This window comes from Tasmannia lanceolata, unplaced genomic scaffold, assembly GCF_043159265.1.
Source record: "Tasmannia lanceolata isolate RefF3 unplaced genomic scaffold, GAP_Taslan_0.1 ptg000016l, whole genome shotgun sequence".
NCBI classification, from domain to species: Eukaryota; Viridiplantae; Streptophyta; class Magnoliopsida; order Canellales; family Winteraceae; genus Tasmannia; species Tasmannia lanceolata.
Window position 1 is genome coordinate 3937593 of NW_027518693.1, and position 143865 is coordinate 4081457.

Here is a 143865-nt window from a genome sequence, read left to right on the forward strand (position 1 = left end):
CTAGCTTATTGGCTACTCCATTAGCAGATCTTTTAACATGATACGCCATGGTAAGAGGGCCACCAAAAATATCTTGGATTTCATCTAACCACGGTGCAAATCTCCATGGGACAGAGTGTGATCCACTAATCCAACTTATCACATTCTTTGAATCTCCTTCAATTTCAACCTTCCCCAATTCATCACCGGATAACAACTTAAGCCATAGTGAGTTGCTCTCACCTCAGCCTCATTAGAATCCGATGCCCCAATGAGGCCCGAGTAAGCCCATATAACAATACCTTGATCATCTCTTAATACTCCCCCAATTCCGGAAGGACCTGGGTTACCCATGCTAGATTTGTCAAAATTTTGTTTCAAGGCTCCTTGCAAGGAGGTTCCCAAATCTGATCCACTTTAGGTGCTTCCCTATCTCCATTACATATAACCTTCCACGCATACCAAAGGTCGAAAGCCGATACAAATGCAAAGCTAGGAGTTGTTCTCACCTAGGAAATAATGAGCGCAATAACCTTATTGAAAAGAAAGAGAGGTCTTTGAATGAAACCTTTGAAGACTAGCGTTTCTTTCTTTCCACAGAACCCAAATGACTGTAAGGAAAGACACCTTCCAAAGGCATTTCCCTTTCCCTTTCCCTTTCCAAGGAGTGAACTCCCAACTCTCAAACAAATCTTCTAGTTTGGCTTGGAGGACCCATGCTACGCCAAACCTGTACAACAACCTCTTCCATACCTCTCTGGTTACCCTACATTGCAATAGCAAGTGGTCTACCGATTCACCCTCCTCTATGCATAAGGGACAATGATCGATAATCAAAATGTTGCTCCTCCTCAAGAAATACACCATTTGAATCCTTCGTAAAATAACCGCCCATGCAAAAACTTGCACCCTAGGAGGAACATGGATGCTCCATACCTTGGCTACTTTGGAGAGTGCAGAACTTGGCACCAAAAGATGACAGAAAGATTTGACTGAGAAATTCCCTCCCGAGTTCCAGATCCATATTCATTTGTCCCCACCAGAGCATTTGATGTAGATCTTCTCAGCAAACAGCTGGCCCACTGAATCAAGTTCTCTGTCAAAAAGTCTCTTCTGAACAAAGGTGACCAAATCACTCCACTATCCCCCCGAGCAAAGCACTCTGTTCAAATGAATGCTGATTATCTAGTTCTGTGATAGAGCCAGCCAAATTAAATTAGCCTAAATCATACAGGAAACCCTAGGTCATAGATCTCTCATCAGTCATCCCCACTCCATGGCCGGCCGGCCCACACACACGATAACAGCACAATTTGGATTTCTGCATTGGTGGGGCCCAGCACAATTTGGATTTAGTCCACTTTAATGGCCCCTGCCATTGCAAACTGGACAAGTAGATGGCTTTGTATCAAACTCTTCACTCTTCACTACATTCTTGGCAGCGGCCGACCCCACTATTTTGATACGCCCACCCCCTCCTCCAGTTTCCGACCATGTCCATGTTCCTTCTCTTTACCCTCTCTCTTCTTTTCTTCTTCTTCTCCACCTCATCACAACAACAACAAAACCCTAACAAATCAGACCCAATCTCACTTTTCCAACAATACCTCCAAATCAAAACCGCTCACCCCAACCCAGATTACACCTCAGCCATCTCCTTCCTTACTTCCCAAGCCCTCTCCATTGGCCTCAAAACCCTAACCCTAGAATTCACCCCAAAAAAACCAGTCCTCCTCCTCACTTGGCCAGGCCAGAACCCTTCCTTCCCTTCAATCCTTCTCAATTCCCACATCGACAGTGTCCCCGCCGAGCCGGCCAAATGGGCCCACCCCCCTTTCTCCGCCTTCAAAGATTCCGACGGTCGGATCTTCGCCCGCGGATCCCAAGACGATAAATGCATCGGAATTCAATACCTTGAAGCAATTCGTACCCTCAAATCCTCCAATTTCAGCCCCCTCCGTACAATTCATGTCTCTTTCGTCCCTGATGAAGAGATTGGGGGTGCAGATGGGGCTGCTAAGTTTGCTTCTTCGAAGGAATTTGACAATCTCAATGTGGGGTTTGTGTTAGATGAAGGGCAGGCGTCACCCAGTGATGAATTTAGGGTTTTTTATGCGGATAGGACGCCATGGCACCTGATTGTTAGGGCTTTGGGCGCACCTGGGCATGGGTCGAGGATGTATGATAATGGGGCAATGGAGAATTTGATGGAGAGTATGGAGGTTTTGGCGAGGTTTAGGGAGAGTGAGTTTGATAAGGTGAAGGCGGGAATGGCGGCTGCTTCGGAGGTCATATCGGTGAATCCTGTCTTTTTGAAAGCTGGAACGCCTTCGCCCACGGTGATATGCTCTCTTTTTCCTATGGAATTTTTTTTTTTCTTTTTCTGATTCCATTTGGTTTTTTCTTCTGTTTTTTGTTTCCTATGATGAACCGTGAAACTTGGAAATTGTGGGTTGGAGATTAATTTAGTCTAAAAGAAAGACAACAATATTTGTTTAGTTACTAAGAGATTTGGTTTGTACTTTGAATTCTTATCACAATTACCATTCTGGGTTTCACTCATTTAATTGTGGGAAATTAAGATTGAAGACCAACAAAGCAATGGGATGTTGATATGTAAACTCATGAAGCTTTGGGATTGATTAATTACTAGAAAATTGGGTTTTAGAATGTTGGAGAATAAGAAAACGACAGTAATTATCAGCTTTTCATATAAATAAGAACCCTGGAGTTTATTTTTGCAAATCAAATAATCAAATGTTTGTGTCTTGAAAGTTGTATGCTGGTTAAAGGTGTTTACATACACTGTCTGTTCACACACCTTGGTATAGTGCAGATATGTAAATCATGCGTGCGCTTCCTCATCTATATCTCTAACCTATCTAAACATGCACCTGATACTTTCCTCAAACTGGCCAGTCATGGTTTATGATAGATCTTCCATGTTTGAATTTGAGCATGTTAGAAGTTGGAGGTCGATGATAATAACATATTGTATGATAGATCATGACAAGAAAGGTTACGGCATGAACCAACTAGTTAGCATAGGGACATGACATCTTGAAGGGGTGTGCAATTATCACTGGGGTCCATAAACAAGCCTGTAAAAATATCAGCAAAGACATGAAGGATCTGGAGTTGTCAGCCAAACTATGTGCACATGAAAATTGATTCTATCTTAGAAGCTAAACGACTATGACTAGAAGAAACTGTTCAGCTTGGACTTTTCACCTGCTCTTCTTGGATGCACTCTCCTTGTTATTCAGTCTTTGATCAATGAAATATAAACAAAGGTCACGGCCAATAATATTGAAACGTGAATCACAGTTGTTGTGCAACTCATCAAGGCTTAGCCACTCCCTTTCTTGGATGTGCTCTTTCTCAAAATTGATTGAATATATACCCGTGCCATTAAAGTATCATCTATTGGAAACAACCAAACAGGTATCCTTATCCTCCAATTGGAACTTCCTACTTGCCCCACTGGTATGCTACAACATTCTCAAATTTTGGTTGAGCATAGAACCACTTGTCCTAATTCAAAAGTTTCCCATTGTTTAGTGGGAGAAATGGTGGACCCTCGGTAGCATCGGTAATCAAGGTGTTTTCACTTGGCTACCACGAGAGTATTTTCGAAGTTAAAAGATGAAATTTTGTAGAAAGAATCCAAAATTAGTAATTATACAATGCCATCCAAAGAAATGAGATTTTGACAATTACTAGAATCTTCATTAAACATAGAACTAGGGTAATCTATAATAACAAAACATCCAACACTGGGTTCTGAACCCAATCCAAAAAATTAGAATATTGAATTTGAAAGAATTTTCGAAGATCTTCAAATTGAAGGCCTTCGAGTTGGTAATCCAGGAATGGAGATCACACACCTTCAGTACACTGATGACACCCTATTGGTAAGGTTGAGGAGGATAGGGTCTTGAAGCTAAAAGCAATTATTCTCTGTTATCAGGGTGTAACTGAGCAGAGTATCAATTTTGGCAAAACTAAGTTGATGTGTATTCACCTGAATAATGAAGAAAGTTAAAGGTTAGTAGTTTTGCTTGGATGGTTGGTGGATGAGTCCCCCTATCAACTATTTTGGCCTTCCTTTGTGCGACGGTAAACTAAAGGATTGGGTTTGGCATCCAATCATTGAAAAAGTAGAGAAACACATGTCAATATGGAAAAGAAAGCTTATATCTCTCGAGGGCAAGATAACTCTCATAAATGCAGTTTTTGCTAATCTTCCCATTTACTACATGTTCGTACTAGGATCTTTGGTCACTGTAATCAAAAGAATTGAGCAGTTGCAGAGAAACTTCCTTTGGGGGGAGCGATCGAATAAGAAAAGGAGGATACACTTGGTTAAATGGGAGGACGATTGCAAACCTAAATCATCCGGAGGACTTGGCATCCGTTATCTCAGAACAATGAAAGATGCACTTCTTGGGAAGTGGCTGTGGAGGTTCGGAGAAAAGAGGAATCACCTTTGGGTTTAGGTTATTGAACATAAATATGAGATTAGTCATGTTGGATTGTCATTAGATGATAGATACAAAAACCGTGCAACCATGGTCTTGAGAGATATTTTGAAAATGAAGCCTAGATTCTTGAAATGTATTAGATATAGAGTGCTTAAAGGAGACCAAGTGAAGTTTTGGAAAGGTTGGTGGTGCTTGGGGGCGCCTCTTATGTATTTGTTCCCATATCTATTTGAGGTGGTGAGCGACTCAGATGCCTCGGTTTAGTATTCTTTTCAGCAGTTCGATGGTGGGGTTTATTGGAATGTAAGGTTTCATCGTAACTTTTTTGACTTAGAGATGGACTCGATGGCAAGGTTTATCAATGCTCTGGATTCCATATTCTTGAAGGGAAATGGAAGCGGCAAAAGCATTTAGATCTGGAATTCTGTCGGGGCTTTCAACGTCAAATCATTGTGCCTTCATCTAGATCCAACTTTGCCTACCTTGCCATCAATTAGAATCTCGAGGGTCCCAGCAACCCCTAGGGTGTGCGCCTTCAGGTGGTCCGTAACCCATAAGATTTTGACAATCGATCATCAATGGAGAACCTAAGATTTCTTATTGTTGATCATTGTGTGTTGTGCTTAGAGGATAGTGAGATGGTAGACCACCTTTTCATTCATTGTAGGATCACGAGGGTGGTTTAGAACCATGCATTATATCATTTCGGTGTTTATTGGGTTTTTCCTGTCCAGATTGAAGAGCTTGTGGATAACCGGGCACTAGCTCCCTGGCCATGTAGAGGGAAAATTATGTGGAGCGTAGTGCTCTTACCTACCAGAAAGGTTTGTACCATGTATTGGACTGTTTTGGTGTTTACTGGGGTTTTCCACTTTGGATTGAAGAGCTTGTGGATAACTGAGCACTAGCTCCTTGACCAAGTAGAGGGAAAATTCTGTGGAGCTTAGTGCTTCTAGCTACCAAGGAGGTTTGGAACAACATGTGTTTACTGGGTTTTTCCTGTCCAGATTGGGCACTAGCTCCCTGACCAAGTAGAGGGGAAATTCTGTGGAGCTTAGGGCTCCTGGCTACCAGGGAGGTTTGGAACTCTGTATAAGATTGTTTTGGTGTTTACTGGGTTTTCCTCATCAGATTGAAGAGCTTGTGGATAACTGGGTACAAGCTCCCTAGCCAAGTGGAGGGAAAATTCTGCGGAGCTTAGTGCTCTTAGCTACCCTCTGGATGGTGTGGAAAGAAGAAATAACCGTGTGATGGTAAAGTAAAAGGTAATTATCTCATTTACTTGAAGGTGATTGTGACTACCATCAACTGGGCGAGAGTGTTGCCTTGCTTCAGATTCGTCTCCAGCCAATCTCTTAGGTGGTTCTTGAAGGTGTACTCTAGTGAGAAGAAGACCGATCCTCCATCGCCTCAGTGGGACCCCCGGCCCCATTATGGTTGAAATTGAACCTTGATGGTTCAAGTATTGGTAAACCGGGGCCGGCGTGAGTCCGGGGATCTTAAGAGACGAGACCTGTCAAATTAAATAGGCATTTTCTGGTCTGTTTGGGGTGAAGGATTCCAATGAAGCTGAAGTTATGGTGGTGTGGCAGGGTACTCGGTTCTCCGACAACTGAATTGTTGACCATTTCATTGTGGAAGGAAACTCTCTTAACATGATTAGATGGTTGCATTGCAAAAACCCCTACTCTTTGGAGATTTGCAGACTTGATTGAAGAAAGCCATGAGCGGTTGGAGGGTTATTTGGTTATATCATAGTTTTAAAACTCCCCCGTGTCTGCGCTGACTCCCCCGAGTCGACTCCCTTTTACGTTGGCCGCGTTCTGCGTTGCGCCGCATCCACGTTCCGTGTTTTGCCCTACAGAGTCAATAAAAACTCCTTCGACTCTCCCGAATTATGACCGTGTCAACCAAGTACTCGACCGCATCGTGCCGAACCAACTAGGATTTTCTTCGGCCACGTTCCGTGCCGCATCCACGTTTTTGAACACTGGGTTGTATTCCAGCACGTTAGGAGATTGCCAATGCTGAAATAGATAGAGGTGGAGTGATTAGGGCCAGAGTGGAGCTTTTTTATCATCTTCCACCTTGAGTTTTCTGGTTTTTGTAGGGTGTTTTTTTTTGTAGTTTGTCTTGGTTGTTTACCTTTTCTTGTATACACCCACCTCAGGCGGGGTGTTTCTTATCTTTTTCTTTATTAATAAATTTCTTTGCCAGTAAAAAATAAGTTATATGTGTTTACCTTTTCTTGTATCCACCCACTTCGGGCAAGGTTTTTCTTATCTTTTTCTTCATTAATAAATTTCTTTGCCTGTCAAAAAAAGTTATCTATGATTACGAGAGAACTGGAAATGAGTTTGTATCCACATCCCACTTGTTAGAATATTGAAATTGTATTGGAAGATATGCATTTTATTTAATTATTTTGTCAAATCCTTGTGTCCTTAGTTATTCATCCTTTCTTACAACTCAACTCAACTCAACTAAGCCTTTGTCCCAAACTAGTTGGGGTCGGCCCTTGTGTCCCAACACAACTAAGCCCTTGTGCCCTTACTTATTCATCCTTTCTTAACACTAGAATATAGAAATTGGGTTTTCTGTCTGCTGATGTTTCTTTAGTGATTCAGTAAGGCTTTTTAAATATTGTTCAAATTTCAGAAGAATTACTTAAAGGCATTTTAAAGACAGTGATGCATCATCTTGTTTGAAGCTTTATTTGTTAGTGACATGAAAGTTTTCCATCCCTTCTGATTTTTTCTTCACAGAATTTATGTTTCTGGGTGCTATTTTATCAGTTTTAACAATTTTTTGAAGAGAAAAGACAGTAATCTATGCAGGGTTTTGTAATGAACATGCAACCTTCGGAAGCAGAGGCGGGGTTTGATGTTCGGCTTCCTCCCACTGCAGATCCAGATCGCTTAAAGAAAAGAATTTCTAATGAATGGGCGCCAACTACAAGAAACATGACGTACCAGGTTAGAGACAAATTTCCATCATGTTAGCTCCATTTATAGTCTATTGCTGATTGAAAACCAAAAAAGAAACAAGAAAACACTGAAAAACAAAAATGAATAGGCTATATTGTACAAATGCTATCCGGAAGATATGGTCCTATATGCTAATTTAAATAATAGAATGGGTTGAATAAACAAATTATCAAAATAATTTTTGTTTTGGCATGAGCATGAAAGGAATTTATATGGTTGGAAAGTTGTTTGAATTGTTTAAATAACCGAATATCCTTTCAGTCTTGCCATTAGATATGTTCTTATACATAAATCCGAGTGTCTCCAAACCCATTTATATTCCTAAACAATGAATGGATTTTTAAATTAGTTCTAGCATGATCGGCAAGTATGTGCTAAGTGAATGTTAGTTGCTTTCCGGAGTCAATGATGAATATTACCAAACCTGAATTCTTGAAGGGATGCATTCATGAAGTAAAAGGCCAATTTGTATTCATTAGTAAATTATAATTATGCATAGAATATTATAATATAGTATTCCTTTTCAAGATGAGAGATGAGTCATATGACTAAGAACAAGAACATGCTAATGAGAAGCTTATGAAATATAAAGCAAGGTCGTGGTATTAGAATCCAATTTTAGGAAACCAAAGGATGGGATGTTTCTTTGTTGAGGAGGTCTGCAAACCTAATATTCTTAGGCTTCAAAGAAGTTAGATTGTGAAGCTTCAAAGAAGCTGAGTAGTCTTCGGCATGGAAAAATGCCGGTTGGAAACACGGATTTAAATTTTCACTGAAACAGACACGAAACCGAAATGTTTTGTTTCCGTCCCCATCGAAACATATAGTGAAACTAAAATTCCAAATGTATTAGTAGTACACTGGTACAATATATGTTACATAAATTTTGTTTTGGCACGAGCATGAAAGGAATTAGATGGTTGGAAAGTTGTCTGAATTGTTTAAATAACCTAATATCCTTTCAGTCTTGCCATTAGATATGTTCTTATACATAAATCCGAGTATCTCCAAACCACCCATTTATCTTCCTAAACAATGAATGGATTTTTAAATTAGTTCTAGCATGATTGGCAAGTATGTGCCACGTGAATGTTAGTTGCTTTCCGGAGTCAATGATGAGTATTACCAAACCTGAATTCTTGAAGGGATGCATTCATGAAGTAAAAGGCCAATTTGTATTCATTAGTAAATTATAATTATGCATAGAATATTATAATACAGTATTCCCTCTCAATATGAGAGATGAGTCATATGACTAAGAACAAGAACATGCTAATGAGAAGCTTATGAAATATAAAGCAAGGTCGTGGTCTTAGAATCCAATTTTAGGAAACCAAAGGATGGGATGCTCCTTTGTTGGGGAGGTATGCAAACCTAATATTCTTAGGCTTCAAAGAAGTTCTTCGGCATGGAAAAATGCTGTTTGGAAACATGGATTTAAATTTCCACTGAAACCGACACGAGACAACCGAAATGTTTCGTTTCCATCCTCATCGAAACATATAGTGAAACTAAAATTCCAAATGTATTAGTACACTGGTACAATATATGTTACATAATTATATTTATATGATTTGGATGTAAAATATGGTGTATGTATTATGTATAAATATTTATATGAATTACATGTGAAATGCTATATGTATTAAATTATCTGGAATGCCTGACAATGCATGTGACTAGGTGTTCGATATTGTTAAACCATTTTGGGTATGATTTTTACTTATGTGATGATTTTTGAGCGTGTATTTGTGCTTATTCTAGCACTTGCTGAAGTTACATGTAAATGTCCATCGTTAGCATATGTTTCTATACATTTCCGTGATTTTATAAGATTTCCCGAAATTTCTATCTGAAATCGATATGTTTTTATTTCGTCCTGATCGGAACGCATGTTGAAACCAAAACATGAAACCTTGGTTGGACACACTACCTCATCCACAGTTTGCTGCAAGCTTCTGAAGCTCGAGCATTTTTGTTTTTCACAGTGTTATGCTGCTGCATTCGTTCAAGTGTAGGTCAAAGTGTATTCTTATATGAAACTTCTTTTTTACTGTTTCAGTAACTATAAGCAGCAGGAATTGGAAGTTTCCAGTGGGCAAATATGATATTCTTGGTGATGTTTAGTTTTCTAAATATGTGTGGGATGTTAAATTCCTTGATTTGGATTTTCCTTTCTCTTACATTCGCTCACATGAAATGCTAAATATTCTAGGTTCTTGTTCATTCCACAGCTACATGAGGGTGGACCCATGAGAGATAATAAAGGACGCCCTCTAATGACTCCAACCAACAGTTCCAACCCATGGTGGTCAGTTTTCGAGCAATCTATAATTGCGGGTGGAGGAAAACTTGCTAAACCCGAAATTCTACCTTCCACCACAGACGCTAGATTCATGAGACAGAGGGGCATTCCTACGCTTGGGTTCTCTCCAATGGCAAATACGCCCATCTTACTTCATGAGCATAATGAGGTTTGGTGATTTCATATATCTATTCTTCAAGATTTTAGTATTACATATGTTTTGTGATTCATCCTTTGCTGACCGTTACAAACTCTTTCATGCAGTTTCTGAAGGACTCTGTATTTTTTAGGGGCATCAAGGTGTATGAATCCGTGATCCGCGCCTTGAGTTCCTTTGCTGGAACTTCAGTCTAACAACTTCCACAAGTTGAAAGGTATCTTGTGATTGGTATTTGTCTTTTGATAGCAATGGTCATATACTTAATTTCAGCACAACTTCCATGTGTTTAGGGAGGTTTTACTTGAAATGATTTTGGTTTGAAAGCAATATTTGTAGCAGTTCTATGTTCCTAGCAGCTTTATTACAAAAGGTTTTCCAATCAACATTCCGAAGGTTGGCAATGCATATGGGTGCAACTTGGGTCGGGCTCAACCCGAACCTGGCGGGTTCTACCGATCTCAGCTCGGGTTGGGTTGGGATTCCCAACCTAATTTAATTTTGGGTTGGGTTAGGGTTGGGCAGCCCAACCCGACTCAACCTGGCCCGATCTGGGAAAAAACATGTTAGACGGGTTGGGTGAGGATTTAGAGGCAGGCTGTGTTAGGGTTGACGCTCATGACCCGATGCTCGGGTTGGGTCGGGTTAGGGTTTAGGGAACACTCTAGGGTCGGCTCCAACCCGACCCAACCTGGCCCGAGTTGCGTTATTTGTTAACAATCTCAGTCTGTTATCCTTGCCATTAAAAATAAATAAATCTTAGCTATTTTATAAGATATAAGGACATGGATATCTTTTCTCCCTTCATTGGGTTATTTACTGTTACAGGACATTTGAAAAAATGACGAGAAAATGTTGACTTTTGAAAAAACTCTAAGAAATGTTGTTTATTAAAAAAATGACTTTTTAGGACGAAAATACCCCTAACCTTACTTTATCTTTCTCTTCTTTGTTTTTACACTTTTTTACTTTTACTTTCAAGTTTTACAGTTTCATTTCTAGGTTTTACTCCGACCCTTTTTGTGTGAAACGGCCCATTTTCCGGCGAGAGAGGCCTTCTTCTTCGGCGAAACATCTTCATTTCTCCGGCATATGCTCATTTGTCTTGAGAGGTTAGAAGGAGTTCTCTAGAGACGCCCCTTTCTCATTTTCTTTTTCCTCCTCCAAATATTCAAAATCTCATTATCTTTGTAAGTATTTCCCCTTTTCTAGTGGCTGTAGCCAAAATCAGTTGCCCAAAGAGCTTTCACTAGGCAAAAGGGTAGTGGAAGCCAAAATGGTACTCACACGGGTTATTCATAGCCAAAAAATAGGTTACTTGAAGCTAAAAAAATGTAACTCGAATCCAAAATCGATAGCTCAAACCCACAAAGTGATAGTCGAAGTCAAAATAAGAAGCAAGGCACTCGAAGCAAAATGTAAGTTATTTGAAGGCAAAAATGATAGTCGAAGCCCAAAAAAAGTTACTCGAAGCCAAAAAAAAAGTTACTCGAAGCCAAAAAAGATAGTCGAATCCAAAAATGATAGTCGAATCCAAAAAATGATAGTCGAAGCCAAAAAAAAATTTACTTAAGTCAAAAAACTAGTCGATGCCAAAAAACAAATTACTCGAAGCCAGAAAAAGTTACTTGAAGCAAAAAAAAAGGTAGTTGAAGCCAAAAAAAAGAAGTCGAAGATAAAAAAAATTTAGTCGAAGCCAAAACGTGTTAGTCAAAGCGAAAAAAGAAGTTTGTCGAAGCCCAAAACGTGATAGTCGAAGCCAACAAATATTTCTCGAAGCTAAAATATATTAGTTAAAGACGAAAAAAGTGCCAAATGTTACTGGAATTCAAAAGTTTTAGTCGCAGCCAAAAACATGTTAGTCAAAGCAAAAAAACCAGTTATTCGAAGCCTAAAAAAATTTAGTCGAAGCGAAAAACACAACGGCGAATGTGACAGGAAACACATTTTTCACTTCGACCAAGTAATTTTTGGCTTCGAATATCCTGTTTTGGCTTCGAGTACCTGTTTTGCGTTGAGAAGAAGAGGGGGAGATCTCGAAACCCTTCGGAGAAAGATTTGACGAGGCAGAAGGCTGATGGGTCCAATTTTGTGTATTTCAAGCAAAAAAAACCTTTGAATACCTTAAAAAATGAGAGAGAGAGAGAGAGAGAGAGAGAGAGAGAGAGAGAGAGAGAGAGAAAAGGAGATGATGGGGAGAATGAGATTTTAGGCTTACATTCTTACGTATTGCCGGAGAAAAGAGTAGGTTTCGCCGGAGAAGAAGCACTTCAACTAGGTTCAAAACAGGGTAAAAGTAAAACTGTAAAAAGAATAAGGGAAGCAGAATAAATGTACCGAGGGGCATTTTGGTCCTAAAATTTTGATTTTTTATAAATTAGCATTTATTCGTTTTTTCTCATCAAGTGACATTTTTATGTCAATAATGCAACTCTCTGACACGTAACAGTAAATAACACCTGTCACAATACAACCAGGTGAGTGTTTCTTAAAGTGAGTGCCATTGTCAAAACAAGTACGGATATTATTTTCCTCTGTATAGAAAATCATGTGATTAGCTCAACATGTATTTTAAGGGGAATGATACAGTGACAAGCTCTTATGATGAGAATCCCATGTGAAGCATGATCAGGGTCTCCGAAAATAATGTTATCATTATCCTAAACCTTCATCCCAGGGCCACCGATTGCCAACCCTGCTCTATGTTAGCCTTTAACGATTCCATTGTGGAACTTTGAATTTGGATCATTGCTTAAATTTTCTTTTACCATCCCTTCGCTCAAGCCATTGATTGGGTGGGTGAAATCATCCAATGGGTGCATTTGTTTGGCCATGTGATCCTTATTATAAAGCTTACCAAGGCTGGATTTGGTTTGGATTTTGAGAACCGATTTGAGTCCAAAACAGATTATTGGAATTTAATTTTGAGTCCAATAATCAGTTTTGGACAATATCGATTCTCAAAATCCAAAGCGAACCGGGCCAAAACAAACATAGCCTATGTGGAGCAGCTGAATCATGCCCTGGTGAATTGGATCAACCTTTTTACTTTATGGCTTCTTCTCATACTTTAAATCCGTAAATATCATAGTGAATTAAGAAATACATGTTTTTTTACCCTCTCAAATGAGTTTTAAGCTTTCAAATTATAAGATTCACAGATGCTATTGATGAGATTCTTGGGGTTGACAAAGTTGTTGTTGAGGTGTTTGTTAATTAACCTCATTTCTTCCTCCTCTTTTTTTTTTATTATAGCCTTCTACCATCTTGGTGGTAGATTATTTTTTCCTTTTTTTAATAAATATAGCTTGTCCATTGAAAGAAAATTTGGGTGTCAAAGATGCAGCGGAGAAATAAACAAGGGAAGAATTCCAAAAAAAAAGAAAGTTCATTTGTAGTGCTGTTTTTGGAATTCACTGTGTTCATGGGCTGTTTGGTATTTCTATTTGTGACCTTTAAATTACCTTTTGATTCTTAGGTTAGGGTAACAAAGAGGGGCCTAACTTGAGTTCTTGAAATGCTCCTCCGCCCTTTATTGTTGGAACAAGATGAAATAATTGGGAAGTAGATGTTAGAAATGAGGACAACTTTTTACAACATAAAAGACTTCAAGTTAGTATTGAGTGAAAATACCATATGACGAAGCTATATCTATGAACCGATTGATAAAAATTATTCTAAGGTGATGTTTGTAAACCATGATTTTTTTTTTTTTCATTAGTTAGTTTCACCAGTAGCCAGAGAGAGTAGGGAGGGTGGGAGAAGGAGAGACTTGAAAGGACAGGAATGAGCAGAGGGTGGCTAAAAAACAAGGAAAAATTAATCATATTTTGGATAGAGTTTTTTTGTTTCCTTGTATTTTCTCAGGTATTTCTTATCCACTCCTCACAAAATCGCACTCGTGTCTATCTCTCTCACTGCTGGCCAGCTGAGCCAAAGCAGTGGGTTGGGATTCATTTAGGCCTAGTTTCGATTGCAAGAAAAATATTTCTTGCGGAAAAATTTTCCACATTTTAGAGGAAAATAATATGGTTATGGCTTATTTAGAGGGGTATCATTAAAAAGAGATTTTATATGGTGAGTGGGTGTGCAGGGGCAGCCACCCTTGATATTTGATCCAACGACAGCCCACTTTTTCCACTTTTGAAGAGGCTGCTATTGGATCAAATATCAAGGGCTGCTGCCCCTTACACCTGCGTGTCCGCCCACTCATCATATCATTTCTGTCATTGTAAGTTGTCCCTGTAAATAAAACTTCAACTGTTGGTTCAAGTTAGTTTTTTCATGTGTAATCAAATGATGGAAAAGGAAAAAAAATTGTAGAAAAACTCTTCCTTTCTAACAGAAAATTCCTGCTATCCAAACAAGGCCTCAGTTCCAGAACTTCGATGTGGTGGACAAGAACCATCTATGAACCAAGAGAGATTTTTGCTTGTGCATGGCCAAGAGGATTTGGGATTTCTGCAAGTAATTGTTTCTGTTTAAGAGGATGGAGACCTGATTCACAAAGGATGATGCTGTACTGCAATATGATCGACAAACTAGGGATAAACATAGTAATAGGTGAAGGTGGTAGAGAAGACTACTTGATTAAATTTGGGATTTCACTAAATCATAGATTCTATTACAACCAGTCCTAATATGTGATAGACGTGGAAAACGATAATAATAGAATATCCTAATTAATCTAACATGATCGTTAATCTAATCTGGTTGCCTAATATATCTTGGCCACATTTAACCAACTTGATTAATCTTCCACAAAATGATCCAACGATGAGATCTACACGCAATCCACATATTCTAACACTACTAGTAGAGAGAGAGAGAGAGAGAGAGAGAGAGAGAGAGAGAGAGAGGACAAATCAGGGACAAAGTAAAGCTTGGATACCATGAAAGAGTTTGGTAACAGTTGGGTTCCTATTACGGTTCCACAGTGTTGCTTAAATACAGCCCCTTTATTTTCCATGATGTTAACTGCTGTTTCCTGAAACCCTAGTAAAACTTTATCCCATTTAATGAGGGGAAATGATATTCAACACACACACACCCCCGCCGGTTTCTGCCTTTAACGTTTTTCTTTGCCTTCAAAATCAAAGGACTTCATGGATATATTTAAAACACTTTTCTTTTTTATTCCGACACAAGAAAGAACATGAATAACATGGTTGTACCGTTTATCTTATTCAAATTCCTTGTAAAAATACATATATCTATATATGTAAATATAGAAACTCCAGGAACAGCCTAAAAACATTTGGCTCCATGGGAATTCCTCTTTATCTAAATACAAATCAATGGAGTCACCTCTTCAATATTCTTTCCAAAAATTTAACTAATTAAGATACAAAACAATGAATAAAATCCATGGAAAAAAGGAGTTGATCAATTAGCAGAAGCTCCATAAACTAATGTCCCCTTCTTGATCATCACATTCTTCCATCAAAGGAGGAGCAAAGGGAGCACAAGCATTGAACATTTGATCTACTGCATACTTAGGCGATAACCAATCGCCAAAGTCCAACCACGGATCCATCAGACGGTTCGATTCTTCGGCTCTGCACTCAATGTAATTCTCCGAACAAGAAGGAAAGAGCTCGTCGTAACTATCTGATGAAGACGACATTGACAGCGAAGGAGAAGGGGACGATGATGGAGGGGGTGGAGGGGGAGAAAATGGGGGTGTAGAATTAGCAGCTGCAGCTGCTACTCTTTGAATGGATTTGGGGGACATAAGCGTGGTGTCTGGAAGGTGGATTGATGGGGTGATTGGAAAATTGAGATTGGCTGTAGAGCCCTTGAGACATAAAAGTGCAGCATCATAGGCCCTAGCAGCAGCCTCTGGTGTGGCATAAGAGCCCAACCAAATTCTTGTCTTTTGGTTTGGTGCTCTTATCTCAGAGACCCATGAGCCCCAACTTCTCATTCTCACCCCTTTGTATTGCTTTTTCCTTATAGCTGTGGATTTGGGTACTTCTGATTGGATCTTGTTTGCAGCTCCCAAGTGTCCATTTTGATCTGCAACACCCTTGTTGTTCTTCACCATGAGGATAGATGGATGAATAGATAATAAATGGTATTGCTTTCTCTATCTTCTTCTTTGAATGTGAGAAAGGAAAGGGGATACAAGGGTTATTTATAGACCAGGTTTTGACTTTTGAGTAAAAATAATCCTCTGTAGTCCAATGTAAAAATCAGCTCTCAAATGGTAGAATTCAAGGCTTTTCATGAACTGGGGGTCAATTATTTTACATGCTCTCTACCTTTGTGAAAATGGGAATATGAGCAATTTTACTAACTTTCCCCTCAAGAAATTGCAAGGAACGTGTGTCCCCATGTCCTAAAGATATTTTAAATTTATATAACATGTTTCTTTCAGAAAAGAAAACGACCCTATATGCCATGGCAGAGGCTGTAGTTTCTTGCACCCTAATCTTCATCTCTGCATCCCATAAAGACAAGACACTCATAATCTCTTCATACAGAATATAAAAAATAAAAAATAAAAAAGCAATTCATTCTCCCTCATCTTTTAAGGTGTCCACATGCCTACTTAATTCTATGTTTACCCACTTTTTGATAACCTTAGGACAATATTGGCATCAGGAATGATAATGTGCTCATTTTACATGTTTTTTTTTTTTCTATATATTATAGGGAAAAATACACTTAGACCCCCTGTGGTTTCAATTTGTATAAGGTAGGTCCCCTCAGTTGACGGTTCGTCCACAGATTGAAGGGTTAGGATGATCCGATGGAGCTGATTTTTTGAGTTCACCCTATCTATGTCAGGGCCAGTCAAATGAACGCTTTGGATCATCCAAACAATGTGGGCCCATACCCGAATCTAAACACTACCAAAAACACAGTGGCCCCACAATATTGGCAATGAATATGTGTACACAAAACTAATAATTTGGCACTAAGAGTGATAAATTGGTCATTTCACAAAATGAGTTTTGTTTAAATAATGTTACGTAGGTAATAAATATGTAGATACGAGAAGGAAACATGGGATTCTCTGACGCAGTGAGGAAGCTTCCCGGATTTGAAGAAGGGGTCAGATTTGATATTGAGACACCCAAGTCAGAGCCAAACCTTGCTGTTGCACCACTGGCTCGCAAAGCTCTAAACGCGTCATGACTCGAACCTCAAGGATCTAGAATTAAATTAAAAGCCAGACTCACAACCGTTTCTCTTTCAGACTTCATCATGGTTGGCTTGACTTTGAGTCCATTCTCTTGTGAGCTCTGTATATCCAACTCACTTCTGAAAAACCCTTTTTTCTCTATTCCAAAATTGCAGATGGAGTGCTCTTTTTTATTGACTTTTGAGACTCTCAATGGGTTGTTATAGGTTTTATTCTTCTTTACTATTTGGATGTCTTATTACTATATGATGGGTGGCCGTGAAAACACGTGAAGTCTAAAAAAAAGTAGGTACGGCCTACTTTTTTGATGATCCAAACCGTTCATCTGTTTGGGCACAACGTAAATAGGTTGTGCCCCAAAAATCATTTCCATAGGATGATCCTAGCCCTCCGATCTGTAGAAGATTTCATAAATTGTTTTTGGAAATCACCATTTTCAGATCAGTTACGATCGGAGGGTTAGTATCATCCTATGGAAATGATTTTTGAGGCGCAACCTATTTACGTTGTGCCCAAACAGATGAACGGTTTAGATCATCAAAAAGAGTGGGCCGTACCTACTTTTATAGACTTCACATGTTTTCACGGCCACGCATCGTATAAATTCTCGTCTTATTGCTATCTGAATACTCACATTTTCTTTCCATTTTCCAGCTGTTTCTCTTGCTTTTCTGTATTGTAGTGTGTGCAATGAGAATGAGAATAGTGTCGTCAAGTAGTACTTCTCTTTCAAACGAGTAACTCGGTACTAGGAATCTATTTCTCTGGTTGAAAAACTGATAAAATAGTATTTTTTTGTACCAACGGAATCAAATAAAATAGTATTTAGGCCAATGCATAACTAGGTATGTGATTATCTGGGACCTTCATGTATGTTTCCTTTGGAATGATTTTAGGGAAATGATATATTCTCCCCCCTTTCTTCCCCGAGCCACCCCCCTAGTGTAAAAACCAATTGACTTAAATATGCTAGAGGGAGGTGGCCGGGTAAGAAAAAGGGGGCAAAACAATTTACGATTCACACGTGTAATCTTTGCATGAGTGAGGCTAAATGCGCGCTTATTTGTGTGAACCATAGAGAATGTGTGATTTGTGAAATGTTGATCTATGGTTCGATGGAAATGTAAAGTAAAAATAAAAATAAAAATGAAAGGATGAGGAAGGAGAGGAGATTGGGAGACTGGAAGTGCTGAAAGTGTACGTGCTTGTTAGCCTAGATGGCAACCCAAAGCTCCATCCGGAGGTTGAATCCATGCCTCGTACACTCATCCGAGCTTTATCCCCGAGCTCACTTCAAAGAGCTGACAAGGTGCCCTACACCGTAATACAAAAATGAAAAACAAAAGCCTTCTCAAAGGCAAATGCAACAATTGAGCTCACTTAAGAACAACAAAATGATTTACAAGAGTAATCCTATCTATAATCCTTCAAATATAATCCAAATATAGGCACGAGGGTGTAAAACACTCAAATATGAGTTCAAGCGAGGCTTAAGAGTGTATCTTAATGGTTTAAGGCTCTTTTATAGTGTCTGGAGCCCAAAACTAGCCTTTTCTAAGCTCTAACGGCTAGTTCGGTGGACCTTTGGTCGACCAGAGAACTAGCCATTATAGCTACTTAAAAAACCCAAAAATTGGGGTTCGGTCGATCGAAGTCAACCTACTGGGGTTTTTCAATTTTCCGTAGTTATCTTGGAAAATTCATATTTCCATTGTTTCTTATCAGATTTCGATGATCTTAGGCTCTCTAGAAAGCTAAGGGAGTTTACTTTCTGTTAAAAATAATTTCAAAATTATTTGAAAATCTCCTAGAGCCATTATCCATAAGATAATGGCCTTTGGTCAACCAAGCAAGTGCCAATTTGGACTTTTTCCATTTTATTTTTTCTTTGGCTCATGGGCTATTGGTCCACTTAATTTCTTTGATGTATTTAACTTATGTTGGTCACTCTGAGGTGTCCTTGAATGCCTCTAGTGAAATCAGATTGGGAATTAGGGTTCGTGAATGGAGAAGGAAAGGGATTTGGAGTATGTTGATGGAGATTGGGATTAGGGATTGGGGATCAAGGGTTGTGAATAGATGTGAATGGAGATGTTGAAGGGATGGGAGGGGATGTGAATGGAGATTTGAGGCATGCGGGTGCGAGGGGGGACACAATTGGGAGAGAGGGAGTGAGAGACATGTGGGTGGGATGTGGGGTTACGCGCGCGGGTGGAGAGAGAGAGAGAGAGAGAGAGAGAGAGAGAGAGAGAGTTTGCTTCCATTAATTGTGGTCCTTAGGCATCAACCCTAGGGCTCTGATACCATGTTAAGAGAGGAAAGATGGGAGAAGAATGTCTGAGCTGATGATTAGCTCCCCTCACTTATGTATTTATATAAAAGGAGAAAAGAAGTACAGAGACCATAGTGCCCTTAGGCACACCTCACTTCCAACGCTGATCATTTCCATCGGAGGGTGCTCCTTGGGTTTCATTTTTTAGTAATATATTTCTTTGCCGTTCAAAAATAAAAAGAAAACAAGTGTTGATTTTCTTGATCATCCATACTATTTGGCATATTCTAGAAAAAGACAAAAAAGAAAGATACTATTAAGTAGCAAGAGCCGGGGTGCGGATATCAAAAAGAGAGGAGAGGGGGATGAATGTTTGAGAATTGTTAATGAATTGGTAATATTAAAAGATAAAGAAATAGTTTTGAGGATATGGGCGAAAGATCATGGGAGGGTTTTGTTCTTTGGATGATGTTGGGAGATGAAGAGGCAAACTCCATGTGAGCAGACTCTCGTGGAAGCATCGGAGCCCCTCTTTTTTTAACTTTCTTCTACTCCTTCATCCTATATTTGTTTGATTTGGTGTATGTATTTGGAGTGATGGAGTTTCGTGGAAATTGCAATATCACATGGAGTAATATGGTTTTCAATGGCCCACGCCAGAAGCTCAGTAAGGCTCCAAGGACTTTCTTTGAATACCGCGTATCAACAACTGTACTCAGTAAATGCTTAAACGTAATGCTTATATCACCCTCTTGTTGGATAGTCATACTCACTCACGTGGTTAAACACTTTCTAATTTGCTGTTGACAGCTTTTTCTAAAAAAATTTCAACAGTCTTTCAACAACTAAACGAGCGTACAAACTTTAAACAAAGGGGAAGACTCAATTTCATTAATAAAATAAGAGTGTGGACGTCATGGCAAGCGCTCGTGAAGTCCAGTATAATTAAGAAAGTACAGCGGGGCCCACTTCACAGGGTGATCCACACCATTCATTTGTTGGGCCGCAACGTAAATAACTTGTACCTCATAGATTATCTTCATAGGATGATCGACTGTGGAGGGACTCCACATTATAAAAACCTCTATAGATAGGAGGGTTAGGACCATCCTATGGAGATCGATGTTCTTAGAGGCACAACCTATTTACGTTGTAGCCCAACAAATAAATGGTTTAGATCATCCTGTGAATTGGGCGCACTTTAGATCATCATGGGAAGTGGGCCCACTGTACTTTCTGAAAAATATTGCACTTCACGCGCACTCACCATATACAATCTCCATATATACATACGTACAAGAAAATATACATACGTACAAGAAAATGGCATCCATTGTGCTCAAATTTTATTCATGCAAAGAATATGTTCTTTTATCATGCACTTATATAAAATAGAGCCAAATCTTAAAATATAAAGTACTTAATAGATATAAAGAAATTTATGAAGCGTAAAATACTTCAAGAAAAATTTAAATTTATAAGGTTTTAGATGATTTAGGTTATCCTAGATTTTCCGTTAAAGGAAACTTTATGGTCATAAGGTTTTACAAAATCTTGGGAGCTAGATTGAACCGTTATAGAGCTCCACAAGTAGATTCTAATGGTATATAATAATTACTGATCCATTAATGGGATTAAAAGTTATGCTCGTTTGAAGTTTTGATTATTCAAATTAAACTTTTCAAAACACTATTCTATGCAGTCTCTCTCCTAATTTTTATTTATTTTTTTAAAAAAGAAACTCAAGCTCAAGTCTAGGTCCGGATAAACTGGCTGTTCTGCTCGATAGTAGTCTAACGGATCAGAAACATTGGATGTGTTGAAGAAATGGATGTCATCAATGTTAAGATATGTTGGATCAGATATGGCAAAATCTGACCGTCGGATCATCTAGGATTAGATGAGAGGTAGTTTGGTTAGATTAGGCTACCTGCAGCTAGATTTGGCAAGTAGTTTGGATTAGGCTGCTGGAGGTAGTTTGGCAAAATCTGAGCAACATACCTCAACAATCAAGAACCTCAACGACATATGCATTATCATTAATTTTCTTGATTATGTAATGAGCTAATCCTTCCTAATTCTTTGGTTTATTATACGCGCCAATGCATCTCAACATACCTTTTTGTAGGTGAACCATCACCAAGTTGCTTTATGGAACACTTCGAGTCTCCGATGTTTCTTTACATCTTCTTAAAATTCGTTGTTGTTCGACTCTTCAACATGTTTCTTGAAATCAGCATATACAAATTAGATTCTATTAATCATGTTTTCTATTACAATGCTCATACTCAGAAGTTTTGGCAAATCTAACCAGTCTAGTGTGTAACTCGGCATGCAACTATATAATTAAAATCTCAAAAGGAGACTTTACTAGAGACTATTCGCCAATTGTTAAAAGGAATTTATTTTTTCTCGATCAAGCAAAGAATCTCACTACTTAAGAATTAAAAACCTACAATGCATCTCATCAGACTCCTAACTCCTAAGTATCGTGTTGATGACTTTGGCTTAGCCATCTGTCTATGGATGGTATGCACTATTGTACTACAAGGATGTATCAAATCTCCTCTAGAAGTGGCCTTGAAACATTGCCACGCTACACAAGTTTACAACGTTTTTTCAACTGGGGCCAGGAATATCTCTCCTCCAGAAGAGCAATTCTCTTATCATGTCCAAAATACCTGTTTAACTCGTGGATGATCTGCTCACCTTGGAATGTACATTTGAGTAGTCCTTTTGAAGAAAAGCTGTCTTTAACATTCAAATTTACAGGTTGTTCCATCTGACACTTATCCTAACTATTTGATCTCTTCATCATCAACATATAATTCTCTTAAGCATTCAAAGCCCACGATTTCATTAGCCATGAGGCCCATGACAAATAAAGTCATACGTATATAGCATTTTGTATTCATTATCATGACTTAAAGTTCAAAGATTTCTTGGGTTAAAGTTGATTATCATGATATTTGCACCCCTCTCTTTGTTTGGTACCTGTTAGCCTCTCTTTGTTTTGTGTGCATTGGATAGATCTTGTTGACCGGTGGAGGAATAAGGGTTTGCACATGTTACCACTTCAGTCTGTTGCAGGGCATGTGAACATTGATATGGACTGTCTAAGTACTAGAAATAATACAACAAGTAGACTTTTGACCTTTGAATGTAGACCATTTTTCATATTTTTTTAATGACAAAGACCTATCATAAGAGAATGGAAGAATGATCACATATGCCAAGGGATACTCCTGTCCAATGTAGGGGATACTCTTGTCCAAATGCTATTAATTCCCTTCAAATTATTAGGAAAATGCTGTAAAGACCATGGTTCGATTTATTTTCAATGTCTGCCCTCTGGACATGATTGGGCCGTTGATCGAGACTGAAAACATATACTAGGCTATTGATTGCCATTAGATCTGTCTTAATCGGATGATCCTGAAAATCTAGAGAAGCTAAATTTGATTTGTAGTCCTTAATTGACGGATAGGATAGCAAAGATCTTGTGGGTTGCCTCGCTGTAGCCCCTGAGATCAATTGTCCGATCTCATACAAATGTTCCATATGGGATCCAATTTTGATCATTAGGAAGGATATATTCGTCGTAACAATGATCATCTGCATAGTTGGAGACTTGGAGTCAAATTATTATATATGGGGTCGGTTACCCTTCTAGTGTTTTTATGCCCATAGTGAGTAAAACGTGATTCAGCCTAAAAATAAATAAAACAAAACATACGGAACAAGAAAAATTCGAGTTTAACATGGTATTGGCTAAGAAAACGTAGTAGAAAAGACAAAAAACACAAAAAATGCGTTTAATGAGTGGGGAAGAGTGAAAAGTTGGCCAAAATATGATATGTGCATGTTATTGGGGTTAGTTAGATTGTGGTTATTAATTATGCGGTTATGGGTGTTAAAGTATAAAAGATAAAATAACGCCTTTTTTCGCTTTTGGAGAAGTTGGTAAGTTAACAATGGGTTTAAGGTTGTGGATGTTAGTTATTTCCTATGTGTTATGTAAGTGGGTTAGTAGTGATGTAAAATTAGCCACCTTTATGCTTGTATTTAAGTTTGTATTTTAATGGAATGACGAAGAAAAAGAATTCTACAGCAAATGAAACTTTGTAGGAGAGTCATGGTTCCTCTCGATTTGAACCATTAGGAGGTCCGGTTGCCTCGAATCAACCTCTCTTCCCTTCTCTTTCTATTTTCTCTTTGTTTATTTCCGTTACGGCAAATTAGGCACGTAACAAAATACGTGTTTAATATGTTTAAAATATTTTCCTTAAAAAAATGGATTTTTTTACTATGAAAGTTTTAAACGGAGTATTAAACGGCAAACCATTAAAACAAGTATTTTTTTTTCAAAAATATGCCATTTAAAACAGTGTTTTGCTAACAATGTTTATGGCTACTCTTCTTAGGCTACAATGGGGAGGCATGGGGAAGAAAAGGGGCAAATATATCATTTCTGTTATCATGGTATTAGGTGCTGATGGGGTCCAAAATCTGCAACCAATCGGCTGTTGACACGTGGCCCTCACAGGGACCACTGTAAAGCCAACACCTGTCCCTGCTAGGTGTGACACCTGGACCAATCAGGGACTTCCATCTGCCCCTCCTAGGTATGAGACCTGGTCCATACAGGGGCTACCACCTGTCCTGGACAGGTGGCTCAGAACCACTATAAATAGCCTTCACTTGTGCTAAGGTGAGGGATCTGAGATCAAAACCCTAAGTTTTTTGCTCTGACATTGCTCTGCACTCCTGCTCATACTGACTTGAGTGTCGAAGCGCCCGTCCGGAGCACCACTCCGGGTTGGTCTTCTGACCCTTTGTATCCTTGTCTGTGCCCTTGTGCAGCGCAGGACTCCATTAGCTCTTCAGCTGTGGCTTGCCAGATCAGCCCTTCCGGCCCTACCATAACCTGTTACCAATTTTAGACCTAACAGGTGCTAAATTTAAATTATTTTTTATCTGATTGGCCAGATTTGACCAAGAAAGATAAAAAATTAGTGGGCTTCTAAAGCTTTAACTAAAGGGTAAAAAGAAAAAAGAGAAATGATAGATGAGCTTCTTAAGCTTAGCCAAAAGATTACTCCTAAACATAAGCAAGGAAGATAGATGAAAAAGAAGAACGATGCGTGTGGATAGGCCTTCAAGAGACTTTAAAGATCAGAACATAAATTATCACGTGCATGCATGGTGTTAGCGGGCCCACTTCGGAGACTTTCCTTGAAAGCATTGCACCTGGTCTTTTGTGAGTTCTTCACGTAATTAGTAGCATGTGGGAGGTATAACTTTTCAAGATATGGTAATTTACACGTGTAAGTGATCAGGACCATTGATTTAGCCTCATTGGTCCTACAATGAATCAACGACAGATATCTGTTGATAGTGGCAAACCCATCGTGGGTTAATTGCAACAACACGATATACAGATAGTTGTATGGTCTGATGATCTAGACCGTTCATTTAGTGGGCCCTGAAATATATGGATGATACAAAAACCCTATAGATCGATTGGACAATCCTAGTCATTTGTTCTAATAGACTTTTGTCTATTGAATAGGATCATCGATCAACGGCTGCCAGTTTAATGGTTAGGATCCTCCGATTAGTTCAATTTTTGTATATATTAAGTCTAATTTACTATCAGATTTACCATACAAATACGTAGATCATTGCATTGTATGTTTGTATGACCAAGTGTGTGCTATTTTATTATGTACAATAAATGTACAATGATTCATACAGTAAGTATTCGTAATAAAAAACTAAGTATAAATTTCATATGTTAAAAGATGGACTGATTAGCTAGAGATTTAGGGAGATGTTTGAAGAGATTCCATATGGAAGGTCAACTGGTGGTGAATGTTCACTTGCGTTCTCGAGAAAGCGGAAAACAGTCTCTCTTTTCCTTGACAAGACCTTGATAAGACAGAATTCTGGCGGTCACTTGCTTTCCTGATAAAGTAACAAGCCTAGGTGGAAAATGTCAATTAATGACATGAAAATTGCCAAAAATATGTGGAAATGTCTCTTTTCTCACAAGTGTGGGAAACCAAATCCCACTATTTTGGTTGGATTTGCTTTCCCGGGAAAACTAGTGAAAAAAAGGTGGGCAAGCAATTTCTCGGGAAACCTTTTCCTGCGCACGTGAACAGGCGCGGGAAACCTTTTCCTACACAGTTTCCCTTGATTTCTTTTCCTAATGCCACATCAGATTCCCGGAAAACCTTTTCTTTTCCTTTCTTGGGAAAACAAGTGAACAGAGCCTAATAGTGAGATGGACTGATTAGCTAGAGATGGAGTGAATTGGGCGTCGCTAGTCCCCCCACAACCCCCCCCCCCCCCCCCCCCCCCCCCCCAAACCGCCCCAGTGCGTTTGATTTGTATTTTCTTTTCAATTGTTATTTTCTCTTGTACTATTGATCTCCTTGATTATGGGGCTTTTCCCCTCTATCTTAATATACATCTCACCTTTTAAAAAAATTATCTTTAACTTGTTTAGTTTGCAAAGAAATAAAGACTCCCAGAAATCCATCTTTGACATAAAGTTAAATAGCTTAAGTTCAGGCAATAATATATTGAAATGTCATGATTGGCAAAATAAATTAGAATTTATGAAAAGAATACACAAGTAACTTTTTATATGAAAATTAGAGGCCATGGAGCTATTCCATTTACTCGACCGATGGGAATTTCACTCTGAGAAATTGATAAAAAAACTGCTGAATCAGAACATTTCTTATGCGTGCCAATTGAAGTATTTTGAAATGAACTGTAATGAAGAATGAATGCTCTGCAAATCGTCATTAATTAAAGTGATCTAATTAAATTCCACATAAGAACCATTTGATTCAAGGCTGCATTATGATGTATTGACACTCCAAACCATACAATATGTGAAAACTTGTAAATATCACGATCTAGATTAACTCTCATACCCAAGAGGAGACATAAATCCCATTTTTTTAAAGGAGTGGTTTACTTGTAATCTAGACTACAAATTATAACAAAGAAGGACATCCAAGCCAACATCCACTCACTCATCAATGCAAAAAACAACATTAAGAACCTATCACAGAGAGATGATGATCCTATGCAAAAGATAGATAAAATATAGTAAGGTCGTGAGAAGTATGGTGGTGAGGGAGAACTCTATGCTTTACAAAAAGATCATAAAAATCAATCAAAATAATTAACTTACATTGAAAACCTTCAACTAAAAGGGAAAATAAAAATGTGCATGGAGTAATATAAACAAAACATCAAATTGCATTCAATGCCTTGAAAACCTAATATCTTGTGCAGAGCATATGCTTATGAGAATATGAGAGTACTAAAAAATGAGTGCAAGTGCTTTGTGTATGATTCTAATTTTTCGACTAGAAATATTTGGAGCAAGACTACCCCTTTATAGGTGAAAGTGGGATCTTCTTTAGGCAATTTTGGCGACGGTTAGGTGACCACCTCTCTACCAAGTAATCAAGGGGATTTTTATCTTTCGATTCGGGTGTCTCCTAGCTTGAGATCAAGAGACATGTGCGGATTAGAATAGATTGGACTCTATTATTGCCTAGGAGGTAGCTTCTTCGACCCCAAGGCAATTATGTCCCAAATCTAGGCTGCTTCCTAGCTCACTTGATGTATCTTTGGAGGTTTGCTTGCTTCATTGGTGCACCTTGCATGCTTGGAAGCATCAAATTCTAAAATTACGAACTCTTGTCGCAAAATGGGATAGGTGGATGGCTTGCAATGGAAGATACGACACTTGCATATGCCCAACTCAAATCTATCTATCCATCTATCTATCTATCTATAATCTATCTATAATATATACTGAGCATTTTTCTTTCCATTGTCATTTGTCTTTATTCCTGGAATTGTTTTTACTGGAAATAATTTTGTCGTGAAAAATGGCTTTGCTAACATTCAGTTCCGGTAAAAATTTGGTTTTTCTTCACACATCTCTCTCCTCCCTACCTCTCTCAATCCTCCTTATTAATTAGGTTTTTCATAACCACAAAATCTCTTATCCCTATTAATTAGGTTTTGCAATAATCCCAATCCTCTCTCTCCTCCCAATTAATTTGGTTTTGCTATACAAACCCCAAGATATACTGTTTCATGTTTTTTTGCAAAACTCCTTTTTGGCTTTTACACCTCATGTTTTATGGATGAGGCCACCATCTTCACCCAAATCGTGCACAGGGCAGGGCCCACCATTTGAACCTCCTTGGCCCACCATTATACTCCTCATATTCTGATGGGTGGTCCCATCATCTCCACCCAAACCCACTACCCACGCATTAGGTTTTGCACCAATGTTGTGATGAGGTGGAGCCTACCAACTCCACCCAAATCATTCATAGGGTAGGGCCCACCATCTCATAGCTTATTCTTTTTTGGGGTGGGGCCCACCATTTCAAACTTCATGTTTTGATGGGCGGGTGGGTCCCACCATCTTCAACTAAACCCATGCATAGGGTGGGCCCCTCTATTTTGAACCTCATCTTTTGATGGGCGGGCCCCATCATTTTATGCTCATGCATAGCTTGGGCCAAGAATACTAGTAATGATATAAACAATATGGAGAGAGTGATAGAGGCTAGTCGGAGGCCAAGAGGTGGGTTAGTGTTCAAATATAAATGATTAAATAACACCAATTCTCACAGGTGAAGCTTGTGAAGTAATTGGTTGTTTCACATGAAAATGCTTGAACCAAGGCACCCAAATCACTAAGCCTCCCTGACTTTTGTGCAACCATACACACTATGATGATTCTATGGCCGGTTTGAGTTATGGGCCATAGGTGATCTAAAGCGAGGCCTCTGAGATGAACGGTCCATATTAATCAAAGGTAGGCCCCACTGGGCTCTGACCCACCCAATACAATGTGGTCACGATTTTAATTGAATAAGAACCCTAGTAACCTAAGTCCCGATTGAGTTACCTCGCTTCGTCTTTCCCTTTCTTCGAATTTATCCAAAATCAGAAAGCGGGGAGAATAAGAAGAAGAGGAGAAGATGGGTTTTTCTAAGGACCAATTGCTTGCTCGTTTGCAGGTTCTATCAATCCCTTAGCTCTTTCTTCCTATTTCTATTAATTTTTTTAACTTTATACGTTGCAATATTTTATTTACTTTGCCTCTTTTTTTTTTTATCTTCTTGAATCTTTATTTACTTTGCCGGGTTCTTGATCTTATTCACTGATTGGATATTTCACCCAAAAAATCGACACCCCCGTGAATCGGATTTCCCTATATGTTTGTTTCAATGCTATGTATATGTTTATTCTGTTTTTTTTTTCCTTCTTGTGTTGAATCATCCACCGTGTTTGATTTAGCAAGGCAGTGAGAAATGGTATTTATGTGTTTATGATCATTCAAGTTAGACATAGATTTCCCAGTGTTGGATGTGGACTCAAGGTAATAAAAGTATTTTTGGATGGAATACAGGGATGATGTGATATATAAGTTTACTTTTGTTTTTAAGATTATTGATCTATGTAAATCAGAATACGAGGGAGGGAGGGAGCAGATGCACTTATCAGTTGGTTTTTTCGAAGAAAAACCCTTTAATTGAAAAACCCTTAATTGAAAAGGCCTCTCTCTCTCTCTCTCTCTCTCTCTCTCTCAGTTAAAGAACGAAATGTTGGGATAGACTCCTTTGCTAATTTTGGTGTTGCTTATACCGAAATTAGAACATGGCACTTATACCGAAATTAGAACATGGCATGAAATGCCCAAGTTATAGGGTGGTCTTCGTTTCATCTTCCTTTGATGGCTGGTCCATCTTTCTGGTTTTATTAGTAAAATCGTGTGTGTTTGATGATATATCTCATGAATGAGGCCCACTGAAGCACTTATTACAATCGTTTTCCTTTATTTCATTCTTTAACTGGTACATGTTTGGTGAGCCTGTCTTCCTAGTTCATTTGAATATCTTAATGTTTGGAATGAATGTTTTGGTGGAAGTTGCACAAATTCTAATCGATTTATATTAAGTCTTCTTGCATATACGCTAACTTCTTCTAGTTACTAATATTCTAATGCACATTTAGGAGCTTCAAATTGATTTTGTTAGCTACAACCATCCTGCTGTATTGACAGTTGAGGCTCAAGTAAGTAAAATAGAAAATATTTTGATTTTTTCTTCTTGACCTTATTTCATTTATGGAAGGTTATTTTATGGGACAACCTCGATTGTTCTTCTCAGGCAAAGTATGTCGGGCATTTGGGAGGTGCACTAAGTAAAAATTTACTGTTGAAGGTATGATAATTTAATTTTTCTGAATGTAAATTCTTTCTTGTTTTCTTCTAGTAAATTTGGTATAGTTATATCTTCGGAGGACAATTATTTAATCCTCAGCTTGCTTGCATATTGCAGGATAAGAAACATAGGTACTATGTTGTTTCTGCTCTGGCAGGTACCAATGTGGACTTGAAAGGTACGCTGTTTGTTTTTCATTGGATTGCAATAGCTACACTATTGAGTTTATTGTCAGGATTATGCTGTTTTGGATGAGGGCCTGTTTGTTTTAGATTATGGCAACCAATTGTGGAGTCCCCAGCCGATTATTTGACTCAAATTTAGTGCAATTTTCAGTCCCGTAATCAGTTGGGGACTCCACAGTCGACTGTCATAATTAAAACAAACAGGGCCTAAAAGTCAACTGCTTCATTGATTCTGGCCATATGTTTCTTTGATCTTTTTGGATGTTCATTTGAGTGCTGTGTGTCTTTAAAGTTGAGCAGTTTTGTCTCAGCGGCTTGGTTTGGGAAAAGGAGGTTTGCGCATGGCTCCTGAAGAGGCTCTGCAAGAATTACTTCAGGTGGGTATGGCCTCATAAAAGAGTATTGGATTTTGTTATAAAAAGTTTCCCTTCATTATGACCTCAATTATCAAACCACCCGAAGAAGCTCTGCAAGAATTACGTCAGGTGGGTATGGCCTCATAAAAGAATATTGGCTTTTGTTATAAAAAGTTTCCCTTCATAATGACTTCAATTATCAAACCATATTCTATGGCTAAGCCACACTAAGCATACAGCGTTGTTTTCTTATATGAGAAGCACAATTTTATCTTGTGCTCTGAGACTACAATTTCAGTTGCAGGGATGTGAATGGAGAAGATGAAGGAATCCTCAAATATTTATGATTTGATGAAGGAGACAATGAAGGAATCTATTAATACAAACTCTTCTGTAGTTTTTTATTTTCTTTCTTAGGTTACTAAATGAAATAACTTGTACGGTTAATATTTTGAGTTTTCTACTTGATTATCTAGTTTAAGTTCACATATAGAAAAATTTCATTATCTCCTCCAAACCTTTGAGTATAGGATGTTATGTCTCCTCATGATTTAAAATTTCCTTTGTAATTTATGCTCAAGTGGCATGTAAATATTGACCTTAATATTAATGTACACTATTTGATTTTAAATGGCTCGGAGATCATACAAATAGGGCATGTCTTGCGCTTGGATATTAGTAAGTTTACTTGCCGAATCAGAGTGGGCAGCCACACCATGTTACCATATTCAAGCATGGGTGAAGCCAGCATTAATTCATGAACCTTGAATGATATGATTAATAAAAGCTGGGACATATAGAGGAGAGATATCTAATCTGTCCGACTGTAGACTGTAAGAAGAAATAGTAAGCCACCTCAAGAATTCAGTAGACTGTAAGAAGAAATATCAAGCCACCTCAAGAATTCAGTAGGTACACTGTACATTGGAGTGGTAGTCTGGTTGAAATCTCTTATAGATTGGTTCATGAATATTCTTAAACTCGCAAACTCATTGCAATAACTAGAGTACCATTTACATTGCTCATAACTCTGAAGCAAATCAATTTGACGTTGTTATCTTTCTCACAACGGAAAAAAGGAGAAGATCGACCATCCATTTAGTCGTGGTTTTTTAAGCAGAGATAATCTTTAGTCCATATGTTCCTTTGGAATTCATGCTTTTTGCCTTTTTGCCAAATCTCCTAGCGATGAAAGACGAGTTTCTTTTAGTGAATATGGGTATGGATTACTTGGTTTAAGTGGCGATTGAGTCACATCTTTCGTGTTTCTTTGTGATACTTTTGTATCACTTTGCCATCTCTCTCTCTCTCTCTCTATATATATATATATATATATGCAAGGATCTCTTTATGTTACCATGCCTATAGATTATTTTACTCATTAGATCATGATATACTTGCATTTATACTTCTTTACTGGGTGATCTACTTGTTCTCACTTGATTCCATTGGATCATTATTATTATTCCAGGTTCCATTGGGATGCGTTACTCCATTTTCCCTAGTGAATGATTCTGCACGGTATGCCTTAAATTTCAATTTTGGTCTTATCTTCTGTATATAATAAATAGAAAGGCATGAATTCTTTTTTTGTGTGTATGCTACTTCTTAAACTTCCGGATGAGAGTTTAACATGTCAGATAGCAAAGGAATTACTTGGGCTGCAAAAAACAAAAAAACAAAAAAAACATTGACCTTGTTCATACTTCAAACATTTTAGCAAATCAGTTAATTTGATCAATGAATTGGTAATGAATGAATATAATGAGGAATTTCTTGGGGTGACAAATAAGAAGAAAAAGGGCATTGAATTCCCTGATTCAAACACTTCACAAATCCGATGATCTGTTAAATGAATCATTGACTTTTTTTTATTTGAGTGTAAATTTTATTCAGGAACATTGGACCAATTTTGTGGGAATTGCACATTAGACGTATAATCCCACTTCATAGTACAATTATTGTTGAGACCTGCTAACTTGTTTACTGGCAACTTTGATTCTCGTCAAATGTGAGGTCTAAGCTATTGAGAAAATAGATAAATTCTGCATCATTTCCTAGTATGTAGAGAAACACCACCAAGGAGTGTTGTGGGAGGAGATAACCTGAGCTGTCTAATTGATCATTAATTCATCAACCATGTTGAGAACCTTGTCTACCAGATTAACTGCATTTTACAAAGCTAAGACAGCCTCATTGTCATCAGTGTGCGTAACCTACCGTAGACTAGAGATGCCAAGTTAATATTTTTTGTCGGAACATGCTATTCAAACTGGCCTGTGAGGATTCTGCTCTATGGTACCCAGATACGAATACGTATATGGAGTTATGGACAGGGACGAATATGTTTATTTTTCAAGTGATTCATAACGGAGATACAACACGACATTTTCCAAATGTAGGACATGGATACTTGTACATGTATCACATGCCATGAGATAAGGAACACGACATCTATCATCTATGCACAAAATATCTTAAGATAAGTAGATTTAAATTAGATGGTGAAATTAATAATAAATTTAAAATTGTATTTATAGACTCGTATACTCAAAGTTATAATTGCAAATGTAAGACACTGACAAGCAAAAAAAAAAACTATTAATTCCAATAGAGAGGCATATGTTTGAAACAAGATAGTTATTTGACCAACAGAATTATCCTTGAAGTGTCTGAGCATGTGTTGTGTCAGACTGTACTTGGGCATCTAGAACTATCAGATTATCATAGGCTCTACTTATTGCTAACATCAAAATTAAGCTTTAAAAAACTGCAAGGCAGTCCCTCCCAAGTGTCGTTCTATTTCAACCTAGGAATATGGCTATTGCAGAAACCCATCCAATCTATGTAACATATCTTTCTCAAAGGAGGGTTGAATAGATCCCCTCTTTGATGCCTCCAATTTGTACAATTTAGTTTTCAACTTTTCTAAATGATATATAATTTTGTTTGGATCCCTTAACCGTTAGCTTCATTTTTTGAGTTCTCAAGTTTCTTGTTCATTTTTCTCCCTGGTGTGCGGCTTTACCTTGTACACTTGCGGTCTTTTCCCCTTACATTGTGACTGTTCTTCATTGATTGCTTGTATTATTTGTTTCTCCACTGATATCTAATTACTTTCTTTACCATTTTCTATACTTAAGCATGATTTCTTTGTGCTTTCCGTTTTCTTTTTGAATGATCTGTCCGGGAAGATGCCAGCCGTCTATCCTTTCAACAGACACTTTTCCGTTTTAGTCATTGCTTTGAACAGTCACTTTTTTCTGCAGTGACCAGGGATTCGAGGCTGCTTATTTTCATGGAAATATTTTACAGTCCCTATTGAAACACTTCGTTACTATAGAATAAGTGTTTACTACAATTATCAATTGTACTAAAGAGACTATGATATTTGTTAATAACTCGTTTAGTTTCATCTCACTTTAATCTTATTTATTCTGTTGTACGTGAGATCATTTTTCTTTATCTTGGAACTTACTTGAAATAACAGCCCCAGTATGGTAGAAATCTGTCATATTCTTAGTTCAATATCTTTTTGTTAATATGCTGATTTGTCGTGCAATTATCTTTGTGTTATGAAGGAATGTTTCACTATTGTTGGATCAAGGATTCAAAGCTCAGCAGTGCTGCTTTTTCCACCCACTCTCTAATGACACAACCGTTTGTAAGTGAGAAAATTTTACATTTGTTCTGTTTTAAGCTGATGACTCTAGTCTTTATCCTGGCTTTGTAAAACTACTTAATTTTTGGGAGATAACAGTTGGGAGAATCTCCCATGTTCTTTATAATGTGGAATTGCATGCTTTAGGAACTTATTGTAATTTGTAGGTGGAATTGCATGCTTTAGGAACTTATTGTAATTTGTAGATACACTTGAGGTATGTTTATGTTCCAAGATAGAATTGTATGACTTGTGGAACTGATAAAGTTAATACCAAATTGCTTTTAGTAAAGGACAAGGTGGCTTCTCGATTGGGTGTGCTACGGAACTTATTTGAATTTCTTCTCTGACACTCTTTCCTACCAAGAAGTCCTAGTTGGGCATCTGTATGCCAAGAAATTTCATGTAACTTGAGTATCAAATGTTCTGTAGTAGAATTATAGTTATTACAAAAGAAATTTCAGTGGAACTTTTGGTTAATTATCATATTTCCTTTTGCTCTCTTTTAATTTAGTTTTTTGAATTGTAAGGAAATATTATTGAAATGAAACAAAATTGCTTGAAAGTGAAATTCATTGAAAGGAAACAAAATCGCTTGAAAGTGCCATCCCCTTCCTTACCCCATGCTTCCCCAGCATTTGGAAGTCTGTAGCCTCGTTTAGGGCAGTAGTCTTCTTATGCTGCATAATGCTTGGAAAGATTCTTATCGGGGACCAACTTGCTTGGAGATACATCTGCCAAGATAGGGTGTGCTCGCTTAGGGCGGTAGTCTTCTTATGGTGCATAATGCTTGGAAAGATTCTTATCGGGGGCCAACTGCCAAGATACATCGTGCTTGGAGAAGAAGGATCCTAATGATTGAGGTGAGCATTTTTTTTGGTCTTTTCATTTTCTTTAAGGAGCTCACACGTAAGTCAGGGTTGAGCGAGACTACTTCAGTACTTCCAATGCAACTGAGTGGTTCCCTTGCTGTAATCTACAAACTATTCGCATAATGTTTGAGATCTTAGATTCATATATGTAATTGAAATTTCTTTTAGTGGAGAGATGCTAATGAGGTGGTTGATTCTTAGCCTTTCTGTGTGTGGTCGTGGTGTTGTGGGGGGGGGTTGGAAGAGGGTTGATTCGTATATGTAATTGACATATTCTTTGAGCTTAACGAGCAACTGTTGTATCTTGAGTCCACAAATGGTCTCTCAGTAAGGAGTGTAAAGACCATCTGGTGATATCTCTAGCTAGTATTGACTTAAGATTTTAAAACTTAAGCCATGACTCTTACCCACTTACAAGGATGCCCCTGACAAAAGTGTTGAGCAGGGTCTTAGTGATTTGTTTGTTTTCCTTGTTTTATTGGAAACCAATCATGTTGATGACGTAACAGAATCAAACTGGTACAATAAATATAAGTAGTTTTTAAGTAATTGCTGAAATATTATAGTTTTTTTTTTAAAGTATCCCACCTTGCTATTCGAATAATTGCTCAAATATGCAGTTTGTTAGAAAGGTTTCGTGCTTATGGCATGTTGATAAAAATTCATCTGAATTCTCTCAAGATGCACTCTTTATGAAAATCATGTGACAGTGTACCCTCCCTAGTTGGACTTCTGCTGATTTTCGACAAAGTTTACACTGCATTAATATTCACAGTACCATTAATTTTACATTATATTCAATTATAAGAGTGCAAGGAGGCAGGTTGTAAACTAGTGCACTGGTTGAATGGCGGCATACTAAAGTTTTCCACTGATAATATTACTCTTATATTTCGTGTTCTCCAGCTATCAGTGCTCGTGATCTTGACAAGTTTCTGGTTTCAATTGGAAGAAATCCATCATATGTAGACTTGGAGGTGATTTATTGTTTGTCTTCTAGATGAACTCATTCATTTTAATCCTTTTCCACTATTATTTTAATAATGACGGTTATGCTTTGTAGTAGGCTACACCTTTGGTAGGGAAGGATCAACCTCCTGATCTTGCAGCTTTCGTTCCATCTGGGAATCCTGTTCTGCCTATCTCAGAAGAGAAAGCAGTTCCTGTTCAACTTCCTACTGAAAACCATGTTCCTGCGAAGAATAAATTGATTGATCTTACAGGTAAACCATAAAAAAACATTAATGATTTGTTTGACCAAGCAATCAACTTTCTTTTTTCGAGAATGCCATTGGTTGGAACTTTAATGGCAGAATTTCTATCCGCATTTTGTCTGATACAGTTCCTTTGAATGCTTAGGAATATTTATTTTTCTGAATAAAAACTTCGTTGGGTGATCTAGTTGTGTCTAAAGTAGTTTATGACTGACTGCCTGGGTAGAAGGCAAAAAGTCTTTGTATGTTACCTCCAAATTATAACCAAAATGAAGAAAATTGAGGAAGTGATTGTGACATTGCTGAAACCATATTGTTTAGAGAAGACCCATGATTGTACTTTCAAGTGGGGCTTGTATATTTCATATACTTCTTATCTGACTATACTAATTGACCATGAAATATAAAAGTATCTTGTTTAATTCAATCAGTTTTTCCCATTTGCTCATGCTTGGCTGTTAGTTTCCATTCAAGAAATATATCAGATATTCCTCTTTGGTAACATTCTGTCTTCCGTTTTACCGATGTAGGCCAAACTAAAACACAGACCAATCATGCAAAGGGAGCTGTGGAGAAGCCACAAAATTCCTCAAATCCCTTTGCTGCAGTTACTGATGTTAGGAAATTCGTAGATGAAATCATAGTTAAAACATCTGATGCAGTCCTTTCCGAGGTAACCAAAATGGTTTTGCATGCTCTATCGATCTCAGTTTCACCCTTTTACATCTTTATTAAGTTATCTTTATAACACCAAATCATACAGATTGCCAAGGAGTCTACCCAACAGCAAGGACAAGAGCTTAAGCCTGTAGTATTGGATGGCGTGAGGAAACATCTCAGTTTGGAGTTGGAGAACCTAACAGTGAGTATTGAACTAAGATTTTAGATCTCTTTTCTTTTTCCTTTCACCTTTTTTTTTTGCAACTTTTTTCTCCAGCATTTTGCTTTATCTCCAATTCTTTCAGCTCCAGTGTATTGATGGATAGGGCATTTCATTTCAGATGACTTTCAAGAATGCTGCATACACTCAAGGGTTTACTTCCGGTGTGAAGAGCATGTCTTTGCAGAAGTGATCTCCCCCTTTTCACATTTTGAAAAGGATCATATTTAAGGTTCAATCCCTGTGTCTGAGCTGTCCAATTACTAGTGATTCTGTTACTAAAGATATCTGTATTTACACTTCTTTCAATTCTCATATCTTGTGGGGTTATGGTGTTCTACCCATTTCCGCTTTTTGAAAAAGATCTTATTTAAGGTTCAATGCATGTGGCTGAGCTGTCTGAATACTAGTGATTATCTATATTTACACATCTTTCAATTCTTGTATCTTTTGGAGTTATGGTGTCGAATTCGTTCAATGAAACCTTTGGTCACAAAATAAATAGCCTGAATGTAGGTTCCATCCCAATTGTGCAGTAAATTTTATACCTGATTACCCTGTGGATCTGACGTCTTGACACCCATGTATTGGATTAATTTCTTCAGCTTGGTATTTAACTTGAACCCAAGTATTTGTCTGTCTAAATTCATAATTTTCACTTTGGTGGTGATTAGATTTTTTCTCTAGATTGGAAACCTTTTGTACTAATTCCACCCTGGTGGGCTTTTGAATTAGCTACGTAGAAATAAAACCAAATGGGAATTGAGATAAAACTAAGGGGGGCGCAAGCGAGGTAGAGCACTTTAAATCAACACAAAAAAAGGTTTGTTCAATATTTTTTGCAAGATTTTTAATGTAAACTTCCGAAAAAGATGAAACGGGCATCTTGGCTCTCAGTCAGACTCTTTCACTCCCGTCCTCTCCACCCCTGTTTCATGATAGGTAAGGAGAAATACAGTGATTTTTCTTTCTTGGTTGTCAAATATGCCCTCACCTGTTTGGATTGCAAGAAAAATATTTCCGTCAAAAAATATTTTCCAAAATTTTTTTACTTGAAAATGATGTAGTTATGATTTTTTTAGAGAGATATCACTATAAATTGAAATTTCCTCTAGAGAAGATGTGATGTTGAATCAATCTTTACTCTATCACCAACTGTATGAAAGCTCCTTGTTAAGCTCTTGGACCATCTTTGGCTTTGGTATTAGTCTTTCTCTCGCGCAGACAAACTCGTGCACTGCTCCCAATATACACATATGGGTCATATGCTAAGGCAGTCTTTTTCATTGCAAGACCATACACACCTAACACCCCTTGATGTTTCTCTTTTGCTCACGATCTCCAAGTTACTTGAACCCATTTGTGCTACCAAGCTTTCTCTTGTCATGCTCAACTTTAAACCCCCTCTTGTGATCAGCGCTTCTTCAAGTTTTTTTTATTTTTTTTTATGTGCAATTAAACACTGGAAAATTTTGAAATTCTAAAAGTTTTTCCTTTCCAATTTTTTTTACAAAATTCATGCAATCCAAACCCGACAATGATGCGATTGACCGATATGAGGAAAGATTGTGGCACCGATATGAGGAAAGATTGTGGCATTCTTCAAAATTTCAAATTGATTTCAGTCTTTACAAATCGGACCTTGTTCAGTTGCGTCATTGAAGTAGGTTAAGCTTTATATTGGCAACTTTGTCTTGGACTCATTTTGATTTTAGATGTACATCCCTTCATATTTTAGATGTCCATCACTTCATATTTTCATATCGTCGGTGCCAATTAAGGAAAATATCTCATTATTTCCAATCATGCACTTGTGATTTATTTATTGGAATAGAATCTCTCTACTTTTTTAACTGATTCTAGTGTGACAAGAAGATCACTTGTGAGCAACTCCAAAATATAAACTTTTTTCATTCCACTAGCATCAATCATGGATGAGAGTACATGTATTTTTCATAGCAAGCATATATAGCTTGCTTTAAAAAAGGGGAAAAAAAGGGTTTCAAGAAGACATGTTCTTGTTATCTTAAAGTTTTGTAATTTTCATCTAAGGTGTTGATGAACGGATAAGATCATCCGATCATGGACAAATGCTTCAGTAGGAGATCTTGGCATCTGGCCTCTCAGATGAATGGTTTGGATCAATCAAAGGTGGGACACACTATGTTGTGGCGGGTGCACGCCACATTTTATTACAATGAGGTCGGGCTATGATAAAATATGGGAAGCTACTTGATGTCAGAAGAATTTAATGGGCCTGATTACCACGTACACTGGCGCTAGGTGTCACTAGTAATCAAAAGGGGCGGATATATCACTTCCCTAAAATATTCCTCCTGATCATGTTGTGACCAAAACTTCAATACCAGTTTAACTACCAAAATACAAAAAAATTACGTTTGGTTGCCGGAATTTTTTTGAGTCTTGGGACTTTTGTGGAATTTCCAGATGAAACTCATGTTTGATTGGTGGGCCCAAAATAATCCAAGGAACCAAAATAACCTCGCACGAAACCCCTGGAAGGAAAACAAAATACTTCCAGGAACCAAAATAATCCCAGGAACCAAAAATAAGCTTGCAGAAGAATTTTTTTCTTCCCAACAGTTCAAGCAACCAAACAAATCAACTCGTCTGGTCAACCAAACATGGGATTTTTATTTTACCGGGATACTTCCAGGGAGTATTTTTCCCCACCAATCTCCCAGTAAGTTTTTTGTTCCACAAAAATCCCAAGAAACAAAAAAAATTCTGGCAACTAAACGGAGCAGGCCCAGTGAAAGAAGAAAAGTTAGCAAAGGGGAAAACATGTTGGCTTTTGTTTGGGCGGTGATATTGGCACGCCTTTGTTTTGATAAGTAAAACCCCTTCTTTATAGGAAAACAATAATTCATATAAAAAAATTGACTACCTTGACCCCTATAACGAGGCAGTTTCCATATGAGAACCATTTTGCCTACTTTCAAATGGCGAAGTTACGAGATTTGAAGACAAGATTGTTTAACGTGCAACCAAGTATGCAAAAAATAGGGTTATACTTGTCATTTGTGAAAAAAACTAAGGTGTTCTTTATCAAAAAGTAAATGATTAAAGTGGAATGCACACATGGAAAAAAGGAGGGTTGTCAAGCACCTCATTCATGAAAATCGTATTGATTCTTTATCTCAGTGCTTTTGATTGTGTTTTTGTACGGGGAGAATGATAAATCCTCCCCTGTTTACTGGGGCCATCCTATATAGTCGCTTTGAGATTTGCTAGCGTCCATCACAGAAGGCATTTGGCGGGTGGGCTGTTGCATGTGAGAGCAGCACATGGGCTCACTTTTCAGCAGATTTTGTCTTCATTCACGATGTGTCTGCTCTCACATGCAACAGCTCATCTGCGAAATGCCTTCTGCGATGGACAATAGCAAATCCCGACAGATTTGCTCTTAAGTGTTCTTCAGTTTAAGTTTTGAGAACTGATTTCGGGTCCAAAATTGATTATTACACTCTAAATTTTGTTTAGGCCCTGTTCATTTGAGATTGTGACGACCGATTTAATTTTGAATCCGGTCATAGGTTTTGGGCTCACAATCGGTTGTCACAATCTCAAATGAAGAGACCCTGATGACCTGTTCGTTTCAGATTGTGACAGCCGATGGTGAGTGTCCTGACTGAAGGGCCCTCACCATCGGTTGTCGCAATCTGAAATGAACACGGGCTTAGGGTTTTGAGATTTGATTGTGAGTCAAAAAACTAATTATTGGACCTAAAATTAAGGGCCCGTTCAGATGCTGAGAAGATTTTGATTTTGATTTCTCACATTTGCAGCCATTTTTGTGCATTGTAAATTTGTAATTTGGATTGGATCAAATTCTTGGATTTCTAATTCAGCAGCCGACAGTGAAAAAAAATCAGATTTCTAAATTAGCTGTGGAAAAAAGAAATTGGAAATCCATAGATCCGGCAGTTTCCTTCACCCTCTTTGCTCCTCAACCTCTGCCCTCCACGAAGTACCCCCTTCCCTCTATGTCTCCCTTTACATGAGCTGCCGGATCTATTCATTTTGTATTCAAAACTCAATTCCAAATCCAAATACAAAATGGGAGGTATCCAAACGGGCCCATGTTCAAGGAAGAAAAATTAATATTATTAAAAGCTAAGATAAGTAATTGTCACTGATATTTTTCTGGTCACAAGAGTTCCAAGGCAAGACCTATCAAATAGAGGTTGAGATTTAAGATCATTTAAAGGCGGGACCCACGGACATTGTGGGGGTGTCTCATTGTATTATAATGAGGTCAAGCATTCTTCACATTACATAAGGAAAGTAAGAGACAATTAAGATGATTCAATCTGTGCAATTTATGGGCTATTATTAATCTAACATGGGACCCACATGTTAGACGGTCACGATGAAGCTACCTGCCATCTGAATCACATAAAGAAGCCAATTGGAGATATCCACGTGGCAACCTGTAAAAAATGAGATATCTTGCATCATTCTGCATGTAGATTTGTTAGCCTAAAAAAACCAGGTTAGTGGGATTCTCATTCTCTGTCAAGTAGGAGGCGTGGGCCATCCAGTATTTTTTGAATGGCCGTGGTGGGCCCCATCAAAAGTAGTGCTTCCTTTGCAACGATGGGATGTTTCTTCTTCTTCTTCTCCTCCTCCTCCTCCTCATTGTCTTTGCTCCTTCAATTTCACCTGCAATGGCCAAACAAGGTATGTTGTGTTCTACAGTAATAATCTTTTTAGTTCTGTTCTCTTAAGTTGCACTACAGTCGTTGTTGGGTTGATGAATTGATCTTTTTGATCATATGGGTTATTTTGTTCAAATGGGTTATGGATTTCTATAATGGGTTTCTTTACTTCAGATGGTTTTGTGAAGATTACCTGTGTTAAACATGTTTCTGTTTGGATTATAAGTCTAATCTCTATAGTTCAGAGGATGCTTTATATGAATTACATGTGAAATTGGGTATGTACAAATTGTGCATGTCATTATGTGTTCGATTTTTTTTAAAACCATTATGGATAACTGTCTTGCTTAGGTGATGGTTTCTAGGTGTGTATTTGTGCCTATTCCAGCATTTCCTGAAGTTTCACTGTTAAATTCTATCATCTACATATGTTTTCTAGATTTTACAGTATTTCCACCAAAATTCCTGACGGAAACCAAAGCATTTCCATTTTTGCGGTGACAAAAACTGAAATCGAACCGAAATTTAAAACATTGTGTATGTGTGTGTGTGTGTGGAGGATGGGATGGCCTTTGGCTGCACTCCCTGCATGTGGGCCAGCCAGACGACACATGTGCTCTGACCCATGTGGGTATGCAGCTAGAGGCCATCGTGTGGCAATATTTGGATCCTTTGACATTGAGTTGGAAGTTTGAAATTTAGTTCCCGAAGTATCGAGTCAAAATGTTATAAGAGGTCAAAACTCAAAAGATATGACCAGTTCTTTGAACATTTTATTTACTTTTTAGTTCACTATTACAATTTACTAGGTTGATTCACTGAATTATGGTTTTTTGGCAACTGTGGTTAATCCTCACTTGCTGCATTAATCTTCTCAGCAAGTCGTAGAAAGAATGTTACCACCACAAAGGGCAAGCCTAATTAACACAGGAATATCATATTCGTCCGACTCTCAGAACACGAGGAAGTTTGTGCGAGGCATAATTTTTTTGTTATTGCAAACTGTTAGACGATGTTGGATTAGTGATATAAAATCACTTCAGTTAACTTCTTTAAGTGGGGGCATTCTTGGAATGTGGTTTATAAGCCCACTAAAGAGGGGTTTATCTTTAGTTGAGACTTATTCTAAAGAAGTGAGGTTAATAGCTAGCTTTTCTCTACACAAAGAAAAAAGGTTTATCTCTCTCCAAGGGTTTCTTCTTCTTCTTCTTCTCTTGCAAGGGCTTTGATCCAAGGTTATTGGGGTTCCTTTTATGGTGTTTTTGGGTTTGTGAAGACATTGTAAAGAGGGAGTTGGGTTTTTTCTTGAGCTGTAAGAAGAGGGTGTTGGTGGGGTTTTCACCATTGTTGAGGTAAGGGTTTCAACCCTTGTTTGTATTTTCTCATCATAGATAGTGAGGTTACTTGCCAGATTGCCCGTGGAGTAGGCCAAAGTGCCGAACCACGTAAATCTCTTGTGTCTCTTGCTCTCTTGTTTTCTTTCTTAATTTTACTATACTCTTGATTTGTTGCACACACTTGTTTGGGCTAATTCCGTGGGTTGCCGGAGGCTATTTGTCATTGTTTGCTTGGAGTAGTCTTCGATAACCGGATTTCTAGCGGCGGGGTCCTGCCCCTACAAATGGTATCGAGCTCCAGGGCGTGGTAACGCTGGTTTGCCTCCGAGGGTGGGAATGTCCCTCAGGGAAGATCTCGGAAACCCCGGTGTATTATCTCATGGTTCCCAAGTTGCCGCCTCGCGGAGGGGCAAGATTGTCCATGTTGCTTCTACGTGTGTGTGTGTGGGTGGGGGGGCTGTTTGGGTTCCACGCAAAAGCAAATAGTCCCACATCGGATAAGTGAAGTGGATGGGGATGGGTTACAAGGGAATGGCACCCTCCCTCTAACAGCTAGCTTTTAAGGGTGAGTTCTACCCGGTTAAATTCCCTACAGACGGTATATGGTATTTATCTAATATATTGCTTGTCTAGCTTGTGTTTAGGAGTTCTTTTGATGTGCATAATTGTCATGAATTTGGATACACTTTAGAGAAAAAGCAGTTCCAATGTATGTTTATACTTTAACTTAAAAAGACACTGTAGTACTTATATCTTAATGTGTCATTGAAATCCCATGTATTGCAGATTCCAGATTACTTTAACATTGTTTCCTTAGTATTTCTGCTCCTTTTCCTCTCGTGTCACTGGCTTATGTTTATTTCTGATCTTATTTACATGAGGGACATAAAATTGTTTTTTTTTCTTATATCTCATCTGGTCTTGCAAGTATGTTGGTTTTGGATGTTAAACTTCCAATGGTATGTAATGATTTTGTGAAAACTTGTCTCGTTAGAATCTCTCTACTACAGGATGACCACATAGAAGACATTCAGAATGCAAAGAAACTACTTATAAACTAATTCACTATTGATTAGCATGATAATTAATTGTCTGACTGTTGATTTATTTGTTGAATGAACTATGGTGATCTTCTTTATTATTTCTCAAATGTAAGTTGGCGACTTTAATTGTTCTCTTTCCTTCCTAAGAATGACTATCCACATTTTGAGGTCACATAGAGCAAATGATTTTGGTTTCATTATTATTGTGACAACTTTGTTAACCTTGATTGATAAATTTCTTGTTTTCCCACAGAACAATCAAAACAAGGCAATTGGTGTAAGCTGTCCCTGGATAAGGTTTTAGTGGAAGGAGAATGCAATTTGGCTTTCCAAGTATTCCATTTTTTGTGGGTCTTAATAGTAAGCTGGCTTATAATTGTCGAGTTTGTTGGCTTTAGCCATGCTTCTGCTGGACCCAATTTTGAAGGTACGATGATGTTGTGATACTTTAAACTTTTTGAGATTTATATTTACATATTTATCATTCGTGGTTCACATTGAGTTTGAAATTAGCCAAGTCAGATAATTTAGAATAATGTGCCTGTTATTCTGCAAAGAGTTAGGAAGTGATTTGGCTGATGCTTCCTTCCACAATTAATTTCATGTTGACTGTGATTGTTCACTGGCCATTGTTAATTTCAGTGTTGGATAGATATTGTGAACAATAATTCTTTTTCCTGGATACACTTTATGCGGCTGTAGAATTACACTTTGTGCATCTGTAGCATTACACTCTTTAGTGAAGCACCAAACCAAGGCCTAAGACCGAAAATGACCATTTTTTTCCTTTTCTGTTCCTGGGGCTACAAACCTTGAATTATACTATCATTTAGCAATCCACTAGGTTTAACATTCTTAGAAAAGGCTCAGTGTTATTCATAATCATTTGATAACTTGAAAAGAAAGAATTATCCGACAATGTCCAAACAACCTATATGCTAACCTCATGTGTGACCGAATTAGCGGGGACACAATAATTAGAGACGAACATCTGTTGGAAATCTTTCTTATGAGTGACAATGTAAGGCTAAGAAGTTGGTGGTGAACCACAACCAGGTGGGACGATACACATATTTGTCACCAGTAAACTTGTTCCTTACCGTTAAAAAAAAGAAGAAAAGTGCAACACAGATCAACCTTTAGGAATTTCGGTTAGCTTTCTTTTCAAAGCTTTGTCTATTGGATGTTTATGTGGTTATGTTAATCACTTAATTTGACAAATATTAACAAGAACTAGCCAAGCTTGGAGTTGCTTTACCATACCCTCCAAGAAAGCCCAAAATCTAAGGTTTTATTACCGGGTCATTAAAATAGTGGCATAATAACTAGCTGCCATATATAAATGTGTCTATACTTTACATGGATTATATGTAGGGATATATATAATGGCATCTTGGCATAATAACCAACTGTGATCACATATCTGTCTTCTATTAACTTCATGCTATTGTGTTGATGTATGTGTTTTACTGGTGTTTCAGGAGAAGCATTAATTGACTTCAGGAGAGCTCTAAATGATTCCAGCAAGTCAATTAGCGATTGGGATATTAGTTTTGTGAACCCCTGCTTTAGCTGGTCCCATGTAACCTGTGGGGTTGGGGGGCGCGTTATATCTCTGTAGGTGCTTTCTCTTAAGTTCCATATTTTCTTGTTGAAGCATTTATGATTTCAATTTTATTTGTTATCATTTTCAATATATGGATTATCATATTGCAATGCTTCTTCATATTTGATTGATAGTTTTTTTTTTTTCTGTGGTCTCAATATGTGTATCTTTTGCAGTACTTTTAGTTTGTGACTGATATTTGCAGGAGTTTGGCATCAAATGGTTTTTCAGGAACATTCTCACCTTCAATTACCAAACTAAAGTTCTTGGTTAGCTTGTAAGTTATCATCTTGGTACTGTATCATTTGTTTTGTACTCAGGATTTATTTCTGTAAAATTAATGTGTACCAAATTAAGATGCTCACCTTAATTGGGTGAACGATGTGGCATGAGGGTTAACTGACATGAATTTACGATGATTTCAGCTTTTATTACTGATTTATGCTTTATACCTTTATCTGTTAGGAATGAGTGTTATATAGATTGAAAAAATGTTCTTCCTAACTGTTTCGTTTATTTTTTATTGGTATCTGACATGAATTTTCGGTGATTTCCACTCGTACTACAGATTTATGCTCTATATCTTAACTGTTACGAATGAGAATATTGTATAGATTGAAAAAAGTTCTTCCAAATATGTTGGTTCTTTTTATTGGTCTGTGTGATGAAATTAAAGAAAGCTACTCATATAATAACATTTAACAACTAACCAACAGTCAGAACTTGGAATGCCTTTTGCATTGTTGTACCTTTTATATTTAAAACTTAAACTTAATCAATGTTCACTTAATATGCTAGCATTATTTGGCTTTCTTATTGTTTGGTTTGTATTTTCAGCATGATATCCTTCACATTTGGAAAGTTATGTCGGTTGTGGTTATGCGCTTTTCTTGGATTGTATTTGTATCTACTGGAGTCATTGCTTCCCTTATCTGTGGGATGCTTTGACAGTGCTATGACTGACATATGTCAACCTACTTGTAGCATTTTTTTAGAAAAATAAAATTTCAAGACCATGAATTATGTGGTTAATGGATATTTTTATGGGTTTATTTGAATGAAATTCATGCATGAATTCATCTGTATCACTCTATGAGTCTGTCATGTATGTATGGCATAATATGGCAAGGTTTTAAAGAATAAGAGCACAGAAAAACAAAGCATGCCCGCTAAAAACATACATTTTTCTCTATCAAAGTAGAACATGTAATTGTCCATGTCCATTGAAGTTCAAGAAACTGATACTGATAGCAAATAAAAGCATTGCAAAGCAGAAAAAAAAGACTAAAAAAGATTGACACTAGATCTTATATTGTCCGAAATCAAGTTCCCAAGCATACATATTCAACTTCAAAACATTACAACCCAAAAATAGTGAAGAAGTGGTCACAATCTCAAATAAACTCCACAAAAAAACCAATAGGTAACCTAGATACAATCTGAATGTTACAAGGAATATAGGATACCCATATGCAGCCACAATCCATTCAATGATTGGAACATTATGAGATAAAAAAAGGGAACAAACCTAGTCAAGAGAAAGGGATTCTGTCACCTTGTATTTTAAAGATGTTGCAGAGGTGCTGTTTCTATGGCAAGAGAAAGCAAATAGGGAGTCGAAAGGAAGGAATTCTCCCGCATAATATTTTTTCTTGTAAAGAAATTTGTTTGTTTTCCATCAGCTGTAGCTAGGGAGTCATTAATTGGTGAGAGTGAGTTTCCTGAAACTTTATTTTACAAAAGAGGTTAGATACTAGGGGATATCTGCAATGCGATGGTTCCTGGATGGGGAATTTGTTCAATGGGGTGAGGACGAGAGAGAGAGAGAGAGAGGGAGGGAGGGAGGGAGGGAGGGAGGGAGATTTTCGGCCTTTCCCAAGCATTGAATCATGGAGGCGGAGCAGGGTGAAGGAGGGGGCTGCGCTTTGCACTACTAGAAGGGGAAGCTCGTCTTTTGCTGGTGAAGTTGAAGGTTTTACCACAGAAAACCGTTGTACGAGAGGTGTTTTATTAGTGGATTAATTTGTTGGATATAAAGAATCCATGTAATACCTTCTAAAAAAAGAATCCATCTAACATTTCAGAGGCCAGTACAAAGCACTTTGGTTTGGAGCTACTTGGTAATTTATCACTTACTTTATTTGGGAAGCGGAACTTCAGGGATGACATTGTACAGACCTCCAACTAGGCTAATATGTATCAACTCCCTAATATCTGATGTAAGAATGACACATTTAGAACATTACATACTAATGAAAATTATTCATGCGCCCCATTAAATTCTGCTCTATAATGTCCCAAAATTACTAGAAAGAGCCATTGGATACACCTCCTCTATTAACACTAATGGGCTGTTTGGTTTTCATAAGAGGGATCCTACGCCCACCTGTTTCCCCGCTTATTCTTGTAAAATGCGCAGGAGCATAATTCCAACTCTGAATTGGATTGCAGTCACTCCCATTTTGGGGGTGATGGGATACCCATTCCTGCCGCCCTATCCACAACCAAACATCCTCTAGATACCACTCCTGTATCTTCCTGAGGGTCAGTGTTCCAAGGTTTCCCTAACATCCATAGGAAGTGAAGGAAAATATCCTCTATACTTGGTCTTTCTCCATCCATGGTTTACAAATCAGAGAAGAGAACTGTCATTGCGCCATCCAAATCTTCACCTACCTCGGAAGATGAACCATCAACTGTAAATTTCTTAACTAGCTTTTGTTATCCTCTAGAGGTTGCAGTACAATGGGGGGACTTCATTCTGTGATCTCCAAATCGCAATATGATGGAATAACTTCACATTCTAGTATGCCTACAAATGTATTACTTATTTTTTAGTATTTCTGTTGGCTATCCGGTTCCTGTTTTCTTGTGTAAGCACATTTCATTTGTAAATTAAAATAACAAACTGTTTAGTTCTGTATCCGAGTCCTGTGATGAATTTATTTACCTACTTCATCATAGATTTAGAGTCATGGTCTATCCATCCCAACCATAACCATCATTTTTAGTAGCTTGATGTTGCCCATTTCTTTTTTCTTCTTTAGGTGTTTACTGCACTAAAATTATCTGAGCCATGGTCTATTCGCCGCAACCATTCCCATCATTTTCAGTAGCTTGTTGTTGCCTATTTCTTTTTCTTTTTTTTTTTCTTCTTTAGGTGTTCACTGCACTAAAATTATCTGGAAAAATGTTTATTAGTGTTTTTTCATGTGATTATTCAATCTTCTAAGATATGTTTTTATTTTTTACTAATTTTAATTGCTTTGAGTTTTCAGAAAATGCTCCAAATTTCTTTCGTTACTTAGACTAAATTGTAGCCTGTTAGCTGAAAACTTAGTTAGAGAAGTGTGTTTTTTTTTTTTTTTGTTTTTTTTTTATTTCATGCTATTAGTCAACTTTATCAAGGAAAGAAATATTCTCCTAAATGGTGGTTTGTGAATATCTTATGCTTGAAGCGTGTTCATTCTTTATATATCCTATGCAGGGAATTGCAGAATAACCATCTCTCTGGTATATTACCTGATTATCTCTGCAATATGACACACCTACAGTACCTGAATCTGGGAAACAATAGTTTCAGTGGTTCTATACCAAGTACTTGGGGTCAACTTTACAACCTTAAGCATTTGTAAGCATGCTTATGTACTTGTTAATTGATCTCTGCGATGTTTTACTCTGTATCAGTTTCAACATGTTGCAAAGGTCACCCTTCTAATGTGAAACATCACAACTACAAAGCAAATATTTGTTTAAAGAATCTGCTTGAATTAGGGGTGCAACTTGGGTCTGGTTGGATCGGGTTGAGGCCAATTGTAACCCAACCCGAGATATCATTCCCTCAACCCTAACCCAAACTGGGCCTTGGGTTGAGGATGGTCAACCCTAACCCAACCCGCCTCTAAATCTCTTAACCCTAACCCAACACATCTAACCCAAAATTGGGTCGAGTTGGGTTTGAATTCACCTAGGGCCAAACATAAAAATACAACAAACCAAAGAAAATCAAGATAAAATTAGAGGACAGAGGTCGGGTTCGGGTCGGGTTGCCAAGGCCTCAACCCTAACCCAACCCGAAACTAAATAGGGTTGGCTTTTCCCAACCCTAACCCAACCTAACCCAAGGAAATGCCAACCCATCCCTAGCCAAAATCGGGTAGAACCCATTGGGCTCGGGTTGAGCCCGAATCAAGTTGCACCCCTAGCTTGAATAGTCACTTTTGCATTTCTACGTAAGTAAAATATTATCTGTGATGCAGGGTAGTAAGCATGAACAACTTAAGGGGAGCTATTCCTGATTCAATCACAAATATTCCAGCTTTAACAGAAGTGTAAGAATTATTTTATGTCCTGTTTATGTTTTTGGTAGTTACTGTTATGGATTTTTCATTGGATGCCCATCTTCTTCAAAGTGCATTATTTTGCGTACTCATTTTAATCTTGAAACTTTTTATTGTCCACAGGGATCTTTCTTCTAATGATCTGGTTGGAAGAATTCCCACAAAATTGTTTTCAGTTCCCACATTTAAGTAATTCAAACTCTTAACTCTTTATCTCCTTTTTTTGGGTACAGACTACCATGTGGAAATGATATGACTTTCCCAACTACTATTCTTCTGGTGAAATCAGTTAAATGTTAGACAAACTTTGATTGTGTTGGTGAACTTGTAAAATAGGTTAGTTTCCTTGTTTAGTTATTTGCATTCATGGAATTAAATTCCTTCTCAGTTCTCAGACTGTAAATTTCCTTGTTTTTTTTTTGGCGATGCATCTGTTAAGAATGTGATGGGGCAGATTACTGATGAGTGGCATACTTGTAATAAACAGAAGGTTTAATAGGGTTTAGAGATTATACATAATAAACAAACTGTTCAGCCCTTGCTATTGTAACTTGGCTTTTGCAATTTACCTCTTAGATTGTTCAGCCCTTGCCAATTGCCTAGAACCACGTTCCGTAGAACACTGTGTTACACCATGCTTCAGGAGTCAGGACTATTCTGTTGCAATCAAAACTAATGGAGAGCTGCCAACATTGTCTACATTTACTTCTAGCATTTTGAATCATTTTTTGTTTTTGTAAACACTAACAACCAACTTATCAGATTTTCCCAAACTTAGATCAACTTGCGACTTTTTTATCTGGGCTCCGGCAATACCCAGCCTACCCTTGAAAAGTAAACAGGCTCTATGACCTTATTTACATTTGACATATTAAATAGACATTTGATTTGTAATTGTAGGACTACAAGACTACTTCTTTCGTGTTTATTGTTTGTGAAACTACCAGTTATTCCGAAAGCTTAAGCTGTTGGAGAAGGCGTTATTTAATATTTTATAATTTAACACTCTCCTCACGTGTGGCCCCTCTTTCTAGGGTTGGCCTACATGTGGCACATGTGGCCCCTCTTTTGGGTTTGGCCATTGCATGTGGACTTTGCTATCAAGGAGGTTTGAACCTAGGCATTTGCTCTGATACCATGTGAAACTACCAGTTACTCCAAAAGCGAAGGAGTAACTGATTGTTTCACAATTATTATATCATTTTTAATAGATGTACAATGGGCAATTATTTCCATATGCTTCTAGTCCTAGATATGTTGAATTTTGTTTGCTTACACTTTATTGCCTGAAAAGCTTGTCCAATGAGATAACGGCTTTAGTGTTGTGTCAACATTGGGAACTTACGAAAATGTAACACTTGTCTTTAGTTTATTAGATACTGTGTGACTGACAACATTATTCTTACAGTTTCACAGGAACTCATCTCGATTGTGGCTCTAGCTTGCAGAAGCCTTGTGTGTCAAGCTCTTCAATACCAGGTTTACTCTCTCTACAGCCACTGTGTTTTGTCCACAAGGTTTGAAATTTCAGTTTCGGTTTCGGTTTTGGCCTCAGCCGAAACCAAAATTTTGGTGGAAATTTCGGTAATTTTGGTGTGAATCTTAAAATTTCGGCCTATAAATTTCAGTTTCGGTCCTGGATGAAATCCGAAATTGGAAATTTTGGTATTTCTTCCGAAATTTAAAACCATGTTTGTCCATCCATTTTTTTCTATTCAAAATACTGGCTGGTGAATCAGTAAATTGGCAGGTTCAGTAAGCCGGTTGAAGTTTAGAGTTGTCGTTGGTGGTGCTGTGGGTGGTGCATTTTTATCTCTGTTCATTGGGATCTTCACATATTGGCGCCACCGAGTGCATGGAATCAACCATGATTTCTTTGTTGATGTTGCTGGTAATCTCGTAATTGCCTCTTCTATGAGCCAAATTCTCAACATGAAAATATTTACGCAATCCTTTCTAAATATATGTTTGGAATATCTACCTCAATGCTTCAATTTCATGATTTAATCCATAAATTAAAATTTTCAAATTCCTTATGATATCTGTTGAAAATGTTTTTTTATTGATAATGAGACTGTCTTGACACATGGTAGAGTTCTCTGCTTTTTTATGTGACTATCTGGTAGTGATAGTGAGTGGTTTTCTCAATGTTATTCACTGGATGAGGGAGATTTCACTATTCCAAGTAGGGTTTTGTCCCCTTGAGGCCTTCAAGTATCAATGTGGCTATATTATTCTGACCTAATCCTAGTATCATGTATTTTCTGTTCCCTCTAGTTGAAGATTGCATAAGTACAATTGAAAACATGGGAATATTGATTTATTGAGGCAACGCAACTTAAACCTTCCTTTTCTATTCATCTAAACTTGCCTTTATTGTATGCCACTTTAGGTGAGGACGAATGCAAAATTTCTTTTGGACAGTTAAGAAGATTTTCATGGCGTGACATGCAACTTGCGACCGATAGTTTCAATGAGAATAATGTTATTGGACAAGGGGGCTTTGGGAAAGTTTACAGGGGCGTTCTTTCAGACAATACAAAGGTTGCTGTGAAACGGCTAACTGATTATCACAATCCTGGTGGGGAGGCTGCATTCCTAAGGGAAACTGAGCTAATAAGTGTCGCAGTTCATAAAAATCTACTACGGCTTATCGGACTCTGTACCACCTCTTCAGAGAGGATTCTTGTTTATCCATTCATGGAAAACCTCAGTGTTTCATATCGTCTACGAGGTATGTCCTTTATCATCTGCAAATGCTTTGGTATTCTACTTTTTTCGATTGATCAATAGAGTAGTTTGCAATCAAAATCTGTTCATTATAGAGCTTATCATTTTCATGCTGGTTAATTTGATAATCTTTTGATAGAATATTAAGAATAGAAAGTTTCATTTGTTTAGGATTATTCTTGTTCATAGATTCTTTCATGTGGTTTGGGTCTCTGCCATCCGTATACCTTTTTCAATGCTACATATGAATCTTACTCATAATTTTATTTTATGTTTGAGAATATGCATTGGAAAGCCCACACGGAAATTACATCTCTGCAATTGACTGTCTAAAATACAGAATTGGCCTTAGTTATCAATTCCGTTCCGTTCCGGCCGGAACACACCGGAATTCCAGCTGGAATGGGCGAAACCCCCTATTCCGGCCGGAATGGGGTTGGAAAGTTGGAAAAATAAAAAAAAATCCAAAAAATTACAGAAATGCCCTTATGGCTGTTGGGGAGTGTATTTTACATATTTACCCTCGTTTTATGACGGTGGGGGTGCTGTTTGGAGGGCTATTTTCGTCTTTTTGCAAAAAATTAGAAAAAAATTCAAAAAATTCCAAAAAATTCCCCTCACCGGAGTGGAACAAAAATTCCAAAAAATTTACCATACCCACTGGATTTTTTTCATATTTTTAACTATTTTTTTTTTAAAAAAAATTCCCCTCACCGGAGCAGAACGAAAAGTTTCTAACGAAACGCCGAACGAAATGGCCGAAACACCGAAACGTTCCGTTCCAGTAGCTAAAACGGAACGGCGACCGGAACGGAATTTATAACTAAGGAATTGGCACAATTTCATCACTTCCGAAACTGAGTGAGAGATGAAATTGAAAAATTGAAGAGAAATATACAAGAAAATTTATTGACAATTATGTGAATTGAAAAATTGAGAGATGTTTAGGGAAGATTAAACCACTGTTTAAACTTTAAATTCTTCCTGAGTCAATCATTGATTCCTCCGAGTCGACTCAGTTTTACCTTGGCCCAGTTTCCCTCCAATTTTGAGTTTTTCCCTACCATGCCCATCAAAAACACCATTGACTTGCACGAGTTCATAAGAAGTTGACTGCATTAGTCCTTGTTTTGCCTGAGTCGACTACTTTCTCGGCCGAGTTCGAGTTTTTGAACATCGGACTAAACAAATATTTCATTTGATTGAAATTGAAGTCTCGGAAAAACTCAAAAAACGCCATAAATTCATTAATACTTGAGTAAATAAAAATTCTCAAAACCTTTATAAAAACAAATATATATCCTCTCACGTCACTTGAACCTTACATTTAATCTCCATCATTGATATTTGGAATTTTGATGAAATCTCAAGTGAATTTGATCTTAGGGCGTATCTGGATGAACTAATGGTCATCTTCAGGGCAATGCCCTGGTGGGGGCCACTTACCTAAATACAACCATAGTAATCCTACAGAGCGAGGTCGTAGTGGGGCCCGAATCCGCACCGTCTTAGCAAATCCAGATATGATTGAAGTTGTCCAAAGCAGTAAATAAGATATATGCATGGGCTACCAGCAAGAAAATTGCAGAAACTCAGGACTTGGACTGTTAGTAAGGTTAGGAGCAGATCCAAGAAGATCGTAAGGGTGGAATGGGAACCAAAAACTTTGAAAATAATGTCAAGATTCACAGCTCGATTGGAATTATGAAGCAAGAAGGTATAAAAGAACTGATGGTTTCACTCTCGTAAAAAAGAAACAGATTTTTTTCAAAGAAAACTAACCCACCTTTGGCAGAAGTTGATAGGAAGATAGATTGTTGGAGTCACACCACCTTGGTTAAATGCATCACCCAAATGATTATCAAGGCGTCACACCAAGAATGAGGGACATCACATCCACCAGTTCCAAAATTGCAAACAGATGCTTTTTATCAATTCTTCATTCATTCATGCTCTAAAATGCTTACAAACAACACAGAGGCTTGGAATGCAAAAGACTTTGGAATACCAAGACTCAAAGTGACTAATAACTGCTACAACTGATAACTTTGGAATACTAAATTACTAAAAGGGCACGTTTGGCTTCCAGGAATTGCTCTCCATGATAAATTGGCCTCTCCAAGCGGAGATGAGGGTGAAGTCGGCTAAAGGAAACAAAATCCCGGAAACTAGTGTCTCTGCGATGAGAAGTTGCTAAAAAACCGGAAAGGGTCGATTCGGTTTTGAGTAGAGTTTTTTGTTTCCGGATTTTTAGCACTTCTCATCATCGGAGACTCTAGTTTTCGGGATTTTGTTTCCTGATTTTTAGCCACCTTCACGCTCATCTCGACTTGGAGACACTTTATCATGAAAAACAATTCCTAGCAACCAAACGTGCCCAAAGTGACTAATAACTCTCAAATTCACAGCTTCTAAAGAAACTAAATAACTTAAATATTTTATTAATCTAATAACTTTCAGCATGGAAATCTCCATTTTTGAGAGAGTTAGGATCATCCAAAACGGTTATTTCTGCAGTATGGCCCCTCCATAGTGGCTCGCAGTGGATGAATTCTTTAGACCGTTGAATCATTGATGACCTCATGTACTTCTTCGCATTATTATTTTCTTTGGAAAAGTATTTCCGGTCACTATATATATATATTCTTGCCAATGGACATGTCACCTCAGGCCTGTTCAAGCTCTGAAACCCCATTTCCCCATTCCATTACTTAGAGTTGCTTAGATCTAGAAATTAGGATTTGCTTCCATTTGTATCTATTTTTAGTTGGCTATGCATCCAGAACAAATGGCTGGAAGTTTGATTTTAGTTTTTTACATCACTAAACACATGATCTTCCTGATACTAGGTGTCTTAAAAGATGATGTGTATCCACTTTTTGTAAATTTATATTATCATATCGATGAGCCATTCCATAAAAAAATCTGTGCTCATAGGGATGCCATTAAATTGTTAAGAATCATAAATTACACTGGTATGAATTATTCTTTTCTTGTATTATGCTGATAAATTGTTCTGAGAAAGTTAACATGTACTTCTTGATTGTAGACGGAGCTAACTCAAGTGATCCACAGTTATGATCCTTATGCAAAGTTTTTTATATGAGTACGAGTATATATGAGTATGAGTGATTTATGTACATCATTATTTGTCTAAGAATTTCCTTTTAAACTTATCCACAGACTTAAAGCCAGGGGAGAAAGGTCTGGACTGGCCCACTAGAAAACGTGTAGCTTTCGGTGCAGCCCATGGTTTGGAGTATCTGCATGAGCAATGCAATCCTAAGATTATACACCGTGATTTGAAGGCTGCTAACATCCTTCTAGATGAAGATTTTGAACCAGTTCTCGGGGATTTTGGATTAGCAAAAGTGGTTGACACAAGATTGACTCATGTTACAACCCAGGTGCGCGGAACTATGGGACATATCGCCCCCGAATATCTATCTACTGGAAAATCGTCAGAGAAGACAGATGTGTTCGGATATGGTATCACACTTCTCGAACTTGTTACTGGCCAGCGTGCAATAGATCTATCACGTCTTGAAGAGGAGGAGGATGTTCTTCTTCTTGATCATGTAAGATTTATTGGTTTTCAGAAAGAAGTTGTTTGAATTTTGTTAGCAATCTCCTATGCATGTTTGATTTGTAAGATAGATTGAATAAGTTATAGATTTGTAACTATGCTTGTGTCTTTTAGGGTGCCACATGAGATAAGTACTTGATTTTGGCCTTGTGGCTATCAGGAAAATATGCTATTAAAATACATTAGACATAAGATGCTCACATACTCACTCATGAAATGATTGTTGTTAGCATCCATTATCCTATTTTCTTTTCCACAAAAGTATCATTTCCTTCGATCGGGTAAAACTGTCAAAGATTAGCTACTACAATTGCCCTCACTTTTTTTTTATTAACTACAATCAATAAATCTTAGTTTGGATACTTCCTTCAAGAAACTGATGTGTAGGTCCCATACTTGTAGAACTATGTATAATTCTTGGAAGCACCTGGATTCACGATTATGTGTACTCTAGGATTTAGATTGCAGTACTAACCATATATTGCAAAAACAATTCATATCCTTAGACACTCAACTGGGTCACATCTGACAAGAGTAATTATCTGATGTTGTTATTACTGTTGGACAGTCTATGGTTTGGCCTTTTTGGATTTTTCTTTAGATATTATTATTTAATCATGATCATGGCATGCTGCCACCTCAATTATCATCATGTGTGATCATTATCTTTAACAAAATAGATATAAATTTTCACCTATGATTTTATCTTGTGTCTTAACCAGTGTTTAAAAACTCGTTGACACGTCAAGGAACTCGCCAGAGCCGACGAGGATTTTTCTTGGCCGCGTTCTGCATTGTACCACATCTGTATTCCACGTTTTGCCCTAGAGAGTCAATAAAAACCCCTTTGACTTTCCCGAGTTATGACAGCATCAACCGCATTCTTGGCCGTGTTCCGCATCACATTCGCGTTTTTAAACACTGGTCTTAACTTGTTATGGAAGGTCAATTTTGCTACTTGCATGGGTAAATTACTTAGACACTTTGGCTGCAGGATAAATTACCTATTCCTGTTACCCAGTGAGGAGGCAAACTTGTGCTGTTAGCCATCCTCACCCTGTTAATTAATCCAAATGTGTCATATTAACTAGTCCAAATGCTTAATTGTTGTCCCAGTAATCTTAATTATAAGAAGAGGTACGATTGTAAAAAGCGAAATGTTGCATGTTTAACACTAACATAAGACAAGGACCTTTTGGTTAAAGTAGTATGCTTGTCAGAAAGTGGTGAAGCAAGATAGAGGTAATGGGCTGAGAGGATTCCAATTTGCAATTAAATCGAAGGAGATTAAGATTAGGATTAAGGAGCGAAGTAATTCTTGAAAACCCCAACAACTCACAACTTGTGTAGAAGGCCTGGATGAGTTGACTCTGTCAAGTCGAACGAGTCAATGATATAACTCAAAAAATGTTTGGAGAGTACAACAACTTATATAGGACTACTTTATTTGATTTACAGATGTGGGGCTCAGTTAGGCGTAAAACCAGGTTGACCCAGATGAGATAACAAAAAGGTTTGCCTATAGTTTTTGTTTTGATGTATCTATCCTTTCCACCAATTTTTAATGTATGAGAATAAGAAAATCTCCATTAGAAATTACATTGACAGTGATTTTGCAGCTTTTATGACTTTCACACAATGCTTCAACAATGTTTCTGAAAAATTTCTTGTGCCAACAGATCAAAAAACTATTGAGGGAGAATAGGCTTCATGACATTGTGGACAGCAACTTGAAGCAAAACTACGATCCCAAAGAAGTTGAGATTATCATTCAGGTGGCTTTGTTATGCACCCAAAGCTTGCCTGAAGAACGGCCAATGATGAAAGAAGTGGTACGCATGCTTAAAGGAGTGGGATTGGCAGAGCGATGGGCAGAGTGGGAGCAGCTTGAAGTGATCCGCGATCAAGAGTATTCAGCAATATCTCACCACTTGGTTTGGGCCGACGACTCTACGTACAACAAAGAAGCTATTCAGTTGTCCGAGGCGAGGTAGAAAGAGCTGTCCTGGTGTCTGTATAATATTTGTGAAACTTAGTTATCATAGATCGAGGGTCACTTTTACCAGTAAATAGAGTGGTCTCATAGCCGCTTATGAAAGCTAAAAAGGAAAACATGAAGAAGTTAAGAGCTTGAGATTATGTTGGATTTTGATTTTACTGCTGTATAAGTTATAGTAAAGCTGTATATTTGAAGTGGCAGTTGTTTGTTTAGTGAGAGTAGATCATAGTTCAAGAATAAATCAGTGAGAGATGTTTGAAAATTTCAAGAACAGCTCAGAAAAAGCTTGAGAAATTTTTGGAAAAAAAAAAAACATGGATCCAAAAATAAGAATTTTTTTTTGACTCGATGTGGAAAGAGGTAAGTTGAGAGTTTCAAAACACTTTTCCAACCCAAAATGCATTTGTCTTGAATTTATTAAAAATTTACATTTAATTTAAAACGTTCAAGTTTTCCGAAAATAGTTCAAATCTTTCAATTATCTGCAATTTTTGCCGAATTTTCAATCAATCTCCAAAATTTTTAACTATGGAGTAGTTAGTTATTTCCTTATGTACAAATAATTAAACTGCCCTTGCATGTATGCTTTTATATCACTTTCTAACAAGAGGTTGTAGGTTGATTATAGTTGGATAACATGTCAATAATCTTTGGATTTGAAATTTTTTATCTGTTAGGATAAGTGTTTGCTTGATGGAATAGTGGGTATTTTTTATTTTATTTAGTTGTTGAGAGTTCTCTGGAGTCCTTATGAGGTAAGAGTCTTTAGTTGCTAAAATAAGAACTGTTGTAATCCTTTGAGGCAATCATAGACAATATATTCGGTTCTGCAATGAGGGAATGACTCAAAACCCAATTACTCATCCTGATTACAAATGGGAGCAAGATGAACTAGGCTACAATGACCTTTTCGTGCTATTCCCTTACCACACCATTGAAAGATATCGTATTGAGGGAATTTCACAGTAGCTCAACTAGTGGGTATTTAAGAGTCCATATGACATTGCATATTCTCGATAGGGGTACAAAAGATGTACAAAGATTTGTAGCAGAATATGTTGTTTCTGTTATAAAGGTGAAGCCATTGCCACTCCCAGCTTATTATAGCAATTACCCGTTCTTGATCAATTATGGAAGAAAATTTTCATGGATTTCATCAAAGGTTTACTTGCCTCAAAGAAAAAGTGTGATAATGGTAGTGGTTATTATAGCAATTACCCGTTTTTAAATATACACATTTATAGGTTAAGTATACACATTTCATTGCTTTGGCTCTTTAGGGAGATGATTTTTTCACACTCCCTGTACGATAATGCGCCCCCTTGTAATGTGAATCGTGGGCAGACTACAACACTTTTTAAGTTTAACATCAAATCACGATAAAAAAGGGGGGGGGGGGGGGGGGGGGGGCGCATTATCCTTAGGGGGGTGCGAAAAAATCATTGCCCTATCTTTAAGGCCATGTTTTGATTGCAGCAATTTTCTTGAAAAGTTTGGAAAGGAAAAATATTTCTAAAAGTTAATACTTTTTTTTTACACATGCAAAAAGATAAATTGAACGAACCCTATTCAATTTTTATGTGGAGGAACCTTCAATTTATGATAATATTCCTCCAAGTAAACCCTACGAGTATCATTTCACTCTAAATCAATTACATGGAGTCAAATTAATGTTGTAATGTATAATAAAAAAATGAAAAATAATATTATCATGTGTATAGCAAAAGCTTCCCCAAACAGATCTTAAGATAAGGTTAAACTAAAATAATCTTATTTGCAACTAAGTCTATGCTTCCATGGTAGTAAACTTGAGAAGAAATAGTTGCACCATATTTAATTTGCCACTTAATTCACCCTAATGACTTCATTTTTCGCAATCTAAAAGCCACAAAGCGCCACGTGGGAGGTTCTTGTGCCATGCAGACAATGCCATCTGATGCCATGCATAACTAGGTGACGTGCATTTTCGGCCGTTGAAATTAAAAAAATGGATGATCTTTTCTTTTCTTTTTTTATAATTAACAGGATGGTCTACTTCCAAACCTTAACTTAATATATCTTAATCATATTACAAAAAATAAACATCATAGTTTATAAAGGGAAATGATATATGCACTCTTATTTTGATAATGTCACTCTTATTTTTATTAGTCGCTGTTCTGAATGGTTGTTCAGAGCATAAAAGAACAAAGGAGGAGTCTAGTGTATTTAAAACACTGGTTTTCACAGAGGCAGGAAATGAGTACTCTTTATTATTTTAAAAAACTAGCTATATTTTTAAAAACAGAGGTTGGAAGAACATGTTTTTCTTTTCTGTTTTTTTTTTAATAAACTTCTTTAAACTTTATGGAAGCAGACAACATGTTCCCGACAAGGCAAGACTCACTTAAGGCCTTGGGATCTCAGCCCATGTTCACCATAACTAAAACACACACCACTTGGGTCAAAAGGATGGTAACCACATCCCTCACTACCTTGAAAAATATTCTAGTGATAACAGGTAGGAGTGGTTGGAGAGAAGGGAAGAAATTGAAAAAAGTAGTAGAAAAATCAGCTATATTCTATTATGGAAACAACTTGATAAGAGAAAAAAGTAGTAGATCAGATATTACATGAATAGAGAAAGGAAGAATCTAACATGTCATGGGCTTGAATCCCATAGCGAGAAAGCATCAAATGCAAATCTCAGTCAAATCCAACAGTTACTTGCCAAACTGAGCAACAATACAGAAGAAAAAGGACTTTCTATGCGCCCACAGAATCAACACAAAATCTGAATGAAAAGATCAGGGCACATGGGCTCCTACTTTGGTTTAACTGTGTTTTAAGTATAAATGATTAAATAACAGCAACTCAAACATCTTAAGCTTTTGGAGTAATTGAACACATTATATTAGAGTTATTGCCTCTAGGCAGGTCTTAGGTTCTGTTTGATGGAAGATCAGAAGAACAGAAAACGGAGAGTAGAGAGAGCGGAGATGGAGAAAAAGTGAGAAAATTAATCAGGCCTCTCACCAAATATGATTTGGTATATATAGGTATAAAGTTTGCTAGGATTATACATAGTGAAATGACCAGTATATCCTCAGCCTGATATACAAACTACATAACTCATCTAGCAGGTTCAAAACCCAGCAACTCCTTGACATTGAAAATCCACGTGTACGGCCAACCCAAAAAAAGTGGGGTCACATGTGAGGGGGACTGTTGAAGTATAAATGAAAAATGATTAAATAACACCAACTCTTACAGCTTAAGCTTTTGGAGTAATTGGTTGTTTCACAAACTGAAGCAGAACAAGGATAACACCCCCCAAGTTGAACAGAACACATAAAAACAAATTAGAGAAATCATATTCAATTAATTTACATAAATGGGGTTTATTTACATGTTACAGTAGTCATTAGAACTTCTATCTAGCAAGTTTAGCTGGATTTCAGACATGGTAGCCGTCACTTGTCAGCTTCTTCTTCTTTCTCTCCTACACAGACACCAGGTTAGCATTTTGCTTACACGGTCTGTTTACTAACTCTCAAATACTTGTAAATTAGAAATTTACACTCTAACTGAATCTTGTTCTCACACATCTGTGTAGCAAAATTTCCCACCCATCCTGTTCTGAACCGCTTTAATGGCAGCAACTCTGGCAGCAGTGGCAGCTCGATTTGCAGCCATGACTGCTCTGTTTACTTGCTCATCTACCCGTGGAATATGAATAGCATTCTCAGCTGCCTTTCTAGCTGACTGTTATAATGGAACCATTTAGTTTTATGGTCTGAAAACTCGATAAAATTAAAATCACATTGCAGTGTAATAGCAATTGAGATAGGGACATAGGGTATATTATGTACCTGAACAGCTCGCACGACCCCATCGGTTAATGGCGGATGCGGGTTCTTTAAAACTCCACAGTCCCACTCCCCGCATCTAGATTCACCATTGCGGAATGTGTACATTCCGAAACCTTGCTTCCGACCTTCGTGCCACGACCCTTCGTAACAGTGGCCATGGGCAAAGTGATACAAACCAAAACCATGGATCTTGTCTCCAAAATACTCTCCTGTGTATCTATCCCCATTCCTACAATAACCCATTATTGTCGTCAATGACTAGTTTGAGAATAAAACTGCATGCTTTCATTAGATACAATGCAAGGAAGGAATTATCTCAGGTAACAACATGTTTAGAGCAAATGGTTTATCAGGAATCTGCAGACCGAAAGCAAAATAGTTGAACTTTCAACAAAGGAATCTCAGTAACTTCTCTTGCCACACAATTCTATCAAACAGAATTCTACAATGGCTCCTTCAATTTCATCACACCCACAACAGATTTCCCCACTTTGAAAGCTTTAATTAGGCTATATGATGATTCAGATGCCTTGTTACTTTGGTGAGTTGAAAAAAACTAAAAATCTAAACATAAAAGCATAACGAAAAGGACTTGGCAAAGTTACTCCAGAAACTTAGGTTTGCAGTTGACTTTCAAAGACAGGGTTGGAGGTGAAGAGCATCACACATTAACAGTTAGATTTTGAATGGTTCAGGGTTAAGAGCAACATATGAAGAATCTGCAAGTGGGTGAAACTAGCTTCTAAGGAGTTGGCATAATCACAAAGGGGCTTCGGATACAAAAGAACTACAGAACAAGAATACTCAAAAGCATGTAAAGATCAACAACATACAAGAGCCAAAATAATTTATAACAATGAAATCAATGAAAAAATCAAATCCAAAACTCCACTGCTCCAATCTCTTGGGGTCTCTCAGGTAACACCTAGAAATCGATACAAATTACCAAATACACATTCTACTGTTCAGTCAATTTGGCCTATGAGATTACAATCAGATACCAATAACTCCATAATTACACTGTTTCATTAATTACGGTCTCTGAGAAATCAATCAGAAACCAATACCAGACAGAAATTCTACTCTTCCATTGATATGGGGTTCCAAGAAACAATCCAAAACCAAAACAAAGCAAATATTTCTATTGTTCCATTGATTTGGGTCTCCCAAGAAACAATACAAAATCAAAACAAAGCAAAGATTTCTACAATTTCATCCCCCCATCTGGGTCTTCAAATCTGAAGACTCTTCATGCATCTGGGTGTCCAAAAAACCATAAAGAATCAATCCCCATTAAAAAAAGAAAAAAAAATTGCGTCCAAGAAAATGATAAGTAGTGAACACCAAACTCAAATTTACTACATTTAATCCCTCAAGATCCAAGAAAAGCAATTAAAAACCCATGCCAAAAACAACTCTCCAACAAGATTAACTTTGAAATTCATGCCATTAACACAACAATCAAACAAAATAAAAGTAAAGAAAAAAAAAACACAAAAAGAGACTAGATCACCTGAAATGATAGCAACCAAGGCCATGCTTGACACCACACTTGAATTCACCAACATAACAACTCCCATCAGAGCAAGTCTGGTTCCCAACTCCATGGCTCTGTCCATTACACCACTCCCCTGCATAACCATCCCCCGTATAAAACCGATAAGCTCCGAAACCATGCCGCATTCCCTGCCGATACTGCCCTCGATACCGACTCCCTCTCGCCCAGCTCTCCACCCCATACCCATCATACTTCCCATAAATCCAATCCCCCTCATATCTCCCATTCACAAAATAGTTATAAACCCCACCTCCATTACACTTCCCCTTGTGAAATTCACCCTCATAAAAATCCCCATTACTATAAAATTCAACCCTTTCTCTTATAATCTCCAAACCCTCCTCTCTCTTCAGAGAAACTCCATTACCAATAAACCACTGGACAGAATTGGCCTTCTTAAACCCCAACCCTAATTTCCTATTCCTCTCTACCCATAAGTTTTTAAGTAATGGATATGAAAGTGCAATTGGGTTTTTAATTAAGAAGCACTTCTTTGCAATTCCAAAGAAAATTGGAGCTAAAAAGAAAGTTCCCCAAATGGGTATTTCTTCTCTGAGGTAGAGTAAGAAGAGAATGGGTAGAGAAACGATTACCAGAATTGGAAATAATCGATTTGAGATGCCATTTTCTGAAATGGGTTTGTAGGGTTTGTGGGGTTTGTGGGGTTTTTTCTCCTCTGAAGAAGGTGATTCTTCATCGATGGACGAGATGCTTTGGATTGAAGATCGGATGGTCGGAGAGCGGAGAAGAGATGATGTGGTTCTTGTCAGCTTAGACTGGCTCTTTTGCCCTTCCATGGTGGTTTTTCTCACTCTAGGGTTTGTTTTTCTTCTCTTCTATATAGAGAAATTCTTATCAGTGCAGACATTTGGGGGTGTGTGAATACCAAATATAAATCAGGTGAAACGCGGAAGAATTGTTAGTAGAGAAGAAGAAGAAGAGGCGAGATTGGGGGAAAACCGTTGGGTGAGCGAACCGGCTTTAGTTGTTTTAGAAGAGAGCGAGTTTCCCGACGAACCGAGTCTTTTGCTTGTCATCCGTTGATTATAAGTTTAACGGTTGTGATGGGCTTAGGTATCTTTTTCTACTTTAGAACGAGTCGCCCCATTTAGGAAGGTAGGCTGGACTTAGAGGGATGCTCTTAGCTGTCCGATCTCCTTGTGATTCTCGGATTTGACTCAAAGATATAGTCGTCCGATCTTTTGATTCGGCTTTTCCTCGGAGCGTGTGGCACGTGTGATGGTTTCAGTTTCTTTCTATAGCTTTTTCTCAGGTGGCATATGGTACAGTCTGGTATTTACAAAAAGTATCGTAAGGCCTACACCATGGGATGATCCGAACCGTCCATTTGATGGGCCACAACGTAAATCAAAGCTTCATTTCCATAGGGTGATCCCGACCCTCCGATTTGCAGAGGAACTGCATTTTATGAAAATAAGTATAGATTGGAGGGTTGGGATGACCCTATGGAAACGATTTTTGGGGCACAACCTATTTACGATGTGGCCCATAAAAAATGGACATTTCGGATCATCATTGATGTAAGCCGTAAAGTATACAGCCTTACACCATATAAAAACTTGTAGAAAAAATCATTTCCATAGGATGATCCCAACCAACTAATCTAGTTCTTATATAAATCAGAGGCTTAGGATCATCGTATGAAAATAAGTTTTTATGTTGTGGGCCATCAAATGGATGGTTTGGATCATGTGTGGCCTCCTATTGCTTAGTGACTTTTCGTTTTTGACTGGACGATATAGTAATTGGAGCATACTGGCATGGGTATGGTTCAGTATTTTAAAAAAGTACCGTAGGGCCCAGACCTTCGGAGGGCATGTGATAGTGTCATTGGATCTTTTAATCACACCATTTGATGGGCCAGGCTGATTTGATTCAGATATTAATTGCTCTAATTGTTTGATTTGACTCTCCTGCTGAGACTGAGCGGTACTATAGAGCGAAGATAGTGCCATTAGTTGAGTAAATGACTCAAAACCCCATTATTGAGGGAATGACTCAAAGACACAGTTACTCACTTACTCATCCTGATTACAAATGAGAACAAGATAAACCAGGCTAAGAGCTGTAAAAGGGCCCGTGATTGGTTTCACGTCATTAAGCGTAACTGAATTTACTTTTTCAACTGATTTTAAACGGTTACACTCAATGACGTGGAACCAATCAAGGGCCCTTTTTTAGCTCTTTATGCAAGGGCTCCCTTGCATCTATTATTCCTCATATATATATATATATATATATATATATAGGAGAAAGGTTTCTGAGGTATCGCTCATCGTGAGCAGCCCTCTAGATACCCCATTTCCCATAGTTGGTTGAGTCATTCAACCCATTGGTTATGTAGGTTATAGGTAGGATTAGGATTATGGGTTATGGTTATAATTATGATTAGTGGAGGTTTTCAAATGGATGACTGTAAATTAAACTCCTATATATATATGAGGAAACTGTTAAGCTCACCAAACTCATGGTGAGCTAGCTTGCCCAATCACATGGGGGCCCACTTTGTTAGGATGATCCAAACCATTCATTTGAAAGTCCCTTACATAGATGAGGGGTGTACCAAAAATCAGCTCCATAGGATCATCCTAACCCCTCCATTTGTGGAGGACAAAAATGGACAGACACAAATCTGCCCCATTTTTGTCCTCCACAAATGGAGGGTTAGGATGATCCTATGGAGCTGGTTTTTGGTACACCCCCTATCTATGATAAGGCCTTGCAAATGAATGGTTTGGATCACTCCCCAATATGTGGGACCCATGTGATTGGGCAAGCTAGCTCACCATAAGTTTGGTGAGCTTAAGCTCACCAACAGTTTCCTATATATATATATATATATATATATATATATATAGAGATAGAGAGAGAGAGAGAGAGAGAGAGAGAGAGAGAAGTGTAGCTACACATACGTGTAGCTAACTTAGCTACACCAACGGCTTAAAATACAGTGGGGCCCCCATTGTTTGGGTGATGCAAACTATTCATTTGATAGGCCCTCACATAGATAGGGTGTGCCCAAAAAATCAGCTCCATAGGATCATCCCAACTAGGGGTGGCAATGGTTCGGTTTCGGTTCAGTTTGACCCCCAAACCGAAATTTGAATCAGTTTGGTTTAACCAAACTGAAACTGAATTTTCGGTTCGGTTTCAGCCAATTTCACCACCCCTTACTCATATTCATTGGAAATCGGGGGCAATGGTTTGGTCTGGTTTGGTTTGACCCCCAAACCGAACCGAACCGAAATTTGAATTGGTTTGGTTTTACCAAATTGGCAACTTCGGTTTCGGCTTGGTTTCGGTTCTGTTCGGCCAATTTTGCCACCCCTAATCCCAACCCTATAATTTGTGGAGGCAAAAATGGACGTGTAAAAACCTTCACAAATCTGTCCATTTTTGCCTCCACAGTTTGAAGGGTTGGGATCATCCAATGGAGCTGATTTTTTGGGCACACCCTATCAATGTCAGGGCCTATCAAATGAATGGTTTGGATCACCTAAACAATGTGGGCCCACTGTATTTTAAGCCGTCAGTGTAGCTAAGTTAGCTACACGTATGTGTAGCTTCACTTAACTCATATATATATATATATATATATATATATATATTTACTAGTAAAAAAATGGATGGACAAGGGGGCTTTGGGAAAGTTTACAGGGCCTACTTTCAGACAATACAAAGGTTGCTGTGAAACGGCTAACTGATTATCACAATCCTGGTGGGGAGGCTGCATTCCTAAGGGAAACTGAGCTAATAAGTGTCGCAGTTCATAAAAATCTATTATGGCTTATCGGACTCTGTACCACCTCTTTAGAGAGGATTCTTGTTTATCCATTCATGGAAAACCTCAGTGTTTCATATCGTCTACGAGGTATGTCTTTTATCATCTGCAAGTGCTTTGGTATCCTACTTTTTTCGATTGATCAATAGAGTAGTTTGCAATCAAAATCTGTTCATTATAGAGCTTATCAAAGTTGGAGTAGAAAATGGACAGACACTATGTGTCCAAGTTTCTGCCCATTTTCCCCTCCATAAATGGCAGGGTTAGGATGATCCTAGAGCGCTGATTTTTGGTACACACCCTATCCATAGAAGGGCCTTTCAAATGAATGCTTTGGATCCCCCAAAAATGTGGGCCACATGTGTTTTTGAGCATGTGCTTAGATAAGCTTATCTAAGCACGTGCATAGAAACACTTCATCATATATATATATATACTAGTAAAAAATCCTGTGCGATGCACAGGCCGACAAAGAACTGTACGGACCACGTCATAGGTTGATCCAAACCGTCCATGTGATGGAACACAACATATATAGGTTGTGCCCCAAAAATCATTTCCATAGGCTGATCCTAGCCGTCCAATCTATAGAGGTTTAATTCCATAATTCCTCTTAAATCGGATGGTTAAGATCACCCTATAGATTTTTTATTAAAAAACCATAAAGGAGGGGGTAAGATTGAAATTATGTGGCTTTAATGGTTGCATTTGTTTAAAAGCATAAAGGAGGGGGTAGGATTGAAAATATGTGAGTTGAATGGGTGCATTTGTTAAAAAAAATCAAAAAAAGTGATGTGTAATTCTCATAGAATTTTCCAAAAAATCAAAAAATTCTCTTCTTTTCTCTTCTTAGTATATAGATATATATATATATATATATATATATATAGTAGAAGAGCAAAGAAGAGAATTTTTTGAATTTTTTTAAAATTCTATGAGAATTATACATCACTTTTTTTTACTTTTTTAACAAATGCACCCATTCAACCCACATATTTTCAATCCTACCCCCTCCTTTATGCTTTTTAACAAAGGCACCCATTAAAGCACATAATTTCACTCTTACCCCACTCCTTTATGCTTTTTAAATAAAAAATCTATAGGGTGATCTTAACCATCCGATTGAAGAGGAATTATGGAAACCTCTATAGATTGGAGGGCTAGGATTAGCCTATGGAAATGATTTTTGGGGCACAACCTATTTATGTTGTGTTCGATCACATGGATGGTTTAGATCAACCTATGATGTGGTCTATACAATTCTTTGTCGGCCCGTGCATCGCACGGGGTTTTTTGCTAGTATATATATATATATATTAGAAGAGAAAATAAGAGAATTTTTTGAATTTTTTGAAAATTCTATGAGAATTACACATGACTTTTTTTTTTGACTTTTTTTAACAAATGCACCCATTCAACCCACATATTTTCAATCCTACCCCCTCATTTATGGTTTTTAACAAAGGCACCCATTAAAGCCACATAATTTCAATCTTACCCCCCTCATTTATGCTTTTTTAATAAAAAATCTATAGGGTGATCTTAACCATCTGATTGAAGATGAATTATGGAAACCTCTATAGATTGGAGGGCTAGGATCAGCCTATGGAAATGATTTTTGGGGCACAACCTATTTATGTTGTGTTCCTTCACATGGACGGTTTAGATCAACCTATGATGTGGTCTATACAATTCTTTATCGGCCCGTGCATCGCACGAGATTTTTTGCTAGTGTGTATATATATATATATATATATATATATATATATAGAGAGAGAGAGAGAGAGAGAGAGAGAGAGAGAGAGAGACTAAGAAGGGGTGCAAGTTTGGCCCTGTCAGCCCTGACCCGCCCTGAGCCCGAACAAGGTCTGGGTTGGATTTTTGAACCCTGAGGGCGGGTCAGGGTTCATTTTTTAGGCCCTGACTTAGGGTCGGGTTGGATTCAAGGTTAATACCTTGGGTTAGCCCGACCCGGCCCGACCCTAAGTTTTCTGTTATAGAATCGTACCATCTGTGCATGTTTCTTTTGCTAATGTTTTCTACGATCTTGGAGATTGATGTTTCTTTAGATTTTTATTATTAATTTTCTCTACTGCCCGTTGTTGAATTCATATTGTCTTGTTTTGTTACGTTTATCTGTTTATTGATCAATTTGTTCTATATGATATGTGGTTGCTTTATTTTTGGCACTCTTAACAGGTATTTGCACCAGGGCCAAGCAAGGCGGGCAATGGGTTGTGTTTTTTCGGCGCTGACTCCGGGTCAAGGCGGATCCAGGGTTGGGCCAGGGTTTTGAAAAACCCGACCCAACGCGACCCTATTGCAGCCCTAATAGTAAGCATGTATTTTTCTGTTGTCATTCGCTTTTTTTCCAAGAAAAATTTTTAGCGGAAAAGTTTTTCCCCACTAAAATCGGTTTTAAGCATGTTTGCCCCCCTATTAATTTTCGGCACCTTCAATCTTTCCATTAAATCTGTTATGCTCCCCTATTGATTCGGTCACTAAATCAGTTTTGTTTTATCCATAATTTCCAGCTAATTTTCCTCTTAAAATTCGTTGCATATACATACTTTGTTAGCCACGTAGTGGGCGGTTTTTGATATCTCCCGTCACGTAGTGCGTTTTTTGATACCTAAAAAATTGCTAATTATTTTTAAATCGGTTTTTGATTATCCAACTAATCCTCCTACACTAATAAATCCGTTTCTATTCCCCAATTAGATTTTGTAGGCTGCACTCTCTCTTTCTCTCTCTAAACAGAACTTCGAGTTCCCTGCAAATCATAGTTTTTTCAAGTCTATCCCATGGAAAATTCCCACAAGCAAGTCTTCTATTCCAGAAGGGATTGATCTCTGTTGGAAATTGTACTCTCAATATTGCTGAGTTTTAAAGAACATAGGTTAAAAAGACTTAGAATTTCCTTTTGCCTCATTGGTCAGTGCTTTTGTGTGGGAGAGTTAGAGAGAGGGCCGAATACATGACTTTCCTTTTGTTTTGATTGTGCTGGCATGGGCCAGAAATGCTAGTATATATATACTGATATACATGGAATTAAATTATTCCGGGCATTCACCCCGTGGTCCACCAAATAAGATAGAATAACCCCCAACAGGAACCTCTAGAGGTCCCATCACACGGTAACAATTAGGGCTCTCTACGTAATTAAGTACTTCATCATCGTGTAGTTCTTGATAATTGCCATCTTTGTCTATAAGTTGAATGTTTGCAATGTAACTTGCATTATTACACCCTTCATTTGGAAAACGGCCACTCCCCATGGGTGGCCAAGCTTCAGTTCCTGGGTTGAAAACTTCTCCACGTACCCCACTGCATAGAACTAGCATAATCAGCCAACTCAGAAGGGAAGAGATTCTTAGGCCAATACCCAATTCGTCTATTATCTCGTCCAAACAACACCCACCAATCTGCCCCACTGAATAGACCTAGCATAATCAGTTAACTTGTACGAAACCTGGGCAAAGAACGTCATTGCAACCTGTATTATGATAACCATCTGCATGCACGTATACAAATGAAAATATATGTTTAATTAGTGACGTACAAATGAGTCATTAATTAAGTTGAGTGGTATAGAAAGTAAGAAGGTTCGAATAATACCGTCCAGTATGAGTGTAGATGAACATAAGAGTCATTGTATAATGTTGGGTTTACCTGAGAGATTCAAAATAAGAAGAATTCGATCACATATATAAACCAAATGTAATTATCTACAAAAATCCCATACTTAAAGCTACTCGTTTCGAGGACAATACTCTCAATATCAGTGCACTTTCCATCTCTCTCCGTGTATATAATGACATAGAAGTACAACAGTGTGTGCGTCCACACACACAACTTATATGGTGGACGGCCGTGCACATGCCGCCCACAAACACAGTGTGACGCCACACTGTTTGGGTGATCCAAACCATTCATTCATTGGATATCCTTACATATATACAGGGTGTGCCTAGCAAATCTTTTCCATAGGATGATACTAACCCACTGAATTGTGGAGGTTAAAATTTTCAAATTGACAGCACAATATAGAAACCTCTACCGGTCAGATGGTTAGGATCATCCAATAGAGAAGATTTTTCGGGCACAACCTATATACGTAAGGGCCCAACAAATGAACTGTTTGGATCACCCAAACAACATGGACCAGCTCATCTAAAACTTTGTCCAAGCATAATGAAAAGGAAGTCATAGACATGTCTTCAAGATGTTGACTTGTGTTAAAAGGCTACTCACTGCAAATAAACTACTTCTGCATTGGATCATAAAGTTATTTTTGTTCATCAAGACAATGTTGACTTGGGTTAAAAGGCTACTCACTTCAAATCCAACTAGAATATTTCCGATGGCATCACCCCTCCAAATATTAGTAGCAGTGAATTGTTTTTTGCCACTGACTAGTGGGCTCCATCTATTGAGGGTTGCTTTGGTACCATAATACTCTCCTGCAAACGTAGTTTGTAGCGCAAGCTGCATGGTAAATAAATTTCATTAATCAATTTATGAGGAAGTCTTTCACGAGTATAGAGGAGATAACAAGGCACAAGTTAATTAGAGTGATGCTTCGTTAGCAATGTTTTACATAATTAAGGAAAATCCTTAAAAATCACTTTGGGCCTGTTCAGTTGCGTGCAGGAAACGGAAAGGAAAAACAGTATCATTCTGTTCCACTCTCTGGCCCCCGGCGATGAGAGAGAGAGTGCTAATAAGAAAATCAGCATCATTCCGTTCAAAGCCATGAAGGGGTGATAAACCTTCTCAAGGAAACCCATGGAACAACAATAACCTCCTCTTCTTCTCTTTGGACCCATCATTCACAAGGCTTATTCTTATATAGGCTAAAAGGGAATATACTTGCTTTTAATAGAGATTTATTTATTTATTTTCCTATTATAGCAGGATCCAGCTTTCGATCCAACGTGGCACAATGTATTTACTTAAAATCTAAAACCGTCCAACGTGGCACAATGTATTTACTTAAAATTTAAAACCGTGTGTTTGGAAAACCAAATCGGTTTTCTCCCCAAAGAGTCTTTTATAATAGTAACAAAATCTCCTTTCCCAATATACATTGAACGTTTCCATATTTCACTCTTCTTATTAATTAACCTTTCTAAATCCCTTAAAATTTGCACCTCTATGGCCCTATCTAATTCTCTCTCACTCTCTCTGAATTTCAGCAACTTTTGTTGCATATGCGCTGTATTTACTTAAAAATTTAAAACCGAGTATTTAGGAAACCAAATCGGTTTTCTCCCAAAAAGTCTTTTATAATAGTAACAAAATCTCCTTTACCTATATTTTATTGCTATTAAATCTCTCTCTTTTTTGATACAGTGAACATTTCCATATTTTAGAGATGATAGGATGATCCAAACCTTCCATTTGATGGGCTACAATGTAAATAGGTTGTGCCCCAAAATCATTTCCCCAAGACGATCTAGCCTTCTGATATATCAAGTAACTGCATGTTATGGAAAATTGGAAACCTCTATAGATCGGAAGGTAAACGGAGAAGCCGTTTCCAGGGCAAACTCAAGACTTGTTCCACTTTGCAGATAGACTGAAACAGAAGAAGAACGCTGGCGTAAGCTTCTTTTCATGGGGAAATGATATTTTCACCCCCCGCCCCACACACACACTATTTGACGTGAAAAGTGGGCAACTTTATGTCGAATCACGTTTTAAGGGGGGTGAAAATATCATCACCCTTTTCACGTTGGAAAACATTTTCAAAACGGAATTACATTTGGAAAATTAAAAGGAGACTGATATGACCCTTTTAAATGTGTATTTATCGGTTTTACGGGGATTAGATTTGGGCCAATTGATTTGATATAACAAATGCAAGGCGGAAGTTAGAGCCAAAAGTGTCTTTTAGGAAGGCAATTATTTAACAATGCCTTTCTTTTTAATATTATCATAATTAAAAGAGAGATGATTGACTGGGGCGGCGCCCTTGCAAAAATCAGTTTCAAGGGCGCCCCTGTTGGTTAATTTCTGCATAGTGTGGTGCCGAAAAAATTGAATGGCGCCTAAAAAAGTGAAAACCATGTTGACTTTCCATAAATCAATCAATAAGGGCGCCCTTGAAGCTGAATTTTGCAGGAGCGCCCTTCATCCTATCATTCCTCATTAAAATAAGGAATCCAATTTTTTTTCACATCTATGTGATTGGATCGGTTGGCCTAATCAGTAATTAGAAGTCCAGCTGAATGCCAGTGAGAACTCTGAACACTTTGATAAGATGTTCCAAGACCTTTGATCCATTAAGCCTCTTTTTGGGTTTTGCCAATAGAAAACTAAACGCTAGATTTTGTAGTTCTTTATCTTGGGTCGGCGGTGTGGGATAGAGACCATGTGAGCTGCTCAAGATGTTTTAAAAGATCAATGGTTTTGATTGCACATGTATGCACCTGGCTATGTGGGACCCTAGAGGTGATCCTTGTTGGGGTTAATGTGTGGGGCCCACATGGACCCACACGTTTAAGTTCGACGCCTGACTTCTACAACTCTTTCGCTCGGTCCATTATAGATCTACCATCTACCATATGATATCGGAAATTTTTACCGATCAAGTGCTTCTTAGAACGGCAGCTTCTATAAGGTATTTGCACTCTAGAGTTTCCCACAACTCTTTGGCAGATTCAATTCTAAAGAAAACATCAAACAGTTGATTACTGAGACAACTCAGAATGTGACCTTTGCAGAAATAGTTATCTCTTTGCCTTCTGAGTGAGATGAGTTTTAGCAGGTTCTTCTTCATTTTCTAATAGTTTTGGTTCTCTTAAAATGTAATCAAGGTTTAGAAAAGTTAAGAAGAATTTCATCTTCTCTTGCCATCTTCCAAAATCAAAACCATCAAATTTTTCTGGTCTCTCGGTTTGTCCAGACATGGTGGTTCAATTTCAGAAAACAAAATCCCAAAATTACAGATTCAAGATTTGCTTTAAGATTGTTAGAAAATAGTATTGCAATCTGTAATTTTGGGATCCGAAATATACCAGTATAGCTCCATAGAAGATGAACTGATATATCAACAGATGCTAAAAACCAGCAATAATAAATCTGCAAACAAAACAAAAGAAGAAACAACTTATCGAGTTGAGGCACGAAGGATGTTCGCTATCCTTAAGTCCAATCTCGCCCCCACTATGACGAATCAACGGTGCAATCAGGGGTGAGCACTCAATGGTTTTGAAAATCTTGGGTCGGCGGTGTGGGATAGAGACCATGTGAGCTGCTCAAGATGTTTTAAAAGATCAATGGTTTTGATTGCACATGTATGCACCTGGCTATGTGGGACCCTAGAGGTGATCCTTGTTGGGGTTAATGTGTGGGGCCCACATGGACCCACACGTTTAAGTTCGACGCCTGACTTCTAATAGAAAGTCTCCCACTAAGGCCATGGACCCCCACACGTTTAAATTGGAAGCCCGACTTCTCGTAAAGTCTTCCACTTAGGCCATGATTTCGTTTCGTGATAAATTATTGTCGGGTGTTCTTATATATATTAAGAACACTTCCATTCAAAAAAAAATGTTAAGAACACTTGAATATAAAGTCAATAAAGATATATAGCTTTTCTATAGAAGCTTATTCAATCAGAATTTACATGGAATTAAATTATTCCGGGCATTTACCCCCCGGTCCACCAAATAAGATATAATAACCCCCAACAGGAGGAACCTCTAGAGGCCCCATCACACTGTAACAATTACGGCTCTCTACGTAGGTAATTACTTCTTCATCGTGAAGTTCTCGATACTTGCCATCTCTGTCTATAAGTTGAATGTTTCCAATGTAACTTGCCTTGGTATATCCTTCATCTGGAAAACGGCCACTCCCCATCGGAGGCCAAGCTTCAGTTCCTGCGTTGAAAACTTCTCCACCCCACTGAACAGTCTTAGCATAATCAGCAAACTCAGAATGGAAGAGATTCTTAGGCCAATATCCAATTCGTCTATTAGGTCCTAACAACAACCACCAATCTTTACTCTCCGGATCCTATAATGAACAGAACAAAAGAATGAAAAGGTCAGTTTCAAGTAGTCTCTTAATCTATATTTTCTTTTTCTTTTCTTTCTGACATTAATTTGTCAATTGAGACGATCAATCATATGAGTGTGACTGTTAAGCTAATAAAAAATTTATGGTAAAAGTTATTTGGAATCACCTTGAAAACTGTGAAATCATCATCAATTTGGGTTCCATTATACTCAGAACTTGTTTTTAATACCATGCCCAAGGGTAATGACTTGCTAACTTGTACGAACCCTGGGCAAAGAACGTCATCACAACCTGTATTATGAAAACCATTTGCCTGCAAAGAACGCATACTTTGTAACGCAAGCTGCATCGTAAATAAATTTCATTAATCAATTGATGAGGAAGTCTTTCACGAGTATAGAGGAGATAACAAGGCACAAGTTAATTAGAGTGATGCTTCGTTAGCAATGTTTTACATAAGTCACTTTAGGATTGAAGCATGCATGTGGCTAAACTAAATCAACCTTGAGGTGTCCCAGATGAAATCTCGTTTAAACTTACACGATATTGAGGGGATACAACCTTTGAAGAATATCTATTCCTGATTGTTTTAAGAGATTTAGAATTGATTAGATCCTGTTTCTGTATCCTCCGGATTGGAACTGTTCCTTGTGGGCAACCTCCGTCCTTGAGCCCAATTTCTACAGAAATACGAACAGATGTAGCTTCTTTGTTAATCATCCCTTTGGGCAACGAACCAGGGCTTATCTGCAAAGAGAAAATTTTCTATCACTATATATGTATAGAAGTATATAACCATTGAGCGATGGGGAGAGGAAAACGTACCTGAATCTTGTGATTCTTTAGAAACGGATGATCGAAAGCTGGTTGTTTGTGGATGTCAACACAGTTGCGATGAGAGAGACTGCTAATAAGAAAATCAGTATCATTCCGTTCAAAGCCATGAAGGCGTGATGAACCTTCTCAAGGAAACCCATGGAACAACAATAACCTCCACTTCGTCTGTTCGGACCCATCCTTCACAAGGCTTATTCTTATATAGGCTAAGAGGGAATATACTTGCTTTTAATAGAGATTTTTTTTTATATTTTCCTATTATAGCAGGATCCAGCTTTCGTGGCACAATGTATGTACTTAAAATCTAAAACCGTCCAACGTGGCACAATGTGTTTACTTAAAATTTAAAACCGTGTGTTTAGGAAACCAAATCGGTTTTGTCCCAAAAAGTCTATTATAATAGTAACAAAATCTCCTTTACCTATACTATTAAATCTCTCTCTCTCTCTTTATAGTTTATACATTGAACGTTTCCATATTTTAGAGATGATAGGATGATCCAAACCTTCCATTTGATGGGCTACAATGTAAATAGGTTGTGCCCCAAAATCATTTCCCCAAGACGATCTAGCCTTCTGATATATCAAGTAACTGCATGTTATGGAAAATTGGAAACCTCTATAGATCGGAAGGCTAGGATCATGATGTGGCACAGCCTATTTAGGGCCATAGGATGATCCAAATCAAATTAAATTTGCAAAGAACCCCTCTACTACGTACTTTCTGTATTTAACATCCAAAATCAAATCAAATGCATATCTCTATGTATTCCTAATATTGCATTTAATATAGACCTTGCTCTATTTAAGATCCAAAATCAAATCAAAGGCATATCTCTTTGTATTCCTAATATTGCATTTAATATAGACCTTGCTCTATTTAAGATCCAAAATCAAATCCTCCTTTTTAAGTAATTGTAATCAAGTTATTAATTCTCTTCCCCAATTTTTTGAGACCATCACACGCTTTCCTTTTTATTTTGGACTCTTTCTGGCGCAAAAAAAAATGGTATTAATTTGGGTTTTGATTTATCACTAATCCAATACCCCGCTGATTCTTGTATTAATCACTCATTTAATTTTCTAGTAGTTATTCTTGGAAACTTCTACTGAAAAAATAGTTATTTCCTTGAAATCCATCAATGCAAAACGTTTGGCACTATCCTGGTTTTGGGTGGAGATGGCTGCATACGTTGATTGGATGATCTTAACCCTTTGATCGATCAAGCATTGTTTTGGGGTGATTTTAGCCCCACAAACATTATTATTCGTGGGGCACCCTGTTCTCCCATGGGCCAGCCCATTGTAGTGTAAAACCGGTAGTCATACCTGTAAGTCATAACTCATAAATACGCTAGAGGGGCTGTCCAGGAAGACCTGGCGATCACCATCCTTGCCCTTTTTAAATTTTTGTATTTTTGTTTTGTTTTGTTTTTGTTTTTTTAACCTTTTTATTTTGAAAAGGGATTTTTGACTCAGGAGATTTCCGTCTGTCGTTTTTTTTTTTTTAATTTTTATGCTTTTGAAATTCTTTTTGTTCGGTTTTGTGTTTTTCAATTTTTTTATTTTTATTTTTGCATTATTTATGCTTTTACCCTCTTTGAAAAGGGGTTTTGGCTTAGGACAATTCCGCTATCACCTAAAACCAATGAAAACTCCTGAAAATCGATGGACAACCCACAAGAATAAAACCGATAGAAATCCGAAAACCAATAAGGAACCTAGGCCGAAACTAAAGAATGTCCTTAAAAGGTAGAAGGAAGAGTGGGCTCCGAGTAGCCTTTTCGTCTTCCTAAACGTTGAAATCAAAACCAAGACTCCGATAAAGTGAATTTTGGAAACATAAGCTTCCTCTACGGAGTACACACTAGGAAAACCAAAGGGTCATGGAAGGAACAAGACTTAAGCACTAGGCTCTATGACCCTATTGTTCACATATGTGTGGGGATCTCAAGGATAAACTAAAGTCGAGAACTGAACCTGCCATTGTGCTCTATATATCATTCAAACACATAGAGGGATGCTCTTAGCCGTCCGATCTCCTTGTGATTCTCGGATTTGACTTGGATCTTTGATTCGGACTTTCCTCGGAGCGTGTGGCACGTGTATTGTTTTCTATTGTTTTCCGTCACGTGGCACGTGGTATACTTCAGTATTTTTTTTAAAGTACTGGACAGCCTACATCATGGGATGATCCAAACCGTCCATGTGATGGGCCAAAACGTAAATAGGTACTGCCCAAAACTTCATTTCCATAGGATGATCCTAACCCTCAGATCTACAGAGGAACTGCATATTATGGAAATATCTATAGATTGGAGGGTTGGGATGATCCTATGGAAACGATTTTTGGGGCACAACCTATTTACGATGTGGCCCATCAAATGAACATTTTGGATAAGCATTTGAAGTAAGCCCTACACCATATAAAACCTTGTGTAAAAAAAAATCATTTCCAAATCTTTCAAAAAAAAAATCATAGGGAAACTCATGATTTGTCCTCTAGTTTTATGCCAATTCATGCTCCTTATATGAGAAACTGCCAGGTATTAGCAGCATTACTAGAATTTTTATCCATTTTCATTTCGAAGGTTTTGATGCATCAACAACTTCAAAATGTAAATATCTGCATCAAATATGTTCTGTTGATGTCATTCTCTTCAGGTCATTGATGTTGAAGTAATGAGGAAAGAACTAGTGACATGAGTTTTTTAGCCCACATTACAGAGAAATACGGATTTCACAACACCGGAAAATCCTCTTCTCAAATAGTGAAACCAAAGTTTAGACTAGCCCAAGAACAATAACCAAAGTAGAAGAACAATGCCCAAAAAAGATGTAATCCAATATATATGATGGAAGAACACAATACAAGACAAGAACAAAAAAAGAAGAAGAAAGCTTCAAAACCAAGCTTGCACACAAGAGAGCTTCAATGAAGCTTCAATTGAAGTCTAGGTAGTGGAGAATCTCTACAAAAGTGAAGTAATGAAAATTAGGCTTAGTCAAGGAAAGTAAAAAGAAGATAGCTTAGGTAAGTGGTAGTGGGTATGGGAAAGTGGTGTCATAAATACTTAGGGAAGTAGTGAGTTTGGAGTTCCAAGTAAAGGTTCAAATTTGAAATAGGTAGGTAGTGGGAAAAGATGGAGCAAACATGTGTGGCTCACACATGTGCAAGCTAGGCAAAAAGACCAACATGCCCATGGACACAAAAGTACATATTTGCCCTCACTACAACACTCAAAATAAAAATAAAATAAAGCTACCCAAAAAATACACTTTAAAATTTAACACACATTTCATAGTGGAAATTGAATTTTTCTCTTTTAAAGTTTAGACTCATGTTCCTGATGTTGTGTTCATGATCAAGTTGTTGCCGCTGTCCTGGCAGCGTTTCTTGGATTTAAAGTGAGAAAATCAGGTTTTAAAAATCTCTCCAGCATCCTATGATTACTAGAACCTGGAAATATGGGAGGATCTGCTACTCTCTTGCTGACGGAAAGAAGGGCAAGAAGTAAAAAACAAGTCAAAAACAACGACCGGTCCGCTTCTTCTCGTCTCTTAGCCATAGTTTGAAAACAGTGTAAAAGAGGTTTTAAGAGAGAAAATCAGGTTTTAAAAATCTCTCCTGCATTCTAAGATTTCTAAAACCAGGAAATATGAGAGGATCTGCTTCTCTCTAGCTGACGGGAAGAAGGGCAAGAAGTTCAAAACAAGTAAAAAACGACGGCTGGTCCCCTTCTTCTCTGGTCTCTTAGCCACAATTTTGAAGAAATCCCGGATTCTAAAATCTGCATATCCAAACGGGCCCTTAGTATCTAAAACATGTAAAGTTAACAAACTTTTTCTTCAGATATCTTTTATGTTTTTTAGAATTTAAATAATGGGTATTTTTCTCTGAATATCTGTGAAAGCTCTGTATAAATTATTTTGTTACAGGCCTGTTCGTTTGGGACATAGAGAATTGATTTTTTTAAATCCAAAACTGGTTATTGGGCTCAAAACTCTGGTTCTGTAGAGGGTTTTTGTGAGTCAAAACTATTTAACAGGAGTTTAATGACATTGGGTTTCTTTCTCCCTTCAAATCGACAGATAATTCAAGAGGGATACATTTTACAATAGAGATAATTAGAAGCAGAAACTTCACAAGCAGAGCTCTAAAAATGGAAGAACAGCGGCAATTTTGTTAATCAGAGGTATGAGATGAGAAGTGCTTGGGGAGCTTCAAGACACGGAAAAGAATACCCGAATAACGTAATTCCAATGCGTAGCTAAGATCAGAACAGTTTGGGTGTGAATGGGTATTGAGAAGAATAAAGTGGCCCACACATGGTGATCAAAGCCATTGATCATGTGGGCCACCACTAAAAACCAATGGCCCTCCACACACTTACCATTTCATGGAGGGCTTCCATAGGGGCTACTTTGTGCTTATTTTCATTCAATTAAAGCAATTAAAGGGAAATAGAACTAAACTCACACACAATGTTCATCAATTAAACACAAAATGTTCATCAATTTTCCTGCCTGTCCAATCCCTTTTCCCACACTAAATGCTTATAGGAAATTTTCCTTTCAACTGACCTGTTAACAAGAATTTTCCCAACACCAATTAAACTTGACATAAAGCAGGGTTAACTCTTGATCCCATCATTAATGGGTCTAAATAACTAAACTCTTCTCCTCAGCTTCTCTTTCATCCTCTCAACTGCTTTCCTCAGAGTCTCCTCATCCTTACAGAAGGTAAACCGTACCAAATTCTTTCCATCTTCCGGGTTGAGGTAGAAGACGCTAGTCGGAATTGCAACCACGCCGACCTCCCGAATCAAGTACTCACAAAACACAATATCATTTTCCAACCCAAATGGCGTGTGATCAACCACAACAAAGTATGTCCCACTTGACTTGTACACTTCAAAACCAACAGCCTTCAGACCCTCCACAAGTATCGCCTTCTTTGCCATGTAATCTCTCTTCAACTCCTCATAGTAAGAATCCGGAGCCTGAAGAGCTGTTGCGGCCGCAAATTGCATTGGGGTTGAGGTGGCAAATGTGAGGAAAGAATGCGCCTGCCTCACTCCCCATGTCAGATGCTGTGGTGCTATTGCCCACCCTATCTTCCACCCCGTTAAAGAGAAAGTCTTCCCAAGAGAGTTCATAGTCACGGTTCTCTCGTACATTCCTGGAAGCGAAGCGATGGAAATATGATCGGCTTCGAATGCCAACTTGTCATAAACTTCGTCTGAAAAAACCAACACATCGTTCTCTATGCATAGGGAAGCAAGCACATCAAGTTCTTCCCTAGTGAACATCTTTCCAGTGGGATTATGTGGAGTGTTCATGAGTATTGCACGGGTGTCCTTCGAGATAGCAGACTTGAGCTCTTCAACTGGGACTGAGAAATCTGGAGGCCGGAGGGTGATGGATTTTATTTTTGCTCCGGCCATCGATAGAGTGGCTTCGTAAGAATCATAAAAAGGTGCGAAGACAATTACCTCATCATCGGGATTTATCAAGCCCAAAACAGTGGCAGCAATTGCTTCAGTGCACCCAGAAGTAACGGTGACTTCCTTTTCTGGGTCTACCACCAGGCCCGTGTCTTTCTTAAACCTAGCAGCCACGGAAGAATTGAGGTCTGGGACGCCATACCCTCTGGCATATTGGTTCTTTCCTTCTCTTATAGCTTGAATTGCAGCTTCTTTGACGAATTCTGGGCCATCAAAGTTGGGGAAACCTTGGCCAAGGTTGATTGCTCCATGTTTGATTGCGAGTATGCTCATTTGAGTGAAGATTGTAGTCTTGAACTTCTCCAAGCGCTTAGAAACCTGTAAACAGCAGCAGCATAAGTCCCTATGTAGTTACAATTTTCTGTGTTTAAGTGGACAAAAAGTTATAATTGATTTAACTACAAAATGGTAAGCATCCACTTATAATAACAAGGCACTTAATTGCTCATACTTTCTTAACTTCATTCTTTTTATCAAATGAATCTACTCTTGCAAAATCTGGCAAAGATTGAGCAGAAAATCTATTGGTTCTTAACTACTGGAAAGAGCTTATTAGAAGTCGAATTTAGGGGAGTCTATGCTTATTGACTGGCAGCTGATAGTGGTAGCATTTATTCATACTGTTTAGGTGTCATTCTAAGGCTATTGCCATCCCAACGATAAAAATGGCTTGTAGGCAAATCTATCCTGAAAATCATACTGAGGCTATTGCCATCCCGACGATAAAAATGGCTTGTAGGCAAATCTATCCTGAAAATCATTCTAAGGCTATTGCCATCCCGACGATAAAAATGGCTTGTAGGCAAATCTACCCTGAAAATCATGTAATAGATGATTCCATTGACTTAAACAAGTCAGTAGTGATTTTACTTAATATGGAACAGGCAAAGATAGAAAAAAATTGAAGAAACTGAAAATTTTAGAAGTATAAAATAACAAGTCAACACTGCTCAAAAAGATAAAAAATAGTCTTGTAAAGACATTAATTTGTTTAAGAAACATAATTAACTATCGCCTAGATAGTTGTAAAGGCAAGGGACAACCTGGAGACGGGAAAAAAACCTTAAACACAAGTGAGGACATCGCGTCTTTCAGGCCAAAGTCAGCACAATGCAAGGACAATTGGGTGGAACAATTTGTTGAAGATCCAAGCCAGGGAGATGCAATAGTAAAGATAAAGAGTAGCATTGCCCTGTGATAGGCGTGTTAAGAATAACTTTGATCAAATGATGAGAGTAAAAGAGAAAGGGCATGAAATTCATCTGGGAGGACTAGATACTGAATTTTTATAGAACCATCTACTGATTTTCATTTGGTCGCTAGAAACATAATACAAGATGACCAAACTAGGGTTAGTCGACCACGTGCTCAAAATACCCTTATTTATAACACTCCTCCAGCTGATGTGTTCTTTGGAACATTCTTGTCTACCAAGCCCATGTGGGTGACCTGGGAAGAGAGCCCTTCATGAAGATGCAACTTGATATCGACTAGATACAAACAAGGGAAGGATTTCACCACTATTCATTGAACAGAGTGATGATCGATTCTAATGTGCTTTCTCTTGGAATGGAAAATTGGAATTTGAGACACCTTTTTTTTAAACAGATTTTAGACGAACTTAAATCGCACTCTACTTACTACAATAGAGGATATGAGAATCAGACGTCGGTATTCACCTTTATCGGAAGGGTCTGACAAGATACCGATCCCCCCCCCCCCCCCCCCCCAAATCATGGGGCTCACAAAAATACAAGTGTACTGGCGGATACAACCAAAATGAAGCTACAAGGGGGCTGCTGGCTGCATCATGTCATGCTCATGGAAATACCTTAAACTTTATGGGGCTTTTTTTGGGCAATTTTTAAGGAGTTTTGTGTGATTTAAAATTATATGACCTAGTTCAACATAGATATACTAGATTTAACCATGAAAAAACAAGATTTGGAGCATGAGTCAATAGATCAAAGTCAGATTCACAAAAATTTTAGTTTTTTTTGTTCAAGGTGAAAATATTTCTACCCTTTTTCATAGATTAGTAGCAATATATAAAAAGTGCATGATTATTAGATATGCATGTTTGCGAAAAGACTTTTTTTTTTAACTTTTTATATTTTATGGTAATACTTCATCTTTAAAAGATAGAATTATGTGTAATGTATTATTTGATTGTTTTATGAGACAACCAATGTCAGTATCAATGGTAAGTGGCAATATTTGGGTCGAAAAAGGGGTGTGTTAATAAAATCAAGACCATTGATCTTGTAGAACATCATCAGGCGACCCACACCCATCCTAAACGGACATCTCATACGTAAGATGAAAGACTACTAAAATCAATGGTTTAGCTTTTCTATGAGGAACCCTAAAATAAACACAAATACACACTTAAAAACCGTCACATAAGCAAGACGCTCATCCATATGTTGAATATCTAGTGACATGTGTTGTCGCGCACGTCAGTTAATTCAGTACATGTCACGCAAACCCAGCAGGATAGAAGATGCTGTTACTGCATGTTCACAATCAAATCTTTCACCAATCACTTAATCCAGCACACAAATTCTAACAGTCTATATATAGTCTGCCGTTTTCAGATGTTGTGGACCTTCTCGGAAAATATGGATAATCTGTTAATCAGTTTGAGACTGATGAAACTAGGTAGACATGGAAGTATTCTTTGGCATATGGCTCCAATGCTGTTATTTGAGGAATCTGGAAAGAGCGTAAATCAAGGATATCTGAAGGAAAAATGAGTTGCGTGGGATCCCTCATTTCTAATATCATAGTAACCATCATCCAATGGGCTAGCGTCAATGATTCAAACTGGTACTTTACAGTTTCAGAAACTCCTAGAAATTGGTATAATGTGGCTTATGACAGATCCGGTCATTCAAAAAAGATGGTGAGATGGATTCCTCCCCCACCCAGTGCATTGAAACTTTACTTCAATGAAAGTTCGAGAGGAAATCTAGGTTCTGCTGGAATTGGAGGGGTCTTTTAAGAATTCACTGCGACATTTTCTTCTCTTTTTTTAATGATAAAAAAATGTATTTGAAGAACAAAGATGATCGAGGTCACATAAGCATAGGATATAACATTTGCATCAAAGCAATACATCTCACGTATGGTTTACCATATCTCACCCGCCGTGTCAAGGAACATCACAGTAGCTCTAATTTGTGATTTCATAATGTTACACAACCAAAACTTGATAGTTCTCACTAAGCCACTTTACATATTTCTTATCAAATTCACTTGGTGTGTGTTCAGTTTCCAATATTTCATAATTCTCCTCAGCATTTAAATACCACAAACTTCCATTCAAAAACCCTAAAACCCAAAGATCCAATTTCCAAGAAAAGGTGCTTTTGTGCTTATGTCACCTTCTTTGAGTATACCGCTTCTCTAGTTCGGATCATCAACATTTTTTTATGACAAGTTTGGATCATCAACATTTCGATCTTGTATCTCCGTTATTTACTCCAACCATACCAATCATATTTCCTCTTTCCAACATTGTTGCATCTTCTCATAAAATTCATGAACCTAATACTGTCCCAAAACAACCGGTAAAGGTTTATACTATTATGAGAAGGAAAGCATGGGACTTGACTCAAACTGTTCCTCAATCATCATTTGTGTATGAGGACCATGAAGTTGATCCTACTTCTCTAAGTGATCTGATAGTTATTCATGAAGGTAAAAGGTTGTGTACACAATATCCTATTGCTAATCTTGTTTCTTTTTCTTCACTATCTCCTTCATACAAAAGTTTTTCCATGTCTCTTTCTTTTGTTTTTCTATCATGTAACTGCAGAAGAGGCACTTTTTCATGATAAATTGAAGAGCGATGTCGATGTGACTGTGCTTCAAAAAAATCGTAAATGGGTTCTAACCGAATTATCTACCAAAAAAATGTGTCGTTGGGCATAGATGGGTTTATACTGTTAAGTATCTACCTGAAGACACCACTAAAAAAATGGAGGCAAGGTTGATAGTTAAAGGTTAAGCAAACATTTGGCAATGATTACTGTATAATTTGAAACAATCTCCTTGTTCTTCGTTTGATAAGTTTAGGTCCATTGGTAACAAGTATGGTTTTCAACAAACTCATGAGTATTCAGTATTTGTATAGAGACTAGAAAATAATGTTGGCATTCTTTTTTCTTTTCTTTTTCTTTCTTTTTTTTTTTTGAGAGAGAGAGAGCATTCTAGTTATTTATGCGGATGACATTGTAGTTACTTGAAATGATAGGAGAAAAACTGATGCAATAAAAGATAACTGCGAGATAATTCGCAGATAAAAGATTTAGGTAAGTTAGGTTACTTTCTTGGTATTGAAGGCGCACAATCGAAAATTGGCATCAATTTATTACAAAGAAAGTATGTCATCGAAGCTGCATGATCGAAAATTGGCATCAATTTATTACAAAGAAAGTATGCCGTTGATGTATTGTTAGAGACGGGTATGTTAGGACCAAAACCTATTGAAACTCCTTTGGCTCCTAATGTAAAATTACTAAATGTTAAGGACTTATATGGGCATCCAGGTAGGTACAGTCACCTAGTTGGAAGGCTTATCTATCTGGCTATTATACGTCCTGACATTACCTCCCCTGTAAGTGTTATAAGTCAGCTCGTGCAACGTCAGATTGAAAAATAACCACTTAAGAGTGAAAATTTTACGAGATGCAAATTTAGTAAAATCACTTCCTGATGGATATTCAACACTGGGCTATAGTTTGTAGGAGGAAATCTAGTTACCTGGTGCAACAAGAAGTAGATTGTAGTTGCAGAGGAAGAATATTGAGGAATGCCACTCAAGATGTGTAAGTTAATCTGGCAAAAGACTTCTAAGGAAGATGTTTTGATGTTTGCAAGCCAATTAAGATATTCTGTAAATCATGTGTCTCATGAGAGAACATCGAAGTAGATTTTCATTTTGTTTGTGAAAAGGTCACTAGAAAATTGATATCTATTCCTTGTGTGAGTTCTAGAGAACAGCTCGCAAACATTCCACACAAGGACACCATATTTCACACGAAGGCAACACAAACCTCACAGAGGCACCAAAATTCAAACACGAACACCATGGTCCATTCCGAGGCAGTACAGCCCTCAAGAAAGAACAATAATTCATACGAAGGCTGCACACTCCACAACCCAATCCACATAAGTAGACCCATACTCCATACAAATCAGTACAATCATTTTATACATTGAATCTCCATACCCTTGTTGTAGAACTTTCTTTGATTGAAAGAGGAATACCTTCAACTGGACACACCACACACTAGGGCACCAAACATAGATAACCCCAGGGTTTTTCTATGGACAAAGAGGAGAGAAAACACTAGGGCTTGCTCAGCACAAGAGGTTCAAGGAAATAGGGAAAAATAAGTGGGGGATAAATCCAGGACACAAATCAAATCAAGGCAGTGATCTTGGCTCGCATAGACGCATATCATGTTAAAAAGAAAAGAAAGAAAAGATTGCTAGGTGGAGACCACCAAAGTTGTGCAGTCAGTGTTAGAGAAAAAAGAAGAAGCAATGGAGAAGAAAGAAAGGAGGGAAAGATGGAGTCTAGATGTTGAAGTCCAAATCCAACCTCACGACGTCCATAGAGAATATATGTGTGTGTGCGCACCTGTGTGTGTATGCCTAAGCACATGTGTGTGTATGTATATATTACTCACATGAAACAAATTAAAATAATGGCCACTAGAGCACCCATTATGCCCAATCCTGCAATAAATTAAAATAACTAGCACTAGGGTACCCATTATGATGGACCCAATCCTAACTACAAAGTAATAACTTAAAAACATACATTAATGATCTATTTAAAGACTAATAAAACTTCATATCTTTTAACCACCATAAATCAATAAACATGTGGAATGTGAAATGAAACTGAAAAGAGACAGAAAAGGTGAAACGGTTGATTCCACCTATTTCAAAAGTCTAGTTTTCCATCGATAGATGACATGTACTAGCCTAGATAAACAATATGGAACTGGATTATTCCAGACATGGAACAACCAATTGTATCACTTTAAGGCAGCAACAATGGTTGTAATCATGATTTGCTCTGTTAATATTCTAACGGGCTTAAACTTGTAGGTTATACCGATTATGTGGAAACTCTAATGATAGAAAAAGACTCCTACTTATGTGTGCTAGATGACAGACTGATTTCATGGTCATCATTCAGCAAAGAAGAACCGGGAGTGGCACTTTTAGTATGAGAATATGTGACGTTGAGCATGTGACTACCAGATCAAGTCTATATTATGCATTTTTAAGAGAAAATATACATTATGCCTTTGAGCTAAGGAATCTACTTAAAGAGCTGCAAATTTTTCTCGGACATCCAACAGAGATCTATGTTGATGATAAACTAGTAAGTGCCTCAGCAAAGAAAATGGAGTGAAATCGCCGAATTTGCTACTATGAAGATTCCAGATCACATTGTCAATGTTTGTACAAAACCAATTAAAATTAAGGCAATTTGATAGGATTTAAAGAATGTTCGGAATGATATATATATATATTACATAAAGGTTGAATTGGGGGATTTTGGAAGCAACACTCTGATTTTGAAGATATTTGAAGATAGGTCAACAAGAAGAATGCAATCCAAGGAAAAGTCAAAGGTGTGGATAACAAAGTTAAAGGATGAAATTATAACACTAGTTTCCAATAAGTTTTAGTGTGTGACTTCAAAGAAGACTGAATTTTATCATGTTTTGCTACTTGTAACCAAAGGTCAGGTATAAAATTTTGGGGTCTAACAAAACATCACATTTTTGAATGTAGAGAGAGAGAGAGAGAGAGAGAGAGAGAGAGAACAAAAACTGAATGGAGGAAGAAAAGTATAAGGAAATCAAATCGCTCTTAATATAGCAACAACTTGTCTTTCTTTCTATCTCAATTTATTAAGACATCGTAGAAGCATTTGTGTCATTATTTAGAGTTACAAGAGCTTAACATAAGCAGTTGTTGATCTCTTCTTTTCTTTTAACAATACAGTGGTCTCTGTGCTTCAACAGAAGCATAATCATTTCCATTTTTCTAACAAGTGTTATCAAATGGAAAAAGTAAAGGGGGCAAGCCATGCAAATAAAGCTCTGGTAAAGGGTTCCACTATATGCGAATTGAAAAAATACATGAGAAATGTGTGCAAGTAAAGGGTTCCACACTTCCACTATATGTGAATTGCAAAAATACATGAGAAATGTGTCCTAACATCTTTACAAAGTCTAACCCTAATTCCAATTAAGAGATGCCTGATTGGGTCCAAGGCTTGTAGTAAGATTCCTCGTTATTGATAAATCTCTATGATTTAGTCTGTTTAAATAGTGAAGAAAACCACAAGAAATCCCATCTAAAGACTGGCAAGAACCCTGTTGAGCCGTCACATGTCTAAGAAAAGAGTTTCGAGCAGAGTCAATGAGCTTTAAATACCACCTCAGGCTGTGCATTATAGTGTCTTAAGACATTTTTGTGTGTTCTAATGTATTTTGAAAATAGTGAGGGATTATGGGACATTTTCAAATTACCTTTATTATTTTAAAAATTTTAAATTTATTTCATACTATTTACAAGACACTTTCTTAAAAGGAGGATTAGAGGTCTCATTCGAAGAAGGCTTTAGAGGGAATCAAGTGTTCCAATTGATGGAAGGGTGCAGCCCTAGATCGATTGTGTGGCCATTGTATCCTGGGGGCTTTCTTTCCATGTAACCACCAACAATAGTGAAGAAATACAGGTCTTTAAGAAAGAGCCTTAACTGCCTTGCCTTGCCAAATTCCTTGATTTTGTCCTTTGATTGTGGTCTCGATTTTTGTATCCAATCCATAAACTAATTTTCACTTTATTTTGTGTTTCCAATTTCTATCATCTTTATCTCATCACTTAATTAGTCGTAATACCAATTTCCTGATCATGATGAGATTCTCAACCCTTCTCTTCCCATTCCATAAAATTCATTTTAGTGACGTCTAGAGATACCCTCGGCCATCCACTCACACATGTTAACAACTAAATTTCCACTAATAACTTAGTCACCGATAGACCAAAAAAAAAACTACATTAAGAGAATATGATAAAATCACACCAACCAAAACATACATCAAAGTTAAAATAATAATATTCCATGAAAAGCAGTATAGGATGATCTCAAAGAACCCCAAAAACAGAGAACAAAAAAAATTCAAAGAAAAAGAAAAAATACCCATCTCAAATACAAGCAGACCCATAGCAGACCCATATATGCTTGCTACAAAAATGGTCAGAAAATCGAAGTTCAAAGCCATAGAACTAATAAATGTCACCCAAGAGAACAAGAAAACTACATTAGGAGATTAGGAATAAAATCACACTAAACAAAACATACATCAAAGTTCAAATAATAATCTTTCATGAAAAGCATTACAGGATGATCACAAAGGACCCCAAAAGCAGAGAATAAAAAATAAAAGAAAAAGAAAGAAGACCAATTTCAAATACAAGGAAGACCCATATAAGCATGATATATAAAGGGTAAAAAAATCTAAGTTCAAAGCCATAAAAAGCAGTAAAATCAAGTGGAAAGAGAAACCCTCCTGCTAGGGAAGATAAACAAAGAAAAAGAAACAAGAACCATTTCAAATACAAGCAAACCCATATAAGCATGCTACAAAAAGGGTCGCAAAATCTAAGTTCTGAGCCATAGAAAGCAGTAAAATAAAGTGGGAAGAGAAACCCACCTGTAAGGGAAGATAATCAGAGAAAAAGAAACAAGACCCATTTCAAATACAAGCAGATCCATATAAGCATACTACAAAAAGGGTCAGAAAATCAAAGTTCAAAGCCATAGAAAGCAGTAAAATCAGGTGGGAAAAGAAATCCACCTGTAAGGGAATATAATCAAAGAAAAGAATGAAGACCCATTTCAAATACAATCAGACTCATATAACCCACGTAAGCATGCTACAAAAAGGGTCAGAAATCAAAGTTCTAAGCCATACAAAGCAAAAAAATCAAGTGGGAAGACAAACCCACCTGTAAGGGAAAATGGGTTTTCTGGGCTGGTTCTTCTGGAGTGGAAACAGCATCTTTTCCTGAAGAAACAGTGGAAAGAGAGGCCATGGGAGGAGGGTTAGTTGTGTTGCTCTTTCTCCTAAGAGGGATTTTGGAAAGCGTGTGTAGTAGCGTTGGCCTTAAGGTCAATGGCTTTAGCATTTGGAGATCCCTCACACCTGTAGAGGGTGATGCTGACAGATGCATGAATCACCCTTTTAAGAACTGGAATTTAGGCCAAGATGTGTTTGGTTTTTTTCTCTCCTCACACAGAAAAAGGAGGAAGAAAAGTTTGGGACGATTGGAAATTGATTCTTTTTCGCCTAAAAAAAGGAATTGGGTTCCGAGGTTGAATTGAAGTTCACAATGTACCGCTGGTTGTGATGTAAGGTGATTCATAGCGGTGCAACCCGGGTCGGGTTATATGGGGTCGAGGCCAACCTAGGATAGCATTCCCTCGACCCTATCCCGACCCAACCCAACCCAACCCAACCCGTGCCTCGGGTTGAGAATGGTCAACCCTAACCCAACCCACCTCTAAATCTCTAACCCTAACCCAATCAGTCAACCTGTTGTTTTTCCAAATCGGGTCGGGTTGAGTCAGGTTGGGTTAACATAGGGCCAACTAAAAATTTGAAAACAAGGTATTTAATAATAAAAAAATTCAAAACCAACTAAATTTTTTTGAGGAACCACATTTTAGCTAGGAGATCGACTGACCCTCAAGGTATTTGCCTTTCCAAAGTCTGGTTTCACTTAAAATCACATCAAAACTTGACTATTTTTTTACTACTAATTACTTTCAAAAAAGATCTTGTTACTTTCCAAAACTACTGATGTATGTGCAAATAAGACTCTGAGTTGGAAAACCCTAAATTCTAACCAGGATGCTAAGATGAAATTAAATTCTCATGAAAATTGAAAATTGAGAGAGAGAGAGAGAGAACACTAATCTTAATAGAGGCTTGAGGTTGCTTTCCTCATATTAATGCTCCTCGCCAACTTTTTATGAATGTCGGAATCAAGAATTGAAGTTGGCATCCGATTCCGATTCTGACATATGGTTATAGTTCATGAACAGCATAGGGGGTCAGATTTGAAACTGGGTGGAATAGATAGGGGAATTTAGGGTGCCATTTGTTTCTCACCCCTTCCATTGGACCAAGCCATGACATCCGAGTAGTTATCACTCATTAGACAATTCAGAATTAGACTACTTAGCACCAAAGTTACTCATCACCATTGGGCAGAAGAAATCAGCCTTGTCACGCAGTAACAATCTGATTGGCTAATCACAGTCGTGCATATGTAGACACTACTAGGTGTGACGAGACAATGAATTATGCATATACATAATGTCCAGAAAAATATAAACATATAGAGGAATTCTAAACTGAAGGGAGCCCTTGCAAAAAAGAGGTGAAAGGGCTCTCCTATTGGCTACACATCACCATCATGCATTAATAACGGCTGAAATGTCAAACATGATGGTGATGTGCAGCCAATGGGGGTGCCCTTTCACCTCTTTTTTGCAAGGGCTTCCTTCAGTTTAGACTTCCTCAAACATATAAATACTTGGGTGAGATTTTATATGTTTTTTCACATTTCTATGATATGGGTACTAATTAAATTGCAAGTGGAGACTAGAACTAGAAGCATGTTAGATGGCCTCAGATATTACAAAGCCTTCGGTCTATCCTAACACATATGGCTTGAACCCGACAGTCAAACATTGATTGATACATGTTCCTTGATAAGAAGGAACCTTCGTGGTCCATCAAATACTATTGGAAGGATCTTCATTCTCTTATTTTAGAGCTGTAGTAAAAACTGACACAAATTTAGAGAAGCCCTTCAGGTGGTTGATTCTATCTTGCTAACTTTGCATGTGCGGTTAAAGAAAATCACACATTCTGGCAATGAAAAAAATCTCCCTAGAATGACTAGAGGTGCCTCTAGATGTGATGCTTCGGATATCTCTAGTATTCGGTGTAAATATTTTTTATTTTTTCTTAGGCTTAAGACAACATGTCCTCCTCTTTTAATCCCTTTTACGAGTAATAAAATTTCAGGTGCCGCACCGAGCTCCTAGAAAAGTTTTGGGTTTTAAAAGAAACTATAAAAAAAAAAGACAATATAAACAACCCATTTTTAAGTCATCATGGTCACTAAAAAGAGGAATAATAGAATGAAGGCTCCCTTGCAAAAAGTGTTTGACCATGATTAGCGCAATCCGGTCAACCATCGTAAAAAAGTGGAATGCGCAATTGAAGCTGATTTTTGCAAGGGCGCCCTTCATTTATCATTCCTCCACTAAAACTACATATTGTCTAGTTTTAAAATCTAAAGTTTAAGTTACTACAAACAATAAATTTGGACCACGCCCTTTGAATCCAAATTATATAGAAACATAGGACCTCTATTGGGCTAATCATTGCCTTAAGCAACCGGACATCACTCACTTATGCGATAAGTTCAAGTAGTCTTTATAATTATGCTCTAAGTAACCATTAAATGTGCATATTTATAATTATTAGAAGATTATTGTTCATAATATTACTATTCCTTTAATTACCACCCTCCATAAATGGAAAAATTATAATGGGATATAATAAGATTACACGTGTGATATGGCTATAACGGGCTGGACGACCCTTGATCAAGCTCAGCCCAAATTAGAGTTCAGGCTTCAACTTTTGACCAAGCTTGGTTTGACTTGTTCTCATTTTAATTATGGGCGGGCTTTTAGAGGGCCGAACGAACGGGCGGTCTTCGAGCTTGCCCATCTCGATTGACAGTCCTAGTGATATACATAAGCATAATTGAAACACTCTTTGTAAAGGTATGATCATACATCGCTAACAATATCAAGGTAACATAATTTTGCAAAAATCAAAAGATGAATGATAGATGCAAGGGAGCCCTTGCATAAAGAGCCGGAAAAGGGCCCTTGATTGGTTCCACGTCATCAAGGGCCCTTGATTGGTTCCACGTCATCAAGGGCCCTTTTTCGGCCTCAAAAGGATCCATTGACCCTGTGGTCAATTGCACAAGGGTGAGCTAAGACCGGAACTTGTTTGAACCGGCCCAAATCCCACACCCCTACGCCCTCTCCCAAGCAAAAATTAGTCTGGACCAGCAAAAATTATCTCTTGGGTTCAATGGATTCGGCTCAGCCTTGTTGATTGCCGTCCCAATCCGGTCAACCATGGTAAAAGAACATTAATTTTTTTTATTTCAGCCCAAACTTCACTATGAGAGAGAGAGAGAGGATAAGGCCATTTGCTAGAGTCCCTTAACTGGGTCAGTGGAATGTCCATGACCATAATCAAAATCTTTTTCTCCTCTGCTTTCATTTGCAACTGAAGCTAGAGCATAAAGTTCCAATTCGACTTCCACACAACAGCAGTAGATTTGCTGTCCCCTGATTCTGATCCCCATGATTCATCAGAATATGCTTCCACGATAAGTGGATGGCCACCATAGTTTTGAACATACTCTTGAGTACACGAAAGGTATCTCATCAGCCTCATAAGGGCATCTCTATGCTCATGGCCAGGATTGCTAGTAAAATGACTCAGCATGCCAACTATAAAGGCTATGTCTGGCCTAGTGCAACACAAACATGAGACGACCAATCAGTTTAGAATAATCTAACTGGCTCACACTGTCTCTTCCTTAGAGATCAGCTTCTTGGTATAATCAAAATGGTGTCTCAATCGGTTTGCACTCACTGCATCCTCAAAAATGAAAGTAGTTTTTCATATAATGGGCTAGGCCAAGGGTGATTCCCTGCCTTTCAAAAAACCTACTTTCATACCAAGAATGATGTTAACAACACCCAGGTCTTTTCATGTCGAAGTCTTTACCCAAAGGTAGTTTCACATTTCTCATCACAGAAAGAGATTAGAAAGAAGAATCAACATCTACATACAAACAAATAATCATGACCGTATTCGACACAAAACGATAGTAAAGGCATTTATCCGAGTTATATGTCAGAAACTCAAAGCTCTTTACTACTTTACCAAATTTCTGATGTCACAATTTAGGTGCTTAATTAAGACCATAATAAACTTTGTATAATCACATACAAATATCTACTTACAGCCCATAGTCCTAGCCCCTTTTGGCAAATTGACTAGCTGCCAAGTTAGATTTTCTAACAGAGAGCTCATTTCATCATGAATGGCTTCTGCCCACAATATAGAGTCTCTAAATCTCATCACGTCATGATAGGATGATGGATCATTCTCCAATTGGCAGGTCACAAAGTCCTCACCAAATTTGTGGGTACTCTATCACATGGAGGAGCATATAGAGATTTAGGATGAAATTTGCAGTCAAAGCTGCCTCTCCCCAAATGCAACTAGGCATGCCAGATGACGTTAACATTGAGTTTAACATTGAAATTAACGTCATGTTCTTACACTCAGCTATGCCAATTGATTGAGGCGAGAGAGGAGCAGTAGGTTCAAGGATTACGCCCTGAGAGGCACAGAATTCCTTGAACCCTATCAATGTGTATCTTCTCCTTCTCTATCACCCTTAACTCTCACACTTGTCAAATGTAATTGACATATATAATGGTATCTTATGAGTATTAGTAAGTTAGACCATTTTCTGATAGTGCACATGTCCCAATCGGTTGTGTAACAACTTAGGAGCAATTCGCGGTGAACTGGCCTAACTAACAGTCTCATTAGCTAAACTCAAATCAACCATACCATCTATCAAATATGCACAATTAAAATAGTATGAGTTAACAATCAAAGTTACTCTACCACACATAAATGAAGTACATATACCAGCATAGTCTAAAAACATAGTCTAAAAGACTAATAGAAATTAAATTCTTTTGAAGAGCAAGAACTACTTTAACAATTTTTAAAGTTAGTATTTGTCCTGAAGAAATGACCAACTTCGCAGTACCAGCGTGAGACACCTTTACCTCTGCTCCACTAGCCACCGTAACGGTCTCTTTCGCGGCAACAACATCAACTAGTAGTTTTTGTTGGAGTTGCAAACATGACAAGTGGCTCCTTTATCTAACCACCAATCTGAAGAAGTACTGGCCTTACCGTTACCCAACATAGCAACAAAACTCTTAGACGCAGTCTTACCCACCATCATATGAGCGTCCTTTTGTGCTGTGTCAGATTTAGCCTTTTTAGGGTGTTTACACACTGCAGCAAAGTGACCCCATTTCCCACGGTTGTGGCACTTGCCCTTCTTTTTCTGAAAGATAGGCTTTCTGGCCTCCAACTTGGGATGTTCACTTTTAGGTGACTTGGATTTCCGAGGAAATTTCCTAGGATATATTACCGCGTTAGCAGCAGACTGTTGCTGTCTAACCATCTCCAAGATATTCCTGGCTCGATTCTCATCTTCGATTCAAATGAATCGTTTGAGATCATCCAGTCCCACTTGCACCTTTTCGATACATTTCAGTTTTAAAAGAGTGCCATGCAGATGGTAACGTAAATATGATTGCACCCACAAGAAATGAGTCATAGAGTACTTTTTTTTTTCATTATGCAACTTAGATCTCAAATTCTCTAGATCAGTTACTTGAGGAGTGATTTCCTTGTCCTCTTGAAACTTGAAATCCATGAAGTTGTCCACAAGATGGGTCTTGGACAATTCCTCCTCCTTCTTGAATTGAGCATCTAAGTTGTCACATATGTCTTTAGCAGTGTTAAATTGTTATAGGTCTCTGCTCAACGATCTGAAAGACAATTTAACAAGTAGTCGCTGCAGAAATCCTCATCTCGAATCCATTGAGATTCCTCAACACCTTCAATCGAATCAACAAAGGTACTCAAAATGGTGAAGAAAACATTCAAATATTTCAGACCAAATTGAGTCTTTCGCTTCTAGGAATAAAATTACGAACCTCCAAACGATTGAAGTTTGACCATCTCAAAGGGAACTACAATCTTTTCCATTTTAGTCTAATTTACCAAAATAAAGTATGGAAAGAGTGCACCTGATTTGTGAAGCACGATAACCAAATAAGAATAACTAAGTCGCGAACCACATCCAAACTCGAATCCGAGATATCCAAGATGAAACTTAGCAGCAAGAGATAACCCAAGGCGAGAACAAACCAGCCAAGGCGAATACCCAAACCCAATAATAATTAGGATTTACAGGGGGGTGAGCCCAAAACGAAGAACCAAATCCACGAAGACGGCTCAACAACCAAAGCTACGAGGCAAATCGAGGAACCAAAGCCAAGAACCAAGGCATTCCTCCCACAATAATTTTCCTCCAAAGTGTCGGCTCCAAAAATTGATTGCCAACGTTGCGGCCACCACGAAATTTCAGCCACCAAGAATCGGCCACAAGAATTAGGCCCAAAGAGGGTGCGGCCACAATTTTACCCAAATAAAATTTGATCCAAGTCGTGACGCCTACTCGGATTCAACCTTCACCATGAGAGAGAACACCTGCAACTTGCTTCAATCACAAATAGGGTTTCAACCAACAAAGTGAATCCAAGTTCCAAAAACAGATGGAGCAGAGATATCGAAAGAGATAGGGCTAAAGATTTCGTCTCCAAAGAAATGAGAACCCAAATCTGGATCAGATACAAAGCTAATATCTCTGTTTTCCTTTGACCCAACAGCCTCTGCAGATGTGGGAATTTTGTTGGAGTCAAACCCACACCCAAAACAGAAATTCTTGAGGGAGTTTTAAACCCAAATCTTGCATAGTGAAGACATGGTCTGCTGTTAGAGCAAGAGAGAGATAGGGTCGATGGGTTTGCTTGTGGGGAAGAAAGCATTGAATCAGCAAATTGGCCATGCCCTCTTCACAGACCCTTCACAACGATGGTCACAGATAAGGCCAATCGAACACCAATTCAACTCCCTGAAACCCAGAGCTTGCTGTTTGTGAACGTTTAAGAAAACCCCGATCTTGCACAAATACCGTTCAAGATAGTGAGAGGCAAACACGCCCAAGATTCCTCTCGAGCGAGAGAGAGCCGTTCGTTTGAGATGGGTCCCACCGTTTTCTAAGCAAGCAAGATACAGCGATTTTAAAGCTTCACGAGGGTTTTGGAAACCCAAACAAACCAATCAAAACAGAGGATCGTTGCTTCCTTACGTGAGAAGAAAAATCAACGATAAAAAAAACGATGAATTGAGATGTTTCCCTTCCTTCTAAACGATTGGAATTAAACCGAACCGACGTCAAAACTGATGGAAGAAACCCACGTCGGAATTCAATACCAAACGATGAAAAACAAGAAGAGGCACACGATGGTGGGTGGGTCATTAAGAAACAAATGCAAGAGACGATAATGAAAAACCAAAATCGAAATTAGGGTTTCTTAATGCTTCAAGATTGTTAGAGTAATTAGGTCAAGCAAGAGGTTGCTTGAAGCATTACACTCAAGGCATCTAATTTGGAATACCAAGTTTGTTGCCTCCAGCCCCTATATATATTAGATACACTAGGGTTTTAGTAGGTTAGTGGGCTCTAGCCCAAATAGGCCCACTACACCGGTCCATTATCTTATTGGGCTTATATTAGAACATACATGGGTTATATTATATACCCAACAGAACATTCCTCTCCTATCTTTCCAAACAGATAATACAAACATGGGAATTGCTAGCGTCCATCGCAAACGGCTTTTCGCGGCTGGTCTGTCGCACCTTAGACCAGCCACCTCATGAATGAAGACAATAGCTTTTGTCTCCGTTCACAAGGTGGCTAGTCTAAAGTGCAACTGACCAGCCGCGAAAAGCCTTTTGCGATGGACCTTAGCAAATCCCTACAAACATTGTCTCATTTCTAATACATGTATTTTTATTTATCCGACTGCCATTTTAATGATATTTTTAAGCATCAATCGTGCCTTGTTGTGACAACCTCATCGATTATACCAAGTCGCATGACCCACACCCAAACTATATATATTTTCATTGCTTCTTTCTCTCCCAATCAACTTCCTCTATATATTTTCTTTAATTTGCTTCTTCCCCTCTCTCTCTCTCTCTCTCTCTCTCACACACACACAGTCAATTTCCTCTATATTTTCACTGCCTCTTTCCTCTATCTCTCTATCAACTTCCTCATTATCATTTTTTTGTGAATGATGAAGATAAAAAACCCAAGAATCCTTGCTACTTTTCTTGTCATCATTCTCGCACATTCGACGCGAGTGAGATCCCAAACAAATAGTGAGTAACCAAACCAGCTTCAAAGTCTCTTACCTTATTTTATTTTTTTACATGTTTTTGTATGTTTATCTTTCATTTGATTTCATTTACCCTATACTATCATACAGACAATGTGACAGACTATAATTACATTCAAGGGAGTCCGAAAGGTCCGGAACACTGGGGCGAACTTAACAAGGATTGGGCCAGTTGCAGTAATGGAACTTTGCAATCTCCGATTGCTTTCTTCGACAATAATGTAGAGGACGGATACCAATTGGGCTCGCTTAATCGGACGTACAAGGCGTTGAATGCATCTCTAGTGAATAGAGGTCAAACAATATTGGTAAAAACCAGATTATGTTTTTATACTTGGTGGGTTCTTTAATGATTTTTAACCTATAAATTTCTAATTTGTAAATTATATTCCAATTAGTTGTTGAGAATCATGATTTAAAAAAAAAAAAAAAATTGTTTTAATAAGTCACCAAATGCTATTTAGTTTAATTTATATTGGACATTGAACTTATTCTGACAAATATGCCACATAATTTACTCTAAAATCACAAAGCTTTCTTGCTTGAAAATTTTGTATTATTCTTCAAAAACCGCAAATCATTTTGAATGCATGAAATACGCATGAATATATATGGGATTTGCTAGGGACCATCGCAGAAGGCATTTCACATAATGGCTTATGTTTCATGAATTGTGTAAAATACCCCTTTTAGAATTGTGTATAGGGGTATGTTTGTTCGACAATTTTTTTTTCATTTTTATAAAGTTAACCTTTTTAATCATTTTCATAATTTTTCGATGACTAATTAATTGGAGGGATTTGCTAGCGGTCTATCGTAACAGGCATTTCGCGGATGGTCTGTTGCGTGTGAGAGCAGCCACCTCGTGAATGAAGACAATATCTGCTGAAAAGTGAGTCTGTGTGGCTGCTCTCACATGCAACAGACCATCCGTGAAATGCCTTTTGCGATGGACACTAGCAAATCCCTTAATTGGAATATACTTCACAATTTAATTAGTAACTTATAAATAAAAATCCCTTCTCTAATCTATGTTAAGAAAGAGGTAGATCAATAAAAAAAAAAAGACTAGTAACATTAGTCTTCGATAATCTTTTATCGGCTTTTATTACTTTGCAGCTCAAATGGGCTGATCTGGCTGGAGAATTTTGTGTTGATGGTACCAAATACAACCTCATACAGTGCCATTGGCACTCTCCATCTGAGCATACCATCAACGGTCAAAGGTGGCCCCCCTCTCTTTTCTAAGATTAGTCTTTCCACAACCCCAAGTTATATAAGTTACCTTCTCCATCATTTTCACCCACTTTTGCTTAATTGTATTTTCTCGAAAATAACTTCATTTTCATTTAAGGCGACATAAAATGGGTGTAAAACAAATTTTACGCCCCACTTTTCCACTTAAAATAAGCATAAAATGTTATGCCCACTTTTCCACTCGAAAGAGACATAAAATTTGTTTTACACCCATTTTACTAAAGAAATGGAGCCGAAGGTGAAAAGTAATTTCTATTTCCTGTGTTAACATGGCATCCTTGGTGATAATATTCATGTGATAATATATAATTAACGTAACTCATGTTCAGGTATGATCTAGAGTTGCATATGGTTCACCAAAGCATCGATGGAAAGATAGCCGTGGTTGGAATCTTGTACCATCTTGGCAATCCAGATCCATTTCTCTCCAAGGTCTAATTGCAAGAAATGTTTAATCAACAATTATTAGGGGTGCAACTTGGGTCTATTTTTGGGAATTCGGGTTGATCTTTTACAATTCGAATTCATTTTTTTTAGCAAAAGCTCAACCCAACCGACCAAAATCCCCCCCCCCCTAAGAACTCGCGTTAATCATTAAAAAAAGTTTAATAACCCAATTATGTATATGTTCAGCTTTTGTGTTATATCGGCACCATTGCCAACAAACCAGGTGCGGAGAGAGCTGTGGGAGTTGTTGATCCGAGGGAAATAGGACTGGATAACAAGGAGTATTATCGGTACGAGGGCTCTCTAACAGCTCCCCCTTGTACAGAGGGCGTTCTCTGGACAATCATAGAAGAGGTATGGTGGATCCCATCTTTGTAGATTTAGAGATTGATCTGAACCGTATTATGGTAGATCATCTATGAGTAATTATGTCACTAATCTTGGTGTTTCAATCAAGGAATTCATTTGGGAATAAGATTATTAGACAAAGATCTATGAGATTTTTGTGATTGGGGCGCACCCTAAAGATGTATCAGAATGTCTCGGGTCGTTCGTCCAGTGGGACCCATTGGGAATCATGCTAAAAGCAAATGAATGGATTGAAACTCAAGGTTTCATATATCGTTTGATACAACATATTACATAATATCCATAGTCCAAAAACTTGGAACCTTGGCTTACTGAAAGTGAGCTGAGCTGAGTCAATTCGAACTACTCACTTGAGACTCGATAAAAACTCGAGGGATTTTTCTATTATGATTACTCAAAACGATTTTTCGTGGAGTCGAGTCAGCTTGCTTGAGTATCTTCTTGACTCGTTCGGGAGCTGGAATCAGCATCCCTATTCCAATTACACCCGATTCCGACATTTGGATAAAAAACTGATTACAATTAGTTGAGAGGAAATGACGGGAAAAATACCAGAATCTATTTTTCACCCCGAGAGATGGTATCTGATTCTGCGCCAGCTAAAATGAAATTTTTATTGAAATTCTTTTGAATTAAAGTTTTCATTTAAAAATTTTCCATTCCGTTTCCATGAGAATTGGAATAGGATGCTGATTCTGTTTCTGATTCTGGCAATCCATACATGGCCATAAGGTAATAGCATCCTCCTTGGGCTTAAAAGATAGGAAAATATTGATGTTTGCACTCACTTGTTTGAATAGTGACACCCTCTCTTGTTACTTCTCTAAGTACAGTGGAGCCCACTTCAAAGGATGGTCCAAACAGTTCAATTTTTGGGCCACAACATAAAAAGGCTATACACCATAGATCATTTCCATAGGATGATACAACCATCCGATCTATAGAGGTTAAGAGTTTCACCTAGACAAAAAGACCTTAAGAAGCTTTTTATTTCCCTGGGATAGGCTTTGGGCCTTTCATGCACAACTTAGATGTAGGTCGAAGAAGGCCTCCTTGCAGGGTGTCTGAGCCAGTGCATCACTAGCTTACGCCCCTAATAGTAAGCCCGAGTAGCATGGGGCATGTGGAATCCCGTGTGAATAAGCAAGGATCACCTTGCAAGGCTAAATACTCATGAACATTAATGTAGCCTAACAAATGAACAGTTTGGATCATCCTTTGAAGTGGTTCCACTCGAGTTTTCAAAAAATACTATACTCCACGAGCACACACCATATAAAATCTCCCTTGTATTGCTATTTATTGAGTTTTATATATAGTTTATTGAGCATCAGTATATTTCTTGGCATAGTAATATCACCAAATTTTCTTATTATTTTCAGGTGAAGACTGTCTCCTGGTGGCAAATGATGGCGTTAAGAGCCGCGGTCAATAACGTGAGTAGACCGACCCCTTAAAACATGCATTATATATGTTAACTTATGGGTATCTTCTTACATGTTGCATCACTGCTTTGTATAGGATTCAAGGTTGAATGCGAGACCGATACAGCCAACCAACCAAAGACTGGTCTATTTCTACGATCCACCCAGATTTAAATCTTAGCCCCTCACTCTTGTAGAAGTTGATAATGGTTCAATTACATACTGAAACCTGGATCTAGCAATATATAAGGACAGAAATAAGGTTGTTGATGCATAAATAAAATGGTATTTGGCTGAGTTCATAGCCATTATGTTTGAATCTTTGAAAGAAGACAAAATGTGGAAGCTTTGTTATTGATGATAATCCTTATGTCAATTAGGAAAGAAGAACCTACTAAGTTCCGGGTCTCCCAATTCTCGTCCCCTCCATCCTTTCTACTAACCCATCTATTCTAAGTGTATCTAATTATTAGCTCCAACTAAAATTGTCCGAATTCAACTAAAATTGACGAGTTGAACTAAAATTGATCGAGTCCAACTAAAATTGACCGAGTCCAGCACCAAAGATGGACCGAGTCCAACTATAAAACTAACCCATTAGATCTAAAATTGACCGAGTCCAACTAAACATGACCGATACCATTCCATTAGTGATCAATTATCGGTCAAAATTGGCTTTGAGTTGAACTCACCAATTCAACCAAATTCTTATCTAATACAAGATGCACACTTGGACTTTGCACAGTATGCTGTTCAAATTTCTTCAAGGATGTGATTCTTTGGATAGATAGCACTCACTTCATGCAAAACCAAGGAAGGGACACACATCCACTATGAAGTATTTTTTTTAAAAAGTCCTATTGAAAAAGCAAATAAAACAAAGTCAATATTTTTGCAAATAGTGAGGTAGAGCAAAAGGAACATCAATTCCATGGAATAAATAGCACCATGGAATGCTTATACAAAGTGAGAAGAAAGCACATAATAAAAGTTCTCTTTTTTTTACTAAAAAACCTCTTCTTTGGTTAATCTGTTCACAAAAACATGTTCATTACATGACCTTTGCATAATAACCTGTGCATAAGAAGCTGTTCAAAAGCTGTTTACAACTCACTCAAACATGACCTCTGCATAAGCACCTGTTTTGTACATGAGCTTTGCAGAATTTTTGGCTTGCAGATCTGAGCAACCAAGGTGAGGCTTTTGAGCCACGCTTTTTTTTCTTTTATCCAACGGTCATGCCCATTGTGTTTGAGTTGAACTCAGAAATTCAAGGTCCAAATTCTTATCTAAAACATGCACACTCACAAGTTACAAAGTCTAGTGTAAACAGTGAACAATACTAGGCAAAAAACCTTTTCATTACAATGTACAATCTGTTCATTACATTCAAGAGCATTGACATTCTTGCTTGCCTCAAGTCATTTCACATGTTTACTAAGCAAAATTATAAAACCTGTTCAGATACATCACATGACACTTTTCCAATGAACAACCTGTTCATTACATAACATGTTCATTACATGACCTGTTCCAATGTACACCATGTTCATGGCAATAACAATGAAGGACTCCGTTCTCTTCAACTGAACACTTGACCTCTTCGAAAACTGCAACCAAGTTTTCAGCCCATGAGACAGTAGTTGGCAAATTTTTTAGCCAAAGTTCCAAGAATTGGTGTTTTTTTTAGCAAAAAGTAAAGCTTCAATTGTTGGCAGATCCCACAAAAGAGAGCAAAATTTCATCTATTTAGAATACATGGTGAAGGCGCGCAAGTGATACTCGGAAGGGGTTTACTATACTTAAGAGCTGACCCACTTAGTAGGGATGGCCATTTGATGGTTTGTAAGGTGCTTTAGTGGGAGATGATATTTTCAAACAGCCCCCCCCACCCCCCCAACACACACACACACTACATGCACGCTCCCCTTTTAATTTGATTTGACGTGAAAAGAAATGCAAGGGGGGTGAAAATATCATCACCCTTAGTTTAAATATCATATGAAAACAGAGGAAGGGAGCATTAATTTGCCAAACCAAGAGATTTGAGACAACTCCAAAATCCATAAGCAATTCAATAAGAAATTAGCTTGTATTGTTCTGGAACCTATGAATAGCAAGTGAGAATTGCACATTCCATGTAGAATTTTTGAAGCTCAAATGGAAACACAGCTTCCAACTTACAATGGAAATTTATTTGTGAAATCAGCTCTGGACACTAGATCAAACACGATCATACATGAAGAAATCGGCATCCATAAAGGTTCTGTTCATTGCATGACTGTCCAAAGTAGGATTTTACTTCAACTCCTTTTATTATAGCTAACAGATCTATTGTGTGCCACAAAGGTCAATGCCCAAAGATATCCAAAATTTGTAGGCATGGTTTTAAATTTCAACTGAAATCCGAAATTGTGAGTACCCGAAATGGTACCAGATTTCGAAATGTACAATTAATTTTTCATTTTTTTAATATTTCATCAAAATTCAACCCAAAAATCTCAAACAATTTTTTTAATTATATAATATTTTCCTCAAATTTCAACCGAAATTACCGAAATTTTGGTCAAAATTTGGTATTAAATAAAATATTGGTTTTTAATGGTATACCGAATTTCCTATGTTGCTGTACTCACTCTTATTGTATTTGACCATCTCGGTATCCCTTTAATGAAATACTTTACATTTTACCATTCAAAAAAAAAAAAAAAAAAAAATGGTATACAGGATTTCGGCTAAAATTCAGTTTCGATGAGGGCCGAAATGCATACTGAAACTGAAATTTAAAACCATGTTTGTAGGTATCCTGTACGAGTGTGAATTCGACTAATAGGAGAGTCCACACAAAAGGACCATAACACAGTTCAACACATGGCAAATCTGAATGAGCTTAATCAATAGTCCCAACTGACTTGATGAGTTAGCCTCAATACTCAAATATGCTATGTGAGCCTAGAAAACTACTTCCAAGTCTGATCATCCGAAGAATACTTCAGTCCAAATATACAGGAAACAACTTCCTTTCAACATGCATAGGTCATTTGACTTGTGGATCTAACTTGCAGAGAGTGTACTCTAATTTGCATTAATGTCTAATTCAACTCCAAAGCATCACAAATCTTCATCGAAGCATACATTTTACTAGTGTTCAGGAGTGAAATTATTAGTGTTGAACACGAATAACCAACACAACCAATTTAATGGGGTACAACAAATATAATGTGCAGTGTCTCTGGGATTGGAGGATTAGGATTGTCTTTTGGAAATGATATGGGGTACAACTAGGGGTGTAAACGAGCCGAGCCGAGCCGAGCTTGGCCAGGCTCGGCTCGTTAAGCTCAAAAGCTCGGCTCGGGCTCGAACCAGGCTCGGGCTCGGCTCGGCTCGGCCAGGCTCGCGAGCCTTACCGAGCTTGGGTTATATTAAGTTTACACCCCTCATCTTCCCTGGACAGCCCTATATAGTGTAATTTCACTACTTTTTTTACACTATGCGGGGTGGTCCAAGTAACAAATGGGGTTCCTAAAATGAAGTGGCATATTTTGCCTCCCCCTTTCACTCCCGGGACAACCATTTTAGTGTATATATTAATATATAATATATATTTAAATATATTAAATTCTTAACGAGCTTAATGAGCCTGGCGAGCCGGCTCGGCTCGGCTCGTTAAGGATTCGAGCCAAGCTTGAGCCGAGCTTTTTTCGAGCCGAGCTCGAGCGAGCTTCCGAGCTCAAGCCAAAATTGACACCCTTAGGTACAACCGATTAACGTTGTGCCCCAACAAATGAATGTTTGGATCATCCTATAAAGTAGACCCCTGTACTTTTTGAAAAATAATGGACTTGATGAGCACTCAGCATCTAAAATCTGAAATCAAGAACCTATGTTACTACTACTCATAAAGTATCATGAATATCTAAAGGCCCAGTTTGGATTGCAAGAATTTTTTGGAAAAGTTCGGAAAGGAAAAATATATCTAAATTTTCCCACTTTATTTACACACGGAAAAAGCTAACTTGAAAGGACCCTAATCGATTTTTACTTAGAGGGACCTTCAATTTATGATGATAATCCTCTAAAATAACCAAATCCATATCACTTCCCTATAAATAGTGAAGAGAATAAAAGTTTCCAAGAAAAAATTTCCATCAGAAATGTTTTTTCTTGCAATCCAAACAGCACCCAGGGAAAAATGCTACTGAGAAGAAAATGAGAAGCAGTGAACTTAGGCCCTCTTTGGATTGTAGGTACTTTTTAGATGATTTTTTTTTTCAAATTTTTTAACTATATGTTTGCAATGCAAAGAAGAAAATGAGAAGCAATGGCCTTCAATTTATGATCATATCCCTGTAAATAAACATAACCATATCATTTCCTTCTAAATTATGGGGAGGAGAAAATTTTCCCCAAGAAAAGTTTTCCATCAGAAATTGTTTCCTGCAATCCAAACAAGGCCTTATCAATTTCCCACAGCAGCATTCCTCATTTCTTAAAAAATCAAGGGGACCAAAATCCGCACTATTATGTTTTGATAAGGGCACGGCTCAATTTGTTTTACAATTTCTAATTAGCCTTTCAGGGCTGTTACAATGCCCAAGATGCTATCAGTATCCAATCGGGAAAGTGTAAAACAAAATGAGTAATATGCCATACGTGGGGCTCCTTTTAGTGGAAAATTACCAAATTCAATGTTTGAATTACCAAATTATGTAAAACTACATAAACAAGGTAAACCCACAAGGAAAAACCAAATTAATCATTTGTGGGTCTCCTTCGGTGGAAAATTTGGGCCCACCCTCGAATTGATTATACCAACCTAGTAATTGGTTGGTCAGGAACTGAACAAAGGCTCATTCTTTAATTTTAACAAATAGGGCCCACATACTATCGAATTTGGTACCCTCCCTCTCTCTTTCTCATCAACACATCATCAATGCGTAGAATATTAGGGCCTTACTTAGGTAAAATAATTTAATTAAGGGAGAATCTATTGACGTAGATCAGCTAACACTTGTTAATAAACATTTGTTAATGTCTATGTTTTTTTTAAGTACAACATGGAAGGTATCATACACAGGTCTATGATGGCGAAGGCTTGCGCTCTAGTGACACCGACACCATTAACAATTTACTCTCTTTTATTCATCTTATACTATTGTAATTAGCTTTTGGAGGCTAGTTAAATACCCAAAAAAGTATAAAAAATAGAAAAAACGAAATTGTTACATTGCATACTTAAAATAAAATGCCCTTTTCAAAAAAGTTACATCCTTTTCTTGTTCCTAGAATTCTTCCTTCTATTCTTCTTCTTCCTTCGACCCCTATCGGAAGAACAACAAAGCTAGAGCTACCAGGGACATCAAAACCCCTCTCAGAAGAACATCAAAAACCTTCATTCGATTCCTCTTCCTCTTTCAACCCCTCTTTCTCGCTGCAAGAGCCCCTGCGCCCTCTATTATCGCATTAAAAACCTCTCTTCTTCCTTCAATTTATCTTCTTCCTTTTCATTTCGTAAAGCTGAGATTTCAAATCCTTTCCCTTCTTTGTAAAAACTGATCGACTGACATTCACCCTTCAATTCTTGCCTCATCGCAGTGCTGTCTTCGACCTTCTCTCCATGGCCACTTGGAGTTTTAATTAGGTGGCCACAGAGAGAGAGAGAGAGAGAGAGAGAGAGAGAGAGAGGTCTAATCAGTTGGTAAAAAATAAGGTGCATGGCTACTAAAAAGATGAGAATTTATATGATGGGCGGCCGTGAAAACACATGAAGTCTAAAAAAGTAGGTACTGCCCAATCCATATGATGATCCAAACTGGTCATCTGTTTAGGCACAACGTAAGTAGGTTGTGTCCCAAAATTCATTTCCATAGGATGAACCTAACCCTCCGATCTGTAGAAGATTCCATAAATGATTTTTGGGTCACTCCATATTCAGATCAGAGGGTTAGGATCATCCTATGGAAATAATTTTTGGGGCACAACCTATTTACGTTGTGCCCAAACAGATGAACGGTATGGATCATCATATGGATTGAGCCGTACCTATATTTTTAGACTTCACGTGTTTTCACGGCCACCCATCATATAAATTCTCCTAAAAATTAGAGGTAAAAAAATGTAGGTAAAAAATAAGTAAAAACATCGACACGTCATTGAATAACATTATAATATAATTAAGGCGAAGTATATATGATTATACAATGCATCCAAGATGTGTGTGATCATTCCCCGATACAGGGGCATCCATTTCTGTGTAGTACACACGTTGAAAATATAAAAGTTTCTTAAACAAGTGTCATTAATGATTAAACATCCAGTTAGATTAAACCAAGCTGTTATTAATCTATTTATTATTATTATTCTACTTGCTTTGAAAGGCACCATTCTATGGGATATTCCCAGGTCTTCTCTATGAATACACTAAAAAAATTAGCCATCCACATCGACTTGAAAGGGATGACAATCTCTCTCTCTCTCTCTCTCTCTCTCTCTCTCTCTCTCTCTCTCTCTCTCTCCACACAGCAAATTGGGATACTGAAGTAAGGGCCTTATCTAATTTTTACAGTTAAAGCATGCATAAAATTTTCCTAGGGAGATAGATTGTGGGTGATTTAATTGCCTAATAGAGTATCTGAGGGGAAATGCCCAAGTAGTAGCTAGGGTTCTTTTACTTCAAAATAAGCTCTTCCATATCTTGCTTCCAAATTTATCCCTTTGTTTTTATTTGCAGTATGCCCTTACCAATTAAATTACAAAATTTCTAATATAATTTCTGTAAATGGATGTAGTGTTATCCCCTCCCAAGTACATTTCCACCCTATTATTTGTATAGAAGGAATTGTTCCATACATCTTCGTAGACTAGCAAGGTGTTTTAGATTATGACAACCACTTGTGGAGTCCTCAACCGATTATTGGACTCAAATTTAGTGCAATTTTTGGTCCAATAATCAGTTACGGACTCCACAATCGGTTTTCATATCTTAAACAAACAGGGGCTAATGAAGATCCCAAGTGATTATAAACTGACAACTTCATCCACGTCTTGCATATTAGTGTCAAAATTATTGTGTATTAATCGTTCTTGACTTTCGTTAAGAATTACATTTTTATAAATAGACATAAAATAGTTGTCAAATTCCCAATTAAATATACATAACTGTCAAATATGATCAAGAAACATAGTAGAATCTATTACCGCACTAATCGAGGGTTGATCCTCTAGTTCAATTGGTTAAGGCTTTGTTCATAGAAAGCTGTGTTGTGACCCCAAACGTCACTGCAAACGAAACATATTACTCAAATAGACAGTTCTATCAAATACTTAGCCTTTAAATAAAAATAATGTTCACTTTAGTAACACCATTTTGTGCAAATATCATTGGAGAAAGTCTCATAAAAGACCTTGTAAGTAAAGATTATTATAAGATAAACACAGCTTAAACTAACATAAGATGATATCACCAAGAAAATAAAAGATTAAGAGAGAAAGAGTGACGACGTCGCAGTTATAAAATGAGTGGATTCCTTTCTAGAAAGAGCTTTATTTAGGCTATAAGCCTTGGAAGTTCCGACCTAATTTTTTGTTAAACTTTGGGATGTTCTATTTTATGTTCCTAATGCGTCAATATCTACTCTTAGGGGCCGTTTGGATATGTGGATTTTAGAATCCGGAATTTCTTCAAAATTGTAGCTAAGAGACAAGAGAAGAAGCGGACCGCCATCGTTTTTTACTCGTTTTTTACTTCTCGCCCTTCTTTCCGTCAGCAAGAGAGTAGCAGATCCTCCCATATTTCCGGATTTTAGAAATCTTAGGATGCAGGAGAGATTTTTAAAACCTGAATTTCACACTTAAAATCCAAGAAACGCTACGAGGACAGCATGCAGCAATTTGATCATGAACCCTCTTTTACACAGTTTTCAAACTAAAAACCTGGATTATAAAATCCGTGTATCCAAACGGCCCCTTAGTCTCTTATAGCATGAGAAACGAAGAGGACTATGATTGGAAACTTCTTGTGCTTTGTTATCCCACTGCACACGTGTCACATGGGAGTGGGGATCACAACCTTCCATTTGTTGGCCACCATGAGACTGTCGAACATACTCTCTCTCTCTCTCTCTCTCTCTCTCTCTCTCTCAATTTAGTTTTAGTCCGCTCCATAATAATAAAACTCAGTGGGTTAACTCGAAACTCATCAACTACCATGGCTTAATGTGTATAAGTTTCGGATGAGCATACAAGGAATATGAATAATAAATTGATGAAATTTACTTATTTCAATAGAATTATTTCAATAGAAGAATCCACGATGTTAAAAGAATTAACCAGACAAATCGCTCCACAAACTAAGAACGGAATCCCTAGGGTCAACACAATCCCCAAGGTTCCATTTGATATTTTGATTGCCACCAAAATCCTGTTTTCCAAAGAAAGGGTTGGAAAATTACGCCACTTCGATCCCCTTTCCCAAACGATGTCTGGTTGTTGTATATCCATTAATTAATATTCCAGTGGCTGTCCTTGTCTGCTTGGAAATTTTCGAATGATAGCCGCTACAAGTTTCCTCTCAAATCAGGAGGAAAGGAAAAGCAAACTGGATTTTTACTGACTTTGTTTTATTTAGAAAGTGACACCATTTAAGCTTTTGGAGTACTTGGTTGTTTCACATGCTATCAGAGCTATTGCACATTGCAGGTCCTAGTTTCAAAACCAAACAACACCTTGATATAAAATATCCACGTGGAGTAAAAGGACATATTTTCTTTCTCAAGTACCGTTTTGTTGCCAATTACTATTCATATGGCAGTCCTTGTCATCTGTAAGCCATTTTTTACTGTTTGATTTCCCTATCAGTCAAGAGAAAAAGGAAAATAAAGATATGAGAAAATGTTTTAGTTTCCATCTACTTTCATATTACTTTCATCCAAACATACCACCAAAAAGTGGGAAGATCAAAGTAAAAGTTAAGACACATTTTCTATTTCCTTGAATTATTTCTTTGCCATTTACTACTGTTCACATGGCAATCCTTTGTCATGTGTAAATTACCTAAATTAAGTTCTTTTGTATTGTTTGAAATTCCTCGACTTTCCTCTTAAACAAGGAGGAATAGTAAAGTAAAGAAATTAGAATATGTATTCATTTCCTTCTACTTCTATATTACATGCATCCAAACGAACCCCAACTTGTGTATACAAATGTTCACTGCTGAGCTGACTCACTGTTTAAACCGAGTTGAGATTCCCGAGTTCTTATCTATGGTTAGCTCACCATCCGACTAAGATCAGATGTTGTTGGGAAGTATGCGTCACTTGATCCTACCGCGTCTAAACATTCCAAAGCAAGTGGCTCCCACTACCAGTCTCCATTTCCATACAACTTATATTTGATCTAGAAAGAAGGTCTAAATAATCTTGGATGAATCTTGCTTCAAGTGAAATGATCAAAACAATCCTATCTTGGGTTAAATTTTCAAAATACTATCTGATAAACTCCAACTGCCGGACACACCAACATTGACTGGAGTCTTTTTTGCATAGCCAATATGGTGTCTAGCCTTGAGTTTCTCTTTTTTTCTTTGTTGTTTGTCTATTGTCTTTCGGTTGTGTTGTATCTCTCAATTGTATTTTGACCATCTCGGTCTTTTCGGTAATATAATGGCTACCATTCAAAAATAAATAAATAAAATGGTGTCACAACCTAGGAAAGGTGGTCAATCAACGTTGGAAAACCAATCTAAAATTTAATGATGAATATTTTGGATCGGTTTTCCAACGGCCGGCATACTATCTTTTGAAGGCCAAATGGAGGAACTCTAGGGATGCCGTTGATTTGAGAATTTAACTTGTAAATAAGGGTATTTTAGTCATTTTAACTTTTTATTGGTATTTTACGAACGCGGCCCTATTTTTAAGTGTTTTCCATTAAATATTTACCACTTTTTGTTGTCCAATCCATTTTTTATTTTCAAATTTCCGATGTCCGCACCCAAATCAACTAGCAAAATATTATTTAAAAAAAAAGAAAAAAACTAGGGTTTTGAATTTAAAAAAAAAAAAACTTAATAGAGAAGGGCATCCTGGGAAGAAGAAGAAGAAGCAGCCCAAACAGAAGCAGAGAGTAACCTCCTCGATTTCCACCCCAGTACAAGCTTATTGTGACCCGCTTCCTCCACCCTGTACCCATCATTGAAAAGCCCCAACAGCAACTTTGCCTGACAATGATTAAAACAACTTATTCTCTCCGGCCAAAAACCAGCCCCACCCATCCATTCCCCCCAAGATAACCCTCCCTCCTCCCCCCGCGCACGATAGCATCTCGCCAGCGACCCTGCTATCCTAGGGCCGAGGAACACCCTTTCAACCAACGCACGTGCTCTACCCTGCATAGGAAACCCAGCCTCCAACGAGTCGTACACGGCCGAGTAATGATAAAGCGAGTCCATAAATCGCCCCACAAACCCACCATCCCCTAAAGTGGGCCCCACCTCTTCCTCAACTAAAGTCACCAATCTAGGGTTCAAAACCCTCGCGCCGGACAAAAAGCTCGCGACTGAGTCCGTCGCACGATATGAAGAGTGTGGTAAGTGTAACATGCAGTTGACCACTAGAGCCTCCCCTTTGACTAATTTTAACGCCGATGGCCGGAAATTCTCGTCGGAATCTAGACGGCACTGGTGGAAAGAGAACGGCTGTCCGATCGACGCCGCGAAAGCCGTCAATCTCCGGCCGGTCTCTTGGACGGTCCCGATCGATTTTCTCCCCTGGGACCCAATTCCACGTGTCACAGCTGTAATCCTTAGATGTGGCACTGTTGGCCCTTTAGACACAAGTGCTTGCATTAGTGAGGCCCACTGGATCCCCTCCATGATATCGTAATCAACGACGTGGATTCGCCGATCGTGGGCCACGGCTTCTAAGATCGCTTGATTAGCAGTAAAGTGACCAAATTTAACATATGGAGACATATCTTGTAACATCTGGAAAGCCGCTAGTACATCATTTTGGTGGTGGGTCTCATTCGAGTGCTTATTATGCATACCGGCGCCATCTAGCAAGCCCTGTAGGGCGTCGCTAAAATAAGCCGCGAGTCGTTCCATGTTGGAGCCATTTGTAGCCGAGACTAACTCCTTGAGCCGAACCAATATCACTCGAGCCAGTTCTCGGCTCTTGTTAGCACCGGTTAAGGCCTCAGCTGCAGCCATCAAAAGGTGCACGAGCCGAAGACCCTTGGAATCATCCTCACCGTCGATCTCATGAGACCCTTTCTCTTCTTCTTCTTCTTCTCCAATCGTGGAATTCGAATTACATGGCTCTTGAATCACATCATTTTCCTTCTCATCGATCATCATGAGCCCGGAAAAATCGACGTCACCGGAAAATGCTTCCCAGTTAACGACCGGAGACCAATCGTCCCATGCCAGTGCCACGTCATCGTCCATGGTAGTCGTGCTTGAGCCTGAGAAATCTAGCTCGAATTCTCCTCTTTCTTCCATTTTTTGCTCTATATTTTTAGGGCGGTTTTGAGGGGGTTTTATAAGAGAGGTTATGGTAGAAAGTGTTGAGAGAAGAGACGGTTTAGTAACTGAGTAAATATAGTTTTATCTTACTTGTTGGGGGAGGGGTGTCGTTATCAAAATGGGAGAAGAGAGCGACTCCTCTGTATTTTTCTTTTTTGTGCTTGTCATGGAAATCATCAAAGAGAAAGCTCAGCTCGAGTTTAATTTTCTTTTCCCACTATGTGTCTTTTAACCATACGGGTGGCCGTTACGATTCGGTTATTGGAAAGGGTTACGGAGGGTTGACCTGGCATTGTGATGAACACGTCAGCTGGCCGGCTGAGTTTTGATAAATCTCGCTTCATTATCCAAGGGCTGGAATTTGGCCACGTAAGCATGTTTCTTTGATCCGGACGGTGCGTTCCCATGTTTGGTGGGTCGTATACTGCTGGAATAAAGTAAAACGAGATTTGGAATGCCGGCCAGATGACGTGTATTATGTGGGTATGTTCACAGATAGGATACCAAGCTACGGTTTATTTTTATCCTTTGATAAGTTGTTCACAGATAGGAGTTTTTATACGATGTAAGCCCTTATAGTCCCCTATTTTTCAAAAATACTGTACGGACCGATCCAAACCGACCATCTGATGGCCATAAGTTGCGCCCAAAAAATCATTTCCACAGGAAGATCCCAAACCTCCAATCTATAATAGAGTATCTACATATTATGGAAACCTCTATAGATAAGAGGGCTAGGATCATCCTACGTAAATGATGATCTGGGCAAAACCTATTTACGTTATGGCCCATTACATGAACAGCTTGGATCATCCTATGATGTGGTCCGTACAGTACTTTGTGAAAAATACGGGATTGGCTTACACCATATAAAATCTCGATAGATAAAATATTAGCAGAACAAAATTGGGATAGCAGAAAAGATAATTTCTAGATAAAGTGATTAACTTATCAAAGCAGGATAGCCAATTCCTGGAACAACTTGTCCAAGGATATCTATCCACGTGGTCACTGTTATGCATCCATGCGGGATAAGATCTATCCAAATTAACACTTTTAAGTAGGGGTGTAAACGAGCCGAGCCGAGCCGAGCTTGGCCAGGCTCGGCTTGGCTCGTTAAGCTCACAAGTGAGGCTCGGCTCGAGCTCGGGTTATATTATTTTCACACCCCTCATCTTCCCTGGACAGCCCTACTAGTGTAATTTGACTACTTTTTTTACACTATGGGGGTGGTCCTAGTAACAAATGGGGTTCCAAAAATGAAGTGACATATTTTGCCCCCCTTTTCACTCCATGGACAACCCTTTTAATGTATATATTAATATATAATATATATATTTAAATATATTAAATTCTTAACGAGCCTTAACGAGCCGAGCCGAGCCTAGCCTGGCCTAACTCGGGCTCGGCTCGTTAAGGATTCGAGCCGAGCTCGAGCGAGCTTCCGAGCCGAGCCAAAATTGACACCCTTACTTTTAAGTGATGGATATATTCGCTTCCCTTTTGTACCCCTGGCAACCCACTCGTAATGTATTTAATATTTATGACTGCTCTTTTTGGTTCTTACACTAGAAGGGGGTTGCCTGGGTAAGAAAAAGGGGGAGAATATATGATTTCCCATTATCTTACTATCCTCATTTTTTAGGCTAAAATTTAATTCTGTGACAAAAATCATATAGATTATGTCTTGTCCAGGAGAAACTATCCCACACTCAACCAATCAGGAATTTATAATACATGCATTCCCTTCTTTTGATAATGACACTCTTTACTTTTTTTACATTCTCTTCTAATTTGCTGTTGATAGCATTTGTGGAACTGTAACAGCCAGTTAGAGAAGTGTAAAATGAGGAAAATGGTATCATTATTAAAATTAATTAGGGACTGAGGACACCATTTCCTTTATTATAATGCTTCTGGATTTTTCTTATTTGTTATTGGCTATTGTCAATTGTCATGGCTAAATAATTAATAAGCTGATGGACCCCACATGTGACAGTGCACGGTGGGTCCATCTTGATCTTCTTCTTCTTCTTTGGACAGAACTTTTAACAGATGAGATGCTTCCTTCACACAAAGCATCAAAACTAAGCTACTAAAAATTTCACTAAATAACAAGGAGAAAGTATATATATATATAGTTGATGAAATTGAAGGAAAGACAATTTCCCAAAGAAGAAATAATATTTTTTTTTCCTTTTTTCCTCTTTCCCATGTCGTTGACACTATTACGGTGCTCGAATGACACGTGTAGAGTTCTAGATTGTTCATCTGGTGGGGTCCATCATAGATAGGCCATAGTGGAAATCACACGGATTTGATATGGTTATTCACCGGCAGTCGTTGGATCAGAATATTAAGATTGACATCCATTTGTGTTATGGTCCAAAGTGGGGGCGTGGGGTTGGGACAGATTTTAAGGCTCTAGCTTGACGAGTGATCGTTTTTTCTAGAGCTTTTGGTGTATTGGTTAGGTACCTAACATTTTAAAGCTTTTGCTGTATCACTGGTTAGGACCTAACAATTCGTGGCCCACCTGTGGTGGGTCCCACAGAGAATAACAGTCCAGATCTTATGCGCAATCCGGATGTGATGGATTAAGTTCACTAATACAGAAAAGTGAATACATATTGCAAAGAATTTATACATACATACATACATTAGAAATGTATAATGCTTGATGCTTGGACAAGTATATGTATGTCCATCTGAACCATCCAAATTATGGGACCCACTTTTGAAGGGGCAATGAGAACCGTCAGCCTAATGTATTTCTATGATCGGATGTTTCTAACCATCCATTTACACAACTAGCAAATGCCCACAAATCAGACGGTTCAGATCAATGTACATGTGATTTGTGAAGAATGAATTTTCAAATCATGTAAAATGGAAAATAATTGAAGGATCAAAACAGTCAAAAAACATGGGAGATTGAGGAGGATTCTAGCTTGATCTGTGCTTTTGTTCTGAAACGTTAAAAAATAAAAATAAAAACACAGGGCTTTGGCCTTTGAGTCCTTTGAAGAGGGGACTGTGGAGCTCTATTTTTAAAAATATTCCATCCACTACCACAAATCAAATGCCAGATTCTTAGCATATGCAAGCCTTTGCTGGTAGAGTGACCAAGAAAAAATATACGTATGAAACATTATTTATTTTGTCACTTAAACAGAAACAAACTCAATATTGAAATCAAACATTTCTAAAGATCTCCCAAATATTCTATAATTTTTTAGCAGATTTATCTTACACTTCCATACAAAAGTCTAATTATGTATTCTCATAAAAAAAAGAAGGGTGCAGCCTCGAAAGAGGGGGTGTACACAAAAATAATTATCCAAGTTTGGATCTATTTGATTTGTGTAGTACACGAAGTGCACATTTTTATCGATAGTACGGTGTATACACCAAATAATTGGTGCTCGCACTCGTGGACAAATCATCTGTCATTAAATTAGACGGCTGTGAGCTGTGGGGCACACTAGCTGGCTTTTGTAGGAAACTCTAATGTAAGGTAGAAAATGGGGAAATATTTTTATTCTAAGGCATTGTTTGGCAACCATGAATTTTTTTTTAGTTTACCAAAGTGATGAGAGACGAGTATGGGGAGTGGGAAAAGGAGAGAATTGGGAAGGCATGAGTGAGGAGAGGGTGCAAAGTAGCTGAAAAAAATGGAAAAGAAAAATTAAACTTTCACAAACTAATATTCCCACAAAAAATCGACCTGAGTTGCACCCCTACCCAGTTAGCCGTATACCGGAAAAGACATTCTCTAGGGATAATTTATTCAAGAAAACTTTTACCCCAGATTCCAAAAACATTTAGGTCAAAAGTTTGGCTGCTGCGAGGAATTGTTTTTCATGATAAATTGGCGTCTCCAAAGGGAGATGAGGGTGACGTCGGCTAAAAATCAGGAAAGAAAATCCCATAAACTATGTCTCCGGCATCGAGAATTTGCAAAAAACAAAACAAAACGGAAAAGGTCGATCGGGTTTCGAGTAGAGTTTTTTGTTTCTAGATTTTTAGCAACCGGGGAAACACAAGTTTCCTGTTTTTATCATCTCCACTTTGAGATGCCGATTTATCATGAAAAACAATTTCTGTCAGCCAAACGTACCCTTAAAGATAAAAGCTTTGGTTTCAGCGAGGAAATTGGTTTTGCACCAGCATCCCTCCTCTTAATAAACTTCTCAACTCGAGTGATTAGAGTTGGCGGACAGTTAAAAGAAGTCTAAACAAAAGGATGGGTGCAAATATAAAAGAAGAGGTGTGAATATCTGATATCTTTAAGAGCTTTAGTTGTTATTTGCTGAAGGAACCCGACACAAGAGAGCACGTCACTAAATTATCAATAAAAATGACGACATGAAGCTCGTTGACAGTACAAAGTCCCAATTCCCTTGGAATTGGCTAGGGGTGCAACTCGGGTCGGGTTCAACCCAAACCCGATGGGTTGAACCCGAATTTGGGTTGGGTCGGGTTAAGTTTTTTTTTTTAAATTGGGTTGAGTTGGGGTGCCGGGCAACCCGACCCAACCCGAAACCCGATTTCCAATTCCGATATGTATAAAATTTTAAAATGTGGTTCCCTAGTGGTTCCGGACTAGAAAATGTGGTTCCCTCGTGGTTCCGGGGTAGAAAATGTGGTTCCCTAGTGGTTCCGGGGTATAAAATGTGGTTCCCTAGTGGTTCCGGCGTATAAAATGTGGTTCCCTAGTGGTTTCAGGGTATAAAATGTGGTTCCCTCGTGGTTCCGAGGTATAAAATGTGGTTCCCTAGTGGTTCCAAGGTAGAAAATGTGGTTCCCTAGTGGTTCTGAGGTATAAAATGTGGTTTCGTAGTGGGGTATAAAATGTGGTTCCGTAGTGGTTCCGGGGTATAAAATGTCGTTCCCTAGTGGTTCCAGGGTAGAAAATGTGGGACCCTAGTGGTTTCGGGGTATAAAATGTGGTTCCCTAGTGGTTCCGGGGTAGAAAATGTGGTTCCCTAGTATTTCCGGGGTATAAAGTGGTTCCGGGGTATAAAATGTGGTTCCGTAGTGGTTCCGGGGTAGATGTGGTTCCCTAGTGGTTCCGGTGTATAAAATGTGGTTCCCTAGTAGTTCCGGGGTAGAAAATGTGGTTCCATGTGGTTCCGTAGTAGAAAATGTGGTTCCCTAGTAGTTCTGGAGTAGAAAATGTGGTTCCCTAGTGGTTCCGAGGTATAAAATGTGGTTCCTTAGTGGTTCGGGGTATAAAATGTGGTTCCATAGTAGTTCCGGGGTAGAAAATGTGATTCCCTAGTGGTTCCGAGGCATAAAATGTGGTTCGGTAGTGGTTCGAGGATATAAAATGTGGTTCCCTAGTGATTCTGAGGTATAATATGTGGTTCCTTAGTGGTTCTGATGTATATAATGGGGTTTTGTAATGGTTCCGGGGTATAAAATGTGGTTCCGTAGTGGTTCCGAGGTATAAAATGTGGTTCTCTAGTGGTTCCGGCGTACAAAATGTGGTTCCTAGTAGTTCTGGGGTAGAAAATGTGGTTCCCTAGTGGTTCTGAGGTATAATATGTGGTTCCTTAGTGGTTCTCATATATAAAATGTGGTTATGTAATGGTTCCGGGGTATAAAATGTGGTTCCGTAGTGGTTCCGATGTATAAAATGTGGTTCTTTAGTGGTTCCAGCATATAAAATGTGGTTCCTAGTGGTTCCGGGGTAGAAAATGTGGTTCTCTAGTGCTTCCGAGGTATAAAATCTGGTTTCGCAGTGGTTCCGGGGTATAAAATGTGGTTCTGTAGTAGTTCCAGGGTATAAAATGTGGTTCCTTAGTGGTTCTGGGGTATGAAATGTGGTTCCCTAGTCGTTCCGAAGTATAAAATGTGGTCCCCTAGTGGTTCTGAGGTATAAAATGTGATTCTCTAATGGTTCCGGGGTATAAAATGTGGTTCCCTAGTGGTTCCAGCGTATAAAATGTGGTTCGGTAACGGTTCCGGGGTATAAAATGTGGTTCCCACACCGGGCCCATACGGGCCGGGTCGACCCGCGGGTCACCCGGATTTTCGCCGTATTTTTTAAGATGTTTTTGGGAAATGTTATCCGCACTACCATATTTTGATGAGGACATTCCTCACTTTATTAAAAGTACGGTATGGCCCGCACCATACGATGATCCAAACCGTCCATTAGATAGGCCACAGCCTAAATAGGTTGTGCCCCAAAAAGCATTTTCATAGGTTGATCCTAACCCTCTGATCAGAATGTTAGAGGGTTGGTCCTAACCCTCCGATCTGGTCCTAACCCTCTATAGATCGGAGGGTTAGGATCAACCTATGGAAATTATTTTTGGGACACAACCTATTTAGATTGTGGTTCATCTAATAGACGCTTTGGATCATCCTATTGGGGGGCCATACCGTACTTTTAATTAAGTGAGGAGTGCCCTCATCAAAATACAGTAGTGTGGATAACATTTCCTTTTTTTTGTATAGGAATTTGCTAGCCACCTTCGCCGAGGCCACTTCTCGGCTTGTGGCGCATCATTTGATGCAAAGATTGGCAGAAGTAATATGGGTGCAAAGGTGGCTAGCAAAAACATAATTGCAAAAAATAGTAATCATTACGGATTTGTGGCTGAAGTGTTAAGTTTTAAATGAAAAATTGCAAAAAAATGGAAGCAAAGTAGTAAAATTACGAAAAAAAATACCAAAAGGATGCACTAACATATGACAATTACCAAACTACAAAGTCCGACTGTCTTCCGTCGGAAGTCCGAACGTTTGTTCGGAAGTCCAACTCGGAAGTCCGAACAAACCTTCGGACTTCCGAATAGAACTAGTATTTTGGTTACGTATACTGGCTTCCATTCGGAAGTCCGAACTGTCAGACTTCCGACGGAAGCCAGTAGAATAGGGATAGTTCCAAAGATTTTTATTTTCAAATTGAGTAATAATTCCAAGGATAATAGGGATATACATTGTGATCTTAGTGTCATGCAGGCAACCATAAATTGAAGCTTGGTTTTGATGTTTTAGAATCCAAAAAATGCAAAGAAAATGGATTTATCTTGAAAATAGGGAAAACAACAAAATTCAATTTTAAGCTCAAAATTCATTTTCTTTACATTTTGTAACACTGCTTCGAAAAGTTTATCATGAATAAACCCTCATGAATACCAAATCATGTTGTAAATGGCAACCTTCAAAACCCTTCCATGGAGTTTTCCACGTTAGAAAAGTCTTGAGGAAGAAGAAGGTGGTAGGTGAGAAGGTAATAAGTACATAGAGATAGGTGCAAAAAAGTGAAGAGAAAAAAGAGGTAGGAGGGGTATATTTGTTCTAAAAGTCATCTTCTCTCACCTGACAACTCATTTTTTATAAATTTCAAATCACTACCCTTAATTCACAATTTAGACTAAACTTTGCCTTTTTTTAATAATTTTCCCAAAGAAAAATTATACTTTCTTAAACTAATATTCCCTAAAAAAATTGACCCAAGGTGCACCCCTACCCAGTTAGCCATATGCCGGAAATGTCATTCTCTAGGAATAATTTTTTCAAGAAAACTTTTACCCCAAATTCCAAAAACATTTAGGACAAGTTTGACTGCCACGAATTGTTTTTCATGATAAATTTGCATCTCCAAATGGAGATATGGTGAAGTTGGCTAAAAATCAGGAAAGAGAATCGCATAGACTATGTCTCAGGTGATAAGAAGTTGCAACAAAAAAAAAAACAGAAAAGGTCAATCGGGTTTGGGGTTTTGGGTAGAGTTTTTTGTTTCATGCGACTTCTTATCGCAGGAGACATAGTTTCTGGAATTTTCTTTCCTGATTTTTAGCCGACTTCACCCTCGTCTCCACTTTGAGATGCCGATTTATCATGAAAAACAATTCCTGGCAGCCAAACGTGCCCTTAAAGATAAAAGCTTTGGTTTCTGCAAGGAAATTGGTTTTGCACCAGCATCCCTCCTCTTATTAAACTTCTCAACTTGAGTGATTCGAGCTAGCTTGAATCACTCAACTTGAGTGAGGAGAGGGCCCATCTTGATCTTCTTCTTCTTCTTTGGACAGAACTTTTAACAGATGAGATGCTTCCCTCCCACAAAGCATCAAAACTAAGCTACTATATTTCACTAAATAAAAAGGAGAAAGTAGATAGTTGGTGAAATTTAGGAACAGACAATTTCCCAAAGAAGAAATAATATTTTTTTTTCCTTTTTTTATCTTTTCCATGTCGTTGACACTATGCCAGTGCTCGAATGACACGTGTAGAGATCTAGATTGTTCATCTGGTGGGGTCCATCATAGATAGGCCATAGTGGAAATCACACGAGGACGAATGATCTATAATAATCTGATCGGAGAGCATTTGAGAACCAGAGATGGAGAGTTTTACCAAGAAAAAAAAAAGATCACTAGAAAACAACTGGGAGTCGTTGGATCAGAGTAATAAGATTGCGCCATTAAGTGATGGATTAAGTTCACTAATACAGAAAAGTGAATACGTGCTTCAAAGAATTTATACATACAAACATACATCCATACATACATTAGAAATGTATAATGCTTGATGCTTGGACAAGTATATGTATGTCAATCTGAACCATCCAAATTGTGGGGCACACTTTAGAAGGGGAAACCAGAACCGTAATCCTGATGTATTTCAATGATAGGATGTTTCTAACCATCCATTTACACGACAAGCAAACGCCCACAAATCAGACGGTTCAGATCAATGTACATGCGATTTGTGCAGAATGAATTTTCAAATCATGTAAAATGGAAAATAATTGAAGGATGAAACCAGTCCAAAAACATGAGTTGCGGAGGATTCTTAGCTTGATCTGCTTTTGTTCTGAAACGTTAAAAAAACAAAAAAAAAACACAGGGCTTTGGCCTTTGAGTTCCTTAATAAAGAGGGGACTGTGGAACTCTATTTTCAAAATATTCCATCTACTACCACGAATCAAATGCCAGATTCTTAGCATATGCAAGCCTTTGAAATCAAAGTCTATATTGAAATCAAACATTTCTAAAGATCTCCCAAATATTCTATAATTTTTTAGAAGATTTATCTTACACTTCCATACAAAAGTCTAATAATATATAGATAGTATACTATACTATTTTCATAAAAAAAATGGTGCAGCCTCGAAAGAGGGGGTGTACACAAAAATAATTATCCAAGTTTGGATCTATTTGATTTGTGTAGTACACGAAGTGCACATTTTTATCGATGGTACGGTGTTTACACCGAATAATTGGTGCTCGCACTCGTGGAGAAATCATCTGTCATTAAATTAGACGGCTGTGAGCTGTGGGACACACTAGCTGGCTTTTGTAGGAAACTCTAACGTAAGGTAGAAAATGGGGAAATATTTTTATTGTGAGGCAATGTTTGGCAACCATGAATTTTTTTTTTTTTAGTTTACCAAGTGATGAGAGACGAGTATGGGGAGTGGGAAAAGGAGAGAATTGGGAAGGCATGAGTGAGGAGAGGGTGCAAAGTAGCTGAAAAAATGGAAAAGAAAAATTATACTTTCATAAACTAATATTCCCACAAAAAATCGACCCGAGTTGCACCCCTACCCAGTTAGCCATATACCGGAAAAGACATTCTCTAGAGATAATTTATTCAAGAAAACTTTTACCCAAGATTCCAAAAACATTTAGGTCAAAAGTTTGGCTGCGATGAATTGTTTTTCATGATAAATTGGCGTCTCCAAAGGGAGATGAGGGTGACGTCGGCTAAAAATCAGGAAAGAAAATCCCATAAACTATGTCTCCGGCATCGAGAATTTGCAAAAAAAAAAAAAAAACAAAACGGAAAAGGTAGATCGGGTTTTGAGTAGAGTTTTTTGTTTCTAGATTTTTAGTAACCGCGGAGACACAAGTTTCCTGTCTTTATCATCTCCACTTTGAGATGCCAATTTATCATGAAAAACAACTTCTGTCAGCCAAACGTACCCTTAAAGATAAAAGCTTTGGTTTCAGCAAGGAAATTGGTTTTGCACCAGCATCCCTCCTCTTAATAAACTTCTCGACTCGAGTGATTAGAGTTGGCGGACAGTTAAAAGAAGTCTAAACAAAAGCAAGGGTGCAAATATAAAAGAAGAGGTGTGAATATCTGATATCTTTAAGAGCTTTAGTTGTTATTTGCTGAAGGAACTCGACACAAGAGAGCACTTCACTAAATTATCAATAGAAATGACGACATGAAGCTCTTTGACAGTACAAAGTCCCACTTCCCTGGGAATTGGCTAGGGGTGCAACTCGGGTCGGGTTCAACCCGAACCCGATGGGTTGAACCCGAATTTGGGTTGGGTCGGGTTAAGTTTTTTTTTTTTAATCGGGTTGGGAAAAATCAACCTGAATTGAAAATCGGGTTGGGTCGGGTTGGGGTGTCGGGCAACCCGACCCAACCCGAAACCTGATTTCCAATTCTGATATGTATAAAATTTTCAAACGGTAGTGAATATTCCAATTTCCGGATTTTCTTCCATCTTTCCTATAACTATTTTCTAATTTCTATCTTTCCTGTATTTTACTATTTTCTAATTACCTAAAAATAAAATATATATGTATAAAAGGTTAAAAGAACCCTAACCCTAAGAACCAAAAACAAATGATATCTAGTGCTAGTTTGACTTCTAATATATAAATATTGCAGTTTGGAAGAACTACTTTTCATTGGTGCATGTTATCCCAAAGGTTCCCAACTACAGTATTGTAATGTTCTGCTAAATCAACCGAACACATTTCCCATTGAAGCTAGAAATGTGCTTAAATTTCAACATAAATTTATCCTTCAGTTACAAAGAGTTTTTATATGGTAGATGCCTGTGTAGGAATATGAGCAAAACAAAAAACAGTGGGCCGTTCTCACAAAAATAACTATGTGCTTTCTCTGTTTGTAAAAACATGTGCATGATGAGCGGGTCACCCCGACCCAACCCAACCCAACCCAAATTGGAAATCGGGTTGGGTCGGGTTGGAAAAATGGGTTCCTCGGGTTGGCCTCAACGCGACCCAACCCGACCTAAGTTGCACTCCTAGAATTGGCTAACAGATAGTGAGAGTTCTTTATGATAACCGCAATGACATTATTTTGAGAGAAATGCAAGTGAATTTGGCAGAAAGCCGGTGTCCGTCTTATTATTTAATTCATCTGACGTGGCAGTTCTCTCCTTCAAAAGTTAGCAGCGAAGTGACTTATCAAGAAATTGTCTTTTAGAGTTTAATCCCAAGCAACGTGGAATATTCATAGAGATTTCAGTTTCAAGAACCTCAGCATTAGAGACAGTCTTTTAGAGTTTAATCCCAAGTGGAGTTATCAGTCATTCAATTACTCAAACAAGTAGAGTTCCTTTGGAAATTCTTCTGCACACTGCTTTTCAAATCGTAACTGAAATCTTTAATCTTTTGGGAATTTAATATGGCAGCAACAAGTTGCTTCAGTAAGGCGGTAAAATCAAGGCAATTAATCACAATGGAATGGAAATAACCACGTGTTAAACCAATAGGAAACAGCACTGGACAGTTTAATTTCATTTTTACAAACAGACTTCAACAATGACATGTAAAGGCAATTCTGCAGGGACTATTCTATAGCTTCACTTCAGTAAACAGATTTAATAATCCAGGAATAAGAGGCTCCAAATATGTGACACAGGAACAGACATACCATCTATGGAGGATCCTAAATCGTTCTTTCCTATATGAAGAAGGGAAATTCATTTCCGAATCATCTTGTAAAAGGTTCCAGATGTGAATTTCTTTCGATTCGTTATTCCAAAACTCTTCATTAAATCCTTGGATTCAGGTAAAAGAAGGTAAGAATCCATGTAGGAACAACTTCCAATTGGTTGCAAATCCATCATTCCAGTATATAAAGTGCACAAACAGTAAATCCTTGATTTCACCTTCTTTTGCTGTTTTCTACCACGGATTGGAAGGGAGTCTTGATTGGGATGCAAAAATTCAATGATTTTGACGAATACCTTGAATTTCAAGGCAAGAAGACAGAATTTCCATGGAAGAGCTTGATTTCAAGCTCATCTCCCCACTTCGAGGAAATTGGCAAAAGGGAAATCTCTATGCAAGAGGTTTTCCCTCCAAAACCCTCTCTTAGATCTAAAAGCCCCTCTAATTCAAATTCAATTTTAAATTTCAAGAGCCAGCTTACAAAATGGTGAGAAATGGCCTTTTATAAGCAATTACAATGTAAAAAGACTAAAACACCCCTCTCTAAAGCAAAATAACTAAAATGCCATAACAACTAGAAAAATAACCGAACTACGCACAATTTAAGAGAAAGTCCAAGAAGGACATGAAAAAAATTAACTAATGATGAAGCTACCCTACTAACACAAGTAAAATAGTAACAAAAATGGCCCCACACTAATGGAGCAAGGTCGGATGCCTATGGGATAAGGGATGCTCCTGCAACACACTCCCCTCCTTGAGAGAACTCGTCCTGGAGATTGGATTTCATGCGGTTGAGAAGAGGGGAACGCCACTTCTTCCTTGGGCTCTAATGCCTTTACAAAGATGGAAATGACTTTTTTCCAGTACTCAACTCAACAAAGCCTTTGTCCCAAACTAGTTGGGGTCGGCACTTTTTTTTTTCCAGTACGATGCTAAGTCAAATTTGGGGATGTCGACCCACGACACATCGACATGCAGAATGTGAATGACTCACAGGAAACGTCGATGCGCACAGAACGTAAACGACGTCGTAGAATGCAAACGACTATCGAGACCAACAGACCATTCGATTAACTACAAAAACGACACAAACGAGCGTCAGTGATAGGGATAGGGAATTCAAGAGAGAGACTCACCTGAGAACATGAATTCATGTTTCCTTAATTCGATCAAGCAAGCTACAGCTAAGAAAAGTAAATGACAGTGCAGAAAAAGTAAATAATAAAAGATAAATGCTAAGACATGTTTTGTTTTTGGTTCTGGGACCTCTTCTTCTGAGGCAGTCATCTCTTTTTATAGCTTTTGTCTATAACTGCTCTTCATTGTCACATGTTCTCAGATATAGAACTTTTAATAATCATCGACTTAAAGCTCCATTTTCATCACGTTCCCTCATTTTCCGGATGACTGCTTTTCCCACCTTCTGGAAAACACCAGTTGGCCGGTAACTCCCTTGACCTTTTCTGGCCATGTCATCAACCAATAACTCGGTCTCTCGTGACCAATTTCAAAATTAAAAACTGGTGTAAACAAGCCCCGAGAAGAAATCCCAAAAATAGTATTACTTCTTCCACACTTTAAAACCCTTGTGAGTTTTCTGTTGAAACCTGAATCTAACCCCAAGAATAAAGGCCTAAAAAGTAAAAACGGGCACACTTTCCATATTTTAAAACCCTCGTGCGTTTTTGGGTTTTCTATAGAAACCTCATTACAAACCCAAGAAGGAACCCCAAAACCTACCCCATCATGCCGGTCCCAATCCTAAGAAGAATCAAAATTGCTTTGGTTGATAATTGGAAAAGTTCTTCTTTTCCATACATAGATCTATGCCGGCCGCTGGAATCAAACGAAGGTTGAAGGACCATTCGATTCATTAAGGGGCATAGATCTAGGCCTATTTGTTCGGTCAATCACCAAACCTCCCGGCTTTCAAGGACAATTATTTGTGTCTGGGTGAGGAAAGTAATGTATCATAAAAACTAATACGGAGGACGGTATAAAAATATTCAGCAGATTGAGTGGTGGTTTTGGTTGGAAGACTAATTTTTTACCTCTTGATTACCAAGGAAGCTTTCAAAGGCCCTGTTTGGTTCGTTGGGAGTGTAGTGGAAGTAGTAGTCAACAGGGAGGTGACAAGGATGGGAGATGTAAACCCGTACAGGTGTGGCTCTTTGGCTTAAAGTCTTGGGTATGCTCCCAAGAGATGAGAGCTCGAATCCCCCTGGGCTTGCCCGATGCGCGCAGTTTACGGGTGATTGCGCGCATCCGGAGGGAATTAGTCCCACTCTACAAAGTGGGGTGGGGACACCCTACGTCGTCAAAAAAAGAAGAAGGATGGGAGATGTGTAGAGTTGTCTAGAGGAGAATAGGGGAAGAGTGGTAGTGTGTTGGGTTGGGCGTCAAACTATGTGGAAAATGTAGGGGTGTCAGTACCAAAATAGATAGTAGAAGAGAGAGAAAGGGAAGAGAGAGAAAGAGAGAAAAATGTAATGATTACACAAGACAAGACATATTCTACTCTCCTCCCTTCTAAAATCCACCAAAATGAAGGTTTTCCATTGGAAGATTAGTAGGGGGGACAATCCCGCCACGTAGGCGCCTAAGAAAAAAGATAATAATGATGTCCTATCCATGTCTTGCAGTCAAATGGAATTTGAGCTCAAATTTGGCAACCAAACAACATGTGGAGTTCCCTATTCCAGGAAATGCCCAGCCGTCTTCCACATTTTTTGCAACCAAACACAGCCAAAAGGAATGGTCACTGCAAGGGCCCATGGTTGATTGACTTGAACATTTATGATCCTGCCTTTCTACACTCTGGATTCATCTAAGACAATGTTCACAAGTTAGTCTTTGGAGTCCTTGAAGGAGGAGGAGAAGAAAGTTATGTGAGAAGGGTGGAAGAGGAAGGGCGTGAGAGAAAGGTGGGTAGAACAGTGGGTCCAACATCGATTGAGCAGTAAGTTCCAGCCATAGTCACGAGCGCAGTCCTAGGCTTTGAGTTACCTAGTCACTTCAAGAAACAGACTAGGTACAACACATCCTATCTCGCATGGGCAATAAGGCCCACAAATAGGCACCTAGGTGCCTAGTCAACCGCCTAATGACAACAATGATATGGACAGAACTGGTGGTGGTTAAACATAAGAGGTTTATTGTTTCTCAAACCAAGCCCATCTGATACCATGCACACAGGAGGCATCTAACTAATTAATCTACATAGTATTGTTCCACTACCCATTCTTTCCACGGTGCATATGATGACAGATCCACAATTTCAAGCACGCATGGCATACTTAACTAGGAACCCTATACCACCATGCCATCCCTATAACACAACTAGGTCATTAAATTGTGTTGCCACATATACCTTAGTGGGAGTTGTTCCACCACTTGTTCTAAAGTTCCCAATGGTAACAGATTCCCAGTTTCAAGCATCTGCCCATGCCAAACTCAAGTTGGGACCCCTATACCACCATTTCACCCTAGATCATTCAATTGTGGCACCACACATAATAATACTACAAAAGAAACACATACAAAAACCAAAGAAGACACAGGCAACATTTGAAAGGAAACGAATAGCTTTATTGCATATAGAAAATAGGGCCAAGCTGGGAAAAATGTTACCAAATAGGCGACAATTTGGCCGCAAATAACCCTAACAACTCCCAAATTCAAACCAACGTATTTGAAGAGTGCCTTACCTCTTAGACATTAGACATTGACGAATACAAAAGTTATTGCCAAAAGAATGTCTAATCCACAATTCCCCATACCACTGTGATATCTTTCCTAATGTGTGGTGGTTCTCAAGGCTTACCAAAATCCCTCCTGTCCAGAAGATATTAACTTGATCTGACAATGTCACACACCAATAAGTCAAGCAATGCTATGGTCATAACAATTGGAGTAAAGCTCCTACTCGGCTTCCATGATAGACAATACAATTAAGTAAATTGCATGTTTCTCCTAATACAAATCACTCCCCTCCCAAGTAAAAGGGTGATCATGTGCATATTTCCTTGTGATGGTCATCAAACAAAAGAGCATTGCGATGTCTCTGCAAATATAAATTATTCTTGGCTTAGTCATCCTCCTTACTTCTTGTCCTCCAACTCAAGATTACTTAGGTATAGACTCATAACAACCACCATCTAACGAAAAGTTGACTTTCAAAAGAGCGAATACGTAACACTAAAAATATTGTGGATTTAATGATTTTCCGTATCTTTGCTTGAATACAAGTCCAAAGTCAATATGAAGCAAGAGATATTTGGTTTTGACGTCTCTTTAACAATTTATCTAGAAGGAACCATTCAGCAAAAATAAAAGTCACTTGACCTATTTCAAGTAATGTTGATCATGTCCACCTCAGAATCAAATGATAATTATGGGGTAGTCTTGGATGCCAGCGAAATACCATTCAATTTATTATGTCAGTTGATACCAATTGTTCCTAGTGTCATGTGTCTCAGAAATGACAAAAGAGGTTACAAAGCAAGACAAACAGAAGCCTATTAAGTATCTTACAGAATTATACTGTTAACTTACCAACTTCTCCAAAAGCTTAAGCTGTTGGAGAAAGGCATTATTTATCTTTTATACTTTAACACTCCCACGCACGTGTGGCCCACTTGGCAAACACGGGCACATGTGGTCCCACTTTGGGCTGACCATCGCATGTGGATTTTTGCTATCCAGGAGGTTTGAACTCGAGACCTTTGGCTCTGATAGCATGTTAACTTACCTACTTCTCCAAAAGCTTAAGCTGTTGGAGAAAGGCGTTATTTATCTTTTATACTTTAACATATACTAACATAAGATGCCCAATAGAATCATAAGGATTAGAAGTAATTGGCATAGAATCTATGAATAAAGAGAATCCAATGTGAGAATCCAATGTTATAGTGGAGACTATTAATTTAAGAAAAACAGTTGTACCATTTCCTAGAGGAGATATGGGTCAGGCTAAAATATGCACAAAAGATACAAGAAGAAAAATGATTTTAAAGCTACACAAGTTGATTGATTTCATTATCTGCAACTGCAAATCTGAAAAGCAAATTTTGGTGAAGCAACATGCGGAAGCTTGAAAGGGAAAGAGGCATTACATGAAACCATATTTGACACTTCATTTCTTGGTGCATGCTAAGCACATTAGGTTCCAATATGTATCTTGGATAAGCTAATATTGCACAGGAAATCCTATACATGATTGTCTAACCAGGCTAGAAGACAATCATAATTGAAATTAGTATGAGAAAAAAGAAGCCAATTTAAAGGGAGAAGATGTAGCATGAAGGCGGTAAATTACGAATCTAGGAACATAAAACATTTTCTATTCAAGAAAAGGAAGTGATCTCGTTCACATATATTGCATACATTCAAAAAACCACATGAACTGTATACTCTCAAATCAACCCTAGTGGTAATGTGGTATATATCATAAAAAATGTATACTCCAAAATGCTCTCTCAAATCATCAAATTCACAATATTACCATACTAGCCAAAAATAGGTAAAGGGCAGAATTGAAAAAAACAAGGCACCTGCTATTCAGAATCATCAGAATTATCAGAAGGAGTGAATACTTCCTCACCATCACTCTCTTCTTCACCATCATCAGATGGGTTTGCATCATCATATTCATCATCCCACGGGCCTCGAAAGTCCTCGATCCTGTCACACTTTTGCTCAATATTATCCTCCATCTTGACATTCCAACACCCTTGAATGTCAAGATGGCGGAGGGCCTTGCACTTTGTAAGGATTGCATCAAGCCCAAGATCACTGAAAGAGCCATATGCAAGGTCAAGGTGAAGTAGTGAAGGCATTGTCTCTGCCACAGCCATTGCCTCTCCTTCCTCAGCCGGGTTCAATGGAGCATCTTGGCCGGATGGGAACTCCGGCGGGGGCATGTTCCTTCTCAGGTGAACCAAAAACTTGCAGTTCTTCCCCAATGCTTCAAGACTTTTGCATGTGATCTTCACGCAGTTGCTGATATCCAAGACAGTCACTGTTGCAAGTGATTCTGCATGCTTCTCGACCATCCTGTCAGTAACGTCGCTCATAGGAATCTTCAAGACCGTCAAGAACTTCCCACTGCAACCAGGAAGATTATAGATAATTATGGTCTTTATTCCCACAGAAAATTATTAATTTCGAATTTCCCATTTCTGCAGCCAATAAGAGGAGCTCATGCAGGAAATTTTTTTCTCATACTGACTTTTTTTAAAAGCATAGGGAATATGAGAATCACAGAAAATTACCATATGGAGCTAGATTGGTGAGATGTGAAAATGAAATTTCTATAATTCCCACAAGATTTGAAAATATAAACCTAGATCACCACAGATTTTGATATACTAGCTAACAGTAGATGGTGTTTACCATCAAAACTTAGCCTGTCTTTGGTATTCTTACATACAAATCTCCATTAACCTTCAAGTCATCATTGAAATGCTAAATTGCCACACTCATCGTATGTGAAAATAAGGAATCCTAACTTTGGACGATATATGGATTAGGTGAGCTACTCCTAAGAATAACAAAATATTAAGAGGAACAATGCAACACAGTGCACTCTCATACTTTAGTGAGGCGCATCCCTACAGTACAAATTGGTTGATACCACAGCGTTGAAAGATACAGAACGCCCGGCCGGTGGGGTCACCTAGATCTTGGCCAAAATCAAACTGAACAGACAATCCTAACAATCAATCAAGATCAATCACAGGGAAGCTAAAATTCACTGGCAACAATATTTTCTATAGTTGCGAAACTGGGAAGCGAGCATGAAAAGCAATGTGGGGAGCAAAAGCGGGGAGTGAGAATCAAAATACACTAAGGCCACGTTTGGATACCCAGAAGATTTAAATTTGGATTTCTCACATTTGCAGTTGAGATTTGGAACTGGATCGGATCCTACAATTTCCAAATCAGCTACAACAGTGGAAAAAAAAAATCTGATTTTCAAATCTTTTCTCCGAGACATTATTTGGAAATCCATATTTGTGGCAATTACCTTCACCCTCGCTGCTCCTCAACCCTGCTGCAGCAACAGCAAGACGTCCCTCGCTCCCTCTCTCGTACAACATGAGCATGAGGATTGATGTATTTGGTATCCAAAACTCAAATTCAAATCCAAATCCAAATACAAAAACATGAGGTATCCAAACGTGGCCTAAGATAAGTAAAGGGGAAATATGTGGGAAGCGTTGTAGAAAGTCAATATGAAGCATGTAATAAGCCTTGTTAGAAATGAACAAAAAACATATAGAAAGGGAAGGGTCTATACAGGGGCGGAGCCAGGAATTTACACTTTGGGGGGGGAGCACCCCCATGCTATATATAGATACGCCCCTGGGTCTATAGTAGGTTAGGAGAGGAAAGGTTAATGTAGGTTAGGCTTATAAGTAATAAAGATGGCTCAAGTAATTAGGATTAAAAAAATAGAAATTTTATATGTTTTATTTTTGTAGATTTAATATTAATTGTTTTTGGGAAAAAAATCTTTAGTTTTATTTGACGCTTAAGATAAGACGCCTTAAGTTTTAAATACAATCTTTGGCATTCTCGAAAGGAGAAAAAAATATTTATAGAGAAACAATCACCTAATAGGAAGTGTATTCTTAATTAAGTGAAAATGTATACGAAGGGCGCTTGCCTAAATTTGGCAAGCGGGAAGAATTTAGCTTTGAAACGCTTCCTTAAGCTATGTTTGGTTGCACGTAGTTTCCTTGTAGAATAGTGGTGAATTAAAGCTCAAGTAGTCAATAAAGTATTTTCCTTGTGTGTGTGTCATTACAAAAATAAGGGGTTAGTAGGGGTGTCATTACCAATAGAGAGAAAAGTGTCAAATCCTTTAGAAAAAAACAAGGGGGTTTTGCAAAAGAAGTCTTCTACTTTGCTTTATTTGCAAGAAGAGTCTTCTAGCTCGACTATTTGCAAATAGAGTGAAATGATATTCCCACACCCTTGATTCAAAACTTCATTGACTGTCATGGGTATTTTGGTCTTTCCACATATAAAGACAGTTTGGTCTCTATAGAAGGGAAGTGATAAATCCGCCCCTATTGATTACTTGGGACACCCAGCAGTAGTTTAAGTGGCAGTCAGCCCAATTGAATACTGACATGAAGTACATCAGCCCCTCTCCAATCATTGAGACACTTGGCAATCAGCCCCATTGAATCCTTCCGACGTGAAGTACACATCAGCCCCCTCTGCAACCATTGATACACTGCTGGGTGTCCCAAGTAATCAAAAGGGGCGCATATATCACTTACTACCATGGGTATTTTAGTCACAAACTGATGGCATGACCTGATTTGCAACAACGTGATTAGACTCTATTTGCACGTTGTCAAACTATAAGAATCTTTTTGCAAATAAAGCGAAGTAGAAGACTTCTTTTGCAAAAACCCTAAAAAAAAAAACTTTTTGCTGGGCACAAAAGTCATGCCACATGGGCAAGCAAGGGCAGACAAGTAAATTAAAGTTTGAATCAAAACATGCAACCAAACATGTCTGCCTAGGAATTTTTTTTAATGATAAATTAGTATCTCCAAACGGTGAGAGAGGCATAGGGTGGGGGCAATAGAAGGAGAGATTTGAGAGGAATATACTAGTTTCGTGATTTTTGTTTCCTGATTTTTAGCCACTCCACCCTGGTCTTTACTTTCGAGACACCAATTTATCATGAAAAACAATTCACGGTAGAGTAGCAAAAGGTTGTCCTAGGTAACCATTGCATGTCTACTCAGGTAGGACCGATGAAAAGTGAGAAGTGGGCCCATGAGAACACCATCCCCAGATTTGACCAGAGATGAAGCCCACCACCGATGTGGTCAGATCTAGGGTTAAAAATAAAAACCTTCAAACCCAGATTGAGAAAAAAAAAAAAAAATCGAAAGAAAGTGAGAAGAATTAGAATTAGAATTAGGGATTTGGAAGACTCAACGCATTGGCGACAAAGGAGAAGGCAATATCACCGAGCTTATATGCAGAAAGACTCCTCAGCGTCCCCCTGCTCCGGCGAACCAATCGCCGGACGGCAAAATCGATGTCTTTGGTGAGGTTTTTCCGGCGGCACCACTGCTCTATGTCTATGTGGGCCCAGCAGTAGGGCCCAGCCACGGCCTCACGCCACGATTGGCAAACTAAAGGGACGGATTTCAGCATCTCCTGAAGTGGGATTCGGACGAAGATCTGAGCCAAAATCTCAGGGTTCAGATTTTCCCACGTGTCTCCGCCATTGCTGCTCGTGCGGAGGACCTTCTTCTTCTCCATTTCTTCTCTCCTTTTTTCTGATTTTTGCCCCTTTTTCGTGGTTGTAGTAGCCTCTTTGTTTTTTGTTTTTTTATAGCGGTGGAAGCACGTGCGAAATGACGGGCATGTGGCATTCTCACGTGACATTTTCCATTTTCCGTTCTTTTGACTTCTTTCCGAGAGCAATAGAGCAGGAGGAGATCATCCCATGTTTCCAGCTTCAAGAAATCTTGGCGGGAGAGATTTCTAAAACCTCGATTTCTTACTTAAAATCTAAGAAACTCTGTCGCAACAACAACATATCTTTTACACTGTTTTCAAACTACAACCTGGATTCTAAAATCGGTACCCAAACAGACACCGAAAATTCTTGAGTGTCAAACATAGTTAGACACTGATTTATCATGAAAAATAAATTCCTGGTGGCCTAGGAAGATATAAGGGTGAGATCAGCACCCTTGTATTTTTGTAATGGCACACCTCACGTGGTGTAAAGCGTATATAGTTTAATATTTTTTTACAAACCAAAACAATTTAAATTGATTGTGCCCAAAAAATCATTTCCATAGGATGATGACCTTAGCTGTCCGATCTGTAGAGGAACAGCATTTAATGGAACCCACTATAGATCGAACGTCTACAATCATCCTAGGGAATTAATTTTTTGGGCCTAGTCTATTTACGTTGTGGCCCATCAAATGAACGGTTTGGATCATCCTATGGTGTGGCTGTATGAGAGTAAAAATTCTACCCATTTTTAGGTTATGGGAAATCCAGGTTGGGCCCATTGGGTGAGCGGCCTAGATGACTGATTGAACCATTCAGATGCCTCTGAGGTTTATTACATAATGAGATAGACTTCATCTTCGGTTCGAGCAACTACAGCCGTTGATTTCATGGCCATCAGGGCAGCCGACATTGATTAAAGTTCTAATATCATCCCATCTGGACCAACAGCAGTAAGCCCATCTTGTGGTTGCCTACTAGATCAATCGGCCCAAACATGTATGTGTGGCAATTGGGCATATCGTTTAGAAAATAATCATAATAAATAGCAATTTATTTTGATAATATAGTAGTAATTTACATGCAAATATTTAAAAAATATATATATATATATATATATATCTATTTTATATCACGGGTATTAATCGTGGGATACCCACTTCAATCGACGGCTTAGGATCATCCAAAACTAATTTTCAGTATTGCCATTAAATACCCCTTTGAGATAAAAGTAATAGCACCGGGCTAGAAAGCCTGCTCTAATCAAATACCAGTCGACCAACGTTCTTTATCTCTTCTTACATCTTCTCACATGGTCTTTGATTCTAAGCAAAATCACAAGCCATTTGAAAGCCTATGTTCTGCCTCAACCCCAACCTACACCCAAAAGGTTTGTATTTAATAGTATCCCTTAAAACAGAATAGAATACATATGGCACTTTAACCTTAGAAGGCTGCAGCTTCCAGTCATTCACTTAGCTCCTTTACCAACAACAAATCAACTTCATAGTAAGAAAAACGTGTCTTAAATCCCCATGGAATATCAGTTTGGTTGCGCCTAGGTAGTAGTGAACTAGAACTAGAACTAGTCAAAAAATAATAATAAGGGATTTGCTAGCGTCCATCATAGAAGGCATTTCGAAGATGGTATGTTGCATCTGACAGTAGCCACCTCGTGAATGAAGACAAAATCTGCTGAGAAGTGAGCCTCTGTGGCTGCTGTCAGAGTAGAGTAGTGGTAAGTAGTGTTTGGTTGTCAAACGAAGTAGTTACCTGGTGCGGAGTGTCATTACAAAAATAAGGGAGCGGCAGGGCTGTCATTACTAATAGAAAGGGAGGATTCAAAAAATGAGAGAAAAGAAAAAAATTCCAAGACTCCACTGGCAAAAAAAACTTGCTTTTTTCAAGTACTTTAGTGGGGGACAAAAGTTCCCACAAAAGTTACGCCACCTGGGCAAACATGGGAGAGACAAGACAAGTAGTCTCCTTGTAGTTTGAACTTTGAATCAAAACATGCAACCAAACAGGAAAAGTAGATGAAGTGGCACCCAAAAATGGGTCAAAACAGGCACTAAACCCCAGAATTGTGCAGCTAAAAAGACCTTTATTTTTTGTTCCTGGTACTATGAATAGCTTTCGCCATATCTACTGCAGAATCACCCCGTTTTATGATGCTCTCTAGCACTCCGATTTTTTCAGTTAGCGCTGCAGCATTCGAGTTGGTGGACTGAACTAACTTGTCAGCGGTCTCCAGGGCAGAACATAACTAGAACAAGCATGGAATTTAGTCAGAATACCTGAAAAAGAAGCCTCGGTGCTTTGTGAAGCAAGAATAGGTATTCTCAAGTCCAAGTCAATACCTTTAGTGTAAGAACTGTCCATGAGTGGTCTGTTCCCTCCAATGCCTTATTCAACTGATCATAGTTCTCCTGATGCAAGTAATGCAAAACATGATTTTCATCCACAAAAATTCAAAGCAATGAAACCTTCAGTAAAATGCAACTACACAGAAGGGGTAAAACACAAGATCTCAAAATCAGGTGAATTTACTGCTGCATTTCCAGAGCTTATAGGGTGCAAAAACTGCTCCTTTCTTAGGTTTTGGGTATTGGGCTAGGCCAAAGTCTAAACAAAACTAGCATCCTGTTGAGGGAGTCAACAGACTCCTTGAAGTGCTGAACTCAATGTTGAGAAATGGTTTCATATGCTATCGGATTTATGGCATGGAGACCCCTCATATGTTTCATGAGGTGAATGGTGCAGTGGATGATTTGGAAATATTGTAGTTGACCTTCCAGAAGCATCTATCAGAGAAAAACTCCCCCCCCCCCCCAAAAAAAAAAAAAACAAGAAGAAGAAGAAGAAGAACATTGTGTTGCTTAACTTCTATTTTCCAAAAATGAAAGAATTTTTTATTTGGAAGGCAACGAGATTTTATTGCGAAAGAAAAGTACACGCCAACGATTAAAATCCCACCAGGGGACAAGGTGTCCCATAGGGCCATAGGGATCATAGCAAAACAAAGCAAAAATCATACCCAATCAATTTTTTTGACTACCCTACGCCTTGCCTTCGGTATAAAAGGTACTGAAAACAACTGGTTCACTCTTATCCGCCCCTTAGCCACTTTATCTACTTGCTCATTAGTAGACTTCAACATATGTCGGAGTTTCAGGTTTACTTTGTAACATAGATCAATAATGTCAGCAAAGGCACTGACAAAAGGCACTAACAATGACCGGTTCACTCTTATCTGCCCCTTTAGCCAGTTTATCAGTTTGCTCATTAGTAGACCTCAACATATGTCGGAGTTTCAGGTTTACTTTGGAACATAGATCAATAATGTCAGCAAAGGCACTGACGATGACCAGTTCACTCTTATCCGCCCCTTAGCCAGTTTATCCGCTTGCTCATTAGTAGACCTCAACATATGTCGGAGTTTTGGGTTTAATTTGGAACATGGATCAATAATGTCAGCAATCACTCCCGCTAGCATCCATGGAATCATTGATCTTTTTGTTGCCCAACAGTGATGATTGCGAAGTTTGCTTCAATGACAAAGGGTTCTTGAAAGGAGTTGGTATACAATTTTAATCCTCAAAATGGCGCTCTAGCTTTCGCCTCATTAGAATCACGCACACCAATCGATCTAGAAAAGGAGAATAAAGAACACTCATCCAAATTTCAAAGATGCCTGATACCTGCCCAACCTGGATTGCCTTTAGAACTCCCGTCAAAGTTAAACTTGATCCTTCCACTGGGGGGCGGAAACCACTCTTGAATAGATCTAATTTTCCTACCTTTCTCTAGAATATATATTTTTTTAATATGATGAGAATTTTATTAAAAACAAGGAAAGGAACCAGCAACCGTGTTGGTCGGGGAAACACAAAGGATATCCAAAAGAGAGAAAGAAAAACAAGGAAACAAATTAGGGAGGGAGCTCATCAAAGATCTCCATGCTCAGTCTAGTAACTCCTGAGCGGGCAAGGTGATCCACCTCGCCATTTTTTTATCGCCGCACGTGCTGAAAACAAATCGGAAAACCCTCCACACGATCCCGAATCGCATCAATTAGAGATGCAAACCTCCAAGGATGAGTTTGACTACCGTCCATCTACCTTATAACATTGAGGGAATCTCCCTCCACTAAAAGTATGGCCAAGACGCTGCTATCGGAAAGCCTTGTTCCCTGCAACACCGCCCTTACCTCCTGACGCAGGACGGATCACACTTGTATGGGGTTATCTAAAAAATGGAATGAGGGAAACAAACTATCAAGTTTTGGACGTCCAGGCATATAAAACTGATTGTAATGAAAGTGTAGTATATCGATTCTGGACAGCATGCGACTCATATGATTCAACCATGAAAATATGATTAAGCGGTAGAGAATTTAAGATTATCCAAGAGTAGATTCTCATAAAACAGAAATTTCAGCAACCCACTAAAATGCATTCCAATCCCACATACAAATCACACAAGGTCTCAAAACAATTGTAATATGCCTGTGAGGAAGATTCTGGACCTCCAACAGGGTTTTGGGTAGGTTTCGAAGTATGCAAACACAAGCCAAGAGGTTTTCAAAGGATACCAGGATGGTGTAGACTATGATGATAGGGAATATGGTGAAACGGAAGAGTAAAAACAGTGACTAGATTAGGGAAAAATTCCTACGAGTTTTATGATAGGTTTGGGCGGGTGCAGATATATGCCAGAAAGGGGCACAAGGTATTATTGTATTAACGGGTTTGAATGGTGTTTCTAAGCCTGGAGAAAAATTTTATTGGTATTCTAGGGGTTTGGGGCAGAAGATAGCCGAAAAAGAAAAATACAAGATAGGTTTAGGGTTACAGGGAAGGTGGTTTATGGGAGAAAAAACTAAAAGAGGAGAGAAGAATAGTAAATCAATAGATGAGAAGTAATAAAAGTATGCTACCTAAATTGTATGTCATGGAATTTCTTTCTCTAATTCCATCTTAGGACTATCACCGGTCTAAACCTTATTTTCCATTCCATCAGTGATTTTATTTTAATTCTTGTTATCCACACTCACTCTTTCTTCAAAAAATAAACCATACTTGTTCTAAAAGCCTATTTGCTTAAGTTCCTGTTGTTAGCTCTGTATAAATCTCATACATCAATCATTGAGAGATGAAAGGCAGTTTATCTTGGATTTTTGTGAGAAAAAATGAATATCAAAAGCTAGAAAACATCACTTCATGATCTAAAATATTTTTAACCAAAAAGATAGAAATAACAGATCAGGTCCCTACACTTTTATGTCTCAAAGTCTTCATTCAAATTACTAGGAATGATAGTATGAGTATGCTTGGACAATTAGCAATGCTGACATTGAAGATTACCTGAAGAACCAAAAATACATAGAACTAATAAATGTAAAAAAGATAAGGTTGAATCTCTCAAGAATAGAGCCAACTAGACAAGCTCTTTATTGTCACTCGCATGGAACGAAATTTTATAGCAGTGTGATCCAAAAGAGTCACAACCTCCACCAATCCTCAACTTGGCAGAGAACACCGTGACTAAGAATAAGGGCATGCTACAATGGACATTTTTTTTCTGAAAGGAAATATTTCTTATAAGACGATTAACAAACATGAGAAGAGATGGCCTTCTCGAGATTGGGTGGTATAAAAGTCTAATGAAGCGGAAGTTTTATGCTAAAGTGTGGAATCAAGCCGTTGACTTCAATTTTATAGGGCACTTGGTAATGAAGGAGACTCCCTTAATATTATTAGATGAATGATTTACAAGATAAAGTAGCCATGGAGGTTCATGGATGCTATTAAAGAGGCTTTTGACTATATTGCGGATCATCAGATTTCCTTTCGTCATATCCGTTGTGTGAGGCTAATGCAGAGTTGTCTCCTTAGCACACATCTCTAGCACAGTTTCAAAACTCCCCCACATCACCGTGGACGCCCCCGAGTCAACTCCCTTTTACAGTGGCCGCGTTCCGTGTTTTGTCGTGGCCACGTTCCACGTTTTGAACTACAAAGTCAATAAAATAAAAACTCCTTCGACTCTCCAGAGCACTCGGCCGCATCAACCAAGTACTTGACCATGTCGTGCCAAGTCGACTAGGAATTTCTTCGGCCGCGTTTTGATACGCAAAATACTGGTCTCCAAGCCTATCTGTGACCATCTTGGCTATTCCTTATTTTATTTTCTTTCTTTGTAAATCCTTTTCTCCATTGAGAGAGAGAGAGAGAGAGAGAGATTATTAGAAAAATCAAAGTGTAAAAACAGAATAAAGACATATAGAGGATAAAAATTGGATGTGAGTACTGTCAGGAAGTCTATCCCCGGCAGGTCCAGAACAATAACTCTACACTAGAGGCCTTACGATTAGACAGTTATAACTTGAACTGCCTTACCAGATGATAGCAGCAAGCAACACTGCATTGATAGTGGAAGATACTAATCTCTAACTGGCGGAAAATGAATGCCCTATTAGATTTAGTAGATGGTCAAACTGTAGATAATCCAGCACTTAGAAGCAGAAATCTTCCTCATGGTGCCAGTCCCATGATGTTCCCAAAGAGGCAGAAAGCGCTCCCATGACGTTTTCAACCTGCTCATATTATTCCATCAATTCCGCCATCACGAACTTCCTTGCATCAAACTCCTTCAACTCTTTAAAGCAATGTTTAAAAATGTGAATGCGGCGCGGAACGCGGCCGAAGAAAATCATAGTCGACTCGACATGACATGGTCGAGTACTCAGTTGACGCGACTGAGTACTCGGTTGTCGCAGTCATAATTCAGAAGAATCAAAGGAGATTTTATTAACTCTGTATTGCAAAACGTAGAAAGCGGATGCGGCGCAATGCAGAATGTGGCCAAGTTAAAAGGGAGTCGACTCGGAGGGAATCGACGCGGACGTGGGGTAGTTTTAAAACTATGGTTTAAAGTACTTCATTGGAGCAAGCACAAAGGGGTCTTCATGGAGCGAGAGAGGGCACGAAAAATGAAGATGGGTAGAAATTACTACTTTTTATGTACTTAAATTGAAAGATATATATAAAGATGATTAGAAATTACAATTTTTTGATGTACTTGAATTTTGAAATACATATAAAGAAAATCCGATGTCTCCTACGTTAAAGCTACAGATGTGTCGAAAGCGACTCGTAATCCGCGGATCAGGAGTAGAAATTGCTCCAGGGGAAGTGCTCAGCGAACGCCCAGTTGTAAATGAAGATTCTCTCTTGGAATGTTAACGGATTGGGGTCTTTGGAAAAAAAAGCACAGGTCAAGGAAATAGTTAAAAAGAACAAACCAGATTTAGTTTGTATTCAAGAAACAAAAATGGGGGAAGTCAGCAGTGCTCTGATCATGAGTTTAGGTGGAAATTCCGATTGGGAGTGGATTTTTTTGGCATCCGAAGGTGCTGCCGGAGGTATTTTGGTCATGTGGGATCAATCAAAATGGGAGATCCAGGATTCTTGGGTAGGCCAGTTTTCCGTCTCAATAGTTCTGAGACAGCTGGGTAATAAAGAAGTGGTTACCTTCTCGGGAGTTTATGGTCCAACAGAGGGGTCGGCCAAGAGACAGTTGTGGGAGGAACTCACCCTGGTTAGGAGTAAATGGGGGCACCCGTGGTGTCTAGGGGGAGATTTCAATGAAATTAGAAGAGTCGAAGAAAGGCTGGGGTGTCGCAGAACATCCCAAAATATGTCTGAGTTCTCGGATTTTATTGCTGATAATGAACTGATTGATATCCCTCTTATGGGGGCTAAATTCACTTGGTCCAGGAGCTCCAGCAAGAGTCGCCTAGATCGATTTTTGTTTTGCTCTGGATGGCTTTCATTGTTCCCGGAGGTGTGTCAGAAAGCGATTGTGCATTCTGTTTCTGACCATTGCCCTCTGTTGTTGGATCCAAGATTAGAGTCCTGGGGTCCGGCTCCCTTCAGATTTGAGCTAGCCTGGTTAGAAATCCCTAACATGGTAGAGAGATTGGGGGGGTGGTGGGAATCATACAATGTGGAAGGCGCCTCAGATTGGATTATAGGAGCGAAACTCCGTCATGTTAAAAAACAACTTAAAGAGTGGAATTCTCTCCGTCTAGAGGCTCTTCAGGAGCGCAATATTTGGCTCTCAGCACGCATCCGAGAAATATCTATGGCTGATGAGGAAAGTCATGCTACAGAAGATGACTTGACGGAACTGGGTAAACTAAAAGAGGAACATAAAGGCTGCATACTTCAGGCAGAGATCTCATGGAGGCAGAGGTCCCGCGTTCTTTGGTTAAAGGAAGGTGATAAAAATACGGCCTATTTTCATAATATGGCCAGTGCCAGGCGTCGAAACAATAGAATCGAGGTATTAGAAGTGGATGGATCCCTATCTTATAGCAAAGAGAAGATTACATTGGAAATCCTAGATTTCTACAAGCAATTATATTCTGCAGATGATATAGTGCGGCCGAGGCTCGACGAGGCGGTTTTCAATTCTCTTGATGATGTTAGTTCTATGGGGATGGAAAGCCCGTTCTCAGAGGAGGAGGTGGAGAAGGGGGTTTTCTCGATATGCCGTGATAAAGCTCCGGGGCCAGATGGATTCTGTCTCGCTTTCTTTCAGTCATGCTGGGAGTATGTGAAGGGCGACATAATGGCTTTTTTTCGAGCTTTCCACGCAGGCATGGTGCTGGATCGCGGCACAGGTGCAACGTTTATTGCTCTAATCCCAAAAACCAATGGAGCAGTGAGAGTGTCGGAGTTTCGTCCTATTAGCTTGGTTGGATGTCTGTATAAGCTCTTGTCGAAAGTTCTGTCGGAACGGTTAAAGAGGGTTCTTCCATCTCTCATTTCAGAGAATCAATGTGCTTTTGTAGCCCAGAGACAAATATTAGATTGTGCACTAGTGGCCAACGAAATGGTGGATTGGATGGCACGA

The 143865-nt window shown here is 38.3% G+C and overlaps 11 protein-coding genes across 13 annotated transcripts in view; 4 read left to right on the forward strand and 7 right to left on the reverse strand.

Annotated features, from left to right (window-relative positions):
- The first annotated feature begins 1235 nt into the window (after positions 1-1235).
- On the forward strand, positions 1236-10263 carry LOC143848536 (Peptidase M20/M25/M40 family protein). Its single transcript, XM_077357488.1, has 4 exons — positions 1236-2318; positions 7301-7438; positions 9685-9924; positions 10020-10263. Exons 1-4 carry the CDS (start codon positions 1473-1475, stop codon positions 10107-10109), a joined length of 1314 nt encoding a protein of 437 aa, XP_077213603.1. The 5' UTR covers positions 1236-1472; the 3' UTR covers positions 10110-10263.
- Positions 10264-15075: 4812 nt separating this feature from the next.
- LOC143849004 (ethylene-responsive transcription factor ERF014-like) lies at positions 15076-16010 on the reverse strand. Its single transcript, XM_077358052.1, has one exon. The coding sequence runs from the start codon at positions 15956-15958 to the stop codon at positions 15302-15304; it is 657 nt and encodes a 218-aa protein (XP_077214167.1). The 5' UTR covers positions 15959-16010; the 3' UTR covers positions 15076-15301.
- A 12239-nt stretch (positions 16011-28249) lies between these two features.
- Positions 28250-37225, forward strand: LOC143848512 (YbaK/aminoacyl-tRNA synthetase-associated domain-containing protein). The gene is made up of 12 exons (XM_077357466.1): positions 28250-28405; positions 29403-29462; positions 29558-29611; positions 29729-29789; positions 30097-30173; positions 31624-31673; positions 33734-33816; positions 35592-35662; positions 35752-35908; positions 36430-36572; positions 36663-36761; positions 36901-37225. Exons 1-12 carry the CDS (start codon positions 28367-28369, stop codon positions 36970-36972), a joined length of 966 nt encoding a protein of 321 aa, XP_077213581.1. The 5' UTR covers positions 28250-28366; the 3' UTR covers positions 36973-37225.
- Positions 37226-41136: 3911 nt separating this feature from the next.
- Positions 41137-58312, forward strand: LOC143848586 (Leucine-rich repeat protein kinase family protein). 2 transcript variants are annotated; one of them, XM_077357550.1, is made up of 12 exons: positions 41139-41483; positions 44095-44268; positions 45323-45458; positions 45653-45724; positions 48935-49078; positions 49707-49778; positions 49911-49976; positions 51196-51266; positions 51538-51678; positions 52180-52521; positions 55701-56095; positions 57783-58312. In XM_077357550.1, exons 1-12 carry the CDS (start codon positions 41405-41407, stop codon positions 58095-58097), a joined length of 2007 nt encoding a protein of 668 aa, XP_077213665.1. In that variant the 5' UTR covers positions 41139-41404; the 3' UTR covers positions 58098-58312. The 2 variants fall into 2 exon arrangements, with proteins under 2 accessions (XP_077213666.1, XP_077213665.1); XM_077357551.1 differs by lacking the exon at positions 49911-49976 and having other exon boundaries at positions 41137-41483.
- Positions 58313-61419: 3107 nt separating this feature from the next.
- Positions 61420-64665, reverse strand: LOC143849009 (uncharacterized). 2 transcript variants are annotated; one of them, XM_077358059.1, is made up of 3 exons: positions 63467-64662; positions 61954-62182; positions 61420-61846 (listed from the first exon to the last, which is right to left on the reverse strand). In XM_077358059.1, exons 1-3 carry the CDS (start codon positions 64306-64308, stop codon positions 61682-61684), a joined length of 1236 nt encoding a protein of 411 aa, XP_077214174.1. In that variant the 5' UTR covers positions 64309-64662; the 3' UTR covers positions 61420-61681. The 2 variants fall into 2 exon arrangements, with proteins under 2 accessions (XP_077214174.1, XP_077214175.1); XM_077358060.1 differs by having other exon boundaries at positions 61741-61877; positions 63467-64665.
- Positions 64666-74896: 10231 nt separating this feature from the next.
- Positions 74897-78164, reverse strand: LOC143848891 (protein neprosin-like). Its single transcript, XM_077357947.1, has 5 exons — positions 78158-78164; positions 76167-76300; positions 75882-76088; positions 75508-75684; positions 74897-75338 (listed from the first exon to the last, which is right to left on the reverse strand). The coding sequence occupies exons 1-5, from the start codon at positions 78162-78164 to the stop codon at positions 74958-74960; spliced, it is 906 nt and encodes a 301-aa protein (XP_077214062.1). The 3' UTR covers positions 74897-74957.
- Positions 78165-80653: 2489 nt separating this feature from the next.
- Positions 80654-91122, reverse strand: LOC143848382 (Pyridoxal phosphate (PLP)-dependent transferases superfamily protein). The gene is made up of 2 exons (XM_077357320.1): positions 90733-91122; positions 80654-82002 (listed from the first exon to the last, which is right to left on the reverse strand). Exons 1-2 carry the CDS (start codon positions 90955-90957, stop codon positions 80848-80850), a joined length of 1380 nt encoding a protein of 459 aa, XP_077213435.1. The 5' UTR covers positions 90958-91122; the 3' UTR covers positions 80654-80847.
- A 6390-nt stretch (positions 91123-97512) lies between these two features.
- On the forward strand, positions 97513-102640 carry LOC143848892 (alpha carbonic anhydrase 7-like). Its single transcript, XM_077357948.1, has 7 exons — positions 97513-97645; positions 99053-99270; positions 100082-100188; positions 100549-100651; positions 100853-101020; positions 102418-102471; positions 102557-102640. Exons 1-7 carry the CDS (start codon positions 97513-97515, stop codon positions 102638-102640), a joined length of 867 nt encoding a protein of 288 aa, XP_077214063.1.
- A 9814-nt stretch (positions 102641-112454) lies between these two features.
- On the reverse strand, positions 112455-113975 carry LOC143849172 (GRAS family transcription factor). Its single transcript, XM_077358222.1, has one exon. It carries the CDS (start codon positions 113954-113956, stop codon positions 112523-112525), a length of 1434 nt encoding a protein of 477 aa, XP_077214337.1. The 5' UTR covers positions 113957-113975; the 3' UTR covers positions 112455-112522.
- A 17009-nt stretch (positions 113976-130984) lies between these two features.
- Positions 130985-135218, reverse strand: LOC143848383 (F-box protein FBW2-like). Its single transcript, XM_077357321.1, has 2 exons — positions 134630-135218; positions 130985-131769 (listed from the first exon to the last, which is right to left on the reverse strand). Exons 1-2 carry the CDS (start codon positions 135082-135084, stop codon positions 131220-131222), a joined length of 1005 nt encoding a protein of 334 aa, XP_077213436.1. The 5' UTR covers positions 135085-135218; the 3' UTR covers positions 130985-131219.
- A 1606-nt stretch (positions 135219-136824) lies between these two features.
- The window catches only part of LOC143848680 (histone-lysine N-methyltransferase), a 12881-nt gene continuing 5840 nt past the window's right edge, over positions 136825-143865 (reverse strand). The window contains exons 2-3 of the mRNA XM_077357672.1: positions 137304-137372; positions 136825-137209 (exon numbers count right to left, since the gene is read on the reverse strand). Coding sequence (XP_077213787.1) covers positions 137048-137209; positions 137304-137372 — 231 coding nt within the window. The 3' untranslated portion in view covers positions 136825-137047. The remainder of the gene's footprint in view (positions 137210-137303; positions 137373-143865) is intronic.

Excerpts from the sequence above, each read along its gene's own strand:
- LOC143848383 (XM_077357321.1), bottom strand. The coding sequence starts at position 135,084 with ATGTCACGTGAGAATGCCACATGCCCGTCATTTCGCACGTGCTTCCAC. Across the intron at positions 131,770-134,629 it reads TTCTCCTTTGTCGCCAATGC|TGGGAAGTTCTTGACGGTCT; the intron begins GTTGAGTCTTCC and ends TCCTGGTTGCAG.
- LOC143849004 (XM_077358052.1), bottom strand. The coding sequence starts at position 15,958 with ATGGTGAAGAACAACAAGGGTGTTGCAGATCAAAATGGACACTTGGGA.
- LOC143849009 (XM_077358059.1), bottom strand. The coding sequence starts at position 64,308 with ATGGAAGGGCAAAAGAGCCAGTCTAAGCTGACAAGAACCACATCATCT. Across the intron at positions 62,183-63,466 it reads CTTGGTTGCTATCATTTCAG|GAATGGGGATAGATACACAG; the intron begins GTGATCTAGTCT and ends GGGTTATTGTAG. Across the intron at positions 61,847-61,953 it reads GGGTCGTGCGAGCTGTTCAG|TCAGCTAGAAAGGCAGCTGA; the intron begins GTACATAATATA and ends CCATTATAACAG.
- LOC143848512 (XM_077357466.1), top strand. The coding sequence starts at position 28,367 with ATGGGTTTTTCTAAGGACCAATTGCTTGCTCGTTTGCAG. Across the intron at positions 29,463-29,557 it reads TATTGACAGTTGAGGCTCAA|GCAAAGTATGTCGGGCATTT; the intron begins GTAAGTAAAATA and ends TGTTCTTCTCAG. Across the intron at positions 29,612-29,728 it reads GTAAAAATTTACTGTTGAAG|GATAAGAAACATAGGTACTA; the intron begins GTATGATAATTT and ends TGCATATTGCAG.
- LOC143848892 (XM_077357948.1), top strand. The coding sequence starts at position 97,513 with ATGGGTTTGCTTGTGGGGAAGAAAGCATTGAATCAGCAAATTGGCCAT. Across the intron at positions 99,271-100,081 it reads ATAGAGGTCAAACAATATTG|CTCAAATGGGCTGATCTGGC; the intron begins GTAAAAACCAGA and ends ATTACTTTGCAG. Across the intron at positions 101,021-102,417 it reads TCTGGACAATCATAGAAGAG|GTGAAGACTGTCTCCTGGTG; the intron begins GTATGGTGGATC and ends TATTATTTTCAG.
- LOC143849172 (XM_077358222.1), bottom strand. The coding sequence starts at position 113,956 with ATGGAAGAAAGAGGAGAATTCGAGCTAGATTTCTCAGGCTCAAGCACG.
- LOC143848382 (XM_077357320.1), bottom strand. The coding sequence starts at position 90,957 with ATGCATCTGTCAGCATCACCCTCTACAGGTGTGAGGGATCTCCAAATG. Across the intron at positions 82,003-90,732 it reads AAACCCATTTTCCCTTACAG|GTTTCTAAGCGCTTGGAGAA; the intron begins GTGGGTTTGTCT and ends TGCTGTTTACAG.
- LOC143848891 (XM_077357947.1), bottom strand. Across the intron at positions 76,089-76,166 it reads TAAAGAATCACAAGATTCAG|ATAAGCCCTGGTTCGTTGCC; the intron begins GTACGTTTTCCT and ends TTCTCTTTGCAG. Across the intron at positions 75,685-75,881 it reads TTGTATCCCCTCAATATCGT|CTTGCGTTACAAAGTATGCG; the intron begins GTAAGTTTAAAC and ends TTTACGATGCAG.
- LOC143848536 (XM_077357488.1), top strand. The coding sequence starts at position 1,473 with ATGTCCATGTTCCTTCTCTTTACCCTCTCTCTTCTTTTCTTCTTCTTC. Across the intron at positions 2,319-7,300 it reads CTGGAACGCCTTCGCCCACG|GGTTTTGTAATGAACATGCA; the intron begins GTGATATGCTCT and ends TAATCTATGCAG. Across the intron at positions 9,925-10,019 it reads TACTTCATGAGCATAATGAG|TTTCTGAAGGACTCTGTATT; the intron begins GTTTGGTGATTT and ends TCTTTCATGCAG.
- LOC143848586 (XM_077357550.1), top strand. The coding sequence starts at position 41,405 with ATGTTTCTTCTTCTTCTTCTCCTCCTCCTCCTCCTCATTGTCTTTGCT. Across the intron at positions 45,459-45,652 it reads GGGGGGCGCGTTATATCTCT|GAGTTTGGCATCAAATGGTT; the intron begins GTAGGTGCTTTC and ends TGATATTTGCAG. Across the intron at positions 49,977-51,195 it reads TTTTCAGTTCCCACATTTAA|TTTCACAGGAACTCATCTCG; the intron begins GTAATTCAAACT and ends TTATTCTTACAG.